We start from the raw sequence: 114951 nt of genomic DNA on the forward strand, positions 1-114951 counted from the left end.
TAACAAAGATGGCGCAGGCACTGCACAGAGGTAGAGGAGTTACATGACCAACGGGGCAAAGAGCAGTGATCATCTGTCCAAACGCTCAGTTAACTGAGTTTGCTATAAAGTCCACTATATAGACACCTGTGTATGTGGACACACCAAGCTTGTATGAGCTATGAGAACAGCACATTTTAAACAGGTCGATGAGAAAGAGGCTCGTGCATGCTTTTGCAATACTTTAAGAAAATAATGCCTAAAGGGAAATATATTAAAAGTTTCACCAATCAGGGCACAGCCGATTGGAATCGGCCAGCAGTTATTTTTCCCATTTTATTTTTCATTAAATTCATAAAAACTATTATTTATTTATATACACTTAGTCAATTTTATTGTACTATACAAAATATGATTGTCTAGTAGCTTTAAGTGCAGGAACTGAACTTGGCAAGATGTATAACCAACAGAGAGTAACCCAGATAATCACTAAACAATCTGGATTTACTAAACACTAAACAATTAATGAGGTTTACTGGATAAAATATGCATTTCTGCAGTTTTTTTTTTTTCAGCTTTATTTTTTTCTTTTTCTCTAGTTACTTCCCTTAAACCAGCTAAACATTCACTAAATCTCCATTAGTGCTGTTTGGTAACACTTGCTATAATATCTAACCTCACAGGCTGCATGTTTTCCACCATTGCAGCAGCTCATAGGGCTGCTTCTTGCTTTGCAGATTTTGGACCAGAGCTTGATATACAGTTTAGATAAGGTTTTAGCCACTCCATTTCAATGGATTTACATAGATCATTTCACACATTTTCATATTTAAGCGATGGGAATAAAAGGAGGTTCAAAAGGACGACAACAACACACAAAAAAATACATAACTTATCAGATAAGTGATCAGATTCTCTGATATGATGGAAATCCTGAACATGGGTGATGGCGACACCTATTGGCTCATCTATGCCACTGCACCCTCATGAATTTTATTTGATGTAAATCTGAACTTTAACTAAATCGGTTCATAATCATATGACTTGTTTGAGTAACTAAAATTTACAACAGTATCCCTATATTTATCAAAAGGAGAATATATTTTTATTTCATACCATTTCCCCATTCCAGTAGGTCAGAGTTCATTACCTTTATGAGAGATCTCCACCTGCTCAGACATTTTCTCATAAACCGCCAGCTCCTGAGAAATTCAGAAATAAAACCAGGTGGCTATAAATAAATCAAAATGCACCAATGAAAACCCGCTGCTAAACTATAAATGATTTCATAACTTTTAGCCCTGGAAACGTTGGAAAGTAGCGGGTTTAGCTCGCTGTGACAGCGACTCACCATGATCATCCTCGATATTTCTTTGCAGTCTTCCTTTGTTGCAGCTCGTACTCTAAAATTCATGACTACAACAGTAGATACCTTCTGAACAAATCAATACAGCTAACTCCTGTCATTCAAAAGAAAAAAATCAAACAAACAGGAAATAGATCTGATGCGTAGAGTTGTCTTTTCAAAATAAAATGCCTGCATGCAATAAAACATTAGAGTTACCTATTAACTTCTTTATTTGTTCCTCGGGTTAAAATCACTCATCTATATTTATTCACTGGATTGCTGATTGAAAAAGAAAAGGGGAAGCTACAGGCCGCCATACTGGTGTACCCCACTCCCACGGAGATGAGAAGAAAGCTATTGAAAGCCTGTTGGTCCAATTACAGTATTTCTATCACTTATACAACACGTCAATGTACTAAGCTATGGAAATCCTTTTTTTTCTTATTGTTTTTTTTCTTATTGAAGAATCAAAGTATTACAAGGCATATCTATGGAAGCCCGTTTCCACCACTCTGTAAAAAAAAATATCTCATTATAATGAGGTAATTATTTATTTATTTATTTATTGGATTATAATGAGATAGTAGCTCATTATAATGAGATGTTCACTCAATCTCATAATGAATGACATTATCAGTGACTATATTATAATTAGTTTTTCAGATAAATTATAATTTGTAGCATGACTTACTTTATATTTCATTGAAAACATATGATGATGGTCTTGTGTATCTTTTCTTCCAGTGTATGATCACAGAAACAAGGGCCTGAGTGATTTCCTGAGAGAAAGGAATATTCCAGAGGAAAATATCGAGACCATGCTGAAATAGAAGGTACTAGCTGAAAAAAATCAGCACTTCAGAAACTACAGTTTTTTTAAAGCATGTGTCTAGCAATGTTATCTAGTTTAATTCGAATAATTTGCATGCAATTCTAGTTTTTAAAGCTTTAAAGAAATTGTTTTTTATTGTCTCATTATAATGAGATACTATCTCATTATATTGAGTTACTATCTCATTATAATGAGATTATTATTATTTATTGTTTTTACAGAGTGGCGGAAACGGGCTCCCATACATATCAAAACAATGATACAAAGTTGTAAATTGAATATCTTAAGAAGCTGAGCAGAGTATGTATAATATAACAAATAGAATCATACAGAGAACCTATATACAATTAGAAAACAAAAACACCAGATTGTAGAACAGAGTAATTGAATAAAAAAAAAATTGAATTGAATTTTAAAGTAAATTCTCAATATATTGCATCATTGTTTGGGCTTTAGGGTTTTTACAATCGGTTAGTACTTCTTTTAATAAAAGTATCTCACTTATAAAAATATTGAGAGATGGGGTAATTTTTTTGAAATCGACACTTATGTATCCAAGGAAATCCATATAAACGCCGATGTGTCCTATAGTATAGTATAATGGTCTATGGCAAGCCGTTTTAAAATAAATTCTGTTATAACACCTTTACATTTAAGATATCTGAAATTGTTTTATGACTAGACGTTTTAGCGATTTAAGATATTTCTAATTACAGTGGGGCAAAAAAGTATTTAGTCAGCCACCAATAGTGCAAGTTCTCCCACTTAAAAAGATGAGAGAGGCCAGTAATTTTCATCATAGATATACCTCAACTATGAGAGACAAAATGAGAAAAAAAAATCCAGAAAATCACATTGTCTGATTTTTAAAGAATTTATTTGCAAAATATGGTGGAAAATAAGTATTTGGTCAATAACAAAAGTTCATCTCAATACTTTGTTATATACCCTTTGTTGGCAATGACAGAGGTCAAACGTTTTCTGTAAGTCTTCACAAGGTTTTCACACACTGTTGCTGGTATTTTGGCCCATTCCTCCATGCAGATCTCCTCTAGAGCAGTGATGTTCTGGGGCTGTCGCTGGGCAACACAGACTTTCAACTCCCTCCAAAGATTTTCTATGGGGTTGAGATCTGAAGACTGGCTAGGCCACTCCAGGACCTTGAAATGCTTCTTACGAAGCCACTCATTCGTTATCCGGGCGGTGTGTTTGGGATCATTGTCATGCTGAAAGACCCAGCCACGTTTCATCTTCAATGCCCTTGCTGATGGAAGGAGGTTTTCACTCAAAATTTGACGATACATGGCCCCATTCATTCTTTCCTTCACACGGATCAGTCGTCCTGGTCCCTTAGCAGAAAAACAGCCCCAAAGCATGATGTTTCCACCCCCATGCTTCACTGTAGGTATGGTGTTCTTTGGATGCAACTCAGCATTCTCTCTCCTCCAAACACGACAAGTAGAGTTTTTACCAAAAAGTTCTATTTTGGTTTCATCTGACCATATGATATTCTCCCAGTCATCGTCTGGATCATCCAAATGCTCTCTAGCAAACTTGAGACGGGCCTTGACATGTGCTGGCTTAAGCAGGGGGACACGTCTGGCACTGCAGGATTTGAGTCCCTGGCGACGTAGTGTGTTACTGATGGTAGCCTTTGTTACTTTGGTCCCAGCTCTCTGCAGGTCATTCACTAGGTCCCCCGTGTGGTTCTGGGATTTTTACTCACCCTTCTTGTGATCATTTTGACCCCATGGGGTGAGATCTTGCGTGGAGCCCCAGATCAAGGAAGATTCTCAGTGGTCTTGTATGTTTTCCATTTTCTAATAATTGATCCCACAGTTGATTTCTTCACACCAAGCTGTTTACCTATTGCAGATTCAGACTTCCCAGCCTGGTGCAGGTCTATAATTTTGTTTCGGGTGTCCTTTGACAGCTCTCTAGTTTTGGCCATGGTGGAGTTTAGAGTGTGACTGTTTGAGGTTGTGGACAGGTGTCTTTTATACTGATAACGGGTTCAAACAGGTGCCATTAATGAAGGTAACGAGTGGAGGACAGAGGAGCCTCTTACAGAAGAAGTTACATGTCTGTGAGAGCCAGAAATTCTGCTTGTTTGTAACTGACCAAATACTTATTTTCCACCATATTTTGCAAATAAATTCTTTAAAAATCAGACAATGTGATTTTCTGGATTTTTTTTTCTCATTTTGTCTCTCATAGTTGAGGTATATCTATGATGAAAATCACCGGCGTCTCTCACCTTTTTAAGTGGGAGAACTTGCACTATTGGTGGCTGACTAAATACTTTTTTGCCCCACTGTATATTTTGACAAGTCAAAATACCTATTCGACATATATCTAATTACATTCTGACTAGTCGAAATGACGTCAGATTTACCATAAACTTGTATGGAGAAATAAATTTCAGATATCTAGAAGGAATTATTGACTATCTGAAATACACATTTCAGATATCTGTGATTAAATTATGACTAGTCATAAAGTAATTCCAAGATATCTCGATTTTAGTTTTGACTAGTCATAATTCTGATTAAAGATATTTCAAATGTCACCATAATTCATGATACCCATCATGAATTATGGTGAATTGTTTGTTTTTCTCATTTGAAAAAGTCCTGTGCTGAAATATATTGCACGTTATATTGACGGGAACGGCCCGATTTGCAAATAGGAAAATACTACAGCAATAACAGAAATGTACTTGTAAAATCTTGCAATCATATGTAATAACCAAAAAAATGAAATCGATACATGTATATTACATGTACATCATCAATTTATCACTTTTGGCACATCAGTATTATTATGCTCCATTAACACATTCATTTTGTTGTGATAGATTTGTATAATATATTACCTGATTCTGAGACTTCATTGACTTCATACACACTATGCAATGTGATGTGCCCATTTTTTTTATTATAAGTTAAATAATCAGAAAAGTGTTTATCAAAGTGATTAATTTAACTTTAGTTTAAAAGTCTTAAGCCTCCCTGAAAATGAGGAAATCATCATTGTTCGATGCTGTGGTGAACATTTTGTGTACATTGTGAATGGTCTAACTAGGGAGTACCAATATGGCGGCCGGTGGATTCACTTCAACCCCGTACTACCAACGGGCTATCAGCAATCCAGCGAATAGAGATTAGTGTTTAAAATGGAGAACTTGACTTTTGCCGGTTTCCGTAGTTTCCTGCCATCTTCCTCTCTGGTTATCTGTAGACCATCAGGGTTTTTTTAAATGTGTGATTTTAGGCAGTTTTTACTCTTACTCTGGTTGTGTATCTTTACTTCTCTATGTCCTATTTATGTAAAACGCTGTATATGTTTTTTATGTATGTAGTAGTTTCTGTCACAGGTCATACTGTTTATTTCTTTCACAGGTGATCATGTGATCACTTCACTGCACAAGCCTACCAACTGTGTCATTTTAACCAACACTCAAGCAGACTGACAAATTTGCCACCCCCCTGATAGAGGCCCTTCATGCTGAAATGCGTTGGGATGTTTTTATGACATCAGCCATGTACGAATAAGGATTTTTAGTAACTTTCCTCCAGAGTGCCTCAGATCTCTTTTAAAAATTCAGACGTCTTCCTTTGCACGTTAAACCTCTTCACCTCAACTATATGGACAAAATGAAAAGCTGTTTTAATGACTTATTTAACCTTTAGTAAGTGCAGTTTTTGTTGTACTACATGCATTATGTTTCATACTATAAGCTTGTGATGGACTGATAAATCAACCAGCCCATATTTTGGGCCGATTAGCACCTCCTCTTATTTCTGCTAATAAATGCGTGTATTCGCTGGTTCAGCACCGCATTAGGCAGCCATGCCTTGAGATCACATGAAGCGCATGCTTTCATGCTCCCTCCATCTGCTAACTGTTGTTCATGTTTTGTCTGATTTGTGAATAAAAGTTCCTGTCCTGTATCAATTCAGATTTATTGTGCGATTTTATACTGAAAATTGAGACAAGGACAAAGGAAAAGCTTCAAAAATTCATCATCCAAAAAACTTGCAGCAGTCATCAGGGATCAGTTGGACTGATGTTAAATAATCAGTATCAGCACTGGCCTTAAAAAAAAAAAACCCGGTTGATCTAATGACTAAAAAGAATTTCACACACAACAATGTGCAGGATTTTATACAAAATCAGATTTATTTTAGCGTAAAAAAGACATGAAATCAGTTAGAATATGAGCTGAAAGGCTGATGATTTCACAAACTGATCAGCTTTCATTGAGCATTAAGATATTTACAAAGTCTGGCCATGTTCGCTCTATTAAGTCAAGAGTTCAAATAATTCTGTCCGCTCTAAATTCGACCCATTTAGGTTCAGTCAAAGACAAACCCGGACATGAGAAGGATCTCCTCCTGCTATGCTCATATCAGTGTGGGGACTGGGTGCTTGCTGCAGGGGAATCGGAGCGTTCCATTTTCACTCCGTCGACTGGAGTTGAGGAAATTGAGGTCGGTAGCACAGAGGTCTTGGTCTCCAAGGAGGAGGCAGACGAGGGAAGAGACACAACGATGTACTTCTGCAGAGGCCGCGAAGCCGTGAGTCCAGGGCCGCTGCCGGGCTCTAGTTTTACCAAGGGCTGCAGTGTGGAAGTGGCACTGGGAACGGTGCTGGTTACTGGTGAGGCTGACTGGGAAGAGCTGAGGGTGATGACCTAAAGGAAAGATGGTGAGAGAAGTAAGTTACCTGATAAACAGTAGGACAGGATTTTAATACAGAAACGGTTAAAAAATAAGGTCAATGTGAAGGAAATTTGAAATAGTATCCAGTTAGTGAATTTCTTTATGTTTGTTGGTCAATTTAAGTTTTAAGGACTGTTTTTTTTTTTCTTAATTCTATTTCAAATCTTCCAGAGCTCCTATTTTCAAATTTAGGTAAATTTGTTATCAGAGTTTCGAACACAAATATAATTTAGACGGAATTGGGAGAATTCCCAATAAGATTTTTCTTTCGTCATCATAAAATATAACAATTTATTATCAATTTAACAAACAACAAGTAAAGCCCTCTGTGAGCACGGACCTCCTCCAAGCAGCAAATTGTGACTTATCAGAATCAGAATTAAGTTATTGTTTAGTAGGTTTGCACTTACAAGGAATTTGACTTGGTGTTGATAGTGCACACACATTAGATATATATATATATATATATATATATATATATATATATATATATATATATATATATATATCTAGATATATATATATATATATATCTAGATATATATATATATATATCTAGATATATATATATATATATATATCTAGATATATATATATATATCTAGATATATATATATATATATATCTAGATATATATATATATATATCTAGATATATATATATATATATATATCTAGATATATATATATATATATATCTAGATATATATATATATATCTAGATATATATATATATATATATATAGATATATATATATATATCTAGATATATATATATATATATATATATCTAGATATATATATATATATATATATATATAGATATATATATATCTATATATCTATATCTAGATATATATATATATCTAGATATATATATATATATATATATATATATATATATATATATATATCTATATATCTATATATATATATATATATATATATATATATATATATATAGATATATATATATATATATATATACACAGAATACAGAATCTATAGACTGTGCGTTAATGTCTATAGCTAAAACTCGCTCATAATCTGGATCGCTACCAAACTTCAATTAATTGTTCAGCTGGCATGAGACTAACTTGTGAAAGAATATCCATACAATCCATTCATATTATTTCAAGTTATGCTGTACATAGACAGACAGACTCTCCTCTCCTAAAAGCATAACCTAATAGCTTCTAAATATATATAATCTTTTCTATGAGTTTAAAACATGGAGATATAAAACTGAACTTGGAGGCTCTTCCTTTATGGAAGAAAGAATGATCCTACCTTTGCTCAACAGACACAGAAAGACCTTTTCCCTTTTACAATAATATACCTATTTAAATAAGGCTTTAAACTACAAGAGTGGTCCAAGAAACCTAGAACAGAAAAAAAGGACACCAGGTTCTCGCCATCTTAATTTATTTTAGTGGGTCGCAACGTTGTAGCTGTTTTGCCGAACTTCAGGCCCCTACCCCAAATTTTATGAGCAAATCAGCCCTTTGACTGACATCTGGCCTCCCTCCCCCAGGGTTCTTTCCAGTGCATTTCACCACAAATGCAGAAATTAGGCTGATGCATTCACTCAATGAGCTCAACGATGTGGAAAGAGTGTTTTAAAACACATTTACCTTCTTATTTGCACATATGTGAGAAAGGGCTATGAAAACGTGACCCTCATGTCCTTCAGATGCTGAGCGTTTTGAAGGAGGGGAACACATGCCACCGCCAAAACGAGACAATACAGGAGTAGCATAGGAAACTAACTCCTCCACGCCTGCTCATGAAAAATCCCTGAGCCACCTTGGAAAGCCACCCTCCCACTAAGCACAAATTTGAGAAGTCGGATTTCTTTTGTTCTCTTATTATACAGGTGCTGGTCATAAAATTAGAATATCATGAAAAAGTAGATTGATTTCAGTAATTCCATTTAAAAAGTGAAACTTGTATATTATATTCATACATTACATACAAACTCATATTTCAGATGTTTATTTTGTTTAATTTTGATGATTACAAATGACAACAAATGAAAATCTCAAATTCATCATATCAGAAAATTAGAATATTGTGAAAAGGTTCAAAATTGATGGCCCCTGGTGCCACACTCTAATCAGCTAATTAACTCAAACCACCTGCAAAAGCCTTTAAATGGTCTTTCAGTCTAGTTCTATAGGCTACACAATCATGGGGAAGACTGCTGACTTGACAGTTGTCCAAAAGACGACCATCGACACCTTGCACAAGGAGGGCAAGACACAAAAGGTCATCGCTAAAGAGGCTGGCTGTTCACAGAGCTCAGTGTCCAAGCACATTAATAGAGAGGCGAAGGGAAGGAAAAGATGTGGTCGAAAAAAGTGTACAAGCAAGAGAGATAACCACACCCTGGAGACGATTGTGAAACAAAACCCATTCAAAAATGTGGGGGAGATCCACAAAGAGTGGACTGCAGCTGGAGTGAGTGCTTCAAGAACCACCACACACAGACGTATGAAAGACATGGGTTTCTGCTGTCGCATTCCTTGTGTCAAGCCACTCTTGAACCACAGACAGCGTCAGAAGCGTCTTGCCTGGGCTAAAGAGAAACAGGACTGGACTGCTGGTGAGTGGTCCAAAGTCATGTTCTCTGATGAAAGTAAATTTTGCATTTCCTTTGGAAATCAAGGTCCCAGAGTCTGGAGGAAAAGAAGAGAGGCACTTCATCCACGTTGCTTGAAGTCCAGTGTAAAGTTTCCACAGTCAGTGATGGTTTGGGGTGCCATGTCATCTGCTGGTGTTGGTCCATTGTGTTTTCTGAGGTCCAGGGTCAACGCAGCCACATACCAGGAAGTTTTAGAGCACTTCATGCTTCCTGCAGCTGACCAACTTTTTGGAGATGCAGATTTCATTTTCCAACAGGACTTGGCACCTGCACACAGTGCCAAAGCTACCAGTACCTGGTTGAAGGACCATGGTATCCCTGTTCTTAATTGGCCAGCAAACTCTCCTGACCTTAACCCCATGGGGTATTGTGAAGAAGAAGATGCAATACACCAGACCCAACAATTCAAGAGCTAAAAGCCACTATTAGAGCAACCTGGGCTATCATAACACCTGAGCAGTGCCACAGACTGATCGACTCCATGCCACGCCGCATTGCTGCAGTAATACAGGCCAAAGGAGGCCCAACTAAATACTGAGTGCTGTACATGCTCATACTTTTCATGTTCATACTTTTCAGTTGGCCAACATTTCTATAAATCCTTTGTTTTTATTGGTCTTCAGTAATATTCTAATTTTCTGATATGATGAATTTGAGATTTTCATTTGTTGTCATTTGTAATCATCAAAATTAAACAAAATAAACATCTGAAATATATGAGTTTGTATGTAATGTATGAATATAATATACAAGTTTCACTTTTTAAATGGAATTACTGAAATCAATCTACTTTTTCATGATATTCTAATTTTATGACCAGCACCTGTAATCATCATCAGTGTCTAAAAAAGAATTTTAAAATAGATTATTCTTTACACATTTTGTAACTTTGATAGTTTGCAAAGGTTTCCTGAAGGATCTGGCAGCAGGTGGAAAAAAAAATAAATAAATAAAAAAAATTGATGCAGCTGATCCCCGCAACTCTGCTCAGTCAGAGCGGTTCCACCCTGTTTGTTTCCCAGAAGCAATGGCGCTCGCCACTTCTCTATTTTTGCCACGTCAATTCCACATCAATCTAAATTAGACATAATTACTTAGACAGGAAGTCAACAGATGAAAAACAAGAGGATTTAGTGTACAATTAAAATTCTACATCTGCAGACTGTGGATCGCATTTTCTGGATTTTAATCTAAAAACAAACTGTTAATACATTTGATGAACAGCCAGGATAAATATGAGCATTAAATAATAAAAATTATATGACTTGATGGAGCCAAAGAAAACAAGTTAAGGCAACTCAATAAAGAGCAGGCAGCACTAGTTAAACAAGCATTTTTCTGGTTTGTTCTATTTAAAGCCTACAAGTGCGCTACTATGGATCAATGACACAATCCTAGTGTGATTCAAGTCCAACCGCACAAAGATGCTCTGCTCTAAAACACTCCAGATGGAAAAGGGCGGCTGGCAGAATCGCAGCAATACGCCGCTTCCCCTTCCAGTGAAACCCTGGATATATGAAAACTACAAAAACAACTAAAAGGAAAAAGAATGGATGGAAAGAAACGCAGATGAATAGAGACATGAATAGATGAACACATGGAGGGACCGATCTGAAGCAGAATCACAGAAGGAAGAAAGATTAATGAATAAACAAAGGTTCTCAAGCAATCCTTGATTGGTAGAAGTAGAGAAGCAAGCAGTAGCAGAATATCAATAATAAAAAAAAAAAACATGCCTGTGGTTGGCAAAAAAATCAAAACTGAAATAAAATCACAGTATATAAATATTTGCAATGTTGATTTTTCTGGGGTCTTGCATGGCTGCTTCAAGAGACTAATCCTGGACCCTAAAATTCCGTTTAACAGACATCTGGATGAATGTTTTTATCTAGACATAGACTATACCGGATCGTCCCGATAATATTTAACGTGTTTTCTTTTTTCTAGTGTTGAAATCAGTAAATTCAGCAGCCGTGCCTTTAGATCACATGAAATGCATGCATTGTTGCTCCCTTCATCTGCTATCCATTGTTAATGTTTTGTAAATAAAGCTTCATTTTTGTTTAAATTGAGACTTATTTAAGGTTTGATATTGTGTCATTTTTTTAATGATAAACAAGGAGAACGAAAAAGAAATATCGACTAAAGTCAAAATAATGTGTACTGGCCTTAAAAATCCGTCATAAATAGATCCTGAAATTAAACCCTGAAAAAAGTTACCTGCTGGGTTGAGGCAGCTCCTGAACTGGTTCCCATGACGATGTACTTTGTTGCCGGAGGCGATGGTTGAGACGGAGTACCGGGTCTCGGGGACATGAGGGCGAGGGAGCTGGGGACTTTGATGATGCTGGGAGTGCGAGGCCCACTTGACCCACTGAGCCCACTTTGTGAGACTGAGAGGGTGGAACGAGGCTGCGAGGACACATCATCACGGATGGTTAACCAGCAGCTACTCAACCATCGCTCACACTCATGGAGCACAGATACCGATCCTGCTTAGTTCGTTTTTGTCCTACCTGTGTGATTGTTAAGGTGGTACGGTTGACTTGCTGAGCTTGCAGTGCAGCTTGAGTCCTGGCCTTCATTACGTGAGAACACAGCATGGTGCCGAGGTAGCCGTAGTCCGTACGATATTGCTCCACGAGGTCCGGCTGAGGCCGGATCTTGGCAATGACACTCGCACAATGTTTCTAGGAAAGCAAAGAAATGTGATGAGGACCAGGTTTAAAATCATTGACAGACATTTGCTTTTTACTTTTTTTTTAGTAAATAAATACTTTAGGGAAAGAATGAAAAGGATTCAATACCAGCAGGAGGCTTTGGACATGTTCAGCTCCTATCTTATCAATATTGGAGACTACAGGCCCTTCCATCACCGCTTTGATGCGAGCGCCCTCTACAGCAAGCCGAGGAAGGATCAGCGTCTTTATCACCTGTGAGCAAAACAAGAGGCGGCGTAATGAGAGGACAGGAAAAAATAACACCTGATGCAGCAAAATATTCTATTAAAGTAATTTAAAATATTCATCATTAAGAAGTAAAATAAATAAAACAGGATGAGTTTTTCTGGTTTAAAATCAATTATATAATTCATTTTAGTGAATTCCTGTTTTGGGAAACGGCTGCAGCGTGTGATACTTTCAGAGAAAAGTCAAAATGAGACAATCTGCCCCCACTCACATCAGGTCCCAGTTCAGCGAGGCCTGCGATGGAGCCGTATCGGGTCGTCCACTGGGTTTTGTCATCCAACAAACTCTGAGGAAAACAAAAACCAGAGGGTTCCATATGAGAAACATGTCAAACGGAAATGAGGAATCAAATCAGGAACAACTGGAAGTGACGAAGACGCCTAAAGGTCCTGATGAAGGACTGGTTTAGTGTCCAGTTTGAGAAGGTGTGGGGATCTTTTCCAATGGGACCAAAAACTATCAGAATTTCCCGTTTTTAAAATGTCAGCTTCTTTTTCATTAAAATTAATAATTTTTCAACAACAATACAGCCACAATCTCTGATTTCCAGCTGTTGTTATTGTGGCAACGACTTAGCATTTCCTGTCTTCACTCTGGTATCTGGGCTTCAAAGTAAAAGCGTACATGGATCGTTGCAAACATTATTGCAGGTCGCATCTTTGTAAGTTGTACTCTGTGAGAGAACAGAGTGATAAGCGTCTCCATGACCGATTTCAAAGCAGGGTTTCTACACTCTAAAAAGGTTTTGCTATTACCGTATTTTCACGACCATAAGGCGCACCGTACTAAAAGGCGCACTCTCAGTTATGTGTCTCATTTCTGTATTTAACACACACATAAGGCGCACCGGACTATAAGGCGCGTTTTTTATATACAGGTACATGTCCTCTACTACCTTTAAATAGCTCTACTGCGTATTTAAAAATACAGCGGGGGCAAAACTGAGTATGACTGTGCTTTATTCATGTATTTATTATAAAGTATTAATCAAACCTGGGAGCTGGCCATGAGACAGACACATCGCAGATGACAGCGCTGTGGTCACTCCTAAATTAACTTAAAATCCTGAAACCTGCCGACGAAATATGTTCGCTTTTATTACCGGTATCCTGGTGCCTGCAGTTTAAATTATTTAGATGAAAAACACCTGCCAGCCACCGCGGTGAACCCGGAGGCTGCCCAGCCTAGAGGCTGCTGATGAAGGGATTTCTACTGTCGGCGCACCGCTGGTATGTGGGGGTCTGAGCGGCTCCGACAGAAATAGTATATGCAGGATAATAATCTGGATGAACTGACTGCAATTATGAAGTTTTCAGGTGGCCTTTCTCACTTAAAAACATATTAAAACTACTTTATTCCCACTGATCACATCAAATATAGCTGCAAGATTTAGATTATTTAGATGAAAAAACACCTGCCAGCCACCGTGGTATATGCGGAGGAGACCCGCCCAGAGGCTGCTGTTGAATTAAGTTTTCAGGTAGAAAAATAGAGCGGGAGCAAAACTGAGTATGATTGTGTGTGTGACATGATGTTTTTCACATCAGCTGTGAGATGGGCACTAATGGAGTCACAGATTAACAGCGATGGTGATGCGTGGAAAAAACCACTTGGTCTCCTCACATACACCTGCCTCAGCCACGCTTTCATCATCTCCTCATCCATCCAGCCTTTTTCATTTGTGTTAATATCATATGTCATCAGAGCGATGTGTCTGTCTGGCTGTCAGCTCCCAGATCAGCTTCTCTGATTGGTTGATGCGGCGCGTCCAGCAGCAAAACTTCAATTTTTCCATCTCGAGCTGCAGCAGCGTGTTGGCAGATGCTTAAACACTCCCGACGCGCTGCGCCTGCTGCTCAAAACGCGCTGCGGGACCTTTTGCTGCACCTATACGCGCGTCAACCATTGACTTTGCATTTAAACTCGCTGCTTCTGCTGCACCTGCTGGGTCCGGTTCACACCGATGTCGAGCGGTTGAACAGCGAGCACAGCGTTAATTTGTTTCCCCATGTTTTTCACATCAGCTGTGAGATGGGCACGCATGGAGTTACAAAATAACAGTGATGGTGATGAGTGGAAAAAAAACACCTGGTCTCCTTACATTCAGCCACTCTTTCATCATCTCCTCAATGAGGTTGTCTCAAAAGTCGCAGTTACAACACACATAGGGCGCACCGCACCATAGGGCGCACCGCACATTTTGAGAAAAAAAAAAGACGTTTAAGTGCGCCTTATAGTCGTGAAAATACGGTAAATCAGAATAGGGTCTAAAGGCAGCCATTACTAGAGTCTGAGGAATTTCTGTAATCCAACAAAAATGCTCTGCCAAAAACTGATCAGTATTGACAGCTGTAGCAGGTAAATGTATATGAATTACTTACACTTTTTTTTAACAACTTTTTAAAATCTAGAGTGGTGCAGGATAAAAAAAATTATTTTACTAGAAAGAAAAAAATTTACACCTATATATATATATATATATATATATATATATATATTAGGGGTGGAGCGGTTCACAAAATCCACGGTTCGGTTTGATTCACGGTTTCTGGTCACGGTTTTCGGTTCGATTCGATACATGTTGATTGTTACACCGAAATCCCATAAAAAATTATGAAAAAATCCCCCCAAAAATAATGGATTGTAATTATTTTAAATGATCCGCGGAAACCCTGGATCATTTCCGTATGTTTTGCTGCTTTGAATTTAATCATCTGGCGCATGCTCTCTAACCTGACAACAGCCAGATGCATGTCTCGCTCCGGCATCTGGCTGTTGTCAGGTTACATGCTCTCTACCATCTCCAAGGAACTCAGAGGGGAGCAGACGAAGCCACAGTGGGGGCTGTAGGCTTTGCTTTGAGCAGCCGGTCTGGAGCGCAGCGGGGCGGAGCGGGGGTTGCTAACGGAGTATGAGGGATTTCGGGGTTAGCTTGACATGTTGCTGTTAGCATAAACAAAACGTGTTGCACAATGCTTGCACACTGTTGCACTTTTATCCAAAACTTTCTTTTCGCCGTCATCGTAGGTCACTCTAAATGCAAAGCGCTCCCATACAGCAGACCTATAAAGTGCTGCTGGCGCGTCTTCCAACTCCTGTTCTTTCCCACTCGCCAGTCCGACACAATTCTCCACAACAACAGATTTTTTTCTGCTACACCCGGCTAAGCTGCTTCGCTTCTTCTTCTTCTTGTTTACTACTGGCGGTTGGCTTTGGTCGCAGTACCGCCACCTTCTGCTCTAGAGTGTAATCGCATCCTCTATGAGAAAAAGGAGCAGCGCATGAACGGAAGGAAACACACGCTAATCGAACCGAGACAGTCGAACCGAACGGTTCTGACGGTTTTCATAAATCATCCCATCCCTAATATATATATATATATATATATATATATATATATATATATATATATATATATATATATATGTGCTTCTTCTCATCATTACATAGGTAAATGTTTATTTTAACAAAAGGCTAGCATTAGCAGACCTGGCAATTGGCTGGCAAACAGTGGAGAAGTCAAACCTGTAGCTATACCTTTAAAACTTTTTCACCATTAGTCAGTTTTTATTGGCTGAACAATAAACCAAATACACAATATTTTAACTAAGAAAATGGGTTCGATTTTTTTATAAAAACAAAAAGGGGGGGGGGGGGGCGTTTTTTAAATCACTGCAGAAAATACACGTCAAAATGGTCTTAAATGTGTCCTCTCAGCCACAAGGTTATGATATGAGTCAATCTTTCTGTAAAATGGTCTTGAGTTCTTAAGCCAGGTAAAATAGTTAATAAAAGATGCATGACATTTGGCTGAGGGACCATTTTCCATTTATATAGAATTTCCTCTGAATTATCCGATTGTCACACATGAAGTAGAAGAGAAACCCACCTTGGTGAGAGTTTTGGTGATACGGGACTGAATGTTATTGGTAGTGGTGCTGAATGTTTTACAGCTTTGGGCCATCAGGCGAGCTGCAAAGTCCCGTAAAGCCCAGTGGTTGTCAACGTCCGGCCGTAAACACAGCTGCTTGCTCACAATGCAGGTGACCACAGCTGGGATCAGCTCATGCAGCTACAAATGAGACAAAAAGCATTGCTCGGTGTGACGGAAAACAAATGATGGCGACTTTATATTTATTTTTTTATACTTACATATTTTTCCAAATACAAAGTGGGGTTGTCCATTAGAGCTTTCACCATTCGCATTAGATAAATCAGTAGAGCCAAGTTGTTTTGCACCACATTAACACGAACCTTTGGAGAGAGCATAGCGACAGCACAACACTTAAAGACGCGAGTGAGCGTGGTCTCTAAAGGGAAACTACAGACACAAGTCAAACTAAAAAAAATATTTGGAATAAATACATAATTGATCAGAAATAAAAAAAATATGATTTTTTTCCTCCTGTATCAAGGCATGAAAAAATAATAAAATAACAGATTTTTATCCTATAAACACTTCAACCAACACTTTTCTATACTTTTTAAAGGTGAATAGAAAAATCTGAAAAATTAGCCCCTATGCATAAACAAATGACTAAGAACCTCAGGCGTTAAGTTACAAGCATATCCTCCATGTTTGACATCTACAGATAATAACAGCAGCTTTTAACTGTTGCAACAGAGCTCTAAACTCCTGCATTGGGTTGCCAAGTCGGTCTGTGTGCGAGCCCATGGAAGAGCTGTAGATGTTTATAGTAGAGGTGGACGTACGTGCAGTATTAAAAAAAAATGGTATCAAGAATCAAAAATTGTTCTGATTATCGATAGAGCTTAATTTTTTTTGTATTGTGAGCAAACCTAATTTAATTACAATTGGTTAAACTCAGAATTTTTTTTATTATTTATTAAATTTTAGAATCATTTATTTAATTTCTGTTTGGGATTATTAAAGTATTTTTGAATTCAATTGAATGGACAGATGAGGCAAAGAAAATGGGAAACAGTTATCAGCTGGGAAATGTGGAAACGCATTTTTCTCCATTGAGAAAATGAGAAACAGTTCATGAGAAACAGTTCATGCTTACTCCTTCAGAAATGAATGTGCTGAATCTCGGGAGCATCTGATACAGTCCAGGGTCTGTAGCTATACTCTGTAGAGCTTCCTGTGTGGAAAGAAAAGAGAAAGTTGAGAGTTAAAGATTTCTTTTAGAGAGGAAAATATTATTTGTTTTGGCTTTAAGAGACAAAATAATGACCATTTTATAGACTGCATACAGAAAAAACAAAAAAAAACGTACAGCTCTTTTAGCTTCACAGGAGCCAACACATGCTTCAGTGATTTCCTTGTAGTATAGCTGCTGTTCTACAGAGAGCTCATGGGTGCTACGTGGCTTCAACCTAATTAGACCCTTCTCCTTTCCTGTAAAAATGACAAAAAGAGGTTTAAGTCGCACTTCAACTTCGATTCTACTAACTCAAATCCATAAAACAATGGAGGGAACTGCTGTTTTTCCTCAGTGCTGTACTAAGAAAACATGACATAACATTTCAGATGATTAAAAAAAAAAATATTTAGAGTCTAAAACTGGCATAGAAAAATATTATTCAAGCAGTTCCACAAAAATAAAAGAAAAAACACTGACCTTTGTTATCAGGAGTTGGCGTGTTCTGACCCTTGCCTTGAACTGGACATTTCTCCTCCTGACCAGGTTTGACTACTTTAAGGGGTTCAGTCGACTCAGCTTTCTGCTGCTCCTTCGATGCTAAAAAGTAGGAAAGAAGAAATAAAATCTACGCTACATGTTTTAACTTTTAATATACTGAAACCAATAAAAGTTTAACAAGCTAACCTGGTGGTGGGTTTTCTGGAATTGACGGCTGAACTCCTTCAATACTTAACCAGTGAGCTGAAAATAAAGATTGATCATGAAATCATTTAGACAACACCCTCATAACATAATAGAACAGAGCAGCATGTAACCTGATCATCTGAGTACCTTTGAGAGAAACATCTAAAGGAACCCGTGGAAGAGGTGTGTTTATAATGTCACCGAGGTCCACCTCCTTTTCCTCATAGAAATGAAGCTCTCTTCCACCGCCGCTCGCAAAGCGAAAAGGAATAAACTCCTGCGACTGGAACCCGTACAGGGGCTAAAAGAAACAGGGGGAGATCAAATCAATGACATGCAACACGAAACTGGCCTGTTTCACCTCGAAAATATCTCTCACCTCAACATTTTTTAGCTTCAGAGCGTTGTCTATGTCGCTGGTGGTTAGTTTACGCCTCTTTCCGTGATGCATGAATTTTAGAGCATCCTATTAAACAAGAAACAGAAATGATTAATCGTAAAATAATGCTTCTCAAATATATGGAACTAAGACATGTTTTTTTTAAATGAATACTTGTGCAATTTCTTTGATTCTGTAGCTGACTTCCTCACTGAGGGCCACACAGCTTTCCTCCTGTAACTGGCCCACTCCCACAGACTCTGCCATGGCTTTCATGGACTCTGTGGGAAGGCTGACAGAGCATTGCTTCTGCCGACGTTCCTCCGCCATGACTAGGAAACAAAGCAGGACATTTATTTATCAATAATGATAATAATGTTTCCTAGGCATAAAATCGTGAGATCACTTTTTCAAATTGCAGAGACGCTGATTTGTAATGACACTATATTTAACAAGTGTAAGACACTATATTTCTGCCTACAGCCCTTTAGGTGGTGTTTAGGTGTGTTTGGCACAACTCAGAAAGGTAGAGAGTTATTCATAGCAGCAGATCTGTGCGTTCAAGTAGAAGTAAACACTATTTCACCCAATGGATACAGTGAAGTCCTGCAATAATGGACTCTGGGCAAGCAAGCTTTCACAAACCAAATGCCTGGAGTGAAATATTTACAGGCTTGGGGTTTAATGAGAAGGAAAATCAAAATATGTATAAAATCAAGAGATTCAATTGCAGATTGAAACTCAAACTTTCCAACTTGAGGAGTTCTGTATAGAGAAGATCATTTTAAATGTTATTTATAAAGAATGCAGTTTGCAAAACTCAATCTGAGTGTATAAATCTTTAAACATTACAACTGAAATAAATATAAAAATCTAAAATCTATAAAAAAAAATACTAATTACATAAAAAAATATTGAAAGTAGTTTTGAAAAAAAGTACATAAAGCAAAGTTACACTCAAAATCTTTCTTGATTAAAAACGCTCTTTTAAGTTTAAGGAGTACAAATTTTCCTCTTGCTGGAAAAACTGGATACATTTGTTACAAAGGGTCAGATGACAGAAGATTTTTTTTGTAATACAAAAAGTAGGCAATAAAATAATGAATATGCAAAACAGCCAACAATCTTTAAAAAAAATATGTCCTATAATAAATCCTAAAGCTATTTAGGTGTGTATAAATTTCAGCTAAGTAATGAGGGAGACAGTCTGAGGAGCAGATACATGTGCTATATTTACTACCAGAGGATTGTAAGAAATGTAATAACAGAAATACCGCTTGGACGGGTGCAGGAGGACATTTTAAGATGCATAACTTACAAAATATACAGGCTTTAACTTTTGGAGACGTAATTTTCTGTATTCTGCTCATTTATTGTAAGGAAATGTTGCTGTGCAACATTATCACCCAGCAGCAGGGATTCATAATTATTACGTTTTGATCAAGGGATCAATAGCTATTGATGTTGTTTAAATAATCAATTAAGCTATTAATTATTTGTAATTAATCAATTATTAGAAAAATAAATACTTTAAGTAAATTAACACCTTTAAATAAATGTTTGGAATTCAGAAAATCTTAATTGCATGTTTTGAGTAAACTGGAAAGGGCCAAACGTAAAAAAAAACATGCATAAGATAAGCAGGCACACATAAATATATAACCTTATATATAAAATAAAGACTTTCTATCGTAAATTAAAGATGTTTTATACTTTTTGCAAAGTTTTGTCTCAAGTGCAGGTCAGTTTTAACATGTTTTAAATGTGCATTAATACGTTAGGTAATGATTCTGTTACTAAATTAGTTGCTGATTACGGTATTTTAATTATAGATTAATCTGACCTTTTCTGAAAACAATGTATAGTTTAATAAAATTATGCTATTTATCTTCACTTCCATTTATAAGCTTACTTAACTACAAAGATACATTTGTTAATGCCATACATGAAGTTAGGATTTAATTAACGATATTGAGCATCCCCTGTTTCAGAGACCAGCCGAAACCACTAACCAAATTGCAATTGATTAGAAAATATCCCTGATTTTTCCTACATAAATTAATGACATTTTGCAGGCTTTTTTAAGCTCTGAAAAGCCTCACTTGCCACATAACATTTCAGTATGTTGTTTTTGAATCCTATGTAATTTTCAACAGCAATTGAATGTAAGGTTTTATCACAGTGTCCCAAATCTATGAAAGTTTAACTTATTTTAAGTGGTTTACCAAATACACTTTTCCATGAGTATTTCTGGAATCCACTTGTTGAAAACAGTTTGGCTTCCATCAGAACGCTGAACAACGCATATTATTAAAGAATATTAATATATATAGTCTATAATTTTTTTTACAGTATAACTATACAAACAAAAAAATGCAACACATTCAATCTTGCAGGATGATTTTAAAAAATGAAAAAATAAATGAGTAAAGGACCTTATTGACAGAAGCAGAAAGATACTTTCATAGATATCCGCGCTGTAAAAAGCATGGATGACACTTTCATCTCTAAAAGGATGAAAAAAATGCAACTAATTTCACGAGTCCCAACTCTCAAAGACAGAAACACTAGATTGCACCTTTAATTACAAATTAACTTGATGTTTACCACTTAAAATCTATCCCTACATGTAAACATTAGTGCGCTTCACAGTGAGCGGCGGGTTAGACACTCTGGCGGAACTGGCAGTAACACACAACTTCTGCTTAACAAAAGCATGCAGTAAAACGCTTAAAAAAATCAAAATATCTCTAAACACTTTGAATCTCTAAGTTACTTTATTATAAACTAATACTTGTGGTAAGAATATGCCTGTTAGCTTCCATGCTAATAGCGTAGCTACCGTTGACATTATTACCTGTGAAGTTTTCCTCTCCCTTCGAGTTCACCGGGAATTTTTAATCAATCAAACGATATCAAAATTTATAAAAATGACGATGGCGCAAAGCTACGTCTTCTCGTTTAATACCCATCTTTGATTGTTAAAAGCTAACTTGACACAGACTGTAAGCTGGGACATCCGCTCATGAATTAGCGCTATGTTCTGTCGCCATTTTGAGTCACGTTCCAACTGTAGCATCGCGAGATTACAACTGACAGGCACAGCAACCTGGCCAGTACCGTTTAAAATGACAACGAAAAAAAAGTCGATATAGCTATATTCTAATCATAAAATTTGTATCAATACAACAATTGTACGTTTTTGAATATTTAGATGATACTATTTATCGTTACTACAAGGAAAACCTTTGGTGAATCTTTATGTAACAATCCATTCCCTCGAAGCGGAACCATTGTTTTGTCTCGAAGTGTATCACGGAGCGTTATTGTATAGGAACAAAGAAGCACCAAAGGAGTGTGGAAGGACACTGCACGAAACAAATATGTATAGAATTTTATCCCGGGCTGTCTGTACGGCTCGGAACCATCATCTTTGTGTTTACGACTGCTATGTGCTCCCAGTTAAATATGACGACGTCTTAAGGTGAGTTTACAGTACAACTCTACACTAACACCATATAAGACAACGAGAGCAACTTAGAGGAAAGTGTTTGCCTGAAGGTGTTGGTGTGCCAGAAAAGCCTGTTTTTTTTTATTATCATTAGTAAATTTGGTTGTAATTAATTACTTTAGCTGTAAACTAGGTTAACCTGGGCGGGTTGGGTGGACGGGATTGATTGACATCTGGTGCAGGCTGTCGTTTCTATGACAACTTATAAAATGACTGGAATGCTGATCATGTCTGTAGGTTAGGAATTAAGACACTTAACCTTTTTTATTGGCGCAATAGTTTATAGGATGTCAATCAGTTTGACCTCAAATGCGTAATTGGCATTTACACTACAAAAAAAAAACAAAAAAAACAAACATACAAAATAAAAGAAAACAAATGATCTGCCAGGTCTGTTTTCTCCCATTCTTGTAAATAAAGCAATTCCCCTTGAATATTAAATGATACCCAGCTGTCCTTCAGTTACTATAACTTTCCTTTTCTCTTATGTTGTTTTCCATTTACCACAGGGCATTCACTGGAGCAAACACTCTGAGCACATGTATAATCAGACAATGTGAAAAGAAAGATGTCTCTGATCAAAATGAAACAACTAAAGATGTCAAACCAGAGGTGGAGGTAAAGGCAAATGATGGAGGTGAAACACAACAGCAGGGAGATGGGAAAGTCGAACAGGTTTTGTCCAAACCATCACAAGTCAAGAGTGATGGAGCTAAAAGCGGGAAGGAGAGTCTTTTGGACCTTCTCGGAGCCATGAAGGTTGAAGTTACCAACAAAAGAAAGCTGAAAAACCTGAAGACGAAGCAAAGTTTTGAAACGTCTGCACAATATAAATCCAAGCCAGCTGCTATGGAGAGCACGATCAGCATGTTTCAAAAGGCAACGGTGCAAGCTTCAGCCAAGAGGTACGAAACCTATGAGTTAGATACTCTGCCTTGAAGAGAATGTCAGATTTCAAGAAGTTTATACAATTTTTGTGACATTACCACCACCATGCTGGTGAAGATTCCCAGTCTTTTTTAATTTTCTTTTTTTGGAATTACTATCAAAAGTTTCCATGTTTCCTGTTGGGTTTTATATGAAAGCCAATGCCTGTGCTGAGTATTTGTTTTTAAGAAAAAAAATCTGTTCTCTTCAACTCCCCCTTCAGGTAATTCTAAAGCAGAACATCTAAATAAAATAATACTAATTTAACTTTATTGATCTCACAGTGGAGAAATTTACCTCTGTATTTAACCCATCCCCTTGGGGAGCAGTGGGCTGCCATCATGGGGCGCCAGGGGACGGTGTGGGGTTAAGGGTCTTGCTCAGAGACTCAGGGTGGCAGTCTGTGGGAATGGGGCCTCCAGAACCTCAGGATACCACTAGGCCACCACTCCTCTATTGTCCACCAGTGTTAAACATCCAGCGACTGAACTTATAGCTCCATCAGCTCTAACCAGCTTCCCTCGCTGTGCTAGGAAAAGCATCTCTACATCATCATATTGCCACCTGTCTTACTTTGTGTAGGATGTTTTCTTCTGTCAAAAATACTCTAGCTTTTAGCATATAGGTTGAAAAGGTCAAGGGTGACCACCTATTCCACATTTAATTTCAAAACGTTTTATTATACAGACCAGTTCACAAAACACGTCAGGGACAATTCAATCAGACCATCCACCCAGATTAGTTTAAAGTTTGCTAAGGAATACTAGCTGATTGCATCTATTCAGTCATCAACTTTGCATGATTACGGTAATTTCTCCTAGTTGAACATGTAGAGAAAGTCGCTTGCATTACGTCATTAACTCAGGAATCCCTCACACAGAGTATGCATGCAGAGACAGTGGAGAGGAAAAACTTCCTTTTGACAGGTAGAAACATCCAGCAGAACCAGACTCGGTGTGAGCGACCTTCTATTGATGTTGATTGAGGCTTTGAGGAAGAAACAGACACACAAAAGTAAACTTTCCATGGTAGTAAATTAAATGGTGTACTAGCTCGATAGGTGGCTCTGTCTAGGAAAGAAATGTATATATACATGGTAAATATATTTTTTTGATTGTATTTTTCTGTGCCCTTTATGGGCTAAATTTAATTTTGTGTTAATTTTTTTTTTGATTGGGCTGAGTTTCAGCCTTATCGTGCGTCCTGTTTCATGTAGTATATAGGGGAAAACAAAGGCAAGAGACCACCTCCCAATATGAAAGACTTACTGAGCTGTACAAGCCAATTTAACTCAGCCTCATACAATTGCGCATGTGGAAACAAGGGAATTCTTCTTCCTTTCTGATTTTTACCTCCTGGAAGGTCTGACCAATGACATCTCTCTACGGCAGTGAAGCTGATGTGTGGTTTCTGGACATACAGGGTGAGCAGTCAGATCAAATCAGAGCATCGGTGCATACAGTGTAAGAACAGATATGAGCTGTGAACATTAAAACATTGCAGTTTTATCGTACAGTTTGATCTATAGCTGGGTACCATGACTGAAAACGTGTTAGTGTATGCTTCCTTAATCAGACAAGCTCTGATCCAGTTTACATGTCAAATTGATGAAAAGGAGCATATGCAGTAAGCCACAGAAGAAGCTGAGCTCATAGTTATGTCTTGGAGAGAAATGGGTCTAAGCAATGAAAAACAGGCCCAACTCTATCATCTACAATCAAAGGTGTTCATATAAGGAATCCAGCTGATGTCTCCTTCTAGAATGGCCAGCAAATATGAAAAATAATAAAAAAGAATATTAAGTTAGAGGTTGAACAAACAAAGGAAAAGTGGTCCCTGTGTCCTCCAGCAGTCTAAGCCTATAGCAGCATAACTATAGAGACTGGAGCTACTCTATAAGCTTTAACTATAAGCTTTATCGAAAAGGAAAGTTTTAAGCCTGGTCTAAAAAATTGGGGGAAATAAATCATGTGATGGAAATCATGTGGTTTGTCTGTTGCGGTGAGCTATAAATCATACATCACAATCATACCTTTTTTTCTGTTGGTCTCTCAGATAAGATTCTGGTAAAATACATTTAAGTGTGTGGTTGTAAAGTGAGACCAACGCGTTTTGGCTTGGGGCCCTTTCTTGGGGTAATTCACAAGTCACCCATTTACAAATGACTCTAGGGAAGGCCACAAGCAGAAACGCTTTGTCTCAAATAAAGTTTGTTCGTGCACTTCAAATGTTGCTTAAGTTTTTTTCTCACCAGTTCATTGAACCTCTTCATGCACATTGGAAGTTGGTGAAGTTGTGTCAGGAAGTTTGGATCTCTGGTTGGAAAGTGAGGAAATGTGGAAAGACCAATTACTTTAAACAGGTTTTATGATTAATGCTAAAGTGTCTGTTTATACTTGGTTATTTCCATTCAGAGTCAGAAATCACATTATCATTCGAGTTACTTTGTAAAAACTTAGCTGCAGTGTTTGAACCTTATCTGAAGGTTTTTGTTTCTGTTTTGTTTTTTAGCGACGCATTGGATCCTGATATAGTTGCAGCAGCATCTGCTGCAGCCGCCACCCTCCCTAATCAGAGCCAGGCAGAGTCGGAGCTGCTGAAACAGTTGAGGCAGCGCAAAGCACTCACCGAAGCTCAGAAAAAGGGCGACATCAACAATCTCGGGTATATTTCCTGCGTTCAGGACAAACATTAATGACTTGAATCAATTCACTCTTAACAAGAAGTTGTTCTTATTCAGATCATCTGTCATTAAATAGCTTTAATTTGATCATAGTTCAAACCTATAAAAAATCTGTAACAAGTTCACCACTCCAGCATGAATTATTTCTTATTTGTCTATTTATGTGATTTATAAGTAACTCTGTTGTTTATTTATTAGTTTCACTGCTAAAGTTTTTTTGCTCTGCCAGCAAACACCCACAAACTAACTGGGCATTAGATGACTAAACTAACTGGGCATTAGATGACTAAACTGACTGGGCATTAGATGATAAAAAAACAATTTTTGTTGAGACCACCTCGTTGGAGGGTTTGGGCCACTATAACAATACAGTGTCAGAAAGGTTTTCCAAAGTTCATTTTGATATTCCTGATCATATTAGTTTTAAGTTAGTGCAGCTGATTAATTACCACACAACCCATAGAGGCATTTTGAAATAATAATTTAGAAAAAAGCATTTTCTTTTAGTTTAACTAATCGGAAAAATAATTGCTAGATCAAGTTAAGTCTTTTAAAAATAACATTGTTTAAAATTGTATCCCTTATGGCCAACTCTTCCATCAAATATCTTGATATTTAATTAAACAATACTTGTATCAATTCAAAATACCAATATTTTGATCCTTAATTAGACAATGTTGGTACTGATTTCAAATACGACCAAATTAATCTTGAATGTAAAAATATTTATAGGCAAACATCCATTTTATAAAACTCTTAAACCTCCAGCCACTAGTTGGCAGCACACCGCCCAAGAGCCTGTTAATCACCTGCCACAGGAGAGCAATAGCAGGATATTGTGAAATTTCACAGAGTAGAAATAGCAAGATATCGTCTTTGTTAATATATCGGGATAAATCTTAGAGTTACACATGTATCATGATTCGTATCTGTTCACCAAATTCTTGCCAATTCATACCCCTGTCTTTTATTATGAGTATTTCTATCTCTGCATTCACTGAGTGTTTTGATAAAAATCGTCCTCAGAGATTTAATAGCCGACATGAAAGTAGGGAAGAAACCCGCTCGGCAGAATGCTTGGCCTGCGGATCAGATCCGGTTTGACGATGACGGACAAGGATACACACACGATAGAGGGATTACCGGTGAGCTGGCCAACATCCGGAAAAGGTGAGGAAAATGTTTTGAATTGTCAGTGAAATAAAGGTAGAGATGAAAGGAATATGTTTCATTTTTTTTTCCTTCTTATTATTTTTAGTAGGAATGTTTTCCCGACAAAAAGACTTAATATCTTCTCCCCCACTACTGATCAGCAGGGAGGTGAATCAGCCCTTGGTAATATACATATTCATGGTTCTAGCTTAGAAGTTATTTCAGTGTTTAGCCAAATAAATCAATGTTCTACTGCAACTATTTGTTAAATCAGAAGTAATTACGTCTTAGATTTGATGTCAGAATTAGAATTCAGTAGTTTTTGGCTTTATTATTGCTTTTAACACTGGTGACATGTGCCCAGCTAAACCAACCCTGTGGGACATGGATTTTGCCAATGAGTTGTCGCTGTCAGCCAATCAAATGCCTCGCAATGGGTTCGAGGAAATGATCCAATGGACCAAAGAGGGAAAACTGTGGCAGTATCCCATCAACAATGAAATTGGTGAGTGTTGGAATAAAATTTCCCGACGTTAAGGTCCTTTTCTACCTTCTTATATCACATTAGGGTCATAAACTTTATGCAGATACTATGTGACAGAGCAACACCAAGTATCCCTCAACTTTGAGGTTAAACTTAAGTAGTTCTACCCTTAGAATGTTTAATTAGAGTTTTTAGTTTCAGAATAGGTTATCTCACTAACTAAACTAAACTATGCATCTAATTAACACTCCACTTCTGTGGGCGGAGTCCTTCAAAGGAGGCTTCCTTTCCTGATTGGCTCTTATGCTCTGGAGGGATGGGAAACTATGGAGCCATTAAAGGGGAACTTGGCTTACCTTCCAATTTAAGAGATTTAAATTTTATAGATATGTTTATATTAAGGATTTATTTATTAGCTGTAAAATTTAGATATATAATATCATTATAGAATGCAGAAATAGATTTAATGAATAGATTTAATGAATCAATATAGATATTATATAATTCCACATCATTTAGCTTTTTTCACTAAAGGTGAGAGAAAAACACATTTGTGTTTTGGTGATAACAAAAATGTATTGATGTTTTTTGCTGAGTTTTTACATTCTGAGCTCCACAATCTTTCCTGTGCATTGATAATGTGTCCAGATGTAACATAACAGGCAACAATTAAGGGTGTGAATAAAAAAAAAGAATGTGTAGCAGGCCATCTTCATACTGCCAAAATTTCATAATGTACATGTAATAGTAGCAAAAAAATACTCCACATTTATCTAATTTAGCGCTTGCTGATATATTGACATTTGACGTGTTAATTACAAATAATTTTAATCAGATTTTCCTTTGGAAAAGATTAAACATCTATTCGCTATTGTTGTATATTTTTTATCATCTAAATAAATAAAAATGGAATAAGAAAAAGTAATGTCGGCCTAAAGAATCAGGGATCAGATCCGTTGGATTGATGCCGAAGTAATCAATGACCGCATCGGCCTGAGAATTAAAAAAATGGATCTGTAATCACAGACTAAAGTATCCCCAAAGTGATGCATGGTAATGGCAGCATCATGCTGTGGGATGTTTTCTTGTACAGCTGGGAGATGGACGCTGTCAGGATTTGATGATTTTGCAATGAATGGACAGTAAAGTGTGGAATATTGAGCCTTTACATGGCTTTTAAACCTTTTCATATTGTCTGGATAAGAGAAGAAAAAAGAAAATCAAGAATATTTTAACTCCATTAAATCATGCAGTACGGCATCATAGCTGGAAACAAAGAAAGCTAGTGTTGATATGCAGGAAAATCTGAAAAAGAAATGATTTGCAGAGTTATGACCCTTTGTTTTGTTTTTGTTTACGAAACTTTTTAATGTTCTGTTGTCTGTGTTAGGCCTTGAGGATGAAGCCAGCGTGCCGTTCCATGAGCACGTCTTCTTAGAGAAACATTTAGAGGAGGGCTTCCCCCGTCAGGGGCCGGTGCGACACTTCATGGAGCTGGTGGTGGCGGGTCTGTCTAGAAACCCCTACCTGACCGTTCAGCAGAAGAAGGAGCACATTTCCTGGTTCAGGGACTACTTTCATCAAAAGAAGGACGTTCTCAGTGAAGCCGATGTGGACCTGAGCTGAACCTAAGAGGATGGAATTGTTTCCTGTTATTTACTGGATGGAAAAACACACAAAAACAGGAGTCAATTTGTTTTGTTTTGCTTCTAGCAGTGCTTCACTTTTTGGCTCACTCTTCTATATGTTGACTGGTTCTAAATACAAAAACACGGTTCAGCTTTTCCTCTGCAGAGCAGTTAGAAAGGACCAGTCCAACTTCTTCTGAAATGCATCTCTTCTCTCCTACTTTGTCATTTCGTATCTACCAGAATAAATTATGAAACAACCTTGTGTTTTCTTTGATGGAAGATATCAGTGCTGTTTTCTCTCTGTAGATAAAGAAGAATTAAATTGAGTTTTTTTTTCCTTGGAGCCACAGGTTGCATACCCCTGACCTGTATGCGACTTTCTGAAGGTCTCGGCCTCTATAAGATCAATATGGTCTTCACTAAAGATACACAGATGTGAAAAGTTTGGCCAATATCACATAATAACTGATATTTATTGACACGAGTGGGTTCTTATTGCATCGTTTATCATTATCGTGATAAACTCGTCTTAAGAATTTGGATTTATAATCTAAACAAATAAGTTTACATTTTTAAAAACAAAAATGGGTGAATTTTCACAAATATGAAAGTTTCCTTTTATTTTTTTTCATTGGGGGAAGGTTGAATGTAGGAGGTTTAGTGATATAAAATCACACATTTTTATGAAACTGGTGTCCTGAAGAAGCCTGTTTTAAATTTGAAATTTTTTCAGAGCCGTATTTGTGATTGTGGGGCTGATTAGTGTGGGAGGCAGACGGCCATAAAACACTGTAGAGAACTAATGAAGAATTTTCATTCACCCTCACTTTTATGGTTATCATGATAGTACTACAAAATACCCTGATAAGATACCATCTAAAAAGCCACACAGTACTTATTGCTTCTCTGCTTCAAATAAACACCCACAATCCTTTGCTGCATCACTGTCACATTACCACCTGCTCCCCTTCTCTTGAAATACAAACAGAAACTGGGTGGAAAGAAACACCGGCTGTTAATATCAGCACAATCTTACTGATTGGAGTGATACTAATAAACTTCAAACTGCCGATACCTATATTAATAGCGATATAAGATGCATCTCTGGTGTTTGCTCTCATTGCAGCAACGATCACATCAGCCTGTATATTTAGGTCTAAAGGTGTCATTCTGTGTTTGATCATTATATTGATGGAATTTCTTGGTGTTTATTTAATTTAACAGACTTTCCACATTTTTCTGCGTCGCTGCAGAACCATCACTTTGGACTTCTAGTGCACTGAGGTGGATTCTTTGCCTTGGAGATGCTACATCAAGATATCTTATTAATCAATCCTTATACATGTAATAGATGTTTACTGTACAGTCCTGACTGAAGTGTGTATCTGAAAGTAAACTCTGAGACAAAGCAGTCTGATAGTGATGATAGAGCTCTGGGTTCAGAGAGGAAAACCTTCCATAAGGCAGAGATTACCTCAATTAAGGGCAACAGTGGCGTCGGATGAAGGAGTTTGCCCTGCAATCGGAGGTTCAAGCCCCTGCTCCTGCTTTTAGTGTCCTTGGGCAAGACACTTCACCTGCATTGCCAGCTGATGGTGGTCAGAGGGCCCGGTGGCACCAGTGTGCAGCAGCCTGGTTTCTGTCAGTGAGCCCCTGGGCAGCTGTGGCTACATGCAGCTTGCCACCATCAGAGTATGGGTTCTGAGGACAGCCTGCACTCTCCCTGTGACTGTTGTATCTGCAGAGCAGAGCTTTTCCAAACTAGATTTATTGAAAAACTACCTGAGATCTTCCATGATGGTAGAATGATAGAGCAGGCTGACTGGGATTAGTATTAATAACAAAATGGCCAACAGATTCCTGTCAATAATGTCAGCAAGGACTTTGCAAACAGTAAATCTTTTAAGGACCATAAAGGAAGTGAAATATGTGAATAAATATAGTTTAGTTTTTGCATTTAGTTAGAGATATTTAATTATTAAACTTTCACTTCAGTTTCCACCTGGGTCCAGAACATGCTTTATATTTTATGTTTATTAGATATAATGTCTGGGATTTTTTTTACTATTTAATTTATCAAAGCTATTTTATCTGGATCAATTACCCCTCAGGGTATGTTTTTGCAAATTACTTTTAAACATTTGAACCTAAAAGTATAAACCACAAGACTCCTATACTGTAAAACATGGTATATTTGTTTATTCTATTACTTTTAGTAACAAAAAATTATGCATACCAATAGGAGACTGTAAATTAGTTTACAGCAGATGTGTGAGAGATCTGATCATCCGACTGCTGATCGCAGCAAAAGATATTAGTGGCAGAAATAGAGGGCCCTAAATTCAAACTTTAAGGGCTCCATGGAGGCCTTGGGCCGCCCCTGGCTTCAACTGTTGGCCGTCTGCTTCTTCCAACTTCAACTAGCAGGTTTTCAACTTCAGCCTTAACTTCTCCATATACAACCATCCATTATGATCTGCACCTTAAAGATTATTTTAATCTTTATGAAAAACTAGAATAAAGTCGAACAAACAAACATATTTTGAGTTCAATTAGTTGATCAACATTTCTTTAGCGACGGGTTGTATTTAGCTGAGGCCAATCAGCATCAACAATAGGAATGGAACCCTGAATGAACTGCTAGAGATCTTTAAAGGAAAGAATAGGCTGAGGAAAATATTTTTGTATTTTCCAAGCACCTTAGTTCACACAAACACACTTTAAGCATGATTAATAATATTTTCCCAGATGTTGGACCCCCAACCTGGAACCCGTGGGCCGTAATCTTGGCCTCAGTTTACATGAAGAACATATTAGTCCTTGAACCTTGTGTTCTGTATACGGGAAGCGGTTTCAGAGTTAAACAAGCTCTTCACAATGTGCCACACAGATTCCTACTGCTCTAAAAACACTTTACTCATTCTATTGTCTGGCAAAGTGGTGCATGACAGGTTGATGTTTAAAAGTACCCCATTTCCACTTTTTGTTCACGTTTCCTCTGACAGTGTGACAGGCATGATAAGATGTTGGCACTAGTGCCTTATTTCTATTAGTGTGGGCTGGTTAATAAAAAGAAAAAAATCTGAGATTGGACTCTAGATGGCGCTGCTGACAGCTGTTGCTTCTATGAACCTGATCTGTTTTATAATAGAGCTTCATGCCAGGTGAGGATTTACATCCAACAAAGATTTTCTGCTTGCAGTTAAAAAATTTCTTAAACATGATCAAATAAACTTTTGGATATCTTTGAATATTATTTTTTTTGTGAAAATACAGAAGAAAAAAAAACTTTCAGAAAGTTTTCCCAAGTTCTTTCTCACTCACATTTTCATCATTTTCACATGTGTACAGCAGGAGGGGGGTTACGGTGATGCAAACTTCACAAACTCGCACATTTTATTGCACTTGCACATCAAATTTGATGTTCAGTCATTTTGTTTATTTGTGAATTCTTTATTTTAAACATGCACACTGTCATATGCAATAATTGTCATTTGGTACTGAGCAGCATTGTAAATTGTAAATACTGTCGATTGTATATACTGGGGGTTGTACATACAAGGGATAAATAAAGTGATTCTGATTAATATAGTAATTCCTTTAAGTAAATATTTAAGTGAATAATTTAACATTAAAATTGTCACATATGTTCATTGGTTTTTAGTCGATGTAACAATTAAATGGGGATAGTGTAAAAAAATGAATTTATCTTGTAACTAATTGGTAGGATTTGTCTTAAAAGAGTTTTATTTGTACACTTATGGAAGTAAATATGTGCCATCAGAATTTGAATAAAAAATACCTCTGAAATTTGAATGTTGTATATTAGTGCTTACTTTTTCAGTATTAAAATAAATTCAGAATATATTTTTAACCTAAAAAAAAATCAAAGTATGCATGCTTGGTGTAAGGGATTGTTGTTGGGATCAATGACAGAATGCAGGCAAATATGCTCATCCTGTAGAAGTGAATCCTGCAAAGTCAATGACTGGATGCAATCAGCTGGTTTTCCTTAGAATACTTTGAACCAATCTTAATGGATGATCTGATTAAGTTGTATCTGTGAAGTGCTTCGAAATTACATGTTGTGAATTGGACCATATAAAAAAACTGAATTGAATTGAAAATGTCTAAGTTCACAGATGTTGCCTAAAATGCTTTTTCTTATCTGGTTACAGTCAAACACAAAAAATCTTTTACAACAAATAGACATTTTACTGGTTTGGGCTTATAATCAAACCTGTTTATATTTTTCACCTTAAAGCTGCAGTCTGTAACATTGAGGAGAGAGCAGCCTTCGACTGAAAATTTGAAGAAAAACAGGTTTCACGCCACTCCCCCACCCTCTCTGCTTCACTCATGCCCCACCTCCAAGCTCCACCCCTCTCACAGCATCTGCGCGGCTACCGCATGCGACCAGAGGGGGGGGGGGGGGGGTGGGGGGGGGGGGGGGGGGGGGGGGGGGGCGGGATTCAGCGTGTGTGAGCTGTGATTGACACTCCATCAGACGCTCCTCTGGCTGTGATTGGTTGTTTTGACTCATCCCGAATTATTCTTCCCAGATTGAAATACAGGCAGTATGCGGTACTAATTGAAGCAGTTTTTTTCACAGGTTACATATCACATGTACTGCTGTCTGGGCATAGGGACAGTTTTAGCCAATATGACAAAAAAGTGATTTTTAAAAACTTACAGACTTCAGCTTTAATGTGTTTTCATTCTAACCATATCTGTGTATTTCTAGCTGTATATTTGGATTGGTCCTGTTTTTTTCCCAATTTTCCAGTTGACCGATTCCACTGCATGATTCTACCTCTACAGTGTTTCATAGAGGGTGTTGCATTCAGGGTCAAGTTACTAATTTTGTGTGAATTTGGTCTCATCTGACCACAGTAAGGTCTCGGTGTGATGCTTAGTTGCAAACTTGAAAAAAGATTTCTTAATGACTTTTTTTAACCTGATGAATATTTGTTTTATTAAATTACTTGTTTTTTTTATTGATTTGAAGTTAATGTATATATTTGTTTTATGTAATTTACTGTTTTATTGATTTTATTGAATCATGTAATTCATAATCTGAAATGTAGTTTTAATTGTATAACTGAACATTTAATTATCTAATTGTGCTATTCACAATTTATTGGTACAATTGCTATTTGAACCACATGTTAGATAAATAAATGAATAACAAAATAAATGTTACATCAACTTATTTCGTGACACTCAGATTTATGTGTTTCATGATATATTATGGCCTCCATACACCTCTGGAAGCATATCACAATAATTGTGGAAACCATCCGGCGACCCATCTAAAAATAGATATTGTTTGTAAAAGTGCTTTACCTTGTTTTATAAATTACTTGATGTAATGGAAAAAATGGATTAGAAAAAGTTGAATGAATTATGAATTAGTTTCAATGAATCATATTAGTTATATGGTTTTTAGTTTTTAAAATACCGTACCAGCATCCGCACATTACATCTGTCTAATGACATAATTTCTTGACAGATCAGATGTCATTATACAGTAATTACTTAATACAAGAGTAGCCTATTTACTCTTTTTTTTTCAACTCTTACGCAATTTCTTTGATGACTACTTTTTACTTTTACTCGCTTATAAATGCTGTAGTATTGCTAATCCTACCTCAGTAAAGTTTGTGGCTACTCTCTCCACCAGTGGTGGTTCTACACTGAATATACCAGGGGGCCAGGAGGGGGCCAGCGTATTTTCATGGGGGCACAGAAAAGCATGAAATAAAAAACAGGGTAAGGGATCAAATAGTTTAGGATAGCTGCATGAAGTGAAATTTCTATTCAATTTGGTTTCATTAAAAACTCTGGCTTATTAGGTCAATAATAAGACATAGAATATACATTCATAATTTATGAATTTTACATATTTTTGACTTAAGTTAAAATTTAATTTTCTATAAAATCTGAATTAGAACTCAAGAAAAACTCTTAAATCCAGCTGTAAAAATTAGTGTTTTTTTTTTGTTTTGTTTTGAAAAATTTAGCAGATCATATGTAATAATAATTAGTAAAACAGAATTTGTAACGAAAAAAAAATTTAAATAGATCCAAATGATCTATTAAAGTAACCACGTCTGTTCTATCGTCATTAGAATTTCTTTGAGTATTATGTCTTCTGTACAGGGGCAATGATATCATCTATAGCGGCACTGGCCCCCGTTGGCCCCTGTCTTGAACCGCCCATGCTGTCCACCTCTGATTATAACTAATTGTTCGACTGGTGACTATACGTTTAATCAGTAAGCGTTTGAACGCATCCTGAAGTCACAGAGCTCTAAAGTCCGAGCCTGTGAGAGGACCTTGAATGCAGCACCAAACTCCTCTCAGGCTACTTGTTAATCGTCACAGAGCGGCAGAGTTCAGAGTTACCGATGCAGGAAGGTGTGTGTTTGTCCTTCACTTAAAACTCTGAGGAGAAAACTTAACGGTTTGGCTGTTATTTTCTTCTTCTTCTACGGTGTCCTTTAAAAACAAGTGTTTTAGTTTCCTGTTTGTATCTTAATTGGATGCGAGTGTTGATGTGAAGGGCAGACCCGGTGTGACCCAGACATGGCTGAGGCTCCCCCACCGCAGGTACAGCCTGTCGACATCGACCCGGACTTTGAGCCGCTGTCCCGGCCGCGGTCCTGCACCTGGCCGCTGCCCCGGCCGGAGCTGGTGGACCCCGCCGGGTCCAACACATCCTCCCCAGCGCCGTCGGTGCAGCAGGACTCGGGAGGAAACACGGATTTCATCTGCAACCTGGGCTTGTTGGAGGAGAACTATGAAGAATACACGGAGGAGAAACCTCATCGCAGCGCCTTCCATCAACCCCACCACCATCATCATCATCACCTGCAGCAGCAGCAGCTGCCAGGTCCGCAGCTGCTGCCGCAGCAACAGGTGTCTCCCCCTTCGGTCCCTCCATTAGGGGCCTCCGGCCAGAGGAAAATCAGCTCCTCCCGTCGTAACGCCTGGGGTAACATGTCCTACGCTGACCTCATCACCAAAGCCATCGACAGCTCACCTGAGAAGAGGCTGACCCTGTCCCAGATCTACGACTGGATGGTCAAGAGTGTGCCCTACTTCAATGATAAGGGAGACAGCAACAGCTCTGCGGGCTGGAAGGTGAGATAATCCCTGAGACCATGGGAGAACTGAGATTATTTTAATCCCAACTACAAGTTTTAGTAATCCTGAAACAAACCACAGCAGTTCTAGCAGGGAGGTCAGATAATCTCTAAAGCAGGAGACAGTATGAGGAAAACCTTCAACACCTTTCAAGTGTTTATGCTTTCACACAGCATTACCCCTAACTCGTGGGTATTCATTTATATATGTGGCATTTAATGGGAGAATGGTTACCTTTAGGTCTACTAGAGATCAGTATGAACATACAAAGATGAAACACGGTGTTGGCAGCATCATGTTGTAGAAAGACTGAAAGTTAAGCTGAATGCAGGGCAGTCCTGACGGGAAACCAGATTAAAGATTTAAGGCTGAGAAGAATTTCACAATTGACATTGGCCCTAAAGAGGCAGGGGAAAGGCTTGGATCTAAGCAAACTCGTGTGGCCTAGTCAAAGTCCAGACATAGATGCTTTTCCCCCCCCTGCAGATGCTCCCCGTCCAGTCTGATTATGCTTGACTTCTAACAAATCAAATCCAGGTGAAATATTTAATAGTTTTAAAACCATCGCTGCTAAACAATCCTGCAGGATAAAATAATTATTTTAATTATTTTCCTCTTTTACAAAACCTAGAAAGCAGACATGTCGTCATGTCTGCAAAAGCATAATTTATTTTTTGTTATACTGTCCCACCTGGGGAGGAAATTACTCAGCAATGATAGTTAGAAATTAACCGACAGATAAAAGCAAAAAAGACGAGGCAAGTCCAAGCCTGCAGAGAAAGCATGAGTCAAATTGACTTTTCGGGCCTCACGGCTCTGACCACAACCTTCATGCAATCTCGGGAGATGTAATTTCAAAGCTGTCAGGAAATGCCTTTGGGAAACCTCAAGCAAATATAGTTCCCATTGTTTAACACCCCATCATGAATGGCGTCTCATGCTCTCACTCTCCTTTCCTCCCCTTTTTCTCAATCTACACCTTTGTACATGTAAGGGTGCGCTGGTTGATGGGGATTTAGTTTCCTTCTGTTAGGAGCTCCCTGGGCAATAACAGGAGACGACGCAAACATCTCAATCAGAGTTGTGGAGTGTGTCGGAAGGGAAGGGAAGGAGGGGGGATCGACGTCAAACATCCTCCATTCCTGAGTTGTGTGTTCATATCTCTGTGTCCGTGTCTTCTAGAGTTTCCTCAGCGGATGCTAAAGCTTGGAAAAAAGGGTTCCCCCTCTTAATCTAATGGCTTCCTTTGGTTTCCTCTCTGTCCTTTTGCTAAAGGTGTTGGCCACTCTTTGTTTTAACTACAGAGTTATACCTTTTTAATAAGTATTCGCACCCAACATGTGATTTCTTCATTTTTCCTCCCTCTTATCTACCAAGAAATCAACTTCCTCAGTTCCATATCAGCACAAGAATATTTTCTCTTAACTTGGAATCCACTCTCCATAAAGAACCAATTAAAATCAAACTCTGGAAAAGATTTTTCATATCCATAGCAAAAGCTCCAGCCTGTCTGTTTTATATAAAATCAACACATCTTTCCTTCAGTCTCTACATTCCTGAATCTTGGCACCAATGCCAGGCTTAGGAACCACAGGCTGATAGTTATTTTTGCACTTCCTTGTTAAAAGAAAAAACACTGAAGTCCCCCCGTCACAATGAACTACTGTATGATGCATTTCCTGGTTAGTGGATGAAAAACAGGGCCATGTGTTAACATCTCCAAGCCGGCAAAACATGAGAGGTCAGTGGTGGAAAAAACAGGAGCGATGTTTGGTGCTTTGATGTTTTTTACACTTTGTACCAACCACAAACTTTCATGGACGTTTATGGCTGCAAAATAATTTTTAGCACATTGGCCAGAAGTTTTTTCCTCCATGTTTTACTGCATCCCCTTTAAATGTCTTCCTTTAGTAATGCGATCACGACATTCAAACCCGAGCGCATGGTTGGGCACCCTCCATTTTTGTTACTCTGTGCCAGCGCTGCAACTGTCAATTCTTTTAGAAGTTTAGTATTAAATTATTTTTTTTTATTAGTCTACAATGATATATTTTAAGTTAATTAAGCCTTCTAAATAACAAATATTTAAATTTTAGAAAAAAATCCAACCTTTATTGCATATTTCATATGAACTGTAAACGACAGAAGCATGTAAAAAAGGTGCTAATTAGGGATGTATTAAAAAATTAATCTAAAGTGGATTCCTTCCATCCATCCATCCATCCATCCATCCATCCATCCATCCATCCATCCATCCATCCATCCATCCATCCTTCCATATTCTTCCGCTTATCCGGGGTCGGGTCATGGAGGTAGCAGCTTCAGTAGGGAGGCCCAGACGTCCCTCTCCTCAGCCTTCTGGGCCAGCTCCTCTGGGGGAATCCCAAGGCGCTCCCAGGCCAGCAGAGAAACATAGTCCCTCCAGCGTGTCCTGGGTCTCCCCCAGGGCCTCCTCCCAGTAGGATGTGCCTGGAACACCTCACCAGGGAGATGTCCAGGAGGCATCCTAATCAGATGCCCAAGCCACCTCCACTGGCTCCTCTCGATGTGGGGGAGCAGCGGCTCTACTCTGAGTCCTTCCCTTAATGACTGAGCTCCTCACCCTATCTCTAAGGGAGACATCTCCTGATAGGGTTGGACTCTGCCAAGGTTGCCCTTAGTCACAGATTCTGTTCATAACTTTTATGAGCAGTATTTTTAGGAGCAGATCTGTTTTGGGGGCCTTAGGATTGCGTCTCTGTTATTCGCAGATGATGTGGTTCTATTGGCTTCATCAGGGCGTGATCTACAGCTCTCACTGGAGCGGTTTGCAGCCGAGTGTGAAGCAGATGAGGATCAGTGCCTCCAAATCCGAGACCATGGTGTTGAGCCGGAAAGGGGTAGATTGCCTTCTCCTGTACTGCCCCTAGTGGAGGAGTTTAAGTATCTTGGGCTCTTGTTCACGAATGAGGGGAAGATGGAGCGGGAGATCGACAGGCGGATTGGTGCGGCGTCTGCTGTGAAGCAGGCGCTGTACCGGTCTGTGTTGGTGAAGAGAGAGCTGAGCCAAAAAGCAAAGCTCTCGATTTACCGGTCGACCTACGTTCCTACCCTCATCTATGGTCATGACCAAAAGAACGAGATCCCAGATACAAGCGGTGGAAATGAGTTTTCTCCGTAGTGTGTCTAAAGTGGACAAATTTTCCTAAAAAACTGAGTTTTGTAGTAAATAAGTGTAAATAATCTCTGACCGGACTCTGATCGATTCATGTTTCTGTTTTAGCAAGCCTCTGCTGTGGTTTTAGTTCTCTTGCAAATACCAGTAAGGCTCCACATAAGAATGAATAACAGTGCCCTCTAGAGGAAGGCAGTAAGATTACAACACAGAATAACATTTCTTTTAAGCGGATGTTAGCTAATTGGATGGAACAAATTTTAATCTAACAAAAATTAAAAATTACTATTCTTAAGTCGATTATTTTTTTTAAATCCATAGTACATACATATACATGTAATTATAATATATATATATATATATATATATATATATATATATATATATATATATATATATATATATATATATATATATATATATATATATATATATATATATATATATATATAAAGAAATTTAACATTTTTATTCATTTTGCAGCTTTTATTTAATTACTGCTACAGGTACACTATTTCTTCAGCAGAGGGCGAATCAATATACTAGATGACGATTCGATAACCAAATAAGTGGTCCATTACTTCAGTAAGGGCTGTCTGGGTGAGAGGCCCCTGTGCCAACTTTGATCAGTATGGACGCAGTGGCTCATTAATAAAGGCGGATTTATGCTTGATCCATCTTAGCATCCATGACCCTCAAGCGGGCCAAAATCACACAATGCAAGGGGATGTCATCTGGCCGTATATATACACATCCAGGAGGAGGAAATCTGTGTTTAATCAGAGAAAAACGCAATCAATCTGACTAGATGATTTGATAGAATTGATGACACATTGGCGCTATAGAATTAAACCAAATCACTGCATGAAAAGTGAGATTTTCGTCCCCGTAAACCCCCGTAAACTCCCGCAGATCTGCCTGATTTTCGTCAGTTTCCGAAAATTTGCAACCCGTGCTTGTCCGCGTTTGTCGTGCCACAAATTGTCGGAAACGTACCGTGACGTATGTGGAGAGCGATCTGCTGTACTAATGGCCCTAATTAGCATATGAATGCAGCAAACCCGTGCGGCTGGCCAGGTCTGGCTTGAATAACCTTCTCAGTATTGGCTGAAACCACTATTCTCAAACAAGTGAAATCGCTCGTGATTGGCAGCAAAACCACACGTGGCCACGCCAGGCTTTAATTTTCTTACTGAGTATTGGACGGAACCACTTCTTTTTAAACAAGTAAAGTCGCTCGTGATTGGTTAGCATATATATATATTTACATATATATATTTATTCATATATATATATATATATTTATTTATTCATTCATATATTTATTCATTCATATATTTATTCATTCATATGGTGTGTATTTATGTTATCCTACACTACTACACAATTATTATGCTACCATCAAGGACATGAATGAATTTATACAGGAAATGAACATTTGCCAGGAAGCTGTTTATGCAAAGAAAGAGCTTTATTAAAACACACACAACTATATACAACGCGCATCCAAACACATGCGTTTCTAAAAATTAAAAGTCCGTGAACGGTCCGTTTGCTTCCTCGGGGTTGGAGGTAACTGGCAGCATTCCCTCCGAGGCAGGTCCGATGTGCAGACGCCTAGTGTGCGTGGCTCTGTACTTCGGCATCGCTTCTAACCGGGACTGCAGCTTAACACAGAGTTCAGTGAGATCCGGCCTACGAAATGGCGGCGACCGTACAATCCATCCAGAGACACCGCTGACGACGGCGGACTTCCAGAGTTCCACTTCCTCATCTGCCAGCACACTCTGCCTCGCTTTCAGCAGCTGAAAAAAAAAAACAATGAATCAGCGCACTGCGTATGGACACAACACATCTATCAATGCACCTGAAAAATAGTCACCAAATAAAGTCTTACCCTCTTTCTTCTGGCCCGACTCAGAGCAGATAGCCTCCACACGCAGCGTGTTGGCTGGCAGCGTATATCTGAAGCTCCTGCGTACCGTCTGAAAATACGTCTTACAGGCAGCTGGAAAACAATTAAATGAGAGCGGTATAAATAAAAAATCAAACGCAAGTCACAGTAACAAGGAAGGAGAAAACATTAAAACAAGTCACTTACACACAATGTCGTCTTTATCATCATCGTGCAAATCTGGACTTGCTGATTATGGCTCCGAGCAAAAAGGAGGTCTGTGAAAACAAAATGTAAAACTATGATCGGTATCCATTACCTTTTACCGCAGAATGAAAGCATATTCTTTAAATCTTACCCTTGCTCCGGTTCATAGCGCCTGCAATTAGTCTCCGAGTTGTTAAGACGGCGTACTGCTTCCTGTAAATCACAAAAAATGCACTTTAATAAAGCTTGTTCTTGCAAGGCTAGGCTAGATAGGCTAATAGCTAGGCTGCTATTAGCCATAGCTCAGGCTAGGCCGCTTTTAGCTTAGCAGGCAGTAATCGAACATATATTTACCGCTAGCATCTCTTCTTTGAGTTCGTCTTGTTCGATGCAGAGTCGCCATCGCGTCCAAGAGGAGTTTTACCCCGAAATCCCACATACTCCGTCTGCGCTCCGCTCCGCTCCGCCCCGCTGCGCTCCAGACCGCCTGCACAAAGCAAAGCCTACAGCCGCCGCTGTGGTCCCCTCCCCTCCTCTCTGAGTTCCTTGGAGATCGTAGAGGGCATGCGCCAGATGAACCAGGGTTTCCGCGGATCATTAAAAATAATTACAATTCATAATTCTTTTTTTAATCAAGGCCTTAATTGGCACTAAAATTAATTAAATATGTTTATCGTTGCATTTATGATTCTTTAATAAAAATGCTTCTGAAAACAATTTCGTCAGATATTATATCGCTATTAATTTGCGTGGAACTGTTTATAAAGCCGTATGTTCGGAAACGAAGCTCGAGGCGGAGAAAAAGCTAGAGAATATATATACGTATATATGTGTGTGTGTGTGTGTGTGTTTACATACATACAGGAGTCAAGGAACTCTGCTTACAGATCCTTCATATTTCATGTACACTAATAACTTGTGTACATGGTTCTTGTTGATGGCATTAAAATCATTTCTAATAGCATTAAAATAGCATTAAATTAGAGTCACTCATTCCTGTATGAACCCTGTGAGCGCTTAATTTAATATGACATATTAAAAAAATCCCACCATCATCCAGCATATGTTCAGTTTCTGCCCAAATATATATATATATATTTTTGTAGATTTTTGTAACAGAGATAAGGATAATTCAAAACTGCTTTTTTTTTTTTTTATGAACTTGTTCTCTACAACTTAGCATCTCTTTTCATTCCTGTAATAAGAAGTTTCTTTTAACTGGATTTGATTAAACTTTAAGTCCCTCGGTATAAAATAAATATTTTAATGGAGATGAGAAATCTGCTTCCTGGTTGGTGAATAACCAATAGTTTGGATCCAATCATTTAAATAAACGGTGTTAGTTTTTTTTTTTTTTTTTTTTAGATATTTATAAGAATTGTGCTATAATTTCTAGTCACCAATCTGTTGCTGCTATATTTTAATTTGACGAACCGGAATTTGTCGAGGTTCTTTTTCCTGTTTGGTGCGATTGCAATTGCGGATCTTGACTTGGCCGGACCGGAGCGGAGCAAAAAATAGCTCGGCTCCGTAATTTGTCGGTGACGGACGGAGAAGACGATTTTTTGCTCCCCTCCGGTCCGTCCAGATCAAGACCCGCTATTGCAATCGCACCAAACAGAAAAAAGAATGTAGAGAAGACCCGGTTTGTCAAATTAAATTATAGTAAAAACAGATCGGTATCTAGAAATTAGAGCATAGTTTGTATATATTCCCAAAAACTAAGAGCAATTAATTAAATAATCGGATGCAGACTATTGGTGCTTCAACAGACCAGGAAGAAGTTGTGAGATTCTAGAGTGAATCTCACAACTTTAAAAGAAAATTCTTATTGCAGGAATGGATGAAGAGATGATGAGTTTGGAAGCAGAGAATAAACAGAGTTCATACAAACTATGTATGATCCTAGTTATCCCTGTTACAAAAATCCACAACAGAAAGAAAATATTTGGGCAGAAACTGAACATCTGCTGGATGATGATGGGGATTTTTTTAATATGTCAGATTAAATTAAGCGTTCACAGGTTTTATACAGGAATGAGGAACTCTAATTTAATGCTCTTTTAATGCTATTAGAAATAATTTTAATGCCATCAACAAGTATCATGTACACAAGTTATTAGTTTACATGAAATAAGGAGCTGTAAGCACAGTTCCATGACTCAAGTTTATATATATAATATATATATATATATATATATATATATATATATATATATATATATATATATATATATATATATATATATATATATATAGATATGGATAGATAGAGAACATGGTGAAATCATCTTTACTCTCGACAGGCTGCGGCCATGAATTCCTCTTTTCCAGCCACTTTTTGCAGTTTGCATCGTCCTATTCTCTAGCTCTTTCTCGAGCTTCTTTTCCAAACAACTGCTTTATGATCAATTGCAGGAGTTCTGCGCAAATTAATCGTGTTAAAAAATGGTCACTTTTTAAACACCACAATGTATTAAATAAATACAAATGCTGGGAACCAATTCTTTTTTACATTTCTTTAATATTTTGTTCTATTCAGCTACACAAGCATCCTCTTTTAGTAATTTATTGATATGTCGCACAATGTCCTCCTTTTTGGTGCTATAGAAATGGCCACCCTACCCCGAAATCCCCCATTCTCCGCTCCTGACCGCCTGCACAAAGCAAAGCATACATCCTCCACGTGGGCTGCACACCGCGCCGCTCTGGGTTTCTTGGAGATCGTACAGAGCATGCGCGAGATGAACCAGGGTGTCCGCGGATCAATAAAAATAATTAAAAAATAGCATTAAAATAGCATTAAATTAGAGTCACTCATTCCTGTATGAACCCTGTGAGCGCTTAATTTAATATGACATATTAAAAAAATCCCACCATCATCCAGCACATGTTCAGTTTCTGCCCAAATATATATTTATATTTTTGTAGATTTTTGTAACGGGGATAAGGATAATTCAAAACTGCTTTTTTTTTTATGAACTTGTTCACTACTTCCAAACTCAGCATCTCTTTTCATTCCTGTAATAAGAAGTTTCTTTTGAATTGATTTGATTAAAGTTTAAGTCCCTCGGTATAAAATAAATATTTTGATGGAGATGAGAAATCTGCTTCCTCGTTGGTGAATAACCAATAGTTTGGATCCAATCATTTAAATAAACGGTGTTAGTTTTTTTTTTTTTTATATATATATAAGAATTGTGCTATAATTTCTAGTCACCGATCTGTTGCTGCTATATTTTAATTTGACGAACCGGAATTTGTCGATGTTCTTTTTCCTGTTTGGTGCAATTGCAATTACGGATCTTGACCTGGCCAGACCGTATGACCACAGTGTACCAATCTTCTGATGGCTACTTCCAACAGGATAATGTGCCATGTTATAAAGTGAATCATCTCAGACTCATTTCTTGAAACTTTTCCACTTAAGTAATTGTGAATTGAGCATATTGACAGACAATATTTTATTTTTTATCTTAAATGCAAATTTTTTTTAAAATAATTACTGCTCTAAATGTATTGCTCTGTCAGCTAAAGATCTGTTTTGGTCTCTATACTTTAATTAAATAAATCAATTCAAGCTAAAATGTGAGAGGCTATACTAAGCCTGATCTCTTTGTATCAGAGATTTTCTTCCTCAGAAAGATGTCACTTGGGGTAAAACCCCCCCTGCAACCCTGGTTTGCATTTGTATAGCTCACAGCATGTTCATTTACATGTTAAAGCCTCCCCTAGAATTCCATGGGGGGGAGGCATGGGGGGAACACTGCCTAAGAAATTCCACGTCAATTTCTGACAATTTACGGGAGTTTTCGACGAAGCCTGCAAATTGCCGTAAACTGCCGCTAACCTGAAGTTCCACGACAATCTACAGTGCCGTATATTGACGAAAATCCCACTTTTCATGCAGTGAATGATCCCTGATCTGTCTGTGTCTCCATTTGGTTTTTAACTGCAGATTGTATCACACAACAGTACTCTATTTCATATTTTGATTATTTTTGAAACATGTTAGTTACTCTTTCTTTGGGATATCATTGTAAAAGTGCAAACTTTAAAAGCAGGCCACCCCTCCAGTGCAAAAAATAAATAAATATGGTGTGAAATGCAATTGTACCTTCCATCTTTAGAAATGTTTTTTAACAAAATAATTCCTATTCCGTAAGTTGAACCTGAAGGTGGGGGCGGGCTTTCTGTTTAGGATCACTGTACATAGATAACATGCAGCCTCGTCCTGAAGCCCTGCAGAGCTGGATGGAGAAAGGGTGGATGGAGGGCATCCAGTTCAAGCCTCTGTTATTAACTCAGTGATGGGTGGAGCTCAGGGCAAGGGCGATGCTGGTGCCTTTACAGCTTCCTGAAACCCTCCCCCCCCGTCATGGAGAATTCTTTGTTTTCCTTCTAAAAATTGTCACTGCAGCTCAGAGATGCTGATACTTCAGCCACAAGCAGCGGCCCCAGGGAGCTGGGGGCGGGGGGTCGCTTCCCCTGGGATGTCGGTGGCTTTGTAAAATGCCCGAGCTCAGCGTGCAGCAGACGTTAAGCCATTTACTGGTGCTGTTTTTCTCAACGAACTGTGACACTGAAAAGGAAGTGGCACTCTCAAGCGCAACAGGCACAATTAGTTTTTTTATTTTCATTCTAAGCATCTTTTTCTGCAGTTTCCAAAAACTATTTACTCCACTTTGACTCAGCAGCACTTTAAAGAGAATTAATACCCCTTCATGGATTTTTATGGCGGCTCTCAGTACTAGCTGAAATGGTTCATCATCAGGAGGACTGCACCATCTTCTTCCAAATATTTACGTTTGCTCTCTGTGGAAACTGATGATAGATAAGCCTGAACGTATTTTTTCAGGAGGTGAGCTGCCCAGTGGAAACACCCCTCAGATCAACAAGCAGCTCCTGATGAAAGCAGCCAGTTCTCGCTTTCCAAAGTTAGCAAAACAAAAAAAAAAATCTAAGGACAGACATTTAAATGTACCTTCAACCCCAAATATAGTCTATTAATATATTAAATTCAACAACAATAACATTCATATAACCACAAGTTTCAGGTTGCTTTCTTAGGATTTCATGTGTGACCAACACAACGTGGTGAAACTTGTGATACATGGTCACAGATTTACCATTCATTAGGATTTGACAAGAATTCTTGACAATAACAAAAATAAAATTAAAATTAACATTAAAATGAATGAAAACCCTAAATAATAACTTTACTTTTTTTTGTAAATCAAATTAAAACAAAGTTTCCACTATATTTCATAATACTTATTTTCACAGTACAATCTTAAGAAATATTGTTGCTGTCTTTGGGAGTGTGTGTTGAACTCACAACCTTAGGATTACAAGCTGTATGCCCTAACCACTAGGCCACCACTCCCACTTTATAAAAAACTGTAGAAATATAGATCATTTATTTAATAGCATATCAATATGTTGGTATAAAACTTAAAAGTTTTAAAAGTAATAAATAAAACTTTGTGTTTATCATATCATATTAATTGAAAAATATATAACTGCATGTATATATTTCATCAAGTTAGTTTTGTTTTTTTAAGGGGTTGTGACCAGTAAGAGATTTTTGTGATATTACCTTTGACTCGTCATTCATGTGATTAAAATTCGATCTAAGGCGCCTCCTATTCATTCTGACGGCAGAGGTCTGGACTATGGTCTGACCCAAGATGGCCGCCCCAAATGCATGTCGTCCTCGCTGCCGGCAGCATATTAATGTCTATTTCCTTTACGATTTCAGTTATTCTGGTCATGCCATAGTGGTTATTAAGCTTGAATATCTGCATTGGACCAACTCCTGTGATGCCGCTTGTGCATCAGATTTATGGGTGTAAAAGAAACAAAAAGTACAAAGGTTCCTGCTCTGGACTTAAATCTGTATATAAGAAAATGCAAATATTCTTATTACTTGTTAAAAAGTCTATAATTAATTAATTAATAAATTAAAACTAACAGGTTAAAGTCCCAGCCTTAAAAATATACATCTAAAATACGTCAAGCCGCCTATAAATCAACCCATCTTTGCACAAACTCAAAGTTGTAATTTGTGGCTTTCAAAAAGACGGTTTTTAAGATATCTTTTAATGAAATAAAGCGGAAAAATCTCTTATATTTCTTTTTAATTACTAATTGTATTTCAAGTGTAACAAATACAGTCAGAATAAGTAGCCTAACTTTAAGTAGTTTTCCTACGTGGAATCGATAATTCCTACTAGGGTCGAAGGATTACAATTATTTTCAGCCAGTTTAATTGCAATTAAATATTATTTTGATTTCCCAGTGCAGCCACATTGAGCTGCATAGGAGAGAAAAGTCGAGTGCGGTTGGAAAATTGCACCTTAGGCTCTCCTCCCCAGGCTCATTTCAAATGCTTCTGACCTCCCTGTGTTGACAGAAAAACGTTTTGTCATCCAGTGGCAGGAAAATTCAAGCATTACTGAAGGAAGACCATTGACGTCTTAGTTCCAGTTTCCCATGTTCCACCAGGATGATGGTAGTGGCAGCATCATGCTGTGGGGAAGCTGATCAGAGTTCATGGAAAGAGACAGAAGGACAAACCTAAAAGACAATTCAAGTTTGGGGCGTAGATTCACCTTTCAGACACGTAGCGACTCACACCAAAGCCACAAATGCTAACCACAGTTTTCAGATTCTTATAATGGTATATAATTTTGCCTCCACTTCATTATTATACATAACTGACTGTGTGGACTGCCTTGTGTTGTTCTATCACATAAAACCTAACCCAAAAATATCAGCTTTTTCATCATTGTTCATATTAAAAAAGGAAAAATATGTTTTTCTTTCTTTTTTTTTTTTTTACTCTGTTTAGGTAAATTAATTACGATTAAAGAGGCAAAGGCTGTGTTCACACAGCAGCCTGAAGTGACCCAAATCCATTTTTTTGCCCATATGTGACCTGGATCTGTTTTTTTCCATTGCAACCCAGGCCGCTTGGATATTTGGTCCTGAATCCGATACGAATCTGATCTTTTCAAATGCGACCTGCGTCTGAACGACCAGGTCGCATTCATCTGATCGGAATGACACTATTACCCGACAAAGCTCACTTTTCTGCCTCTTTCTACTTAGAAGCAGCAAGAAAAACAAAAAACCATAGCGGACGATAATGCGGAGAGTAGTTTTAAGTTTAAATACAAAGATTGTGTTTTTAAGGTTGGGAAAGATCGCTAGATGTGCTCCAGCACTAACATCCATGTTTACTTCCGTAAACACAGAGCATGCTGGCCTGTGACATCATTAATTCCTCTACTGTGCATGCGGGACACTTGCATTGTATCAATGCAGTTTACATAGGAGATCGCATACAGATCACATGTATTTGGAAATGTGAACGGCAACGAAAAAAATTGATTTCACAAAGAAATTGGAATTGAGCATTAAGGCCTCCAGTGTGAATGTAGCCAAAGAGGTGCAAGTTAATTAAACAGGAGGCAGAATCAGAGTTTTGGGGCAGAGAGTGAGTGAGTTAAGCAAAGATGAAGCATGGAACAGTCAGCTGACTGGCTGGTTAGGGGGCAGCAGCCTGTCTACACATGCAAGTCAGAGGAATCTGTGGTATGTGGATCTCTGCATTGTCCTCCAGCCTGCCTGGGATAATAATCCCCTACTGTATGTTTCTGTTTTTTCAGCAAAGCAAACTTGATCTTAAATACACTGGAGGAAAAAAACGGAGGCGTCAGCGAAAGACACAGAAATCAGGAAAGAAAAATATAACCAAAAAGCTGTTTGTTTTTTTTCCCCCAGTCGTTGCTAAGCTCTCCTTTATATCTTACTTTGTCTACTTTGTTGGCCATCTTCTTTGTTCAACCCATAACACAAAGCTCTCGGTTCCTTTAAACTGTTCGCCTTTGGAAGTAGGTCACTTCTTTACATGTTCGGCGTTAATGAAGCAGCCTTTCTTTGTCAGAAGGCGTCGGGCTCTCTGCCCCGCGTGCTGCACTGCTCTCTCTCGCTTCATCAGGCATTTTTTTTCTTTTCTTTTTTTTTACCGCCCTGCAGACAGACAACTCAGGTCTCACGCTTACGCATCCTGGGTCAGAGGGGAGGGGTGCACAGGAACACAGTGTCAGGAAGTGGCTTGTCCTTTCACTGTAATCTCAGCTCATGTTTTCTGCTTTCCTATTCCCTTATTTACATTAGACTTCTGACAGCGCTGCAGTGGGAGGTACAGGTTACAGGATGGTTCTGATTCAGCATCATTTGCACCAAAAATCAACAACACAGTGATGCTAAACATCATGTCAGCTTCTTTATAGAACAGGTACAAATAGTTATAGTCGTAGTTGGTGTTTACTTCCCAGCTGAGGTCCTGGTTGCTGCACGGATGGTAAATACACCAATCAGGAAGCAGGCTTCCTACTTCATTAATCCTCTGTTAATGTGTGTTTGAAACATGAACAATTGTTCAACATTTCCTCATTTTTTCCACAACTTTTGAATGAAAAACCGTTTAAACAATGCAGGCACGATGAATGCATCTTTGATATAAAACAATGAAGTATTCAAAGAAAATATCAATCAGCTGCAAGAAATATCTCTCTATCTCTATCTTACTGCTTCCTTGCTGGTGAGGCTGCAAGGAAGCTCCCCTGGGAGCTCCTCTGTCCTGTCTGTGGTTTGGCTCTGCTGCTCCGTTCAGCATGTTTGAATTAATTGCAAGTGAGGCCACTTTCACTGTGGTTGCACCTGTTGCTGCAACTGGGCCTTGTTTGTGTACCCATCCTGCGACCGTTACTGCAGGCCTCATGCTTCGCTACACAAGAAACAGCAGCTGTGTCACTTCGATTGTTTTGAAGTCCATGGCGAGGACTCCTTTCATGCAGCGGCTCCTCCACATAGCGTCTGCAGAGAGAAGGCGCGGAGGTCACCCCATTTAGCAGCGCTGCTTAGCCACTAGTAGCTACATAGTTTTGGTTCCTGTTGAGTCGTGCATCAGATGCGGAGCTTCCAGATTTTTAGTTCTCCAGCCAGAGTGAAAACATGAAACTGCACTTAGATCTTTGCTCCAGATTAGTTCAAACCTTCAAAGTAAAAGTTTTCATCAGCTTATTTCAAATAACAGCCACTGAATCCAAAATGTGGTTTTTGAAGATTGACATGGCGGAGCAAACCAAAGTAAGGATAATCATACATGCTTTAATGAACTTCATGCTTTTAATGAACGTCTTAACAAATGCGCAGAACTAAAAGATAATTTTTTCGCCAGTTTTTAAGTAGAATGGATTGGACTTTGATAAGATGTTTTGTTCCAGTCTAAAATCCCTCAACGCTTTTAAGTGTTTGCCCAGGATTGCCTTTAACAGGGCTGAACGATTTGGCCAAACTCTAAAATGATGATTATTTTTCACCAATATTGCGTTTTTATTGTGATTTACCTTTGTACTAACCATAAGCATGCAGATGTTTCATTTCAGGGTTTCTGTGTTTTCATGACCTCGAAAGGTTGCTTGCCCAGATTCCATTGTTTCAGGGCTTTAACCCTTTATAGGGCACACTGTGAAAAAATGTACATTTCAAGCCAATAGTGTTATTGGAATCCAGAACAAGACCTTATTACCTTTGTAACATTCTTGATGGCAAAAATGAATGTTAGTGTAATAACAAGAAACTTGCCCGAATATATTCAGAAAAATAACTAAATTGATTCTATTAGAAATTCAGGTAAAACACTCTGAGTGAAAGAAACACATTTTTTCTGGTTCAACATAACCTGAGAGGCATTAATGCCTCATTACAGTTTCATTACAGTTTTTAGTTTATAAACCTAAATATAATTGTTAAGTAGGCTTATTAACTTTTTAACTTAACTTTTTAACTTTTCAATAAGTTTTTTAACTTTTTTTTTCAATTTAATTTACAGTAGGTAATATATCATTCAAGGGCTCATCTAATTGGTCAAATCTCAAATTAGGATGTACAGCCATGTAGCAGTAGCTTTGCTAAATCGCTGGATATAGATCTTGTGCTTCTAGACCTCACTGAGGGACAGACAGTGTTGGGCACGTTACTTTGAAAAAGTAATTAGTTATAGTTACTAGTTACTTCTCCCAAAAGGTAACTGAGTTACTAACTGAGTTACTCCACAATAAAAGTAACTAGTTACTAGTAAAAGTAACTATTGCGTTACTTTTGCGTTTCTCGCCCCCGTAAACCTCACCACTCAGCCCCCACCTTCTCGCCGTGTGTTTCCAAAGCCAGCTGAATAGAGCGGACGACAAAGACAAGAACCTGCAGACAGTTTAGCATTTATTGCAACTCAACGTAAATGACATCAGGGGGGAACGCAATGTGAAGTTTTATAACAGGACATTCAGATCCGGTGAGTATATGAAATTAATAACTGGGGATGTATAATTCTGAAATCCTGTGTGTTTGGGTTGTTATAGATACTGCAACATCCATCTATCCATCTATCTATCTGTATATCTGTCTGTGACATAAAATATGGATCTCCATCCCTGCCACAAAGGCCATCAAATAATGTTTAAAATTAAAAATACAGTAGGTTGAGAAGGCAGAGTATCCATCCATCCATCCATCCAGATTTCTCCCTTTCTCCATACAGGCTATCATTTCTGGCTGTTGTCAGGTTCATTTGATCGTTCACGCTCTCCATAGTTCTCCTGTGGCGCGAGCACAGAGCGACTGTTGCGCGCCTTTAGCGAGCATGCGCGTTTCCTGTCGCTTGCGCGGTGACTCTTGCCGCCTGCGCTGTGTGGAGATGCAGAGGAAACCGTTATGTGATGGGGAAACGCAGCTCTACGTAACACCGGTATTTCCATGTGGAAAACGCTGTTTTGCTGCTGGAGTCATCCTCACTCTCCATCTCTCTGTGTGCTGTACGTCAACACCCACCAGCAGAAACACCCACCTATTCAACTGACAGACGGAATCTCATCCTCCCCTCTCTCATGACAAGGCGCGCACCTCTGGATGACCTAAAAAATAATCTTTAATATCTCTTAAACAAAAGTAGTACAAACCATATTTTTTTCTGCACAAATCTGCATTAACGTTGCACTAACCATTCAGTCTATTTGCAGAGTTTTTTGACGTGGGTGGGGTGTCCGCTTCACGCATCTACGCACGAGTCCTATCATGAAAAAAGGTTCATTGTGCGACCTGAGTAACGCGCAGTAACGGGGTGTCTGCAATGGTAACTGCGTTATAGTTACAGTCAAAGTAATTAGTTAGATTACTCGTTACTAAAACAAGGTAACGGCGTTAGTAACGCCGTTAGTTTCAACGCCGTTAGTCCCATCACTGGGGACAGAGGGGGTATGTAAGCGTTGTGCTAGTGATCAAAAAGTGTAACTTGCCCTATAAAGGGTTAATGTAACCTTGGTGTGAAAAACTTCTATTTGCATGGCTGGATTTGCATGCTAGCTTCAAGTCTCTTTTCCCCTCTGAGTGGCAACTAAACTCACTTTAAGCATATATCGCCTCCTGAAAGGCTGGGGTGAGAAATTCAGGTTCTTACTCTATTTAATTGTAATTTGACCTAAACTGAGTGCTTGTATGATTTGAAAATTGTGCTTTATTAAATTCTGATTATGTTGTAAATGCATTAACTGCCCAGGCCTAGCCCTAACACCAAGGCATGCTCAAGAGACAAGAAGCTGACGTGGGTCACGCTTTTTCCACACTCTTGTTTCACACAAAAATCCTTATCCATGCTCACAAGTATCTCTTTCATCTTCCAGCTGTCCCACAGTGTCTGGTTTTCCATTTTTGTTTTTGCTAATTAAGTTGTTCTGCACTCTCACCCATGGCTGCTGGAAGTGGGGGGGGCTGGGGGTACTGCAGCAGCCACTAGCCACATTTCTTATGAAGATTTTGCGAAATGATTTTGAGTATTTTTATTTTACTATAAGGTGTATTTGGATTTAATTTAATTATTACGAGGCCGAATCAACTCAAGTTCATGGAAGTTACGTTGTCGTGGCAACGTCAAGCAATCTAGAGCGCATGATCCCTAGACTAGTAAATGTACATTGGCTAATGACAGAAACGAGGAGGAAATATGGCACAGAAACGCATTTCGGATTTGTACACTCATGAGAGACTTTATCTTCACTAACTAAAAATGTTAACACACTTTTATATCTATTCGTGCAGTTTAACGTTACCATGGTATTTTGAGATTCTGTTATTTTTGTGATTGATGTGGAGAATTGTTCAATAACTTTTAAATAGTATAATAATATAGCTATTTTGGAGCTAATGGAGTCACGTGTGACATAAACACAGTGACTCAGGTTCATGCCAGCGGACTAAATCTATTGGTACCCGGGTACCCGCATCAGTGGTACCTGTGATCATTGGGGCACTCGGGGCAGTGACCCCCAAACTTGAGGAGCTGTTACAGCAGATCCTTGGAAATACATCATATATCTTGGCCTGGAAAACTCTAGAAATGTTTGTGGCTTTAAAATTTTTTTTTAGGTGGACTGGAGTAAAAAAAAATGCTCTTTGGATGGTAAAGATTGTAAAGAAGAAAACCTGGTGTCAGGCTTTCTTGATGTGATGCTCTTGAATCTGTGGAGCAGTCAGGATGTCTTTTGTTTTGATTGGGTCGAGGTAAAATCATTCAAAGATCTTCCAAAGGCAGCAGGAGAAAGTCCCTGTGAGGTGCGGCGGATGATCTGCTGTGGCCACAGACCTCAGCTCTGATGGAAAGAAAAAGCCGGTGTACAGACTGAGCCCTGCGCTGCAAACTGCTGAGATCTATGTTCTCCAATAATGACTCATTTCCTGTCTTCAGTTACAGGTTGAGATCATCTGAAAAAGGGAGAAAAATGGAGAAAAGGTCATAGATAGAATGAATAAATGTCAGAGTGAACGCTGCATTTTGCAGCCGTGCTGAAAGCGATAACTCCACCTTTAGTTTGTTCAGCCTCAGTGTGCAGGATGTCCTCTGACACAGGAAGCCTTATTTAAAAAAAAGAGAAAGGAGTCAGTGGAAGAGAAGGGGTGGGGTCATCGGGGGCGGTCACAAAGCAGGGCAAAGCCTTAACGCGCCGCGTAGGACCGCTCTCCTACTTTCTGCGCCTTTCCATGCAACCTGTTTGCATGTGTCGTGGCCGTGGAGCTCATGTTCAGCGAACTCAGTGACCCCACTGCTCTGCAGACTTTTTCACCCTCCCCATCTTCTCTGTGAACTCTGCAACCTCTCCTCACTGTGTAAAAATTCCCATTGTGCCTAATCCTCCTCATGTGGATGTAAGGTTAAAGTTGAACACCTTCCTATTTGGCTGGATTGACCGTTTTTAGAGAAAATTTAGAGATTTTCTAAAAGCATATTTAAATGTATTTCAAATCAAAGGGGAACCCAGCAGATGTAGGGTTTTTATGTTACTAAAACCTATAGATGGCCCCAGAAATCCAGCAGTGGTTTTGACTATGAGTTCCTTTATCTCCAGTGGTTGTCGTCCCTGTTGAACTCTGTGGTTGAGGACATCTGGCTTTACTATAGGCTCACATGGTTATTTAGGGGAAATTCCCTGCTAGCGCATGTTGTTTTGCATGTTAGTCTTTCATTACTCCCACCATCCACAGCTTCATATCAGGTTACATATTAGGACTATACACTCACCGGCCACTTTATTAGGTACCCCATGCTAGTAACGGGTTGGACCCCCTTTTGCCTTCAGAACTGCCTCAATTCTTCGTGGCATAGATTCAACAAGGTGCTGGAAGCATTCCTCAGGGAGTTTGGTCCATATTGACATGATGGCATCACACAGTTGCCGCAGATTTGTCGGCTGCACATCCATGATGCGAATCTCCCGTTCCACCACATCCCAAAGATGCTCTATTGGATTGAGATCTGGTGACTGTGGAGGCCATTTGAGTACAATGAACTCATTGTCATGTTCAAGAAACCAGTCTGAGATGATTCCAGCTTTATGACATGGCGCATTATCCTGCTGAAAGTAGCCATCAGAAGTTGGGTACATTGTGGTCATAAAGGGATGGACATGGTCAGCAACAACACTCAGGTAGGCTGTGGCGTTGCAACGATGCTCAATTGGTACCAAGGGGCCCAAAGAGTGCCAAGAAAATATTCCCCACACCATGACACCACCACCACCAGCCTGAACCGTTGAAACAAGGCAGGATGGATCCATGCTTTCATGTTGTAGACGCCAAATTCTGACCCTACCATCCGAATGTCGCAGCAGAAATCGAGACTCATCAGACCAGGCAACGTTTTTCCAATCATCTATTGTCCAATTTCGATGATCTTGTGCAAATCGTAGCCTTAGTTTCCTGTTATTACCTGAAAGGAGTGGCACCCGGTGTGGTCTTCTGCTGCTGTAGCCCATCTGCCTCAAAGTTCGACGTACTGTGCGTTCAGAGATGCTCTTCTGCCCACCTTGGTTGTAACGGGTGGTTATTTGAGTCACTGTTGCCCTTCTATCAGCTCGAACCAGTCTGGCCATTCTCCTCTGACCTCTGGCATCAACAAGGCATTTCCGCCCACAGAACTGCGGCTCACTGGATGTTTTTTCTTTTTCGGACCATTCTCTGTAAACCCTAGAGATGGTTGTGCGTGAAAATCCCAGTAGATCAGCAGTTTCTGAAATACTCAGACCAGCCCTTCTGGCACCAACAATCATGCCACGTTCAAAGTCACTCAAATCACCTTTCTTCCCCATACTGATGCTCGGTTTGAACTGCAGGAGATTGTCTTGACCATGTCTACATGCCTAAATGCACTGAGTTGACGCCATGTGATTGGCTGCTTAGAAATTAAGTGTTAACAAGCAGTTGGACATGTGTACCTAATAAAGTGGCCAGTGAGTGTATTTTATCTAGAAAACAAAAAAATACCCAGAACGTCTCACTCCATCAACTTGGGGCTGTTTTCCTTCCTGATGGAGTTTTGGCGGAAGAGGGTTGTTTGGGTTACAGTAGGGATCATACCTTTAAAGGAAATTATTTCATGTGGGCTTTAGTTCTGAATGTTTTTGAAAAAGAACAAAATGCGAGTCAAAATAGTCTGAATTAGTGCAAAATATTACACATAAGAGATGCCATCAGCATCTGGTCATTAAAACGAGCCATTGTTTTGAATATTTCAGCCCTGAAATTACTTCCTTTTTACTTTCAAGGCAGCAGATTAAAGTGAGCGATGGGATATGTCTGTGCAAATGACAATGAGATCTGAGATTAGAGCTTATAAAGTACCTCAAAGTGGATTTCAAAAGAACAATAGTTTTATTTAAAGGGTTTTCTTAAGAAAACACAGAAAAGTGCACTGTGTTTTTATATAGGTGCAGATTCACATTACATGTTTATTGATGGAATAAGGTTATTTACACCAAGCGTCTATAAATATATATATATATATATATATATATATATATATATATATATATATATATATATATATATATATATATATATATATATATATAGTGTATTTTGCTAATTAGATTTCACTTCTACAGATGAGCATTTAAAAATGAAAACAAGTGGCTGCATACAGCTTAAAGTGATAACAGACAGGCTTATGGGAGGAGTTTGGATCTGATTCATTTTAAAAGACTCATTCACAAAAACACCTAGGTGCTATTTATCAACATTGTTCCCCTCAGGATATAGTTATTCAATATAAAAGAGCATCAATAAAAAAAAAAAAGTTAAATGACAGTTTTACTACCAGTCGAGAACTTTCGATTCCTATTGAAAGGGTCTTGGGGATCTCAACATCCTAAAAAGCAAAGACAAAAAACTAAAATGTGAATTTAATCAAAGAAGCACAGAAAACTGACTTCACTTTCAGGATTTTTTTCTTTTCGTATTGGATAAATTATGGCTGATTTGATCATTTCAAGAGTTAGAGATGTAACAGGTTCCTCGAACTAATCTACAAATTTGTTTTATTTCATAATTTGTGGAACCAGCAGATATTTGGACTTGACTAGATCGATCTGACATTGATATTATTATCAGTATTGTTCTAATATCCAAGAAAATTCTAGATTGAGTATTGGTGAAATGAGCCTAATCCTATACTATATAATACTATATTTCTATAGTAAATATAAATTAGGTCAATACCTCTTGATCAAAGTGTCCCCTTTTTACGGACATCTGTTGTTTTTACATGAAATAAATCAAGGATATCCAAAGTCATATTTAAGTGCACAAGTGTTTAAAGACTAGATTAAAAACTATATTTCCATTATATATACTGTATGTCCTGCTATTTAATCCAGGGTGGAATCATTAGCAGCTTTGCTTATGTTGGAAAACAGGAGGTCTCTCCTCTGCCCTCCCTATTTGCTCTGACTGCATGGGGGGCTTTCAGGATGAGGCAGCTACCTGTGCCTGTGACACGGTGCTTATTATGACACGGTCGGGTAGCATGGAGAAACTCACAGCACAGAGAGACAGTAACAGTAGAACGATTGCTGCTTTCACGTGAGATCGCTAAATGCACACAGAAGTCACTAGATTTTTCTCTAGTAGCTTTTTGAAGGAAGGATTTGCTGAAAAGTCCCCTAATATAGCGACCCCAAAGTAGCTACATTGTCAACACTGGAATATCTCCAGTTTTTCTTAACTACTGAGAGCAGAGCAGCTCACTGTAGCTACCAGTTCACTTTGTACACTAACAGCTTCACAGCAAGACAGGCGCTGGTGTTGGTTTTTCAAAATAAAGTACATTTTGAAACATATATTTACACAATACTGTAGTTAATTTTCAACTGACTAAATCATCTGTCTGATCCACTTTTTAAGCAGACCTGTGAGGACACCACTGCATGGATGAATTCCACTAAAGATGGTCAAATCAGGAATTATCATGGTCCTGCTTTAGGATATTTATCCTTTAATCCTGGAGATGTTCTTCAGGTGACTGAAGGACAATTTTGTTGCTGTCTTTATGAGCCTCTGCAGGTTCAGATCTGAGTCCATCACAACACCCAGATTCAGAGCCTGATTGCTGCTTTCTATCTGGATTAACTGATGCTGGGTGCTAACTCTGAAACAGTCTTCCTTTGTTCCAAAATGATTATTTCAGTTTTGTCTGGATTCATCTGCAGAAAAAGTTTGAATGCGTTGATTTCTTCTACACATTTACCCAGAGGTGGAGTCGGCTCATAGCTGGGCGTCGTCTGCATAGTTGGTCATTTCTGTAATAGTTTTTAGAGCTGAGTTAGAGGGAACATGTAGATATTGAATCGGAGGGACCCTAATATGGACCCTTGGGGGCCACCTCATGTGTACTGACAAAAAGAAATTCCCATAAACATCAAATAGGATTTAAACCAGTCCAGTGCTTAAAAGAGCATGTTATAAACAGGTGTCCTGTATCCCTGAATGTTTTAACGATAGTTGTAATCCAATGCCCCTCTGTAAGCAAATCAATTCACTGAATCTCTGCATTTGATCTCTGCAAAGCTTTTTTTCTCATGTTGCTTCTCTTAAAACCTCTTATCTAAGTTGGATTTTTTTGTCTGACTAGAACTCCATCAGACACAACCTGTCCCTGCACAGCCGCTTCGTGCGCATACAGAACGAGGGGACGGGGAAAAGCTCCTGGTGGATGCTTAACCCTGAGGGAGGAAAGAACGGGAAGTCACCTCGACGGAGAGCCGTCTCCATGGACAACAACAATAAGTTTGCCAAGAGCAGAGGAAGAGCCACAAAGAAGAAGGTAGACACGTCTCTGAAGAGCATGTCTGTAACATGGGTTGCTTTTAGACAGCTGTAGGAGCTTTCCGTGTGTTTTTCTGTCCATAGGTGACCTTACAGGAGGCTGCAGAAGGGGAAGGAAGCAGCCCTGGCCCCCAGTATTCTAACTGGCTGGGAAGCCCAAACTCCCACAACAGCGAGGATTTCGAAGCTTGGAGCTCCTTCAGAACGCGCACCGGCTCCAACGCCAGCACTCTGAGCGGACGCCGTTCACCATTCCCGTCTGAGACGGACGACCTGGCGGAGCCCGAGGGACACATGTTGTTCCCCGCAGCGTCGGCGACCAAGTTGGCCTCCACCCTTCCCAGCCTGTCAGAGGTGTCCGGATCTTTGGGCCACCACGGCTCAGAGCGGGTCATGGAGAGTTTGCTGGATAACCTCCACCTGCTGTCTCCCAAAGCCCCCCTGCTAGGCTCAGACTCTCCACATCCCTCAAACGCCAGCAGGCTCCAAAGCGGCTCGTACGGAGCCTCTAGCCTGGGCCAGGACTACAGTAAGTCCATGTACGGCCAGTCGAGGCTGAGCTCGCTCTCCCCGGTTCCAATGCAGACACTTCCAGAGAACAAGCTCGGCGTTTACGAGAACCAGTTTATCTGTCCAGCCGGGCTCCTTAAAGAAATGCTGACGGCTGATGCAGGGACCAATAGGGACACTGTGCCTTCCAGTGATACAAGGGCGTCCGACACTGGAGGCGCAACTGGTCTCATGTCTGCTTACAGTAGCCGCAACCGCATAGAGGGTCATCCTGGTGTTAAAATAACCCCCCCCCATCAGAAGCACACAGGTCTACATGTAAACTTGCAGCCTGTACATAGCCATGCTGCTGCTCCCGCAAGAGACTTGAACAACTGTAACATGATACCACTAACTAGTCTCTCGGGGGTCCCTCAGCGCCTGACCAGCATGAGGACATGTATGCAGCCTCGGCAGGGATGTCCGCCTCACAGCAATGACTTTTCAGCTGCCTATGGCAGCAGCTACAGGGAACTGAGCTCAGGTCACCATCACGTCCATCATCAGGAGCGGCTGCCCAGCGACTTGGACAACATGCCCATCGAGAGGCTGGAATGCGACCTGGAGTCGGTGCTCCACGACACCCTGATGGATGGCGGCGGGCTGGACTTTAACTTTGACCCGGCAGCAGGACCTCACGGGTTTCCCCAGAGGGTGAAGAACACCACGCACAGCTGGGTGTCGAGTTAGGAGGCAGAGTTAGCTCCATCTTGGTTGGTGTTACGCAGGAGAAATGTGTAAATACTGAAATAATCGTTCCACCTGTAGGACTATTCTTATAAGTAGGTCTATACTATGAAAAATATTATCATATTTAAAACAAACTGACGTAGAGATTGAAGCAGTTATTAGATAAGATGAAGGACAGTTAGAAGGATGTTCCTGCATTGGCCAAGAAGTGAGACTTACCTACAGATTTTATCTCAACAGGTTTAGGTTGTTTTTTTTTTTTTTTGAAAAAAACCTAAAGATAACTTCTTACCTTTTCTCCACAAACTAAAGTATTTGTTCTAAATCTGAGCAACAATTCAGGGCCCATACAAAAGTTCAAAGTTTTATCAAAAGGACTTCTATCATCTTGAATTAAGTCTTGACTGGCTGTGGTTGGTAAATTGTTATTTCCAAAAAGGTGAAGCATCTGAATGTGTTTTCAACCTTTAGCCCACTCATAAGCATACATTTGGGGAATTCACCAACATATTAAAATGAAGGGGAAATGGAGTTAAACTGGGTTTATCCATATCTTGGTCAAACCGGGGAGGATTGATGGTGTTCAGGTCAGGGTTGTTAGCTTTACACTGTGTCTAGGCATCATTTTGCCCAGGGAACATGTGAAAGTGAAATGTTTGGGAGCCCAGCAGGTTCTGCTGGTTCATGTTCTATTGCTTCTGCCTTCAAACACTTTAGCATATTCCCACAAATGCTCGTATTTAAATGTAAGTTAAACTTAAAGGGACAGATCTATTCAATCTATTTCTATCTACAAAAACTCTTTAAGTTATAGTCAAATCTGCCCAGAGCTTCCTGTCAGAACATCAAAGAAAAAGAAAACAAAAGTTCTAACAAACAAACGGCTTCCTAGAGAGAGCCTTTTTATTTAGATATTCTATAACTGATCGTTTTTAGGGTCTGGGAGGGGCTGAAACAATCAATCGGATTAATTAAGTACATAGACTCTAGCTGACAGTGCAACCCCTTCACCCTGTGAAAAACCCTATTTTTGCAGGGTGATGACCAGCTATGTTTTGTTTGTTGTTGTTCAATCTCACACACACAGCCGCTACTCCAACCTTAATGCAAAGTATTAACAAATCGCTTCAAAAATGTTCTATTTTCTAATGAACGACACAAACAGCCAATCACAAGCAGAACATTTTACTTTCCGTATGAAGCTATTTTTTTTTTTTTTCTCATTATGATGGGAGATTCCTCCTTTGTACTGTATTGATGTGTAACTATCTGTATATAAAGCATAAATTGTTGTAAAGTGGCTGTTGAGGACTTCACAAAAACAGAAGGAATACCACCTTGCATGTAATAAGTGTTTTTTTAAGTTGATTAGGCAACTTTTTTTTATGTTCTTGCCTTTATGCTTTAAATAAGTGTTGTTGTTTTGTAAATAAAGCTTATCTAAATAGGAGTCCTTAGATAAACTGTGGATTTAACAGAAAAGTTGTTTGAGCACAGATCTGTGTATTTCCAACAATTGGACGACTTTTTAAAGAAGAGAGATTTCAAAAAGGTGATGGGATAAATTTATTCATCAAATTTGATAAAGATCAACATAAAAAACGGAGCAGTGTTGATTCAGTGTCGCACCAAATACTCGCTGTAGTAAACCGTAAGATGAGTGCCTCTCCTCTGTGCCTTTGCTGTCTTATCTCTTGAACTGTTATTACGTTTCAATAACATTTCACATTCAAATCTAAGTGAGTCTTTTCTCTCTTAATACAAGTGAATCCTTGATTTTAGCAGGCAAAATGAAACAATTGAAGAAATATTAAAAAAAAAAAATTATTAGGAGAAAATGTCATATTATTATGTAATTATTCTACTTTAAGAGCAGAAATTCTCATTCTGTTGGCTGATCATCTTAACCTGCTCAAATTAAGGGTATATACAATTATCTTAAGATATTTTTACTTATTTTTGGATCAGTTTTTGCGCTGTTTGTCTCACTGAACTGGAATATGGCTAAAATTGTCTCATTCCTGGATGTTTACGTGTTTCAGTCTAAACCGTAGAAATGCAGTTACGAACCGTCGTACCTCGACATGTTTTACCTCTGAAGTATTGAAGAGATTTTAGAGCGATTTTTCCTCAAGCAGTCAGATTCTGACTTTGCACTTATCTTTTACCTATTTTATCGCATAATTACAGGGTTTTCTATTCTGTATTTTAATTCTGAAATGTAAATCGTGTTTTAATAAGAGCAAGGCTTCATAGAAGTATTTATTCTGTTTAGAGGATTATAGCCATCAGCTTTCAATAAATATTGCATGATATATTAACTTAAAATGAAATAATCATCAGTAAGAATGATCTTTAACCTGCAGTAAATTACTCAACAAAACTTTGCACAAGATTTGGTTAGAGCTGTTACAAACATCAAGATAAAGGTTTTGTAAATGAATTCAAGATGTAATCTTTACTACTTTACTTGGAGGCAGTCAATGTAAACATTTTATCACCAGTATCTATGTTCAGATATTTTTGAAAGGCTTGTTTATACCATTCGATAATCAAAGACCTTTTGTTAATAAATGAAAAAAAAGACAAATCCATGTGTGTCTGTCGATTATTGAGGTCTGATGCTGCTGATTCCTACTCCCATCACAGCACTGCACCCATATAGAGAATGGAAAAATATGTACAGTGAGGAAAATTACTATTTGAACACCCTGCTGTTTTGCAAGTTCTCTCACTTAGAAATCATGGAAGGGTCTGAAATTGTCATCATAGGTGCATCTGTAAGAGACATAATCAAAAAAAAAAAAAAAAAATCCAGAAATCACAATATATGATTTTTTTAACTATTTATTTGTATGATACAGCTACAAATAAGTATTCGAGCACCTGTCTATCAGCTAGAATTCTGACCCTCAAAGTCCTGTTAGTCTGCCTTCAAAATGTCCACTTCCACTTAATCCATTATCCTAAATTAGATACACCTGTTTGAGGCCATTGGCTGCATAAAGACACCTGTACACCCTATACAATCCGTAAGAATCCAACTACTAACATGGCCAAGACCAAAGACACTAGAGACAAAATTGTAGACCTCCAAAGGACTGAAAAGGGGTATGGGAAAATTGACAAGCAGCTTGGTGAGAAAATGTCAACTGTGGGAGCAATCATTAGAAAATGGAAGAAGCTAAACATGACTGTCAATCTCCCTCTGACTGGGGCTCCATGCAAGATCTCACCTGGAGGAGTCTCAATAATCCTAAGAAAAGTGAGAAATCAGCCCAGAACTATAAAGGAGGAGCTGGTCAATGACCTGATAGCAGCTGGGACCACCATTTCCATGGTTATAGTTGGTAATACTGTACACTGATGTCATGGTTTTAAATAATGCATGGCACGGAAGGTTCTCCTACTTAAACCAGCACATGTCAAGGCCTGTCTTAAGTTTGCCAACGACCATTAGGATGATCAAGAGGAGTCATGGGAGAAAGTTACATAGTCAGATGAGACCAAAATAGAACTTTTTGGTCATAATTCCATTAACCGTGTTTGGATTAATGATGAGTACCAACCCAAGAACACCATCCCTACAGTGAAGCAAGGAGGTGGTTGCATCATGCTTTTGGCATGTTTTTCTGTACATAGGACCAGGTGACTGCACTGTATTAAGGAGAGAATGACATGTATTTTGGGGAACAACCTCATTCCCTCAGTTAAAAGTATTGAAGATGGGTCAAGGCTGGGTCTTCCAATATGACAATAACCTGAAGCACGCAGCCAGAATAGGCTCTGGAAGAAGCGTGGCCTAGCCAGTCCTCAGACGTAAATCCAATAGTGTCATGATCTTGGCACTGATGACTGGCTTAATGGTTCATTCCATTCACCTGTCTAGCTCTGTCCAGTTTCTCTTCACCGTTCATCATTCACCTGCTCCAGTCTCTATTTAACCAGCTTGCTCCCAGTCATCAGTGCCAGATAATTCAGGCCTTTGGTTAGAGTTCTCTAGCATACCTGTTTGTGTTCTGACTTCCTCATCCCAACTGTTCTGCCTTTGGACCTTTGAGCCTACCTGTTCCTTTTCTAATCCGTTTGCCTGACCTTTCTTCGGACTCCTGCTGGATTCTGCCTGTGGACTGAACCTGGTTCTGATTCCAGAATTCAACCTGGATTTCTCTTTGGTACCTCTTTAGATCTCTGATCTTCTGGCTTGGACTCCTGTGAACGTCTTTGACACCGGCTTTGGCTTCGCCTTCTGAGAAGTCCTGTCTTCCTTTGTGTGTTTGGATCTGTTAATCATCCAGTTCTGAGGTCTTCAAGGCTTCAGCGTCTGGAACTCTCTGGGCATTGTCGCTGCATGCTGTTTTCAGCCATTTGGCTGGAATCCACGCCTTCCTCTGTGCACTGACTGAACTTTAAGACCAGGTTCGAGACTCACGCGTTCATAATCATCCTCCGTCAGGTTTACATGCTCACTAACCTGATTTTTCCCTCTGCAGAGGTTCCTGCCTTAAACGTCCCTGCAGATCCTTTGTTTTTAATAGACGCTTTTGAGAAATCTGGCTTTCTGTTTTCCTTGAATTCTAGGTCCACTGTTTTGAGCCTTTACAAATAGTGAATCTTTGGAGGGAGTTCAAACTCAGCAACATCCCTGAAACCTTACTGACCTACAGAAGGTCTGAGTGGAGGAGTGGGCCAAAATCCCTCCTTCAGTGTGTGCAAACCTGGTGAAAAATCACAGCTAACCTCTTGACCTCTGTAATTGTAAACAAAGGTAGCTCCATTATCTTATTTCAAATTCATAACATCTAACAAGCTTAGGTTAAGAGCAAGAAAACAGATCATCATATATTCCTGCTGAGATTAAATGTAAATGCACTTTTTAAGAGATTTTTGTTAATTTTAGGTCTGGTTTTCTGCTGTTTTTGTCTATCCATCCTTTCTGCAGATTCAATAGTTAAACCATGACAATCACCAGGGACAAAAACCTGAAGATTTAGCTCTAGACATTTAGAATATTGATAACTGTGCAGTCGCTTTATCCTTTGTTCCAAAGATGGACCAGAAGTGATGTATCTGCATACGCACATCCTCTCTGCAGGACTCCTCTCTCCCCACTGTGCAGTGTGCAGGTTGTGGGTGATAAGGCCATCAGCCCTGTGGCTAGTCTGGTGTAACATTCAATCAGTGTCCACAATAAAAAAAAAAAAAAAAAAGTGAATCCTGAATGTAAAAATCTTTAAAGTCTTTATTTACTATACTTTTATGCTGGTTTACTTTCCAGCTTCAAAATATAACCAGTGAGTATTTCAAAGTGTTAAAATACATTCAAAATATATATTTTTTTTATTTATAAAAAAGACTTATTAGTGATCAAATTTCTAGGTTTTTAAATATAATAGGCATGTATTCTCAAATAATTATAGTTTTTTTCTATTCATACTATAATGCTAAAAGCTATTAGCTGCTTTAAAGGACCAGGATGAAAAATAAAAGGGGACGTTGTTTTGTGATTCTGTGTAACATAAACAAACATGTAAAAAAAATATTCCTTGACAAACATCCATCTATCCATTTTCCGTCACACTTACCCTTGGTGGGTTCACAAGGGGTGCTGGCGCCTATTTACAGCTGTCTATGGGCGAGAGGCGGGGTACACCCTGCACATGTCGGAGTACTGGAGCACACGGGCTTAACCGCAGCCAGTCTGCAGCAGCCCTCCCTCAGCATAGCCGTGTGTGAGCCGATGACTCTGATGGGGATTTTTTAGTTTTTTGGCAAAATGTTCATTTGATTTGTGTTTATCTGACTTCATTATTATTACCCCACTAAATTAAAAGTCAGAATTTATTATAATCTATACACTATTAATAACAGAAGGTGGAATGCAGCTCCATACGAGCCGAGCGTGTGGGGACGTCAAGAGTACGCTTCTGTTCCAATTGACCCATATTGATGTTGCGTGCTCCCGTTCTCACCAAGTCCAGACTTTCCTGTTTTCTTCTCAAGAACATACTTGGCAAGGAAACAAGTCCGTAGTTGCATTCTTGTGTTAGGATAATTATCATTGACACTTGTGAATTGAGAAACGGCGATTCTTGTTCTGCTACCTGCTGCTTAGCAACGCAGCTACCAGGGAGCGGTGCATCTTCATCAGCTTCTTTCTGACACATTAAGTAAAAAATATAAAATTAAAAGCTCTCTATCCTACCATAGCAATTTCTGACGGTAGCAAAGAATGCCAGACACAGCGTGGCTTCGCCGTGAATTACAGACTACAAGCAAAAAAGCTACAATTTGAATAAAATCAGACCTAGTAAAAAGCAAATAAAGTGCGCTTTATAGGGCACGGGATCCACGTTGCATTGTGGGACGTCGCGGTCATATTATCGGCTACGCAAACGTAAACATAGCTCTGATACAACGTTGTTGTTGAAAGAAGAGACGTAGAAGTAGAGAGAAAAAAGATGTTAAAATCCCGAAAAAGATCTGGAATTTACCAGGACACATTAAATAGAGAAGCCAGGGACCGGTATGTTGACAAAATCAGCATTAATTATTAATAATTTGGATCCATATGAAGTTCCAAACAATGAGTGGAGCACCGATGAGTGAGCGCCTATACTTCAAAACAGTTCCCAAGCTACAAGTCCTTGGAGTCTCATATGCAGTTCATGAATGGATGGGTTCAGGAGCTGCAGATCATAAAGCCAGCAAACAGTGGGAACACAGTAATCCGTACGAAGGTAAGCTGTGTACAGACGGGCTCTGGAACCTGCTAGTTTAGCAACTGCTAACCGCTAATGCTAACAACCACTCACGCATGTAATGTACTTTTAACTAGCTGCTATGTGTTTCAAAGGTGTAGTTAGTAACGTTAACTGCCAACCCTCCGGGTTTCTCACGTATTTGAGCCTTTTCCCGCTGCCGTTTTTAGTATTTTCCCGTAAAAGTTCCCAACTTTGAAGGAAAGAAACAAAGTAGGCTATAAAATAAAACCGTGCATCTTTAACTTACCAGAATGAAAATGCAGGGAACACACTCTCAATGACATTGGAATACTGTGGAAAGTTATGTTCGGTCGTCTTACAGCCGCGATCCAAGCAAGCCGACGACTCTTTATCTCTGACGCTTGGTCTCCATGGTTACGCCTCCAGGCAGGAAAGCGGTGGAAAGTTAACCCATTTTCTATGTTTTTCCCATGGCGATCATGTGTTGAGCTGTTACAGCCCACAATACAGCAACGGTTTACCATGGTTGAAATCAAGTTAAGGTGAAATTAATCAAATTAAAACACGGCTGAGAAGGAGTACAGTATGCGGTGGTCATAGGCAGTAGTCTGAGCCGCGGTAAAAGAGGCCGTCAAGATGGCGACGACGCAAAGTGCTGACGTCATGACGACCAAGCCCTATTTGCATTAGACATTTCTAGTCTAAATACCCTGTCATTACCCGATCCGTACCGGAAGCACGATCCGTACCATCAGCTCATTTACGCGTGCGCAAACAGAATAACTTCCGGTGGCCTTTTTCTTACTTTTTTATTCTTTTGTATTTTTTAGAGGCATGGGTTTCTTTTTGTATATCTTTGTATTTTCGTCAATATTGCATTTTCTAAAAATAAAAAAACTGAAATACATAAAAAAAGTTCAATCGCCTTGTGATAGTTACTTTGACTGCTCTGAGCATGCGCAAATATATACGTCACACAGCGTATATATTTAAATTTGTTTAAATATTTGATTTACTCTGTACTTAACTATGCACTCCAGCAGTACTAATCCCACAATGGATTCATTTGCTACCTTTCGTGACCTGCAGTTTTTCATTGATAAGGGAACATTTCCCGAAAATGTTGATTTTTATTCCAGAAAAATGACGTCAAGCAATACAATGGATTGAATTTAAAAAGCATCCATTTCTTCCAGAAAAGTCTTCAATATTGTCTTTACGATGTAGTTTAGTATTCTTTAATTATTTAAGGATATAAATAACGTTTTTTCAGTACCGTAATTACATTATTTTTTGGCGACCCGGAAGTTATTCTGTTCGCGCAGGTGCAAATGAGCTGATGGTACGGATCGTGCTACCGGTACGGATCGGGTAGCGACATACCCCCCTAATATCTCTGAGCTTCCTGTTTATGTCTTTACTAAGAATGTGGTCCCATATGAGTTGATGATTGGTGTCTCCCCCTAGTGGTCTGGAGCACTTCCATCATCTGGAGCTACTTTGCAGTTTTTCTTAACTTTCACTTGTTTTTGTAGCCTGAATTTTTACTTTGCATATGTTTAATGTAATGTTTACTGGGCTGCTTGTATTTGCCACACATTGGTGCTGCAGCCAATGAAATCTAAGTCAACTTTTCATTAAATAAATGTATTTTCCCTTGTTCTGAGCATGTAAATAAGACAATACAATTAACAATACATTTAAAATAAGAAAAAACAACTCTATTGTCTCATTTCAAGAGCTAAAACAGTAATTACATTTGAAGTTCATCTTGGTATCTTCTCAACTTGGTTGCAGGTGAGAGGTTTCCAGACTGAATGTACACTAAGGCTTTGCTAGATCTTTTTTTTTTCTTTTTTAAGATAAGGCCATTCCAAAAAAGCCATTTTGTAGTAAAATGGAAATATATGTAAGTCAATTTTTCTCTAAATAACTATATTTTCCCTTTAATTGAACAGGTAAGTAAGACAATTTACTAATGGAATAAGACAATTCAAGACAACCCTTTTTCTTATTTCAAGTATAATATAATATCTGATTATCTCATTTAAAGGGCAAAAGTATTCTATTTGCAGGTCATCTTGTTAACTTGCTCAAATTAAGGCAGTTATACTTATTGTAAGACTTATTTTTAGATGGGTTTTTGCAATGCCACTTTCATATTCATCCCAGGTTAAACATGCTCCCCTGGATGCAGTACAGGTGTTGTAACAACATTATACCCCTGCTGGATAATGTCCCCAGTTCCAGAGCCTAAGAGGCACTTTAATAAAACATTAGTGGATGTACCGTTTAAACCAGCTTCTGTTCTTTTTATCATGCATGTTTCCTTTCTTTGAAATAACATCTTCAACAATGCTTTTCAGATGTGAAATTGTTTTCTTTTCTGCACAGGTTTTTTGTTTAACCATTTGATCTGTGTTCTTTTTACCTTTCCTTGTCTTGTTTAGACCCGTACACTTTCATTTGCTCACTTGCTTCACACATCTGAATTTCCCCCGATGTGGAAAAATAAAGTTATTTTTTAAAATTGTTCTATTTTTCATGTAATTTTTTTTTTTTTTCCAAACATGGTTTGGCAGCTGTCAATGTGTTACACTTTCTTGCTTCTGCAATCAGGTAACTGTTGCTTCATTCAAAGGAATGTGGTTGAACATGTGGTTTGCTGTGCGTTAACATACGTCTAACTACCAGCTCTACAGGTGCTGGTCATAAAATTAGAATATCATGAAAAAGTAGATTGATTTCAGTAATTCCATTTAAAAAGTGAAACTTGTATATTATATTCATACATTACATACAAACTCATATATTTCAGATGTTTATTTTGTTTAATTTTGATGATTACAAATGACAACAAATGAAAATCTCAAATTCATCATATCAGAAAATTAGAATATTACTGAAGACCAATAAAAACAAAGGATTTATAGAAATGTTGGCCAACTGAAAAGTATGAACATGAAAAGTATGAGCATGTACAGCACTCAGTATTTAGTTGGGCCTCCTTTGGCCTGTATTACTGCAGCAATGCGGCGTGGCATGGAGTCGATCAGTCTGTGGCACTGCTCAGGTGTTATGATAGCCCAGGTTGCTCTAATAGTGGCTTTTAGCTCTTCTGAATTGTTGGGTCTGGTGTATTGCATCTTCTTCTTCACAATACCCCATAGATTTTCTATGGGGTTAAGGTCAGGAGAGTTTGCTGGCCAATTAAGAACAGGGATACCATGGTCCTTCAACCAGGTACTGGTAGCTTTGGCACTGTGTGCAGGTGCCAAGTCCTGTTGGAAAATGAAATCTGCATCTCCAAAAAGTTGGTCAGCTGCAGGAAGCATGAAGTGCTCTAAAACTTCCTGGTATGTGGCTGCGTTGACCCTGGACCTCAGAAAACACAATGGACCAACACCAGCAGATGACATGGCACCCCAAACCATCACTGACTGTGGAAACTTTACACTGGACTTCAAGCAACGTGGATGAAGTGCCTCTCTTCTTTTCCTCCAGACTCTGGGACCTTGATTTCCAAAGGAAATGCAAAATTTACTTTCATCAGAGAACATGACTTTGGACCACTCACCAGCAGTCCAGTCCTGTTTCTCTTTAGCCCAGGCAAGACGCTTCTGACGCTGTCTGTGGTTCAAGAGTGGCTTGACACAAGGAATGCGACAGCAGAAACCCATGTCTTTCATACGTCTGTGTGTGGTGGTTCTTGAAGCACTCACTCCAGATGCAGTCCACTCTTTGTGAATCTCCCCCACTTTTTTGAATGGGTTTTGTTTCACAATCCTCTCCAGGGTGCGGTTATCTCTCTTGCTTGTACACTTTTTTCGACCACATCTTTTCCTTCCCTTCGCCTCTCTATTAATGTGCTTGGACACTGAGCTCTGTGAACAGCCAGCCTCTTTAGCGATGACCTTTTGTGTCTTGCCCTCCTTGTGCAAGGTGTCGATGGTCGTCTTTTGGACAACTGTCAAGTCAGCAGTCTTCCCCATGATTGTGTAGCCTATAGAACTAGACTGAAAGACCATTTAAAGGCTTTTGCAGGTGGTTTGAGTTAATTAGCTGATTAGAGTGTGGCACCAGGGGCCATCAATTTTGAACCTTTTCACAATATTCTAATTTTCTGATATGATGAATTTGAGATTTTCATTTGTTGTCATTTGTAATCATCAAAATTAAACAAAATAAACATCTGAAATATATGAGTTTGTATGTAATGTATGAATATAATATACAAGTTTCACTTTTTAAATGGAATTACTGAAATCAATCTACTTTTTCATGATATTCTAATTTTATGACCAGCACCTGTAAATGTCTCAGCCCACAATCAAACCAAAGGTCTACTACCCCCTAGTTTTGAGTCACTGATTTATTTTACGGCCCATTGTTGATACGTTTTGTTGTCCCCTGCTGAATACATACGATGTGACAGAAGTAGCTGCAGGAAGGCTGGAAATAATAAAATCCTGTTGTTTTCATCTTGCTCGCACACACCTGGTGGTATGACTGTGTTGGCCGTAGCCCTCATATTGTACTGCTGTGAGGTGTCACGCTGACCAGGCCAGCACTTCCTCTGAGTCATAGTGAGGCCTACACAGCTCCTGTCTCCTCTGTGGACGGCCGCTCAGGTTCGTGTATCACACAGCGACTGGCCGGGTGCTAAATGTTAGATGGTGAGGAAAGGACTGACAAATGGTAGGACGTGTCTGCCAGTAGAACAGAAGAGAAAGAAAAAGTAAAGTTAGCACTGGAAGGAAAAGGTCCAGGAGGTTTGATATGTTTACAGTCCTGTAGACCAACTCTTAGCTCAGTAATAATAAATAGTGTTAAACTTCCTTGCCAACAACATGCCTACTTCTCATTCCCTAGTCCATGTATTTTCCCAGCCTCTAATGGAGTAGAACAACAAAAACAACACCTAAATCTGAGGTCATTTAGTTGCTGGGAAGTGTTTCATTAAAAGTTTTCTTTTTAAAGCTAAATTTCTCCAGGAAAGACATGTAAGGCTGTTGTTTGAGTCCTGCTTGGATGAAAATCACATGGTGGAATAATGTTGAGTCATAAATTCAATAGTTATCACTAAATTAGGATTTTAAAATATCATACAATCCAATTACTCTGGTTTAAAACAGCAAATTATCCATCTGGTAGCCTGCTTTTAGGGTTTTACTTTAAACAAGAGTCAAGGCTGACACTCCTTTAGTTTCAGCCACATAACTGTCTCTGTTTTACATGACTAATAAGTTCACAGCTCTATGTAAAGCTGATAACATTTAGCTTTGGGTCAGAGTGCGTCAGTCTTCCAGTCTGCTTTAGTTTTCACTGGGCATCATCTGGAGGAGAACGATTAAGGACATTTTAAGAAGGGGTATGTTTGACATGCTCAGAATAGATCATCGTACTGTTCGGCGAGTTGTCTACCTGATCCGGTATCAGGGGGTGCCGTGGGGGGATTGTCCCTCCTGAGATAGTGTTTAGGGCTAGCCCTGGGTTACACTACTGCACTCCTCTCTATGGTAGTGCCCGGTCCCGGACCCTCTATTTTTGCCTGCCCCTTCCCACACTGGAGGATATATACTATCCCAAGAGGATAGTATATGCATGAGGAGTGCAAGAATATGTTTAGTGTCTGCCACTCTATTCATCTCTGTTGAGAGCTTGTTTATTTGCTTATGAGTGTAAGGGTGGAATTGTGTGAATGTGACTTGAACGTGAAGTTGTGTTGTCTGCTTGTCAGGTTGGGTGTTTGCCTCCCCCGTCCCACCCACTGAGCATCCTAGGTCCCCTGTATGACCAGGGCCTGTCTCCTCCCCCTTTTTATGCTCCCTGCCGGCTCACTGATGGTTCTCTAGGTGCAGGGTTTGGTATTTCAGTGGGTGCCGTCTCATTCCCTGTGGCTGCCGGACTGGACCTGGGCCTCATGCCCCTGTGGGGTCCCCACAGGGGCTTGCTGCCACGGCCCAGTGGGACCTGGCACTATGGCCTCCGGGTCTAGCCCTTCAGAAACTGGGCTCCTTTGGGGTTTGGCTCCTCGATTGGTGAGCCTCCGGGTGCTCTTGTGTCCCCTTCTCTGGTGGGTGTGGCCATCCCTATCTGCCCACCTTGTGTCCCAGTGATCTCGGGTGCCTCTGGATATCTGGGGCCAGGATCTCCTCTTTATCAGCCCTGGGCCCAGTAGGACGAGTCTGGAGCCACCTTCTTTCTGGAGAAGCTCTGTAAATTCTTTATACACGAGCATGCCCATGCATGCATAACACAAGAGCTGGGTGTTCACAGATACACACTAATACTAAACACTAAGTTACAGATATATACCACCCTGATTAATATTGTTCAATCACCAAAGAAAACTTCTAGGAGTTATTGTATATTTTCTGTGTCTGTTTTTGCTGGGATTTTTCTCTCTTTTTATGCATTATTTGATAGCTCTATCTCTTTCTCTCTCCCCTTAGTTCTTATACCCTCTATCTTTCTCACCCTCCACTTCATCTGTGTGTCCATTGTATCCAATTTTACTCCTGGAATAATTTTCTATAAAGTTTAATATACAAGTAGCAAGCGGAACCTTATGGCAACAGTCATAATGGACATAAATAGAAAAAAAGGAGCCAATGTAGAGGGTCCAAAGAGCCACTTGCAGCTCAAGGGCAACAGCTCTATGGTTTTAGGGTTTAAGGATCTGTCTATACTTGCAGGTACATTTTAATCTATCCTAATATTTCATTAGTGTTCGGTTTATTCTTTATACATCATGCGTATTGTTACTTTGTTAGCCAGATTAGAGAGAGTAGAAGGCCTTCCTTCACATTGTGGATGTCACTGTGTGTAAGGAGGTCATCTAAATAGGACAGCCTTCTTGTCTTTTAAAGATACACATTATATGGGCACATCTTGGAGCCGGACTGATAGAGGAGAGCTATCTGTAATCCTTGGGCATGGATGGCGTGTCAGTTTCTGATACCAACAGCTAAACATCCACATGATCCAACACATAGACTCATGAGGTATAAGAAGGAGAAGATGACCTTGTTCGGGGCTCAATCTTTGCTCAATCTTTGCCGGACGCTTGCGGACGTGATATTTGAGCCCACAGCTGTGCAAGCTCCAAGCATTTTCTCTGTCCTGTAATGACCTGATCTGGAATAAACTCTGTTACTTTTTTACTCCTGTTTTTATAGTCCTTTTTTATATGGTTTTACCCAGTTTGAGTTAAGAGTAGTAAATAACTTGCTCCCAGGAAAAGAACTAGAAGGGAAGTCCCGAGGCGCAACTGCCTTCAAGGGGGCATAACTTCCACATTCAACATTAGAAAATAATTTTATCCTTAATAATATAACCTTATCCTTCAGATTTATAATCCTGCAGATTTTAGATGCATCGCTCCTCTAATTCAGCTGAACCAATGACCAGGCCATTGCAGAGCCATTGCCTTGCTAATAATTTAAATCAACCCTCTGAATGTTTATAAAAAGCCGACTGTTTAGATTTTCCCGTAATCAAACTGCAAATGTTAAAGCAGATTAGAAAAATTATAAACTGGCAGACACAAAAAACATTATTTTCCAACTATTGTTTAGGTTGGAGGAGGTACTGCTGCAGAAAATATGTTTCTTTTAATCAACAGATCATCAGTTACTAAACACAGAGGAATGAGATAGAAAAAGGAATTTAAATATCAGATTTTGTTAATTTTTTTAACTGAGTTAAGATGGCTTTCGGTGCAACAGTTTCAAAGTGAGGTAATAGTTTCCTGTCGTACAAAAAGAGCTCCTACGTCTAGTTTTGGTTCTCTGCTCATTTATAGCTGAGCTGACTATGCCTTTATTATTAAGTAATGCTGTAATCTCTCCTTCGTTAGTTTCACAGATTGCAAAAGATTATTTTAGTTGTAGGAAATATGGCAAGCCCATTCGTCATCTCTTAAGACTGGCATGAACTTTACCACTAGAGCTTGAGGATTATTGGTTTGAGATGCAATCAGGTCTAATTTTTTTTGCACAGATCAAATGGAAAAAAAAGAGGGAGGAAATCAGGTCACACATCTATTCTCACTTAGTCTTTTGTGAGACGTGGGAAACTTGATGGTTTCTGTGATAACAGCTTCGTTTCCTGTCTTAAATGACGCCACATTGCAGCTTCTGCAGCCAGGAGCTGTAGGTGTGTGTCTGAGTAGAGTAGCTCCAACTTTGGGAATCAGTTTAATGTGGTGCAAATGTACAGAGTATATAATAGTGTGTGATTATTAAATAATTAATCCTAATAATTCATTTATGTGAAAACAACAGAGATGCTTTTGAATTCTTACTGTATTAAACAACAGGGTGATATTTCATTGTTCGATCAGTGAATGAGCCACAGAAAGAGCGTCTTGCAGCTCTTGAGCTGCAGGTTGCAGACCTCTGATCTATGCAAACTGTGGTCCTTTCTCCAAACAGCTTAAATTAAAAAGTGTAACATCTTTATATTTAAATCATTGTTAATGTTAATGTACAGCATTCCAAAAAAATGTAATTAATGCAAAGGACCAGTATATTTTTCTGTGCCCGAACATATGTCTTTATGTCTTTAGTATAGGGGCCATAAGAGGGGCCCAGACCAGTTCTCCAGGAGCACAGGCCCCAATTAGCCCCTGTCTAGAATTATAGTAACTAATTACTTTCAGTCAGTTAAATTTATGAGTAACTTGTTTTGAGATGATGTTTATGAGTAGTTTTGCTACATTGTAACATCCAGTTACAATTATTTTACTTAAAGGTTGCTTCAATAATGATGAATCCACAGAACGCTTGGGGTGGTGTGGAATAAAAGTCATAATTTCATGGAAAATAAAACAAAAACATCACATGAATAATAGCTTTATACATTTTTGATGTGTCCAAAATGTTAATTTACTTCTGGTTATTATGCCAAAGATTCTGCACCAATAGGAGCTCTGTGATAGAGCTAAGAAATGGCTTCTTCCTAGTATTTCATTTCTCAGATTCAAACCAAAAAAGTAGCTAAATAAAGCTGAATATTGTTCAAGCTTTTGAGCGTTGATGCAAACTTAAGGAGGCAAATGTATGGATTCTGCTAAAAGTCCGCACACACACAACAAATTCTCCTATAAGGAACTTTATTTTATACATATTAACAGGGTCATTATGAGAAAAACAAAAGCATCTCTATGAAGTAAAGCTGCTCTTAGCAGTATTTATTGGATTTTGGCAGAATCCTGATGCCAAACAAAGGTAATAGAAATATACCCCCTATGCTGCTTTTCTTCTAAACTAGTCATTTAAATGTTTGGTTGTTTAGCATTAGCAGACACGGTTACTCGCTGCCAAACAGTATAAAACAAGAATTAACTTCACTGCTTACTGTGTCATATTGGTTTGTAGTTTTAGTACTGATTTGTGACATTTTACTTACAAAAGCTAGAAGAATCTGGAAACGGAGAACTGCAGGAAGTTGAACTTTCAGATTGGTCTGAGGGTGGAAAGCACACTGATCAGGAAGGAGTTGGTTGATGACAGTTGGATTTGTCTGAGAAATGAAGGGGTGGTAGCATGGATCTGTAGGGGTTTGATTCATTGGGTTTCGCAGACTGTAGCCCAGAGGGCCAGGAGAACTTGATTTATACCTTCATTTAGAGGAAAAAAAATGTTCAGGGGATGGGGATGGTTGCAACAGCTAACAGCTAAATTTTTTTTCCCATGTAATCATATTTAAATCGTATAGGCAATTAACAGACAAATGTAATGTCAATATTTATAATTACATAGTTGGTTAATAGGCCCAATTGTATTAAAGTAACATGTTGTAACCAAACATCTCAGTGATTTAGTGCTTTAACAACAAATGGTGGAATATATTTGTTAAGTGGAAGGATTTTTAAATGCATGTAATATTCCCCGGGCACCGCATATAGTTAAATGCAGAATTTCACTGTGCTGTACTTGTGACAATCTATAATCATGCAGAATAAGTTAAAATCCCTCATCTGCTGGAGTCATTTATTGTTTTTATTCATATTGTTATGGAATAAAGGACTTTGCCTCTAAGGGCCTCCCAGTTCTTTACCCCAGAAACAATCCACTAACAACATCTTCTTAAAGGGAAAACTCAGACAGAACTAAACTTGCATCCTCCTATCAACTTTAACAACTTTCCTGTTTCTGCTTGATCATTCCCTCATTATGATGCTACCACCACCATGTCTCACAGTAAAGATGATGTTATGTGCCCCAAGCTCTCCTACTGTATGATTCTGTATTTAAGAGGAGCTACTGCGCATAGACAACTTGTAATGAGAATCAATGGCCAAAGACTTATGCGCCCTAGCGCAGAAATACGTTGCCAATCATACGACGAACGAAACAGCTTTACCCGTCATTAAAGATTAAATATTCATCTTGCACATCTAAAAAAATATATTAATATATTTTTAAATATTCAAATTTTATGATTAGGTTTTTATTTGTTTCTTTTATGTAATGGGGGGCCATTGGGTGGATGGGGTGGCGTCCTAGCGCCCTCTATTGACCTGCTGCCACTTCTTGTAACCCTTAATTGAATGCTTTGGAATAAAAATCTCGATGTTTGGAAGAGTTTTTACATGTTGAGAAGAAGATGTGTATGATATTTATGATGTGCTTTGTCATCCTTTGCTGAAAGTCAGATTTGTGGATGAGATAATTAAACGATGCTCTGAGCTTTAGAACTCTACAGCTCAGGTAACTTTTGATGCAACATTTATATGGAGAAAAAAAACAGATTAGGGCTAAATTACCCCTCTTACAAAGGTGGCCTACTTTTCTGTTTGTTGTCATATAAAACGAACGATACAGTTCCAACTCTTTCTGTTGTCTCCGGTCGTAAACATGTTAGTTGTAAAACAACATGTCACTTAAACAGATTTGCTTTACATAATTGATCTTGTGGACAGACGTGATACCTGCTGTGCTTCGGCGTCTCTTTATTCTCCATATTGACCCATTGAGTCTATTAATCTGGAGAGGAAAGTAACTGATTTTTAAAATCTATATGATGACTGATTATCATTTCCACGCCTGCATGAGATAAACCTTTTTAGTTATAGTTTCTCCATAAAACAGGATCCACTACTGCACAGAAAGCTAAGTTTGGACAAATTAATGTGTGGTCCCAGCACAGAGGCTGGAAATTAGAAGCTTTGGACAATTGGACCTTCACTAATACAAAACAGCAGATGCACTGGCACACCCAGCATCACAGATGCGGTTGTGTGTCGCCACCTCTCCAGGGGAGTCTAAGGTAAATATTCATTTGTGACGAAATCAGCGTGGCAGCGGCCTGCTGATCCGTCACTTTACATGAAACAAGGAGCAGGAGAGCTCAGGTTCTAGCTCTGGTACCTCTGGTAAGAACTCAAACTGGATTTGCATTCAGGTGGACAGCATCGTGGGTGACTGCAATAGAAAAAAAAGAAAAACCCATCTGCTTTAATTCAGGGGGAAAACTCTTTCACCATAAAGCAAAGAGAGAGAGAAGAAAGACATCTAGCATTATTAAAGCAATAAAGTGTTAAAAAAGTTTCATTCATTTGAATGGAGTCAAATATGAATTTGATGAATCTGTGATTATAGAAAGTTACTGATACTCCTGATCAGACTGGGTCCCATTAAGGTACGTCAACCTGTACAATGAAATTTCTCTGTGTAGTTTTCTGCTCAGAGTTTGTGGCAGAAAGTATTTCCCCAGCTCTTCTTTTTCTGCAACATGCTCATTATGACAGGAAGTGATGCACTGCTCTTCATCTCTGCCTTCGCTGGCTCTTTTAATGCACCACAAATTTACCACAACTCCCTCGGTGCTCTATACATAAATGCTGTATTTTGGCAGCTCTGCACGTTGATTTAATCTTTGCTTTTCATCGTCTCTCAGGCCTAATTTTGCTAAATCCACTTTTAAGAAGCAAAGTCATAAAAAATAATATTTTGTTTAAATGTAAAGTAATTTTATTCCCTCATCTGCACATACTGTTTAAAGAAAGGATTTAGTAAGGATGGGTCTATAGTTCAGTTTTTAATAATAGGCCTACTTATTATCCTGGTGACAATATTACACTAATAGGCTACAATCTACACTGTAAAAGATGACTGATTAAAATCCCAAATCCTTTCTTTTGAAATGGAATGGAGACATTAAATACTAAATGAAATTGCAATAAATGTAAATTTAAAACAAAAATCACACACTTTTCTCTATGTTGACAGAACTATTAATAAAAACACACCAGGCTTCTATTCAGTGCTATCCTCTACCATTTTGTAACTCAGGAGCCCCACCTGCAGGATAAACTCAGAAGGTCCAACTTTAAATCCGTTGTGATTTTGTTCTTTCTTTCTTTCTTTCTTTCTTTTTTTTTTTTTTTGCTTTTGGGTTTAAAAATCATAAATAAATGGATAGTATGTTGTCCATCTTAGGCCATTCTTAGGAAATATTGCTTTTAAATAAACTTTATTCAATCAATACTGAGTCAGAATCAGAAATACTTTAATAATCCCAGAGGGAAATCACTTTTGTTAAACGCTCCAGTTACAGTTTTATATATATATATATATATATATATATATATATATATATATATATATATATATATATATATATATATATATATATATATATATATATATATATATATATATATATATATATAATAAAGATAAAAATAAAAATAAAAAAGTGATAAAATATATACACATATAGCTCTTCCGTGTGTGTATATATATATATATACACTCACCGGCCACTTTATTAGGTACACATGTCCAACTGCTTGTTAACACTTAATTTCTAAGCAGCCAATCACATGGCGGCAACTCAGTGCATTTAGGCATGTAGACATGGTCAAGACAATCTCCTGCAGTTCAAACCGAGCATCAGTATGGGGAAGAAAGGTGATTTGAGTGACTTTGAACGTGGCATGATTGTTGGTGCCAGAAGGGCTGGTCTGAGTATTTCAGAAACTGCTGATCTACTGGGATTTTCACGCACAACCATCTCTAGCGTTTACAGAGAATGGTCCGAAAAAGAAAAAACATCCAGTGAGCGGCAGTTCTGTGGGCAGAAATGCCTTGTTGATGCCAGAGGTCAGAGGAGAATGGCCAGACTGGTTCGAGCTGATAGAAGAGCAACAGTGACTCAAATAACCACCCGTTACAACCAAGGTGGGCAGAAGAGCATCTCTGAACGCACAGTACGTGGAACTTTGAGGCAGATGGGCTACAGCAGCAGAAGACCACACCGGGTGCCACTCCTTTCAGGTAATAACAGGAAACTAAGGCTACGATTTGCACAAGCTCATCGAAATTGGACAATAGATGATTGGAAAAACGTTGCCTGGTCTGATGAGTCTCGATTTCTGCTGCGACATTCGGATGGTAGGGTCAGAATTTGGCGTCTACAACATGAAAGCATGGATCCATCCTGCCTTGTTTCAACGGTTCAGGCTGGTGGTGGTGGTGTCATGGTGTGGGGAATATTTTCTTGGCACTCTTTGGGCCCCTTGGTACCAATTGAGCATCGTTGCAACGCCACAGCCTACCTGAGTATTGTTGCTGACCATGTCCATCCCTTTATGACCACAATGTACCCAACTTCTGATGGCTACTTTCAGCAGGATAATGCGTCATGTCATAAAGCTGGAATCATCTCAGACTGGTTACTTGAACATGACAATGAGTTCACTGTACTCAAATGGCCTCCACAGTCACCAGATCTCAATCCAATAGAGCATCTTTGGGATGTGGTGGAACGGGAGATTCGCATCATGGATGTGCAGCCGACAAATCTGCGGCAACTGTGTGATGCCATCATGTCAATATGGACCAAACTCCCTGAGGAATGCTTCCAGCACCTTGTTGAATCTATGCCACGAAGAATTGAGGCAGTTCTGAAGGCAAAAGGGGGTCCAACCCGTTACTAGCATGGGGTACCTAATAAAGTGGCCGGTGAGTGTATATATTTATATATATATAAGCAAATGTAAAACTAAATCCAAGTAAAGTGATACTTGGCAGTGCAACATATAAAAAAATTGAAAACAACATTTCAAATGGACTTAAGGGGAAAACTAACAAATTATTATATATGTATATATATGTATATATACATATATATATATATATATATATATATATATATATATATATATATATATATACATATATATATATATATATATATATATATATATATACATATATATATATATATATATATATATATATATATATACATATATATATATATATATATATATACATATATATATATATATATATATATATAGATTTGTTTATCACTGTCCAATGAATGTGAACAGAAAGTGTCTGCAAGTTCTTATGTATTTACTTTTTTTACATTTGGAAATGTTATTTCTCCCCTAAGATTCACTCTGATCTTAACATGATTTTCACAGCAGTGATTCATTGGAAGTACGGGTGTATCTGTGCACTGAGAACACAAATATCACTGTAGTGGATAAACTTTATTGTTAACAGTTTTGTTATACAGCATTGCAGCTCTAGTGGTGAGATAAACAATCAGAAATCACTAATATAAGGACAATCTTTGATTTGGATACTAAAACAAAATTAAAAAAATGAGAAACTACAATCAGAGTCCTTAGTGAAAAAGGGAAGAAAGAAAAATGGTTTTCTGATTCTGGAAGCAACATATCCAGAGGAACCAAGGAGATAAAAAAAATAACAGACCAAACACACTGTGCACATGAACTAGTGTACTTTAAAATACTGCTAAATATGTTCCATTTAAAAGTAGTAGAATTATTACAGTGAGTAACCGCTGAGCAAAACACGACACTTTAGTCAGTTTGTTTGCACCAAAGCTCAGCTATGGAGAGACATTTTATCCAATAATATTTAAAGTAATCAAAATGTAAAATAAATAAATTTAAAAAAGGTAAATTTGAAAAAAAAAATGCATTTTAAAAATATACATTTTCTAAATAAAAATAGATACGTGTAATTTATAATGTGCATGAAAAAGTTCAACCAATATTTTTACAGTTTGCGATTGCTTATAAAAAACAAAAAACAAATGTTCTTTTATCATTGAAAGAAGTACGATTCATAAAACTCAGCCTCTGAATTTGAAAAAAAAAACAATCTGGAAAGAAAATCTAAGAATACAGCAATTTGTAAAAACATACGTTGAACTTTCACATACACATAAAATACTCTCAAAACCTTTTTTTTTATTCATTAAGAAGTTTTGAAACCCATTTTCTTCTAATTTACTTTGAAGTGTAACATGAACTTTGAATTTCAGTAACATTGAAATATTTTCTGTAAGATCATGCAGCACTTCTCACAAACTCCATCATCTTCATCTGACTTTGGAGTCCATGAACAAGAGATGACCAAAGCAAACAGTGAAAGAGTATTTATGTTTGAATTACTGTAAAATGGGGGAAAAGCATCAACACTTACAGTGCCCTGCAAGTATTCTACTGTGCTACCTCCTTAAACGTCCGGTGCAAACAATAATCCGGAGTCAGTTTATATGTAGGTAGAGAGGAAAGTTAAGGAATTTAATCTCAGACAAAATCTAGCTTTTCTGTGAAGATCTAATAGTGTCGTTGAACCCGCTGCGTCATGGCGACCAAGGGCTGCAGAAGACAACTCAGAGATAAAGCTGTGAGCAGCATTTAGCTTTGAACTAAAGGATATGTCAGAATTTTTAACCAACAAAAACATGGTCTTCTGTTTAACCTGAAAGGCCAGAGAAGCAGCCAGGGAGCTGTATGTAACTCTGGAGGAGCTGCAGAGATTCACAGATCAAGTGGAATAATATTTTGGCAAGTGGAGCACAGTAAGAAGTAAAGTTACATTCATGGAAGAGTTGAAAGAATGAAGCTAATGTTGAAAATTAATTGGAAGTCCTGTTGGCCGTGTAGGTGACAGCTAACATGCACGACAGAAAAATAGCATCTATAAACTTCCAAAGCTGAACTGTTTTTATTCTGCATGGAAAATGCTCTGTGTAGTTAAAAATAAAGCGTTTCATTCAGATACCATCAACCCAATGGTGAGACATGGCGGTGGCAGTACCATGCTGATGGGATGTTTTTCTGCAAAAGGAAAGAAAAGCACTTCGCAGAACTTTTTCCTAACATGTCAGAAAGCTGGAAAAAAAACTTTGAGACATAAAAGGACATCCCACAGGATGGTGACGAAATCAAAAAAAGAGCAGCCATACAATCTGTGGAATTTGCTCTTATGAGACATTCTCATTCCTATCCAGCTGAGCTTTTTTTTCTTCTTTCAAAGGCAGTGTTTATTTAAAATTCAGAGCATTCAGCTAAACAGACAAGCTTGGATATGATTATTGCCAACAAGCAGCATACGAGAATAAGTCGCTTTCACTTTGAACTGACTTGAAATCACAAGTCCAAGGTCTACTAACACATATCTAAACACTTCTGGTGAAACAAAGTCAGCAGTTTATTATTGAAATTCATCTGTTATGAATAACCCTGGGAAAGTTTCCCCATCAAATGTTTGTGCAGCAAAAATTTTTTGTTTGTGCTGCTTTTAGTTTAAAGTTATTAACCAAAGTTCAAAGGTCAAAAGCCCCCCCCAACCCATACACACACACACAAACACGACACTAACCGAATCAAGCAGAAATGGAGTCGAGTTTTGGTACTACTTTTGTTTTAAAGTTGTTGACAACGTTACAACATTTAAACTTTTCATCAATAACTAGTAACCTTAGCAAAGCACCTTAAGGCTAACTTCCAAGAGTTAAATTGTGACTTCTTACTATTCAAAAGCCATCTCTTTCATCAGCTGACAATTTCATAATCACAATGGTGGACATAAAATGAAAAATGCTTGAAAGTCGATGCAAACTAATTTTAAACATCTATGTTATAAACATCATTCAAACCCCAGTTTCCTCAATAACAACGGTTAAGCTAACATTAGCTTAGCTAATATGATGTTCCAAATGTAATATTTATAATTTTAGAGCATATTGTTACTGCTGTCAGAACACATTTATGACTTTATGAAAAATGTTACATAGAGATGACTTAATTTAAACAATTTCTGACTCTTTAAAAGAATAGCCTAAAGATGCTTTGCTAGGAAGACAACAGTACTGTCTGAAGAGGCTGGATTTCCTGGAAAGTAGCAAATTACTCCGACTCTGAAAGTTTTATTTGATATCTTTAAAACAGTAGCACAAACTGCAGTTTTTACTACACAAATGAAACTAGTTTGACACCATTTTTCTTGGACTTGGTTAATGTAAGGGGAATGTGAGAAGAGTGGTTGACATTTTGATCTTTCAACTTTCATTAATAAACCAAAAGAGGCGCAAACAAAAAAGCTTTACTGCACAAACCAGCATTAATGCAACCGAATTGACTGATGTCAATTATTTTGATTTTAGGAAGGTACGGTCCACCTATAGAGACCTCTGCAAATTTTATTACATCTTTAAGATTATAGCAGCACAAACAAAAACAAAATAAAAAGATTTGCTGCACAAATGTGTCAAAATAGATTAAAACTAATAATGAAAAATTTAAAGAAGGGGTTGATTTTTCTTTAAAATAAGTTACAAAACCACTAAATTATCATTTCCTTTTTTACCAAAATATTTGTATTCAGAAAGCACTTATTGGATAACCAGAAGACATTAATACCAATTTATAGTTTTATGTGTCTTTAAATCTTTTCTTTTCCTCTCCCAGATTGTATCTGTGTAACACTGGTGTTTAAGGTAGAGTGGTGACAGAGACGCCTGATGAATACATTTACTTTTATTTTTTCTAATTTACACAAGATAAATAAAAGCCTTCCGCTCTGAGGCATCCAATAAATTCTGGAGTGTCCATTGAGTTGTTCTCCTCTGAAACTCATGGATTTAGCAGACCCACAGCTACAGGAAGTGACATCACCAGTGACAAAATCCACGCCGCTGATTTATACATTAAACTGATTGCAGAACAGATTAGGAGATGCCCTGTAAGAGAAGGGAAACGTCAGAGTTTAGCTTTTTCAGGTGTGCTGAAGCATATTGAGTGAATTTTGTTTAATCTTTGCTGCAAACAGAGAAAATTTTGTGAATGTAAATTCACAAAAAAAATTAAGATATTTTGTAAATGGACATTTGAAAATCTGAAATACAAAAAAATTTATTTTGAAAAACTTAATCAAAAAAGCAACTCTGCTGTTTTCTAGAATTTCTCATTAAATTTATTTTCTTTTATTTTATTTTAGACCTTATTCTGTTTATGTTTTAATCCATTTCTCAAACTTTATTTTTTAATCTTTTAAAAGATTTTTTTTTTGATTAAGTTTAGTTTTAAAAATTGCATTCTTTTCAAATTGCCTTTTACAGATCAAATTCTTTTCACTAGAAGCTCAAGTAAAAAATGTTTAGGGTGAAAAACCTAAAATATGAAAAACAAATTGGAAAAAAACATGGAAATATTCAAATCTGAGCAAAGTTCCTGTCAAAAACTTTTTCTCAATTAATTAAGTCTCATTTTTGGATTGCATTTTATTCTTATTTCCATCTATAATACCTGCTGTTTGCTTGCAACAATAATGGAACAAAATTTACTGCATAGAGATGGATAAAAAAGGTGAGGAAGCAAGAAGAACTCACGGTGATGAACAGCCATGCTGTTCTCCTTCCAGCTGTTGCCCTGGTAGACTCTGCAGCTGTAGGTGTAGGGCTTCTCGTCAGCCATGGGGGCCCAGGTCAGACGGCACAGGTTTGGGGCCACCAGGCTGACGTTGCTCCTCCTGCGGTCCTCTGTGGACACGTAGACGACGGCGTTGGGGTAGGTGGAGCCAACCAGACGGCTGTCTTGGCGATATTCACAGTAGGGGCCAGGAACCAGATCAGAGGCCAGGAACTCGCAGTCCACCCGGACATTACGTTCAAGATACGTCAAACATGTAAACATCTGGGGCCCTTGTGGCGTGAACAGATATGTGTACACTGAGCTCACTGAAAGAAACACAAACCAGATTATATATTAAACTACAACTTAGGAGTCAGCTGTTTTGTTTTTTCTCTGATAAATTTTCTGAAAAACATTTAATATTTGTAATGGTTTATACAGAAACAAAGGTTGTAACAATAAACTCAAATTCAATGTTGATACCTTGGACCTAGTATTTGAAAATCCATACCATTTGTGATATCATGGGAATAAAACAATAACAAATAATTAAAGGCATAAAAATATTTTAAATAATTTTAATAAACTAAACATGTACAATGCTTTCTCAATAAAATAATAGATGATGGTTAAATAAGTATGCAAATACACGATAAATAAATAAACCAAATATAACATTAAAGGAATAGTACACCCAAAACATGATTAGCCTTCATTTTCTACTCACCCCCATGCTGAACAACACTCTGGAGTACTTTTTTGATATCTCAAATGCATCTGGAGATCTGGGAGGCTTCTTGCTGTCTGCTGACATTCAAATAATGGAGGTCTATGGCGCCCGAGGCAGAAAGGTCCATAAAAGTCCACAAAAAACGTTTCAATATTCCTCCATACTGCTCGTCCAATGTATTCCAAGTGTCCTGAGTGGGTAGCATCCAGAATTTACTCGAAACAAAGTCATTTAGAATGTTTTTAGAGCATAAACAGTAGTGTATAGGATTTCCTGAAAGTGCGTTCACGACGCTACGGAAACCGCGGCAGACCAAACCGGATGAAAGTGCGCATTCAGGTCAGCAAAGAACTCATGCTCTTCCTCAACACTGAAGTCCTCAGACATTTTTCTTTCGTTGTTTCTTTCTTTGCACAGGTAAACAGCACATTTCTTCTTCTACGCTTGCATTATCGGCAGAGCAGACGCTGAATGCGCACTTTCATCTGGTTTGGTCTGCCGGCTTCCGTAGCGTTGTGAACGCGCAGGCGCGCGCTTTCAGGAAATCCTATACACTACTGTTTATGCTCTAAAAACATTCTAAATGACTTCGTTTCGAGTAAATTCTGGACGCTACCCACTCAGGACACTTGGAATACATTGGACGAGCAGTATGGAGGAATATTGAAACGTTTTTTGTGGACTTTTATGGACCTTTCTGCCTCGGGCGCCATAGACCTCCATTATTTGAATGTCAGCAGACAGCAAGAAGCCTCCCAGATCTCCAGATGCATTTGAGATATCAAAAAAGTACTCCAGGGTGTTGTTCAGCATGGGGGTGAGTAGAAAATGAAGGCTAATCATGTTTTGGGTGTACTATTCCTTTGAGTTTTCTGAGGTATTTGTCTTTTAAGATCTGAAATAACCCAGAAATAGAACAACAAAAGTTAAAATATGCAAATAAAACTTGTCTTTGGTAACACCATGCCAGATTAGTCCTGAATCTAGATACCGCAATTGAGTATCCGTACTTTTCAGAGTATTGATATTTTTACAACCCTAGAAGAAAATATTTATTTGCCTGTGGTGAAAAAAAAGGAAATCAGTTTCTTTTTTTTTTCTTTTTTAAAGCTGGTCTATTTAGGTTCTTAAAATGAAGTTGAGGTAGAAAAAAACTAATAGAAAAAATAAGGTAAAGTAATAGGGTATATTGACCAGAGGATCAGATGACATCTTTAATTTTATGCAGTTTTCTACTTTTCTTCTTGATTAGAAATTTTTTTGCATATTAACATTACAGAGCATTTCTTTAACACGTTCCTTGTCATCTTTCTATTCAAGAGTTAATTTCTCTTCCAGAACAAACTGAGTTGTGAACAATCTTAAGTGACATTTATGAAATAAATCAATAACTTCTATCTGCCTGTCTGATGCACCTTTGTCAATGCTTTTTAAATCTTATATTTGTAATAATGTCTTTGTTTTTTACAGATCAATGTCCAACTTTTATGTAGATTACTAACTATGTATTTTATTGTTTGCACTAATTTTTAATGTTGTTGTTTTATTATGTTGGCATTTTAAACCTTGCCCAGGGACTACAGTTGAAAATTAGCTACTTAGCTAACACTGGCTCATTTACAGAAATGTTTATTAATGTGCACTGTCCCTGTTCAAATAAACACGTAAATAAATAAAATAAAAAATAAAATGGTGCTCCTGCTTATAAAGAACATTTTGAAATGTCCCACCCATTAAGGGGTTTCATTATGACTTGATGATCATCCTCCCCTAGTGATCTGGAGTTCCTCCTTTATACAGCGCTTTTTTTTTTTTTTTTTCACTTTCTGCATTTTTTGTGTGTGTGAGTTTTGCAGTTGGGGGAGAACATGCAAGTTGTGTGTCATTTATGCACTTGCAGCAGATTTTGGCCTCATGTTCCCTATTGCTGCTTTCTGTTTTCTGAAGTTGAGCTTTTCTCAAACAGTTTTTGTTTTGCTACCTGCAGCATTTCCCCTATGGATGTGTTTGCTGTGGTTGTGTGTGGGCCTCATTATTGTATTTGCTACTCTAACTTTTGTATTTGCAGAATTTTCTGTGCAATCATCCATTCAAATGATGTTTGCTGCACTTACTGACCTGAAGGAGTTAAACTTATAGCTATCAACTTAAACAGGGCTTTCTTCTGCTAGTCTTATATAAAGCTAAGCTGTGTGAACTTATTGTGTATTAGCTTTACTGTCTGCAGCTATATCATTTAAGATAAATATAAACTGTATTAACTTAATAAACGACCCCTAAGGACAGTTAGTTCCACTGAATTCTTTTCAGGGGTACTGAATTAGAAAGGGCTAAAAACAAAAGCACACCACACTTTTAAGATTTGTTTTCAAATTCATCTTTTACATCAACCTTCCAACACTTATAAAGGATTGAATTATAAATTATAATATAAATTCCTAAAAATATACACTTAAATATGTTGCAATTAATTCTAATGAAAGAAAATGTAAAAATGTCAGCATGGGATACGTTTGAAAGGACAATGATTGCTAGAAGAGCAAAGAAAGGGAAGAAGTATGAGATAAAATGTGCCTTTAAGTAAAAATAGCTGTACAGGGAAATATTAATTATGCTCCAACCTCCAACTGGCTGCATAACTGGAAGCTGTAATTAACTGTTTTGCTGAGTAAGCATTGTGTCATCTGATTTATGCGGATTACATAACCTTAATGAAATTTCTGGATTGAGTTTCATGCTTTCACGTGATACAAACAGATTGTTGTCACAAATATATTTTATCTAAAACATTTTTTTTCTTCAATTTTACAGATTACGCTTTACAGTGTCTAACAGTCGCATCCTCTTGCCCAACACATACGATTTAATATTAATAAACAATGAAAAATGACATACTGTGAGTTTGATGGGTGATGATTATTCTGCCAAATAGGAGGCAAACCGCGACCAGCAGATGCAGCTCCATCATCACACCTCCACTGTCCTGCCAGGCAAAGTTTAACACGGGACATGGCAGGAGAAAGTTACCAAGCAGCCAAATGCAACATTTGATCAATAAAATCGTGTAACTGCGACAATAAAACGACAAACGCACACGGACCTACAGATTTTCATACTTTGATCCCAAACCTGGGCCTTGCATCACTGCTGTACCTGCAGCCTAAATGCAGACAGGACTACGCCTATGCGGTGTCATTGCACTGCAGCAAACCTCACAGCTCCCCCTGCATGCGCACTTTGTCCTCTGCAGGTGAAACAACCCGACAGCCATGCAATCAACCTTATCGCATGCAAACTCCGCTTTGACATGTCTTATTTCCTGTAATGAAAGTCCGATTTATTTGTTTGAGAAGAGGGGCCGCCGCTCTTACCTATGGTCTGGTGCTGATGCTGCAGCAGGACGCACTGAATGAGATGCTGAGGATGCGGCCCTGAGCAGCGCGCCTTCACTTAAACACACAGGCACACTCATATGAGGAACAGAACGAATAAAGATCACATCTCCTTTTCAGACGGTTTTACAAATCACATGGATGTTTCTGTCGGTTTATTTTGCTGTATGTTAATTTAAACATGTGTGATGCAACGTGAAAAGTTTTTAAGGATTTAGTTAAATGCAATGTTCAATTTCCTAACTGCTCCACTAAATGTCACTTTAATACTGCGTTTAGACAGAAACCTTTAAATGTATTAGTAGAGGGGTGGTGATGTTAAGAGGAAGAGCTCCCCCTGCAGGACACAAGCAGAAAGAACCACCACTAAAACAAAAGAAGTTTCGAAGTTGGAGTGACATCCAGTTTATATGAAATGAATTGGAAAATGCCCCTTATTTATTTCAAGTGTTAAAATAAAACCAGTTATGTCCATGTAATCGTTAAATCTAATCCACCTGTCTCCAAATTAATCTCATTATGAAAATATACATACATTATTTGTTCTACCTTTATTCCCTCTCTTCTTATCCCTTTTCTTGCTGTTTTCCTCTCTTTTCATATTGGCAATGTGCTCAGCTGACTTTTAATCAAAGATTTTTTCCAATCACTAAGCCCATTCTAACTTAGCTGATTGCCCCTTCCAGTATTTACAAAAAGTTGACAGCAAAAATAAATAACCCAGTCTTCTTTTTCTCTGTAGACAAGCCATGATCTCCTTTCTGTTTCCATTTTTCATTTTTATGAAATAATAGCAGATTGATTCACTGATACAGAAATAGCATAATTTAGATAATTATTTAATCCCATATTCTTTTGTTTTTATTTCTAAACCATTGACACTTTAAAGATAGTATTTTAGATAAAGCATTCTTAATAACTTTTGAGAAGTCTATAGACTGTATAGATAGATTTCCTTTAATTATATTTTCAAAAATTAGTAGGCATCTTATTGTAAACCTTGAGTATCATTTATGTATATCACAGCAGAGCCAAACGGTGCTCTTTACAAATCAAAATGTGCATACTCTAATCCTTATATCTCACTACAGTGCTGCTGTGATGAACCAGATAAATCTCATCAGATATAGTTTCCAAATCCATACAAATTATAATTTGAATTCAAATTCCATGTTTATATCTGCTGCTTTAGTTCTTAAACCATACAAGTTACAGGTTTATTTTTTTTAATGGCTGTAATAAATGTAACTTAAAATATGTAAGTCTAGAAATGTGTAATTATTTTCATATGGGACTATACTGCATTTCAAAACGTATGCTTTAGTCTTCTTAGGCTGCTTGATATCATCATTCTGACACTGACCAGAATGCATTAAGGCTGTTATATTTAACAGTCCATGTCATTCAGGTGTGACGATGGAGAGAAAAAAGGAAAAAAGATGTCTGGATTTGTTGGTGGGTTGAGGACCCAAAAGCAGAGGCAGGGGGGCAGAGGTGAATATATGGATGATTTAATGAAGAGTAACTGAAAAAACAAAGTCCAAACAAACAGGTAACCAAGAATCCAAAAAAGAAAACAAACAAGAAACCAGGGGCCTGTTTCAGAAAGGAGGTTAAGTGAAAACTCTGAGTTTGTTAACCCTGAAATGAGGGAAACTCTGGGTTTTCTGTTTCAGAAAGGGAGGTAAGTTAAACCTGAGAAAGCAGAGTAAGTCAAGCCCGTTTCTGAAAGAGAGGTAACTTATACTCAGAGTCAGTTACCATGGCAATTTACTCTGTGAACCTAACCTGGTCGGGAGCAGGTTTTCTTCAGAAAATCCAGAGTTTATTTTGGTCTCCTCCCCTTTTTTAAAGAGGAAGTGGTGTTTAAACTCCTCATTGATTCTTTGGGGACATACAGTATTCATTGCACACATTTCAGTCACGTAGAGCGCATCAAAGGGAATGAAATGGCATATCCTTTTATGGATGATCCTGTTTGTAAAGCCAGGTAGCTACTCTACTCCCATGATGTGCTCAAGGCTTACCTGCTTGAAGTATGTTTTTATATTTCATTTTCAGCTGCTGCCATGTTCTTTTGATGCCTGCAGGATTGCACCTATCCATGAAAACTAAATTAGGTTTAATAAAATACTGTTCTTCCAGTTTCACCTCTGATATTATAACAGTTGGGTAAGTTACTCTAAAATGGTTCTTAATTACTAACTACAAATTTTATCTTCAACAAGTCTAATTAGATTAATGTAATAATTACTGTCTCTAGAAAGTATTGGTCTACTTACTAATTTGTTTTTCCTTACTTATTAATTACTTTCTAAATCCCAAATCAACCTCAACCACTTGAACAATACAAGGAGAGACAAGAAACTGCACTTCTAATGCTTTCAAATAAACAATATTCAATTGCATGAATTAATCTTAAATTGACCAAAGTGTGTAACTAGAGGGAGAAAGTTCAAATCAAAATATACCTTTTAAAAATGTGATATTAAATCCACTATTTTTTATAGTCTTTAATTTAATTACAGTATTTATATGACTTAAGTAACTTAATTCATTACACCCAACACTGTATAAAAGTAATTAAAATGTAAACTTACGCATTGACTCTAGCAGCTATTTTCACCCAAGCTATTTCTCTCCTTCGCCGCTGCAGCCGTGTTGCTTTTTTTTTTTTTAAATACATGTTCAAATTCTGCATATGCTTGCATAAACACATCCAGTTCTGCTGGTGAGAAATATGCACACCTTTTTTTGTCTGACGCTGTTGCCATAGTGACTCGTAATATCTGTGCTCCATTGATAATGGCTTTTTATAGTTGTGGTGCACGCGCTTAACTCAGAAGAGTCAGTCAATTTAGAGTTGATTGAACTAACTCATTTCAGCTGTTCTGAAATCCAAAACTCAGAGTTTCCAATCTCAGGATAAGTCAACTCAGAGTTCAAGTTTTAACTCAGAGTTGGTTGAACTTCCTTATTGAAACAGGCCCCAGGAGTCCAAAAAAAAAATAAGCAGAAAACAAACCAGAAAACCATGGAGACATCAGGGAATCAATACTCAGGGAGGAAGGCTCAGAGAGACGAAGTTGGAGCGCGTGAGATGAAGTAAGATGAGGACCCAGGAAAGAGGAAGTGAACAGAGAGAGCTTTTAAAGGAGACAGAGACAAAGAGAGGGCTAATGAGCAGATAGGAAACAGGTGAGCACAGAAGCAGAAACAAAACCGGAGCTAGGGAAAAAGGAGAGCACCAGAGGGCAGCAGAGGGCAACAAATGAAAAACCTGGAAGACTGACAATACTTAGAAAATACAACAAAATAATATTTAAACCACTAAGACTAAAAAAAAAACATGGAGAAAAGTAAAAGTAAACACTAAAAAGTAAATAAAACAGAACCAAGACTCGGACAATAACACAGAAAAACCAAAGAACACAATAAACTAAGAATTAGGCCATAAAAACTAAGAGACAAGGAGAAAAGCAAAACTGGATACTCAAAAGAAAAACATCAAAGAAAACAGAAACCCAACAGAAGAAAGATAATCAGTAAAAGGCTGGTTGATCTAAAACAGCCATTTGATAACAAGTTATTTATTGATTGATTCCTAAATATTTGTTAGATTGAAAACACAAAAGATGTGTAATTTACTCAAACCTATAAGATAATGCTTGTTTGACAATATTACTTAGCTGTAAATACAGTAACACAGACAGAAAGACCCGAGTTCAATGATGAATAATTTGTGAATGTTTGTGTTGTGTTCTTTTCCCTTTGCTTCCTCATCAGCTCTACTCACACCTGCTCCTTATCAGCTCATTAGTCCTATCTTTGTTCAGTCAGCCATAAATTCACTCCCTCTGCAGTCCCTGTTTGCTGGTTCCTCGTCTTACCTTTTCTCACCCTGGCTCCTTGATGGTTTTCCCCTGATGTCTCCATGCTTCTGGTTTGTGTTTGATTTTTATGTTGGATTTTTTGGATACCTGTTTTTGTTTAACACTTTCAAGTTGGATTTTTGGATTCCTGTTTTTGCTGCCTGATCTTCATTAAACCTTTTAAGAACTCACCCCTGCTTGTCAGCCTCTGCATTTGGGTCCTCATAAAAACCTCCAAACAAATCGTGACAGTGGATCAGTTGCACTTTTGTATGGCAAAATATTTTTCACTTACTTTAAACCAAAGTGACTCAGATTTACTTATTTTGTACTTAGTAATATTGTCCTTAAGTAACAATACGGTGACAGTAAATTGATACTGTACTTTAAAGTGGTTTAGAATCACAATTTTTTTTATGATGTTCCTTGATGAAGAGGGGCTTGGCAGGTGGGTAGTTTATGAAGGTAAATGATCCAATGATCAGGGGCGGCCCTAGTCCATTGGGCGCCCTGGGTGAACTACTATGAAGGTAAATATGTGCCAAAATGAACAAACTTGTGAATTTAATGTGAAAACTTGAGAATGCAATGTGAGAATTTGTACCACAAAAATCTGAACTTGTATGCCAAAATGTTCTGCTGTAAAGAAAAACCGCACACACACAAACTGAATTTGAAGTTGCACTAAAAGACATATCAGGCAAGAACATGTAAAAAAAAAATTACACTTGTCAGTCCAATCTTCACCTGAAGAGGATTTTCACTCAAATCTGATTTAAATGTGAATGCACAAAAAAACTATTTACTGGTGTGTTCATATAGTTTTACACAAATAAAATTACAGCTGACAAATGATTATTGATAGTTTATTTGTAATTATTATTTTTTTGCATATGTTAATCTTGCATTACAACCTCAATTTAGCCATTACAGCTTCTTGAATCTGCTGCTTCAAGAACACAAACGCGCTCTCGCGAGACACAGCTATGGCAAGCCGAAAGGACCAATAATCGTCCGTACAATAACGCGCGGTTCCAACCCGTATTTTACGCGAGCGCGCGTTTTTTACGTCACCGCGCGTTTCCAGCCAGAACGCGCGGTGACGTAAAAAACGCGCGCTCAAGTAAAATACGTGCGGTGGCGTTAATAACGTTTGGTGGCGTTTTTTGCATATTATATCATCAATAGCTTGTCTTTTAGGTGCTCAGCCACTAGATTTAAAGGCGTTTTACCCAATAAGAACACTGCAGCACCAGACACAACCAGGAGATCCCTGATCTTTGGGGAAAGGCAGAAAGAAGATGCATCTTCCTTTCTGATCCTGTCTAAATCCTGTTTATTTCAATAATATAGTTTGATATTACACAAAGCTCACTCTGCTTGTTCTCCCCACTTATGCCCTTGGTGCAGAAGATAAATGAAATCTTTAACAGATTTGTTGTATTATCTAAGTGTCTTTCTTTAAATGCCTCAGTACTACTGTTTGTATTATAACCTAATTTTACAGACTGTAAGTTAGTCTAACAAAGCTTAGCCAGAATCCTGAATTAAATTGTCACACCAAATACTGTATGGCTTGCTGATATTCAAAAAATACAAATTCAAACTAATCTAAGTTTTACAAGTTGACAAGGAGTAAGCACTAGCTCAAATATTTGGTTCCCTAATCCTTTACACACCCCAGGTCATCAAGATCTCCCCTCCTGTGTTCCTCCAACCAGCTCTGCTGCTCCTCACCTATCGAGCTCTTCCTTGAGGCCATTTTTGTCCAGATTACACCTTAATTACACTTGTATGCTTAATTTACACACTTTATTTGGATGATGAAATTATAGTTTCAATGTTTCAATTTGCCCAAATAACTTTATTTTGTTTCCGGGGTTTCAATCAGAATTTCAGTTCTGCCTCCTTTATATCCATTTTAAACATCATAAACATAGCATTCATTAACTTGTTTATGAACTGTTTTATTGTAGTGGAGATCAAGGCTATGTACCATGGGCGTAGGTTTGCATAGGGACCATAGGGACATGTCCCTACCAAAATTTTGAACCGACCTAATTGTCCCTACCAATAATTGGATGTGAGCAACATGTTTATAATTTACAGCAGTAGTTGTTGCAGCTGTGGCTTCTTTTCCTCTCGCAGCTCCTCTGCCTGGTCTCTCCTGTCCCTTCACATAGCAGCGCATGGAACTGTGCTGCGCTGTTTAACTCCACTCTCATTGGTTGTTCTGCCTTAAGTTCCGCCTTCTCTCTCTCTGATTGGCTGTTTCCTAGTCCGTGTGTGCTTGGAGCACAAAATTGAAAATGTATTCACACTAGAATGCCGTGGTTACTACAATTAATATTAGGCTACAAAACTAGTCCCAATTAAAAAAAGGAATATCATGTACACTAAAAAACAAAACCCTTTTTTTTCTTTTTTAAAACGATATATTCTGAGTCAGCCAGGAGTTCTGAAGACTGCTGGAAAAATGGGCAAATAAAGGCTGTAAGCCATCAACATTTCTGATTCTTAGCCACAGCCAATTAAGAAAGAAAATGTGAGGGTTTCCTTTTTTTTGAAGCAGCTGCCCTTCAGTGCTTCAGGTGATGTCTAAATAAACCAGGTGAAACTAAAATATTTCCTCTTGAGGAGTTCTGGATGGAGAATATTGACAGACAAAAAATTTTTTTTAAATCTTATATTATATTATATATATATATATATATAGTATTTTTACATTTATATTACTGTATGTTTTAAAGTCTCTATACACAGTTAATGATGAATCACTATAAATTAGTTGACGATTATTGAAATAATCAATTAATATGATTCATTTTTTCAGTCCCAGATAAAATACATGAAATGAGCGACACAGAGTAACTACAGCCCAGATATTCAACTTTTATAGTGAAGTTAATATTTTAATGAATGTATTATTTTGCTTGATACAAAGCAAGCATTCTAGGTAAAAATATAAGAGTGGGGTTTAACTCTGCACAATTCTATATCTTCAGAAGAAAATACTGTATTTACCTTCTCTCTTAGTCGTTCAAATGAAACCATTTTCAAAGTGGGAAACAGTCCTAATTCCACATTCATCAGAGCCGGTGATACTTCAAACATTAATAAACAGCATCTAATGAGTGTAGTGCTTATACATTTTTATTAATGTAGCAAAATGATGCTTTTCTCTTTAAACAATGAATTCCTCTTATCAGTATGGATGCTCACATCGTGCATAAAAAAGGGCATGCATATTGCATAGCACCAATGACACCCAACCAATAGTGTCCCTACCAAAGTTCAAATCAAACCTACGCCCTTGCTATGTACACAGACAGTAGTCATTTTAAACTTTAATTTAACCATTTTCATGCAACAAAGTTATGTGGCTATATTTAGTGTAGCTCTAAAACCGGTCGGACCTCAACCGTGCAAAGCAAGTTGCTGAGTGAACATAGATAAATCTTGACTGGACAATTTTTTTATAACGTATGTTTTGCTGTATTATGTTAACCATCTACTGTATTTTTTGTAATATGGAGACAAATTCTCATTAGGCATCTAAAAATGACTTATACAATGAAAGAAAATGCAGGATCTTTATTAAAAATGAGTGGCAAAAACAAGAATAATCTAATACGCATACATTTGCCTTGCCTCAGAAGTAAAAAACTAAAATCAAGAAGCTGTCACGGCATCTTACTTTAATGACATTTTTTAGGGCATGGCTTAAGTTACCAACAACAGACAATATACAATAGATGCAGTTAATAACATTGTAAACAACAAATACTAATATTTTTCTCTATAGAGTTTAAATCATGCAATAAGTACTTATTGGAATCTGCTAGTACTCGCACATCCCTTTTCATATCAAAGACAAAAATATACCTTTCCAGAAAATCGTACCTACTTTTATTTACCTTTTTGCAGTGCTGTGCAATGTTCTTAAACCTTCATATACAGATAAATGCAATATGAACTGTAAAATGCCAATAAAAACATGAAATGTGGACCGTGATGTGTAAAATTTCTCCATATAACCAGAAAGATCACTGTTCCGCTTAGTCCTTGTACATTCACTCAAACCTGTAAATAAAACAATGGTACATTTGCGGAAATCAGTATATTTTGTGACATAACTTACAGTATTGCTTCAGACTGTAAGAACAACATCAATCCTGTGATGATATGCAACCCAAAATCACCTGTTTCACCTCCCAGTGGATCAAATCACAAAAAAGTGGTAGACAGACGTTTAAAAATGGTCTTCAAACATTTAATCTCATGAATTTGGGCTTTCACTGCCATCTACTGTCATATGAGAGTAAGTACAACTTGACGACCATAAGCTTTTTCATATTTCTTGTCATTTTAAACATGAAACTACCAAAGCACAAGCCAAGTATTAGAACTAAATGTTGAAAAGAAATTAAAAGCTAAATAAAATAAACCAGGTCACTTAATAAAGCTGCATTTTTTGTATGCTTTGTATTTATATTCACATGATAATATTTTCAGAATTAATAATAACATTTCTGTTAAAGATTTCATTTATCTTCTGCACCAAGGGCATAAGTGGGGAGAAAAAGCAGAGTGAGCTTTGTGTAATATCAAACTATATTATTGAAATAAACAGGATTTAGACAGGATCAGAAAGGAAGATGCATCTTCTTTCTGCCTTTCCCCAAAGATCAGGGATCTCCTGGTTGTGTCTGGTGCTGCAGTGTTCTTATTGGGTAAAACGCCTTTAAATCTAGTGGCTGAGCACCTAAAAGACAAGCTATTGATGATATAATATGCAAAAAACGCCACCAAACGTTATTAACGCCACCGCACGTATTTTACTTGAGCGCGCGTTTTTTACGTCACCGCGCGTTCTGGCTGGAAACGCGCGGTGACGTAAAAAACGCGCGCTCGCGTAAAATACGGGTTGGAACCGCGCGTTATTGTACGGACGATTATTGGTCCTTTCGGCTTGCCATAGCTGTGTCTCGCGAGAGCGCGTTTGTGTTCTTGAACTAGCAGATTCAAGAAGCTGTAATGGCTAAATTGAGGTTGTAATGCAAGATTAACATATGCAAAAAAATAATAATTACAAATAAACTATCAATACTCATTTGTCAGCTGTAATTTTATTTGTGTAAAACTATATGAACACACCAGTAAATAGTTTTTTTGTGCATTCACATTTAAATCAGATTTGAGTGAAAATCCTCTTCAGGTGAAGATTGGACTGACAAGTGTAATTTTTTTTTTATATGTTCTTGCCTGATATGTCTTTTAGTGCAACTTCAAATTCAGTTTGTGTGTGTGCGGTTTTTCTTTACAGCAGAACATTTTGGCATACAAGTTCAGATTTTTGTGGTACAAATTCTCACATTGCATTCTCAAGTTTTCACATTAAATTCACAAGTTTGTTCATTTTGGCACATATTTACCTTCATAGTAGTTCACCCAGGGCGCCCAATGGACTAGGGCCGCCCCTGATCATTGGAGTACAAAATCCAGACTGTTAGTTTTCTGTTAAATCAGATTCAGATTTTCTCATTTCCTCCTTCTCTATTTTTCAGTAAACTTCTACAAATGTATTGTGAAAAGAGGACTTTAATAACGTTGGTATGTTAAAGGAGAAGTTTGGCCATATTCAGAATTCAAACTTCAGAAAGTAGTTTTAAAATAGGAAATTATTACATACTGTTCAATAAATGATAAGTGTTTTAATTAAGAGTATTTATATTTGAATGTGCTTTACTGCCACCGACCGGTTTGTGACGCCACGGTGTGGTATCGGCTGTTGAGCAAGTCCCAATGCTGTATCTGGTGTTTGACACAACGCGCTATAGTCCAACTTATCTTGAAACATTCTTATTTCAAATGTTGGCTACATATTACATATTTTTTCTCTGGCCAGAATTTCGATTCTGAAGTTCGATCTATTTGCACACTGCTCTATTCTGTTTGCACACTGCTCTATTTGCACTACCTTGCAAGATGCTATTTTACTTTTAATATTTTTTTATCCGTATTTTTAACCTAAGTGTATATATTAGTCTATTTTTTGCATGCCTTATACCCACAGTGTTTTTACATATTTTTTATAATTTTATTTACCTATTATATATTATATGTTTCATGTTGCACAATTGTACCATAAAAAATTCCTAGTTTGTGAACTCCTTCACTAACAATGGCAATAAACGTGATTCTGATTCTGATAGCAAATCCTCCCTCTTCAAGTTGGCAATCCAACAACGAACCCTTCCGCAGCGGATCATGAAATAGAAAGGTAAAATAACTAATTTATTTTTTCATTTTTACCCGATGTATTACAACCTCTAACTGCCATGCACGTGGGCATTGTCAGTTTAACTATAGCTCTCACGAATTTCAATGGTGAAGTCCTCCTGAAATCTTTTTTTTTTTTTTTTTACAGTGTCCTGTCTGGCGATGTGGCAATAAGAATAATTGTCTTGATGCTAAAAAGAGCCCAACAGATTTTGCTTTCACAAGTGGAGCAGTACAGCTATCGCCATAGTGTTCCGCTTGATTTTGTCATGTTCGGATTAATGTGTCTAACCCACATTGCAGAACACTCGGAGGCAGATGATAAAGTTCAAAGATTTATTAATAATAAATGTACAAAGTATGTTCAGATCCAAGAGGGGGCTTGACTGGTCACAAGTGGGTTCACTGCTGAGGAGGACAGAGAGATTAGTGGAGGTCCAGGTCTTTTGCTGGTTGTGAGTGTTCAGGTCTGTACCTGTTCGAAAATGGAGCAGAGCTGCAGAATGGGGGAACCTTGAGGGTCCAGAGGTTGTCGGCAGGCTGAGGGCAGAGGCGGAGGTAGATCTTACCGAGTGCAGGCAGATCACTGATTGGGTTTTCCTTCCAGTAATCTTCTGAGAGCGGGCAGGCAGGTACTTGACTGAGGCTGCTCTCCTGAGTCCTACTGAGAACGAGCAGACAGATCACCGGCAGAGAAACTCTCCAGAGTTTCAGGTATTCAGGCAGGATCAACCTGGGAGGCAGAGAGAAGAAAAACGGGATCAGGTTTGGTTCACAGAAAGTCAGAGTTCACAGACAGGCAGGTTGGCTCAGGCTTGCTAACCGTTACTGGCAAACACTCTGGCACTGGAGTGAAGCCCTCCACCTCCTTAAGTACGGATCTCCTGATGAGCAGATGAGAGACAGGTGGTGCGGTCGACTCATGCTCCAGGAGATCTCGTGCACCCTCTGGTGGAGAAAGTGGACAAACCTCCAGATCCCAACAGATTTATGCATCTAAATAGCTTTATTATAATTCATGCAGGAAATATTACAGATTATATGGACACTGCAATGTAAGTAGAACAGGAAAGGAAAAAAGATGAAAGAAAGAAGAGATAAAAGGGAGATAACGATAAAACATCTTCAGTCTGTTTCATCACCTGCAAAGAAATGTAAGAAAAGCACAACCAACGGATATAGTATAAGAGATATAATAAAGTAACAGCTGGATACTATCGCTGAAGTATAAGTAGTATTATTTAATCTGACATCTATACTCTGGTAGATGAGGATAAGAATATGGGCTTTCTCTATGGAAGTGAATCTCTAAGTACCTGGAGCCAAGCAGCTGTAGTTGTTTGTGAGAGTGGACTTGTTCATGTAAAGTTTATCCAAAGGAAAAATGCTCAATAGTGGTTGTGAAGAGCCGAAGACGCGCCCCTCCAGAGCACAGAGGCAAGCGCCAGGGGACCCAAAGCCCCAGACACCCAAAGGGACCCCAAGACCAAAGGCGCCCAGGAGGGGCCAACCAAGGAAATCCTAAGTCCCTTGAAATCTAAAATAATTGTTGTTGGTTGCAGATGTGTCTAGTAGTTCCCATTGATGTTGCTCGTAAAGTGAGGTTAATGATGCACTTACCACACCATGACATGTCTCTGCCGAAAGATGTCAGGAGAGAGGTGTTACTTTATTTGGGCAAAAATGACCGGTCCCGTACTCAGTGACTGCAGTGAAAATTATTGTTTTTATGTTTTTTTATTGATTAACGCTAAATTAATTAAATCACTGCCAAGGTATTAGTTTTAGGTATAAATAATGACTTATCATTCCTTGCTGACGGGACTTTTCCTTTAAAAGAAAATATATTTTATTTCCAATCAAGGAAAACTTGTTTTGCTTTATTTGTTTTCAATTTTCAGCTAGGATAATCTAAATTCTCAATAATTTAGACACCTAGAAACCTCTTTAAAAATAAATGAACGTTCTAGGCCCTCTGTATTGAGAACCTAAAGCATTATAAATTCCCCTGCAAAAGCAACCTTACAGGAGGCAATTTCTTTCAGAGTAAAAGCATGTTACCCCCTTCAGTTCATCAGATTTAATTATGAAAAATGTATGATAACCCACTCATTCAAATGGATAACAGATTTTTGTCCAGTGTTACCCTGAAAGGGGAAAATTCTATTAACATTTATCAGGAAAGTAAGCAGCAAATCATTCCGACGTATAATTTAACCAAGTGAACATTAAAAGCAAAGGTTCCTCTTTCATCTGCAGTGTAAAAGCAGCATCCAGCTGATAAGCGCGGACCACAGCCATAGAATCCCAGTCGAATATTCTTGGCAGGATTCCCTACAACCTGCTTTCTCAGCTGCAGTATATATATGTACTCAAATCACATAAGACAATGTTAATGTATGAAATAAAAAATACAAGGGTGCAGGGGGTGGCGTGTGTGCTGCTCTCAGATCTTTGCAGGAGTTCCATCTGTGTCCCAGGGGACTGCTTCATCGTGGCAGCCATTCACTGGCTGTCCAGAAAGGACCTTGACAAAGTGGATGAGCTGTGTAAAGGAGAACAGAGGATGCTGTAGGTTTAGCTCAGTGATTTACATAATATGGACTGTAGTGAAGGTGCAGTTCATCTTGTTTATACAGTAAGTAGGAGCTACAGTACATTTGGCATATTGTTAGGTGACTGATGTCACTGTGCGAAACCAGACTCACCTTGCAGGAGGATCCCTATAAGCAAGAATATATTGGAAATCCGTATAAGAAATATATGAGAAGGGGATCTGGAAGAGTGGCGTCATCTTTGTTGTGGAGTTTCTGCAGCAGATGCTGTCGGCTTCAATGGAGTTTCATCACAATCAGTGATCAGGTCAGCTGTGCGTTTCAGGATGGCGCTGCAGTGTTTTCAGCGTCAGCATTCAGCTGTGTCATTTGGTTCCAAACAGTCTCAGTCGTAATATGGTAATATACATTGTGTGAATTAATTTCTTCTCAATCGAATGATCAAAACTTAAAACCAACGAGACAGAAAGTTACCACAATCATTTTCATTCTGTTTAGTAAAATTGCAAAACATTTCTTTTAAGATAACATTGAATTTTACCTTATGGCTGATTTTGTAAAGCCTTGCATGACTCTCATAAAGGGACATGCTGTTTTTTTTTTCTTCTGATTTTACTTTAGTTTGGCCAATTTTTTCTATTTCATCCATTTCATGTATGCAGGGGTATCAAAAATATTAATGTTTATTACTACAGTAGAAGTATAAATCCTACTGTTTAAAAAAAACTTTTGTAAAAGTTAGAGGATCAACTTTTAAAGCTACTTTGTCATGATCTGGCCTGTTTGCTCTCCCTTAATTAGTCATTCCTTTCACCTGTCTGTTTTCCCTCCCTGCCTCTATTATAATTTATTCCTCTCACCTGTTTCCTCTGGGTTATATTCAGTTCAGCCTGAGCATTCAGTGCCAGATCATTGATTGTCTTTCTGTTAGTCTGTCTGTCTGAGTTTACTCCTTGGTTCATGTCCTGGATCCTGGCAGCCAGTGGATAGAGGTTTTTTTTTGTTTTGTTTGTCTCGTCTCCTGATCATGACATACTTAAAGTATAAAAGTATAAGTAATGCAGGAAAAATGTTGAAGCTTTAATGCACTACCCTATTAAAGGGAACATTTTTCTACAATTCTGGTAGATAACTTCCTTAGACTTATAATTTTCTTGGTTTGGTAAATGGTAAATGGCCTGTACTTATATAGCGCCTTTATTCAAGGCAGGAGACTTGACCAAAGCGCTTTACACTACATTCATTCACCCATTCACACTCACACACTGATGGTGGCAAGCTACATTGTAGCCACAGCTGCCCTGGGGCTCACTGACAGAAGCGGGGCTGCCGTACACTGGATAGCAGGATAGCAGGCTGGTAACAACAGGGTAACATCTCTGGGGGACTGGCAGATTGTGACAGAGAATCCATGGTTTGATGTTGAAGTTTGAGCCAACACATCCACAATCAGTGCCAGTGATGCCCACACACTCTTTTTTTTGCAGAACTGTGTTAACTGAGCGATATTTGAGAGATTATGAGAAGGTTATGAATGACTTGCTTGAGGTAAACCCAAACAGAATTAAGTGTGGGCTTTGACTAGGCCACTGCAAATCTTATTTTAGTTAGTAAGAAGTGCACTTGGTGGTGTGGAAAGGAGACTAATGATGATCTTCAATTTGTTGTTCTAAGAATCACATTTCATGAGAAGTTAACCAGATCATTAATTACCACCACCATCTTTACTGGGATGTTTTCCCCTTAAATCTGCATTGGTTTAACACCAGATGTAAAAGGACACAGAAATTCTAAAAATGTCCTCTGTTGTCTAATAAGTCTTAAAAATCACTTTTGTCTTGTGGGTTCTTAAGATACTTTTTAACAAATATTAGTGTTTTGTGTTCTAATGGTCACTCGTGTTTGGTAGAATAGCTGCTATTATAGTAGAATAGCGACTCCTAGAAAGATTTCGTCATCCTGCAATAAGGTTAACCTTTGTATCAGTTTTAAGGTTTTTATTTTTTTTAATTTAGCCTTACAGCAGCATAAATCTGTGAATATGAAGCAAGAGGTTTGTGTATTGACATGTGATCCTCTGTGCTTTGGTAAAACACAGTCAAAGAAAATCAATAGCAGACCTCATACAGCACTGAAATGTCCCCAAAGTCCACTGGAGCAGCGCACTCTCCCCCTCCCTCTCTTTCTCCCTTTCTGTCCCCCTCCCTCTCCCCTCTGTTTCTTCTATAAGCCGACCTCTACTGTATCTACCCCGGCATCGCACTGCAGAGCACTGAGGAGGACTCAAAATGCATCAAAGAAGGTGAGCATGATTCATACCCAGTCATGTCAATCAGATCTACTCAAGTGCGTTATACAGGCTGCTCCTCCCTTTATTTCCCCCATTGGAATGAAAAATGTTTGGCTCCAATCTACGATGGAGATTTTTTTTTTTATGAGAGGGTTTGCATGAGTCAAACTAAATGTTGCTGGGCTGCCTGCTGTGTATTCTTAAATATTCAGTGTGAATAGAGGAAGATTCATCCTGTGCAGTCTACAGGGGTTAGACAAAGAAATGCGTCAATATTGGCAACTCACCAATGAAGTTTGCAGCTCATGTCTTTGCAGCGTAAACAGTGAGGCTGTTTTCTGATCAGATGATGGGTGTTACTCTACTTTTTCTGCAGAGCTACAGAAATGTGATAGTAATGCTTCCTGAATCTGATCTTGATTTTTAAAGCTTAGTCAGCTTTATTTTTTCAGAACCTCAATACTGCACTACAGCAAAAAAGAAAGAAAGTGGGATTCATGTTTGCACTGATTTTTAATCAGATAATCTGTTGTATTTCTAGGAATCTCGGGAGAATGTTCCTTCTGATAACAGGGCTACTTTTTGGTAAGATAAACAGCAGATTGCCCTTGTCATCTCTGATATTAATGACATTTCAAATTGGGTTTCCTGCAAGGACGTAGGTTTGATTTGAATTTTGGTAGGGACACTATTGGTCTGGTGTCATTGGTGCTATGCAATATGCGTGCCCTTTTTTATGCTCGATGTGAGCATCCGTACTGATAAGAGGAATTCATTGTTAAAAGAGAAAAGCAACATTTTGCTCCATTAATAAAAATGTTATAAGCTCTACACTCATTAGATGCTGTTTATCAATGTTTGAAGTATCAGCGGCTCTAATGAATGTGGAATTAGGACTGTTTTCCACTTTGAAAACGGTTTCATTTGAACGACTAAGAGAGAAGGTAAATACAGTATTTTCTTTTGAAGATATAGAATTGTGCAGAGTTAAACCCCACTCAAATATTTGTACCTACTATTCTCTCTCTGTATCAAGCAAAATAATACATTCATTAAAATATTAACTTCACAATAAAAGTTGAACATCTGGGCTGTAGTTACTCTGTGTAGCCAATTTCATGTATTTTATCTGGGGCTGAAAAAAATGAATCATATTAATTGATTATTTCAATAAACGTCAACTAATTTAGTAAGTGATTCATCATTAACTGGAGTATAAAGACTTTAGAACATACAGTAATATAATTGTAAAATGTGCCTTTCCCCACAGAGCAACCCACTTAGATCAGTTATTATATCAAAATTGTAAAAATAAAAACAAAAAAATGAAAACAGTAATATCAACTAAATATCGGTAAAAAGGAAACCCTCACATTTTCTTTTTTAGTTGGCTGTGGCTAAGAATCAGAAATGTTGATGGCTTACAGCCTTTATTTGCCCATTTTTCCAGCAGTCTTCAGAACTCCTGGCTGACTCAGAATATTTCGTTTTATAAAAGAAAAAAAAAGGTTTTTGATTTTTAGTGCACATGATATTCATTTTTTTAATTGGGACTAGTTTTGTAGCCTAATATTAATTGTAGTAACCGCTGCATTCTAGTGTGAATAAATTTTCAATGTTGTGCTCCAAGCACACGCGGACTAGAAAACAGCCAATCAGAGAGAGAGAAGGCGGAACTTAAGGCATAACAACCAATGAGAGTTGAGTTTAACAGCGCAGCACAGTTCCATGCGCTGCTACATGAAAGGGACAGGAGAGACCAGACAGAGGAGCTGCGAGAGGAAAAGAAGCCACTGCTGCAACAACTACTGCTGTAAATTATAAACATGTTGCTCACATCCAATTATTGGTAGGGACAATTAGGTCGGTTCAAAATTTTGGTAGGGACATGTCCCTATGGTCCCTATGCAAACCTACGCCCATGGTTTCCTGACAGCAAATAGCCACGATGTGCTTTTCTTAACATGTTCTTGTTCCAGGCTTTGCATCAGCCCAGAAGGTGGTTCAGTTGACCTACTGCTCTCTCAACGAGAAACACCTCAGGATGGACTGCAAGTACGCACTTCCAGCTGAGTCACCAGAACCCTTCTGCAAATACACACAAGGAGAGAGGCTCCTTGACACAACCAACCCGGACGAAGAGCAGCACGCTCCTTACAAGACCAGAGCCAAAGCACGCATCTTTCCTGGCAACATCTGCCGTCTGTTGTTCAAGAACCTGCCCAAAGGCAAGTCCAACTTTACCTGCAACATCAGACTGGGCGAGTCAGCCGCAGCGACCAAAACCTCAGTGGTCGAGAAAAGTAAGCCGCTTGCCTTCACCTCTCATTGTTCTTTGCAGCTGCACCTCCGGTTATTGAAATATTTTCCTTTTTCCTAACTTTGCAGAGCTCCTGCTTCCCTGCTCAGCATGGAGTGTCCTGTTACAAGGCTGCGGTGGCCTACTCCTGACCTTGATGACTCTTCCCATGCTGCTGTGAGGCAGGCGCCATACAGCTGCATACGTTACACCTGCTTCCACAATCACTCAGTTGCTGATACTGGACTCTCCTCAAGTTGTGTGTATGCACAAAGTGCAATAAGTCAAATTGAATGTATGTATAATGAATGTTCGTTATGTCATAGGGTTGTAATCCCTGCATTATGTACACGCGATACTAACCTCAGCAACTGCTGCATACTCTTTGTACCTGACTATACTTTCACATGTAGAGGAGTATTGGGACTGATTAGGTCCTGAGAATCTACTGAGTGAGCTGCATGAATACGACCTATATCTGAAACCAGTTTTAGCTGCAGTTATTACCTTACCTTATTAACAAGATAATATTTATCTATATCTATGATGCATTTATAAGCTGGTTTCAACAGAAGTGTGACAGCTTCTTTAGCTATGCCATATCTCAGCAGAAAAGCTATGAATATATGCAACCCAGTGCTCCGCGATACTAAATTATTGCTGAGTTTTACCTCTTTTAAAAGGTAGGCGATCTATTTTTCTCCCAGCTGAATGAAATCTGTCCCATGTGTCTTTTCTTGGCTGAGAGCAGACCGGGCAACCTCTGGCCACACAGGTCATGTTCTTGCGTAGGCTGCTTTCGTTTTTGTGGATGAGGGTGAAAACACGGCTACAGAGAAGGCAGATGGAAATCAAATCTGAACTCAAGCTTCCTTTTTTTTTTTTTTTATGGAGAACAAAATTGCATGCATAAGCAATAATTTCTGTTTTTCTGTTTACTTCTAATGGTACTACAAGGAAAAACCAAAAGTAGGTTGTTGTTTTGCCTCACATTTGTGCCTGAGACGCTCATGTTGGGCTGAAGCTTGTTGAATGCAACCTTTGATGCTATGAGGTTAATTAGCTTTCACTTAAAATGAACTAATAATGTATAGTGTTTTTACTCATGTATATAGTTTAATAGGTTGTGTGTAGCAAAGGCACAATCATATAAATGCACTAAAAAGCACTATTGTACTAACTGTATATTAACATTAAACTGAAGTGAAAAAGAGGAATGACAGGCTCTGCTTTATAAAAGCAACCATCATTTAAACATTTCATCCTGAATAGTTAAAGTTTGTAGGATAGTTTTTTTTTGTTGTTGTTTATTTTTCAAATAGAATTTAAATGTTTGCAAAACAAGGAACTCTTGAAATAAAACATGAAACAGAGAAGTTCAGACACTGCTCGCATTATGAGAATACTTCCTGAATATGGAAATAAAAGTCCAAAAAGTTTATAAAATATATTAGTCCAAAAAATATATTAATCTTTTACTGAATTAGTATAATTTGGTATTTATTATTAGTATTTAGTATGCACATATCTATATTGATAAAATACTTTACAGTACAATATTTTATTTGTTTATCTTTTAACTCCTCACAATTAGGTTATTCTTATACACTTTTCTAAGGTCCACATTTGTGTGACCCTTTTTTTCCTAATATCTTTTTGCTGCTGTAAACACCAACATTTACCCAATAAAAGGATTTTCTATTCTATTCTATTCTATTCTATTCTATTCTATTCTATTCTATTCTATTCTATTCTATTCTATTCTATTCTATTCTATTCTATTCATCTTATTACACTGAAATAAGTATTGTCTTAAGACCCGCTTCTACTCTTTGGCTTTTAACAACTTTTAATTGTGTGGTCCTCTGTGTCCTTTTTATTCATTCATTCAACTCTTACTGATTGTGTGTTTCTGTTGGGGTTTTTGTTAGTTTTTTATATACAGCACATTGGAAATATTTTTAGTTGCTGAATGTGCTATGAAAATTAAGTGGATTGGTTGGATTGGATGATGTATTATTTTTTATTATTTTTATCTGTTTGGGGTTAGGAAGCCCTAATCAGTAATGACTAAATTTTTAGGCTTGAAATGACAGAGATTCACTGACAGCTAACAGCTGTCCTTTTTTACAGTTTTGCCAACATAAAGTAGTTTCTGTCCTATCATCACAAACGTAAACAAGCAGAATTTGCTAATAATTGTTTGTTTTTTCCAGAGACCCGCAGAACCTTGATAGGTAGATAGGTAGTTGTCTCTTTCTCCATAATTTTCAGATCATGCAGATTTTGTCTGTGTTTTCCTGTTCTTATATCTAAACTGAGTGGTATAAAAGCACACCTAAGCCTGAAGGTATATGCTGATAAATCACAATCAGAAAAACAACTTATAATAACTACCTATCTGAAGAAACATATAAACTAAGGGTCACCAATAAGTTTTAAAACATCTTTAAATCAACCCTTGTTAAACCCTGGAGAACCACCAAACCAGATTAGCGCCTTACAAGTGTTAGGATTTAGTTGCGGTTTGTTGACCCAAATGCAGAGGTAGGGAGGCTGAGGTGATTTTCTAGTGGGTTTAATGAGAGGTTAACTGAACACAGAGGCAGGAATCCAAAAATCCAAAAAGAAAACATGAAAAAGTCCAAACAAACCAGAAACCAGGAATCCAAAATCCAAAAATCCAAACATGAAAACAAAGTCGAAACAAACCAGAAACCATGGAGACACCCGGGGGGGGGGGGGGGGGGGGGGGGGGGGGAGGCTCAGAGAGACGGAGTTGGAGGAAGTAAGATGAGGAACCAGCACAGAAGAACAGAACAGAGAGAGTATTTAAGGGAGAAAGAAACAAAGGGAGGCCTAATGAGCAGATTGGGAGCAGGTGTGAACAGGAAAGAATCGGCAAAGGAGCTAGGGAAAAAGGAGAACACAAGAGGGCAGCAGAGGGCAACAAATAAAAAACCTGAGAACTGAAAATATCGTATTTTCATGACTATAAGGCGCATATAAACGTCTTTTTTTTCCCTCAAAATGTGCGGCGCGCCCTATAGTGCGGTGCGCCCTATGTGTGTTGTTACTGCGGACCTTTGAGACAACCATGAGAACGTTAAAGGGGGAAGTGTGGGCGTGGATTTTGTATAAAAGAACAGGTATGTGCTTTATGCAGAACTCCTCATCTCCTCATTGAGGAGATGATAAAAGAGTGGCTGAGGGAGGTGAATGTAAGGAGACCAGGTGTTTTTTTTTCCACTCATCACCATTGCTGTTAATCTGTGACTCAATGCTTGCCCATCTCACAGCTGATTCGAAAAACATGGTGAAACAAATGAACGCTGTGCTTGCTGTTATTGCAGGAGGTCTGACAAAGGAACTTCAACCGCTCGACATCTGTGTGAACCGGGCGTTCAAAGTAATACTGCTTTCACACCGGACGCAGCAGGAGTTTACATGCAAAGTCAATGGTTGACGCGCGTCAAGGCGCAGAAAAAGGTCCCGCAGTGCGTTTTGAGCAGCAGGCGCAGCACATCGGGAACGTTTAAGCATGTGACGCGCGTGATGCGCCGCAAACGCGCTGCTGCTCGAGATGGAAAAATTTAAGTTTTGCTGCTCGATGCGCCACATCAACCAATCAGAGAAGCTGATCTGGGAGCTGACAGCGAGACAGACACATCGCTGATGATACAGAGCGCTGTGATCGCTCCTCTGAAACAGTTTATTGACGCATAAATTAACTTAAAATGCAGAAATCTGCCTGCAGAATATGTTCGCTTTTATTATCCTGGTGCCTGCAGTTAAGATTATTTTGATAAAAAACACCTGCCAGCCGCCGCGGTGAACCGCGAGGAGGCGACCCGGCCAGAGGCTGCTGTTGAATTAAGTTTTCAGGTGGATTTTCCCACTTAAAAACATATTAAAACTACTTTATTCCCACTGATCACAGCAAATATAGCTGCATGGCAAAGAAAGGATAGAGTAGCTCCGCCCAACGTGCGTCAGACACACTTTTGCACCTCGCAGCCAGAGCAGCAAAACTGCTTCAGCCGTGCGTCAGAACTAACTGGTACAATCTTAACTGCAGGCACCAGGATAATAAAAGCGAACATACTCTGCAGGCAGATTTCTGCATTTTAAGTTAATTTATGCGTCAATAAACTGTTTCAGAGGAGTGATCACAGCGCTCTGAGTCATCAGAGCGATGTGTCTGTCTCACGGCCAGCTCCCAGGTTTGATTAATACTTTGTAATAAATACATGAATAAAGCACAAACATACTCAGTTTTACTCCCGCTCTATTTTTAAATACGCAGTAGAGGTATTTAGACGTAATAGAGGACATGTACCTGTATATAAAACCCGCGCCCTATAGTCCGGTGCGCCTTATGTGTGTGTTAAATACAGAAATGGCACACATAACTGAGACTGCGCCTTTTAGTACGGTGCGCCTTATGGTCGTGAAAATACGGTAAGCAGAAAACACAACAAATAAGAATGAAACCACTAAAACTAGAAAACAAGGGGCAAAGCAAAACTGAATACTCAAAAGAAAAAACATAACAAAACCAGAACTCTGACAACAAGGAGTTTTTGATCTGAGTCTTTTTTACTACCAGCAGTAAACTGTGGTCTTGTTTTACTTCTTTTTATTGAAAATTCTTTTAACTGGACATGAAAAAACATTTATCACAGGATCAGCTCAATCCAAATAAAACAAATCGATTAACACACTCACCATAACACAGGGCAACTCCCCATCAGTTGTGTCGGGATGTGATAACGAACTTCCGCTTTTACTTCTTCATCTGTTTAAAAAGTGGTGCGCTCTTTTCCTTCTTTGTGTTTTAATGGCAGCTGAGATCCATAAAGATCATTATAGCAAAATGCTACTGTAAAAGCCGTAAAAATAACAGTCTACACACAACATTTTCTCCCCCCATTCATGAAACGGTAAAATCTGAGACATTTCCGGGGACAGCTTTAGCCGGGGACAGGTGGTCCAAAATGAGGACTGGAATGCCGGGAAATCGGAGACGTCTGGTCACCCTGGCATGTGGTGTAAAACATCTAGGTAGCCTCAGCTTGAAGGAAACAAACAAAGCAACCTGAGTCAGAGTGCTGCTTAATCATTCATATATTTGAGAATTAATGTATAGAAAAGCTGTTGATCAGGTTTGAGCAGTATGGTATCTTGTATTTCCTCCTTTGCATCACACCTCTCAAACTGGATTCCATGATGTCTTAATCAGAATACGATCATGTTTCACTTTCCTAGGATAGGACAACCAGGAAAAGCACCGAAAACCTGTTCTTTTACATTTTACTACATTACATTCTTCCACTGGGATTTGCTGTGGTAGACCAAGACAAACTGGTTCATAACTTAAACTTAGACAAAGTTTATTGTCATATTTTATACACAGTGTTGTATATACCGCTTTCCGACAGTGAATGAGCAGCAGCTTAGCAGCGTGAAGAACATTTCCATCCATAAAGTGCAGCAGTGATCAAAATGTAAACAGTGTAGCAGAAACATGGTGGAAAAAGGCATTGATGTGGAAGGTTCAGAGCAGTGCAAAAATACACTAATAGCTCTGGTGCTAAAGGCAGTAAAAAACATTTGAGTTGAGTTCTATTTTATAGATTCATCGTGTAGTGCAAGTGCAACCTGCAGGTCCTGGCAGTAAAGCCTCTTCCCAGAGGGTAGCAGGGAGAACAATCCATGGTGGGGGGGTCATTGATGATGTTACAGGCTCGGGATGAAAAGTCTTTTATGGAGGGAAGAGGAGACCCAATGATCTTCTCTGCTGTTCTTACTTCTCTTACCACACCACACAGTGAGACAGCTGATCAGAACGCTCTCTATGGCGCTTCTGTAGAAGGTGGCGAAGAGGCGACCGGGTCATAGGCTGCTGTTGGATGGGATTCCTAGTGACAGGGCACCGCCGGTATGTGGGGGTCTAAGCGGCTCCAACAGCTAAATAATATTTGAATGCCGGATGGTAATCTGGATAAACTGACTGCAATGATGAAGATTTCAGGTGGAATTTCTCACTTAAAAACATATTAAAACTACTTTATTCCCACTGATCACAGCATATATAGCTGCAGGGCAAAGAAATTATAGGGTAGCTCCGCCCAGCGCGCATCAGACCCACTAATCCACCTGCGCGTAGGAACTAAACTTATAGGAGCTTATTATTTTTGTTAATAATTATTATAATAATATATTTTTGTTGTTGTTGTAATTGTGCATAATCTAGTTAAGTTTATTTTACTTTATTGTTTGACATATGTTATGAGATTATGTTTTTTGCTTATTTTGTCATGTTCCTCTGTTTTTGGTTAGTTATGATTAATTTAGGCAGATTATTTTCTTTATAAATAGGCAGTCAGTGGTTGGACCAGCATGCATCTGGGTGGGAATATAGTTTTTTTTTTTTTTTTACCAGCGCAAGAGAAACATGGAGGAAATGTTTGTCTTTTTTTGTTTGCTTGCCTGAGAAAAAAAAAACTGAGAAAACTAAAGGAGTTTACCTGGAACATTTTTTTCTTTTATATAAGTAAGATATAAGTATATGCAGGGGTTGATGTTAAGGATTTTTACCACTTGCCCAAAAGGGCAAGTGACTTTCACATTTCATTTGCCCAGAAACAATTTTTACTTGCCCAGTATAATATTTGATAAATATAGTTTCTAATATTCATTTTTGTATATATATATATATATATATATATATATATATATATATATATATATATATATATATATATATATATATATATATATATATATATATATATATATATATATATAATGAAACATGTTTGTTTTTTAAATGTTTTTTGTAATTCAGTATTTTTTAAGTTTACAGGTTCCTGGTGTGTATATGCATGCATCAGATAATGAACTCAAGCCTACATTACCGTGTTAACGTGCTTTTCAATCCTTCTTGCACATTCTTTTCAAACTAAACTTTGCTATAAACTGTTGTGTGCTTGGAAAAATATAAATTGTAATGTTAAAAATCTAAAAAAAAAACTTGACAGGTTAAAAACTTAAGATAAATGACAAGACAGAAGTCAATGTCACAAATGAATAACTTTTATTTTAGAGTCACGGTATGTTTATACAAGATAATACTATTAATATAATGTGACTTTTCTAGAGAATCATTATACAGTTATTTTATACAGGGTTTCCACATCCTTACATAATTTCAGAATTCCCTGACTTTTAACTGACTCAGGATTAGTTTTCCCTGACAAAATAAATGCAGCCTTTTGTCATTTTGGTAACTACCGGTACATCAAAATTACCGCTCGGTGGACAAAAATCACGCCATCTGGCGGAAAATCACCCGGCTTTTTCAAATAACGTGCCTTTTTGAAATCACGCGAGAATGTGTACAAAACAACAAAAATGGCGCCGGCAACGCCTCTGGGTCATTTTCATCGAATGTTGGTGATTTTAAAGTAATTTCGAGTGATAAATAATTTATAATAAATGAAGCACATCCAAATGACCTATCAGTAACCATGTCTGTTCCAGCGCATATCATCATTAGAATTTCTTTTAAGTATTATGTCTTCATAACAGGGGCCAGGACATGATCTACAGGGGCACTGGCCCCCGTTGGCCTCTGTCTAGAACCGGTGATGGTGAGGAATGATGACAACGTGGCAGGGGGGGATAAGGATCTC

The 114951-nt window shown here is 38.2% G+C and overlaps 4 protein-coding genes across 5 annotated transcripts; 2 read left to right on the plus strand and 2 right to left on the minus strand.

Moving 5' to 3' along the window:
- Positions 1–6315: 6315 nt before the first annotated feature.
- Positions 6316–21744, minus strand: taf6 (TAF6 RNA polymerase II, TATA box binding protein (TBP)-associated factor). The gene is made up of 15 exons (XM_038307173.1): positions 21524–21744; positions 18841–18998; positions 18667–18753; positions 18435–18588; positions 18288–18344; positions 18081–18200; positions 17736–17857; positions 17523–17600; positions 16648–16749; positions 16385–16567; positions 12707–12781; positions 12334–12459; positions 12043–12216; positions 11747–11938; positions 6316–6855 (listed from the first exon to the last, which is right to left on the minus strand). Exons 2-15 carry the CDS (start codon positions 18994–18996, stop codon positions 6571–6573), a joined length of 1911 nt encoding a protein of 636 aa, XP_038163101.1. The 5' UTR covers positions 18997–18998; positions 21524–21744; the 3' UTR covers positions 6316–6570.
- A 42-nt stretch (positions 21745–21786) lies between these two features.
- Positions 21787–29312, plus strand: mrps31 (mitochondrial ribosomal protein S31). Its single transcript, XM_038307174.1, has 7 exons — positions 21787–22150; positions 22687–23082; positions 25616–25768; positions 26814–26957; positions 27046–27122; positions 27304–27444; positions 28814–29312. The coding sequence occupies exons 1-7, from the start codon at positions 22050–22052 to the stop codon at positions 29047–29049; spliced, it is 1248 nt and encodes a 415-aa protein (XP_038163102.1). The 5' UTR covers positions 21787–22049; the 3' UTR covers positions 29050–29312.
- A 6130-nt stretch (positions 29313–35442) lies between these two features.
- Positions 35443–63005, plus strand: LOC119797908 (forkhead box protein O1-A-like). Its single transcript, XM_038307166.1, has 3 exons — positions 35443–36200; positions 58983–59174; positions 59261–63005. The coding sequence occupies exons 1-3, from the start codon at positions 35643–35645 to the stop codon at positions 60413–60415; spliced, it is 1905 nt and encodes a 634-aa protein (XP_038163094.1). The 5' UTR covers positions 35443–35642; the 3' UTR covers positions 60416–63005.
- Positions 63006–84946: 21941 nt separating this feature from the next.
- si:ch211-215c18.3 lies at positions 84947–90093 on the minus strand. 2 transcript variants are annotated; one of them, XM_038307177.1, is made up of 4 exons: positions 89936–90093; positions 89460–89547; positions 85813–86160; positions 84947–85164 (listed from the first exon to the last, which is right to left on the minus strand). In XM_038307177.1, the coding sequence occupies exons 2-4, from the start codon at positions 89530–89532 to the stop codon at positions 85058–85060; spliced, it is 528 nt and encodes a 175-aa protein (XP_038163105.1). In that variant the 5' UTR covers positions 89533–89547; positions 89936–90093; the 3' UTR covers positions 84947–85057. The 2 variants fall into 2 exon arrangements, with proteins under 2 accessions (XP_038163105.1, XP_038163106.1); XM_038307178.1 differs by lacking the exon at positions 89936–90093 and adding an exon at positions 89665–89783.
- Between the last annotated feature and the right edge of the window lie 24858 nt (positions 90094–114951).

Source organism: Cyprinodon tularosa, unplaced genomic scaffold, assembly GCF_016077235.1.
Source record: "Cyprinodon tularosa strain WSP-4 unplaced genomic scaffold, ASM1607723v1 ctg600, whole genome shotgun sequence".
Taxonomy (NCBI): Eukaryota; Metazoa; Chordata; class Actinopteri; order Cyprinodontiformes; family Cyprinodontidae; genus Cyprinodon; species Cyprinodon tularosa.

What these genes read in the sequence shown, in the direction of transcription:
- LOC119797908 (XM_038307166.1), top strand. Translation starts at nt 35,643, where the DNA reads ATGGCTGAGGCTCCCCCACCGCAGGTACAGCCTGTCGACATCGACCCG. An exon ending in ACAGCTCTGCGGGCTGGAAG is followed by an intron (nt 36,201 to 58,982) that starts GTGAGATAATCC and finishes TTGTCTGACTAG; the next exon opens with AACTCCATCAGACACAACCT. An exon ending in GAAGAGCCACAAAGAAGAAG is followed by an intron (nt 59,175 to 59,260) that starts GTAGACACGTCT and finishes TTCTGTCCATAG; the next exon opens with GTGACCTTACAGGAGGCTGC.
- mrps31 (XM_038307174.1), top strand. Translation starts at nt 22,050, where the DNA reads ATGTATAGAATTTTATCCCGGGCTGTCTGTACGGCTCGGAACCATCAT. An exon ending in GGCGACATCAACAATCTCGG is followed by an intron (nt 25,769 to 26,813) that starts GTATATTTCCTG and finishes AATCGTCCTCAG; the next exon opens with AGATTTAATAGCCGACATGA. An exon ending in TCCCATCAACAATGAAATTG is followed by an intron (nt 27,445 to 28,813) that starts GTGAGTGTTGGA and finishes TGTCTGTGTTAG; the next exon opens with GCCTTGAGGATGAAGCCAGC.
- si:ch211-215c18.3 (XM_038307177.1), bottom strand. Translation starts at nt 89,532, where the DNA reads ATGATGGAGCTGCATCTGCTGGTCGCGGTTTGCCTCCTATTTGGCAGA. An exon ending in CATCACCCATCAAACTCACA is followed by an intron (nt 86,161 to 89,459) that starts GTATGTCATTTT and finishes TGTTTCTTTCAG; the next exon opens with TGAGCTCAGTGTACACATAT. An exon ending in CAGCATGGCTGTTCATCACC is followed by an intron (nt 85,165 to 85,812) that starts GTGAGTTCTTCT and finishes CTTCTCTTACAG; the next exon opens with GGCATCTCCTAATCTGTTCT.
- taf6 (XM_038307173.1), bottom strand. Translation starts at nt 18,996, where the DNA reads ATGGCGGAGGAACGTCGGCAGAAGCAATGCTCTGTCAGCCTTCCCACA. An exon ending in TGAAGCTAAAAAATGTTGAG is followed by an intron (nt 18,589 to 18,666) that starts GTGAGAGATATT and finishes TGTTTCTTTTAG; the next exon opens with CCCCTGTACGGGTTCCAGTC. An exon ending in ATGTCCAAAGCCTCCTGCTG is followed by an intron (nt 12,217 to 12,333) that starts GTATTGAATCCT and finishes TTGCTTTCCTAG; the next exon opens with AAACATTGTGCGAGTGTCAT.